We start from the raw sequence: 144,179 nt of genomic DNA, 5'->3' as shown, positions 1-144,179 counted from the left end.
ATGAATCAATCAAATACTTAAGTTACGAGATGGAGATTTAATCCCCTCCCATCTTTTCCTGAACGAAAAACCACACAGCCCTAACGATGTTCATTTTTCTAACGGTCGTAATTTCCATGGACGCCAACCAGAGAGAAAATTTACGGGGCCTAAGGGCGATCTCTGTGGCCTCCTACTTAGTTACTGGTCTCGTTCAGAATAAATAATCACCAGGCACTGGTGAGACCAAGGTAAAAAGAAAAGAAAGACATAATCGTATTTTTGGACTTTTGTTTCCAGTTTCTTTGTTTTTCACTTGGTCAAGGCATACGTTTGGGGTATGGTATTTGGAAATTTAAAATATTAAATATGCTTGAAAATATGATAATTATTTAAGTTGAAGTATTACTGGCTGTGCCATAACACTTATTTTGACCATTAATTTTATAAATGTTTAAGTGAATTTACAAGATTAATATTCATTGAGAATATTTTAATAAAGTAACAGCCGTTTGTTTGTTTTTGAATTTCGCACAAAGCTACTCGAGGGCTATCTGTGCTAGCCGTCCCTAATTTAGTAGTGTAAGACTAGAGGGAAGGCAGCTAGTCATCACCACCCACCGCCAACTCTTGGGCTACTCTTTTACCAACGAATAGTGGGATTGACCGTCACATTATACACCCCCACGGCTGGGAGGGCGAGCATGTTTAGCGCGACGCGGGCACGAACCCGCGACCCTCGGATTACGAGTCGCACGTCAACCTAGTCAACCGGTCAAGTCAACCTAGCCATAACAATGGTGATTCGTTCCCACTGCGGCCAAAATAGGCTACCCACTTTGGTCAAATCTTATTATTCCGATAGAATTACACCGAGAACTGCTGGGTGTGTAATTTTAACAAGTTGCTTTCCCTTAAAGTGTATAGTTTCAAAAATTAGGGGCAGCTAATGCAGATAGGTCTTGTGTAACATTGCGTAAATTTCTGTAACAAACTAACTAATTAACCACATTTGCAGTAGCATGCAATACAAACAAATTTTAACCATGTCAAGGTCGAATACAGATAAGTTTCTGTTTAGTTGTCGACACTCATCAAAATCCCCTATGATAACCTGTTCTGGTTATAATGTCTTTGTTATTAGTTATTTTGTTTTGACTTTCATTCCGATACATAACAAGTCTTAATTTGAAAATCTGAAGCACATAAAGATGTTTCGTAAGTACAAAAATGGGCAACACCTTCAATGCCTTAAAATACAAATAAAAAGAACTACAAGGATTCCAATATTTGTATAATAGAAAAGGAATGTCCATGATGAAACCACTCCTTACTTTAGAAAATGTACTCATGCACTTAGTAACAAATACAGTGGAGCGCCGTTAAGTCGCGGTATTTGGGGGGTCAACCTGCTTAACCGCGGCTTAAACCTTTGTGACTGAAAAGCCGAAGTCGCCAACAGCTCCGCCGAGGAGCCTCATCCGGGCCATTGTGTGATCATTATAATATTAATGTATAGACTATTCAGATACAATTGACAAGTGCCGTTTTAACATAAACGACCAATGCATTGCGATGGTTCGCTTTTCCCTGTAAAATTTCGTCTTCCCGTGTTACATGCGGGCCGCCATGTCAATATGATATGCTCACTATTAATTCAGAAACTGAAGTGATTTCTATTGGGTTTGTGGCCAATATTTATACAATTCCATAAAAATATCGGATTATCGAATTAAAAATAATACTTTAATTTTTGATCACTTTTTTCACGGATTTACCGCAGATTAACTTTAATGTATGGAGAGGTGTGATTCGGTAACAATGGCGGCCTCCATAGAGCTGACATAGAGAGCGGATAAGGTAGACTAACGGTCGATTTCTATTGTAATACATTTTATTTATTTCTTAAATTAAAGCAAATCCTTTTTAAACATCCCCTTGAAGTTATAAAGACAAGGAGGGTGTGAGAAACTTTAAAAAGCTAGGTAGTAGATTTAATACATCAAAAATTTTGGGACAAGAGTTGCTACAGCGGCTTAAGCGATTTCGCGGTTTACTGGTCCGCGGCTTAATGACGCTCCACTGTATTTAATTATCAGCAGTATGAATCAACTTTTAAAGTTTTGTTGTCATGTGCACGAAAATAAGTATTATATACTTTACTTTTGATAAAAAAATGAATAACACTCATTTATTGGAAATTCCAGATGAACTGAAATTATTAACCTACATGGCATCTTATTTCCACGTGAGCTGAACGACCGGATTAGCATCCTTCTAGTTCAGATGTCCCTAATTTTAACTCCTACACAAATAGAAGGTAGCTAGCTTGTAATAATCGCCTCAAAGGTTTTGTTTGGTTCTATGTATTGAATAAAGGGATTGATTCCCAGTTTTACAACTCGCCCTCTACTGAACGTGTGGAGCATGTTCAGCGGCATCACGTCTTACATTTTAGAATCCTAGTCCGTAGTCTTAGCCACACCCCGCCCTTAAAATTTCAGGTTAAAACACTATGAAGATTGAGGTGTACATATGCTATTCGCGGCCAAGCATAGAATAAATATTCAAAATTCTCACTCTGGTAGGTGAGATATAAGAAATTTGGTTCTAATTAATTATTACAATCAAAACATTAACAAAAAGAACCAAATTATTAAGCATGAAACAAGCAAACCATTGTACATATGTATCTATCTATATACATGATCTATCGTACAACAAAGTACAGTACTATGCAAAAGTGTTAGGACCAAGTCAAAAATTAGATTTCATGCTTCTTTCAAAGAGCAATGAAAAGTAAATAACAGGAGAAACATCAATATTTTATAAATTATCATATTTAGTACAATAGAAACTCAGTAGAAGTGCTTGAGTTCAGCAAACTGTTAATAATTTTTGTGTCCCTTTTATTTTCTTTAGTAACTACAGACAGTCTTTCAAGCATTGTTGCAACATATATATACATAGTGTCTTTTGGGATTTTATTCCAAATATTTCTATTGTCCCATAAAGTTTCTTTGGAAATAACTTTTGATTTGCCAAGTTTCTTGGTAGTAGAATCCTTTATCAATAATATGTAAATCACTGGGTGTACCATGATGAATCAGTATCTGATGTTACTTACGTTGGTCCTCATTATTTCATCTATTTTGCAAATATCTTCTGTCGCCTAAGCAGAAAAACAGCCCCAAACCATCGCCCTGCCTCTCCCATGTTTCATGGTAGATACTTTGTATTGAGAAAAGTGTCTTTCACCTTTCTTCCGCCAGAAGTACAACTTATGCTTTCAACTAAATATTTCAGACTTGGACTCATCCGTCCATAGCACTTTTTTTCAAATAATCAACAGTCCAGTTTTCGTACGTGTTGGGAAATGTCAGTATCTTGAAAATATTTGGAGATCGAAGTAAAAGTTTTTAGCTGTTACCTGACCAAATATTCCATTCTTATTGAGTTTTTTGATATTGTAAATCTGGACACTTTACTGTCATTTCATACATGGTCGTTTATCTCATGCTTGAGATCAGTGGCAGTCTTCCTTCTGTTCCAAAGGCTACATAAACGAAGATACTTAATATCAGTATCATTGAGTTTAGGTGTTCTGCCTCTTACTTTCCTATTTTCAAATATACTTGTCTCTGTCTCACGATCTATGGTGTACTTGACAGTGTTTGAGGAGCATTTCAAGTCTGTAGAGTCCAACCAGCAATACGTAAAACTTTTACGCAAACTCTCTACTCTACTGACAATTCTCTACTCTTTTTATGGGTCATGGCATGAAAACAAAACTTAGTATATAGTGTTCAACACTATTTTTTAAATCAAGGTTTACTTGTAAAATGCTATTAAATTTATTTTTTCTTGCATATACTGGTACCATATGTGAGCTTCTTGTTAACTTTTTTCTGTATAGTCAAGACACTGCAGAGGGTACCATTACTGTTATTTCAGACCCTAAATTTGATCAGTATGTTATTTCAAACAAAACCTTATGACATCTCCTTGATACAAGTAGATGGGAATTCTAAAAAATGATAGGTATTCCCACCCTGGCTCACTTAAGTGTCAACAGGGATTAGGGAAGCATTGCCATAGCGCTGAAATTTACATTATGAAATGGCATGGAAGAAACAGCCCCATAAAATGGAAAGAATAACAAATTATTCACTTATTCTAACACTTTTGCACAATGTACAAACGCAAAAGGTTTTTTTAACTGAAAAAGCAGTATTTTTCACTAGTGAATAACGTATGTCGGTCATGCTATATGTTCATTTGTGTTCTTTATAAATAAGTTAAAATAATTTTTTATCAATATAGTTGTGAATAACCTGATAAATTATTTCTTATTTATAAAACATCAAGTATATATTTAACTATTGTTTGTTACTAAGCACAAACTATACAAAGAGTTATCTGCGATCTGCCCACCACGGGTATTAAAACTCGGTTTCTAACAGAATAAATCCGCAGACATGTAACTGTGTCACTTATCGTTTTGTGTGTGTGTGGTCATGCATAGCTTTCCACTCATTATTCATAACTTGTTAATCTAAATATATTTTCGAAATCAAATAGTTTAGTAATGCCCTGTTTTTGTCAAATTTTCTCAAGACAGCGGCATGATCCATATATATATTGTTGAAGTGGAAAAAAGGCTTAACACATTAAGCACTGACTACATTCAAAATGTATTAAGACTACGCTAACAGTTGGAATCTTTATAATAAATGACGTGAACAACCACAGTCTCATTTACAGTAGTTACAAGTTTCAACAATGTTTATCATAATATCTCAAATTATTTTTCTATGGGATTTTATGTACCATCTGCCTTTATCAAACACACCAAATATGAAAAGTGATAACTATTAACGAACCAACGACCACCTGTTCAAAATCTAAGCATACAATGAGTTATGCAAGACAAGAGAAAAATTAATAGACCCCATCCCAAGCTCAGTCCTTCCGGTCTGCCGTCTTCAAAACGTGTATATAAAAAGTGTTATGTCGGAATAATATGATGTATTAATTTGTTAAGATTTTAAATTAGGAAATTATTGATAGGATATACGAGACAAAAACAGACTTAATTGCTTCTATGGATGTCTGTAAAACCAATGTAGCATGACCTCAGTAAATTAATTAAACAATCTGTTCAGAGCAGTTTAAAAAGGTTTTGTTATTAACATTAAATGCAATTGTTTGATTAACATATAAACTGAAAATATCAAAGCTATTTCATTAAATCTTCATTATATGCGTACATTCAGGTCCTTATACTTATTATGCAATGTTTGGAGTGACTTTTGTATTGTTGTATTTTCAGATTGATCGTTTGAATGTTTTATTTGCATCTTAATTTTATTCAAGGAGTACAATAAATACCGAGTCACGAAACGCTTAAACTGTTTCATTTTCCTTTTTAATGAACGATTAAAAGGATTTACTTCCTATAATTATTCAAAAACAGTACTAGGTAGATAAAAATAATATACCTGATAAAAACCGACAGGCCTCTACAACCAGAGTTGAGCAGGAAAACAAATGTAGTATACTTTGGTTTGTTTTGAATATTGCGCAAAGTTACACAAGGGCTATCTGCGCTAGCCGTCCCTAATTTGGCAATGCAAGACTAGAGAGAAGGCAGCTAGTCATCACCACTCACTGTCTACTCTTGGGCTACTCTTTTACCAACGAATAGTGGATTGATCGTCACTTTATAACGCCCTCACGGTTGAAAGGGCGAACATGTTTGGTGGAATGAGGATTCGAACCCGCGACCCTCAGATTACGCGTCGAGTAGCTTAAACACCTGGAAATGCCGGCCTATTATATTTTGACAACGGCAGAAATCCAGAGTGCGACTTTTAAACTATTGAAGTGCTACGTTCATAACTTACCGAAACTCAGTAGATAAATATATGTCTGGCCAGCACTTGAAACTAACGTTAATGAAAAATATAATTTGGAAATTCAGTTTAATAAGCATTTCAATAAACAAATAAAGGAATCAAGAAATAAAACACCGAATTCCAACACAACAATACTCCATATCTAAACTACAATATCACTAATCAACACAACAATATTCCATATCTAAACTACAATATCACTAATCAACACAACAATATTCTGTATCTAAACTACAATATCACTAACCAACATTAACGAATAATCAGTAATAATAATGTTCAGCTGTATCTAATGAACTAACTTATTAAAACTCAATTTATGGTGTTTTTTTATTCACTTGTTAGATCACGAGATTACAACTCATGTGAGCCTAATTTACATACTCTCATGCACAATATTTATGAATAATTTACTCACTTCTCTGTGATATCAGTTATATTTTATACCGCTAGGGAAACTGGTGTTACTCTCATAATACATTCAAAATACTCTAACTTATTATCTAGAAGGTGAACTAGCGTTTAAAATGTAACTAAAATTCATTGATGAACTATACGACAGAGGAAATAATAAATGAAAGATAAAACAAAACCTAACCAAATAAAAACATAATTTGCTATGTCACAGATAAAAACAGTATTTGGTAAAGATAGTTTTACAAACATCAAAGTTTTCGAACAATACATTCATGATTGAATTCTAACACAAAACGTTTTCCGTAAAGTTGAAAAACCTTAAAAAGTGGAAATACATTATTTTTAGGGACCTAATATGCAACGTATTTTCTAACGCTAATAAATACCAAAACATAGTACTACAGCTAAAACAGATATAAAATGTTGAACACAAAATCAAATGTGAGTCCTCATAAGTATTTAAAATATCGAAATTAAGAATTAATTTTCTATAAGAACTAAACTAATGTTTACATTTAATGATACCTGAATTTTTCTAACCCGTATATAATAATGCTTTAATGCTAATTAGCATATGGACGCTTTAACTCTAATCCGTATATAATGATACTTTAACTTTTCTTTATAAAAATACAAATTGTCATAATATCATAGGTTTATTACCTATTTACCAATATTTTGCAGTGAAGATTTTTCTTTCTTTCTATGTTTTCTTAAGCAAGAAACTGTGGAAAATATAATACTTTCTCTAGACTTACAAATCATACTTTATGGTTCTGCCCTAAAACAAATATAATAAATTGAGATGATCTACTCTGCTTAAAATAACTTTCAATGTAATTTTAAAGAGTGTGTGTTTTTCTTAAAGCAAAGCCACATCGGAAATCAAACCCCTAATTTTAGCGTTGTAAATCCGAATACTTCCTTCTGTCCCAGCTGGGGATGTAAGTTCAAAGAAGAAATAAGATAGCTCAATAAACATTTATAAGTAACTGAAACTTACTTTTATTTCTGATACGGTTTAAATACTGCTACGCATAATTAATTTTATACAGAGACTACCAGAACATCATAAAAACAGTGTTTCGTCTGTTCTCCCTCTTACCAAGTGAATAAAACACGAGATTATTACTAAATCAAACATTTTCATGGTGCATAAGCTGCATTCTGAAATGGACGGATGATTATTATGTAACAAAACATTGAGCAATTAGTATAAAAAGATTTAAAAACTTTGAAAGGTAATGACGCTCTACACTGAAACTTTTCTAACATACAGATCTGTTCCGAAGAAATCTACACACTTCTGAACATAGACAAATATGAGACAATGGCTTGTTGTCAAAGGTTTTTTAACGATATTTATTTGAAAGCATTCATAATTATCTTATCATTTTTTATTTATTTTTTTTTGCTTTTCTGGGTGGTATTATTTTATTTTAAAATTCGTCTATTTTCCCAAAATAATTTTATGTATCTCTGGAACGTTGTCCATGATCGTTAGTTGTTATATTTTACAAATAAGTATTAGTATTTTTAAGGACATGCAATCGAGCATAAAAATGAAATTAAAAATGGCGCAAACCAGTTTTACAAGTTAATATTTAGTCAGCATTCCTTCGAATTTCAATATTGTTTCACAGGAACGCCTGCTCGGCATGAACAGACGGTTAAGGCACTCGACTCGTAAGCCGAGGGTCGCGGGTTCAAATTCCAGTCACACCAAATATGCTCGCCATTTCAGCCGTGAGGGCGTTATAATGTAATGGTCAATCCCACTATTCGTTTGTAAAAGAGTAGTTGGCGGTAGGTGGTGATGACTAGCTGCCTTCCCTCTAGTACTACTCTGCAAAATTAAGAAAGGTTAGCGCAGCTAGCCCTCGTGTAGCTCTGTGCGAAATCCAAACCACACCAAACCATTTCCCCGAATTTAAGTACTGCTTCACATCGACGTGACATACTTTCAATGCGTTTGTGTAGATGTTTCTTGAGTGATTGACTGCCATCCTTCTTTGAATACTTTAAAAAAATTATTTTCGGGTTTGTTTTGCGATCTTTCGTTAATAGATTTAACTCAATCCATAGGTTTTTAATCGGATTGATTTTCCATTCCATAACATCAATTCTTTTATTTCTAAGATATCTTGTTAACGACTCCACAGTTGCAGAGAAACTTGTTTAATCATTTTGTAGGCTAATTAGAATAAGATGATATAAGAAACTACAACAGGTGCACAACACTTTTTATGAGAAAATGTAACTGAAATAATGAAAAGTTCAGGTACTTACGAAAGTCAGTGTTAAAATTAGGACTTGGAATAATATTTGAACATATCTCGTCGACTGGGTTCTAAAAACGTATAGGTTTTCAAATACCTGATACAAGATATAAAAAATTAACAACATTTTTAAGGGACCACTTTTTTGTCCATCCCTTTTAGGTGTCTAAAAGAAATCATATTTTCTTAAAGAAATTGGAAATCAAAATACGTATAGTTAAGATGGATGTGCTGGTAAGCTTATTATCAAAATAAGTTTGAACAAGGGTGGTCTACTGATTAATGTGTCGGCCTGGAAATCTTAAGATAGAATATCCACGCCTTTATTCCGCTGTCTTTAAGCTGTGGTTGCGTAATAAAAGCGGCAGTCAATCCCATTATTCAATTCAAAGTGAAACAAATTCATTGTGGGAGCGAATATTACTGACTTTCTCCCTTACCTCTGGTAGTAGTTCAAAGTGAGGAACAGTTGCACCTGAACCTTACTGGTTTCTGGCCTGACTGCTTAAACGCTTTGGTTGAAAATATCATTTACCACAATAATCAGTAAATAAAAGTCCGGACATACAACTTTTAATATGACATTGGTGCTGAGATTTGGCTTTTGCTCAACAGTGGCTCAGCGATAAGTCTCCAGTCTTACAATGCTAAAATCTAGATTTCGATATTCCTGGTGACAACACAAATGACCCATTGTGTGTCTTCGTACTTAATTACCAACAACAACAACAAATAGTTTTGTTTCTTCACAAATGTTTGAATCTTATTTTCATCTTTGAAAAAAAAAATGTTCCGCTTAAACACGTCTTTCAACTAAGTAACTTTAAATATCTAACAAGACTTCAAAGTTACCAGTATGAATTACATCATTTCTTCATCTCTTCCGAAATGAAGATCCGTAGTGTAAAATATAATATAACTTCTTGTGTTGTTTTTTTTTTCACAAAATGTGCAACTTGGAACTTAAAATTTACACCAGATATATATTTGAAGAACAAATAACTTATAAGAATCACCTGCTGTTGAGAAGTGAAATTTAGTTGGGATATGTAATGCTCTATTATGAATTTGAATGTGTTTTCTCATTAGAGTGAGGAGATTTCTTTGTTGTTATGTTTAACTGTAGTTCTTCATCAATTTATTCGAATATTATTTCAGCTTTTATTCTTTTGCATATGATAGTTGTGATTATATTGAAATTATTGTAGACAGTATCAATAAAAGTAAAACACTTTTGTCAAAACAATGTACAGCTAATAACTGGGTTTGAATAGAATAATTAACATCCGATATAACAATTCTCACCCACCTCCTCAAGATTCACCAGAGATACAGGAAACTAATGACGTTTAGTGATCGTAAATGTACGCTGTTAATACTGTCACATATTTCTTGTTTTTCTAGTCTTAGTTTTGTTCTGCTTTTTGCCTTTCACATTAACAGCAAAAAAAGCACAGCTACTTTAAGTGGCTTTCCTATTCTTGATACGAAATGCAAGCTCTTTTCATAATACAGAATAATTTAAGATAAGTGCTATGTGGTTAACTTATGAAACATAGTTCAGGGGTTAAAGGTTATCACTTCGAATAACACTTGACAAATTAGTTCATTCAGAACAACATGAATTATGAACGAGCTAGAAGTCAGAAAAGACGCAACACTCCACATCTGGCGTATCGTGTCTGTTCATCCATGCATAAAATGTCCAGGACTTCACAAAGAGGCGAGTTGAATAATTCCTGGTTTCCTTCAGAAAAAACAACAAACAAACAAATAATCTATATTGCAATTCGGCTTTTCAATAAATGGTGAATGGTCAGTTAAAGTTCATTTATTGTTAGGCACAAAGCTGAGCAGTAAAGTATCCGTGTTGTATTCACTACATGAATCAAACCCTCAAGTTTATCGTTTGAAGACCTCATACGTTGCAAAATAGTAAAACGAAATTTTCAAATCGACAAATGTAAAACGGTCAGTTCAAGTTCTTCATGATACTTTGTCAATAAATGTAAAACGGTCAGCTCAAAATTTACCTTAAATACATGAATGGAGTTTTCTTAATACTAGCCAGACAACTTTTATTTTTGCCTAAGAAGGAATATCGGGTAGAAATATGATTACAGTTATTTCGAAACTAGACTATTATTACTTAATAAATGATTTTGTAGAATCATCAATTTGATTTATTTCACTTGTTACATACAATTTATGTCGGACGAGTCTACAATTTATTACGTTACGTATTACGGTTTCAAATAGCTGGAAATTTTAATTTTAATTTAGAAGTTAGTTGAATTTCAATATGTACCAAATTTATCAGGTGAAACAAACGTAGCTATTAAAATAAATGTATAACAGTAAACCGTTACACACTTCAGTGACCACTAGCAAAGCCACAAACTGTTTTAAATAGTTTGGTTGGTTGTTAGAGTATGGAGTTTCTTTTTTTGGGAGGAGGGAGGGGTTAAGAGAAGTAAGGTTCAAATCCTTCTAGCGAATACTAAAAATTAAAGATACCTACTCTCTATCTTTGGTATATTCTTACATCTGAAAAAAAGATGTTACTTTTATTTTCTGTATCCTAAACAGTGTGCTTTTATTAGGTACAGGTATGCATAAATTCTATTTAGCATATACATCTGCTTATTTTTAGACGACAACTTTAGTACACGTATCTGTACATAAAGAAATATCTTTAGCATAACTTGTAAATGCATTTTCAAGTTACAACAGTTAAACAATTATAACGAAAAACAGAAACCATCTAATGTTTGAAGATATATAACCGTTTATATTCATTTGTTTCTAACTTTTACTATTTTGTTTGTGACCCTAAGACTTTCAAACGCCATCAGTAACTTAGAACACTGATAAATGGATGAATCTGATAAACATTCATTTCTAACCACACACATCGCTTGACCGCAACAAGAAATCTACCTTCAGGAATATTGTGGATGAGCACGTCTAAATGATAAATGGCTCCAGTGAGTGAGTGAGCAAAACTACATTGCCCAATTCAATAAAAATACAGTTTAAAACATTAACTTTAACAGTTCTTAATGCTGTCTGGAAAACTGATGAAACTTAAGATTTTGAACAACCTTACAACTGAATAATAAAACCCAAACAGTAAAATTTCAAGTGAGTTACAATGAAAACTTATTATAACATTTTATTGTTTAAATCTATTTTTAAGATAGAATGTCACTTCATACATTGCATATGTCTGAATGTTCTATTTACTTACATGTATTATTTATTAGACACAAACCCGTAAAGTAAATATTTCTACTTATTTTCTACTTTTTTTTATTGATGAGATATGGCTATTAGATAAAAAACGTAAATTTTTGACTCACATATACCAAAATTTTGCGTGTAAATTTGAAACCCTCAATCTTGTTCTCAAACTTCTTTAAACATTTTTCACCTTAATGGCTCAGCAGTAAGCTTGAGTGTTTAAACTGCTGCAGTTCGGGATTCGATTTCCATTATAGGCGCAGCTTAAATAGCTTAAAAGCAAACCAATTAAAAATATATCGCTTATACCAGTATTCTGATCGCATCAGAACAGCTTTTCATGTAATGTCGTGTTTTACTATTAAACGGCCAATGTTAATAAAGGTAAAGTACTTAAATTTAGATCGTTGATTGATTGATTGGGAATTAAGCACAAAGGGCTATCTGTGCTCTGCCCACCACGAATATCAAAGCCCGGTTTCTAGCATACATACCACTGCGCCACTGGGAGGCAATTTTAGATCAACAAATCTAAAGTCCTAGATTCAAATAATATTGTATATGAGTGTGGTTCTTGGAACTTTGAGTGTTATTCTTCAAACAGTTTTTTTTAGATTATTAACTGGTTAACCACCACGATTAACGGGAAAATAAACAATGTTTTTTATATTGCTTGTTATAATAATTCTTAAAATTTAGAAAGCAATTACTTTATCTGTAAACGCAAAAGGGAAAAAAAAACACAAAACACGCATCTTTCAATCATGGTCTGGCATGGCCAGGTGATTAAGTCGCTCGTCTCGTAATCTGACGGTCGCGGGTTCGAATTCCCGTCGCACAAAACATGCTCGCCCTTTCAGCCGTGGGGGAGTTATAATGTGACGATCAATCCCACTATTCGTTGAGTAGCCCAAGAGTTGGCGGTGGGTGGTGATGACTAGCTGCCTCCTCTCTAGTCTTACACTGTTAAGTTAGGAACGGCTATCGCAGATAGCCCTCATGTAGTTTTAAGCGAAATTCAAAAACAAACTTTCAATGAGTTCTCTTTAAGCATTGGTTATGTTATTTTGTCACCAGTCCAGAAATTAAGGTTTCTACAGTCACTGATAACTGATGACATCAAATATCTAAACGCACAAGTACCTAATTATTTATAAAAGACTACCTACTATAACCGGTGAGAATTTTCGATGATTGAAAAGTTTACAGTAATGTCAACATCTTTGTTTGAAAGAACTGTCTTTAAAGCTTAGCATAACCTTTGTATGTATACTAATTGTGATGCATCCATTTATTGGTTATCCACAGTGAGCAACCTTGTTTCAATAATAATTTGAAAATTATACACACGCTTACAGTTGTCAAGTTTTTCTGAAGGCTAGTTCTTAGTAACAACAAATAATGAAATATAAAAAAGAATATAGAAACAACAAGTATTGACATATAAAAAAAATATATAGAAACTTCCTCATAATATGACTTGCAAGGTATACATAATTTTGTACTTTAATAATAATAAGTATTTATCGTTAAACTTTTTCATAACAGAATGATATCTAGCAATTTTACCCAATATCCGTGCTAACTTTGACAATGACAAATTTTAATGCCGCATAAAGAGCATTAAAACTCCATTGAATATATTCTGTAACTAAACGTTGTGGTATTAACATTTACCAGTCCTCAGTTTATAACTCTTGTGAAAAATATTTCAAAAGAGAAACATGGACGAAAAAGTTTCCAAGTAGCTTTTTAATCCACGTGTTTGGAGCTTCTTCGAGAATGTCATCACGGTTTAAGATACCGGTAACGGACAACAGTAATTTTAACTTTGTATCTCAGGACGGCTGGTATGGGTATTAACACTTTTACTAATAAAGCAGAGAATAACGTTTCGACCTTCTTAGGCCATCTTCAGGTTAACAAAGGTTAACTTTGTTGTTGTTAATAAATATGCTCTTTACAAATTCGTTCAAAAGCTAGAATGAACAAATTCTAGTAGTTGTCAACAAGTTTACAATTTTGATTTCGTTTATTACTTCTTCACTGTTGAAACCGGTTGTCGTGTATTGAAAAAGTCTGAGAGAACAAAAGAGTGACGATTAAAGCTAAGTTATTCAGTAGTTATTTGACCTTCTGATTTTATCTGTCTTGAAAGTTCAAGAGAAAATCAAAAAGCTACGAGAGCACAATTCAGAGAGTTAATCGCACATTGATCCCGCTCGAAGATAGAGGAAGTAATTTCAACAAAAGCAAGGAAGGTGGAGTATCGTCATTGTAAAGCACAATTAACTTCAGTACTTAAAAGTATAAATGATATAAAGAGATTAAGGCGACGGAATAAAAATCTGTATCAATCTGGGTATAAAGCACTAAAATATGTTTCAGATAAAGCTTTGACTCAGAAAGGTTTGCTGAATTCATTCTGAATTAACTTAACAAGCCAGTAATTAGTATAACGTATTTTAGAAAGATATTTAAATTCTGGAAAAAATTTTGGTTGTGAATTTTCGTACGTGTTTGGTAGTATGAATTATAAGTAGTGTTATATAGGAGTGTATCAGTAGAAAGCAACAAGCATTATAGTATATATTCTCACAATATGAGGGCTCACAAACTACAGAAAGAACCAATAGACGTGTTTCTCTTGTTATCCACTGAAGGGTGTCGCGTGCTTAAGAACCACATTCGAAATCAACCTTATTTTACCACCCACTCAAGAAGGGCGGACAGCATTAGAAATTCAACGGTCATAACAACTATGCATGTACTCATTAGAGAACTTCAACTAACCTATCAAGCTGTTCTCTTTGTTATGATTTCGACAGTTGAAGAGTTCTGTAATCACTTAGGTCGTAATTCATCTTGTCTGTTTCTTTATTACCACCCCTTCCATTACAAGGAAGAGGGTGAGGTCTTGAATGTTTGCAGCCTACGTTCGTTAGACACACGTGTGGTAAGTAACAGTCACCATATGATAATCAAGAATCAATTTCTGTTGTTTTAAAATGTCTGACGCCAAACGAAAAAGTAAAGGGTGGTGACATTATGGAAAGAAAAACTGAAAATTATTAAAGCTAACTAAAAGGCAATGGATCTAACATGAAGACAGTGGACATAACATTATTGATCATCCACATTATACTAAGTAGTAAGACAAACAAATGTTTAACCAAAGTGGTGTGGATGCGTTTAACATATGTTCACACTCATATAAAATTACATATGGACTTTTGTTTGTATTCGCCAGAAAATCAATTCATTTGTGATTTTCGAAGCCATCTGATTTCATATAATTAACTTATTTGGAAAAATTATGACATCAGAAATGTTGCTGTCAACGCCCCATATAACAGAAGTATTTGTATTTAAGAACAACAACAACTTAATAATGCGCTACTGTAAAGGTTTTAGCAAACGTGCAATGGCCTAACGTTGATTATCCTAAACTTTATCAGTAATTAAAGATATATGAATTTGAATAATTATCTCTTATACATCACTAAATGAAACACACAACGAAAAACACTAGCTTTGGATTAGTGATATATTACAGCGACTTTTTTAATGGTTACCATGAATTGTATAGAGCAATAATTTGAAAATCTCAACAACAAAAAAAGAGAATTTAACTTTTATGAAAACATTTATTTTCTTACAAAATTAATTCATTGTTTTAAAAAGTTTCAACCTTCTGCGCAGATTGTTTAATCCTAAATGATTTTCAACTTTGTAACCTCTTTAAGATCTGCCCCTTATATATCGTGATCGTAAATGACCGCTTAAATGATCTGCTATTTTATTTTTGGAAAATTAAAATATTTTATTTGATTAAAAGTGAAATGTGATTACTGTTTGAGGATATGTGACTATGATGGTCGTTTGACCTAGATCTTGACCTCAAATTTCTTTTTCTTCGTCACAGAGATTTATTAATTTATTTCTCTTTTGACATTTTATTAGTTCAGAAATATTGTTTGCGCATTGTGTTGGAATACTTTTATATTCTTAATAACTAATTGATTTATCTAATACATAAATTTGAGGTATGCGTTGAGTTGTCTCCCGCTAGTACAGCGGGTAAGTTTACGGATTTACAACACTGAAATCAGGGGCTCGATTTCCCTCGGTGGAAACAGTAGTTAGCCCGATGTGGCTTTGCTAAAAGAAATACACAGATACGTATTAACTTTACATGCTTGTACATAGTTCCTTTTGATTGTGTTCCCCTGTGGGACAACGATAACTATATGAACTTACAACGCTAAAATCCGGGATCCGAGTTCCCGCTTTGGACTCAGCAGATAGTTTAATGTTGGTTTGCTTTTAAATACAAATAATCATACAAAGAAACACTTTCAGCTGTGTTTTTCCCATCGATCTAATAAGGATTGGTAAGTCATATTAAATACGACTCTTCAGCGTGATACACTATAAGCCCCCAGTGGCTCAGCAGTAAGTCTGGGGGCTTCTGATGTTAAAACTGGACTTTAGAGAAACATAGATAGCCCAATGTGTAGCTTTGTGGCTAACCACAAACAAAATTCACTTTAACAGAATCCTAATATGTACATCTCGTCATCAACTCTTATGAGTTTGATGCCACCAGATCCGAATTTGTACGTTTTTAATAAAAACAGAAGCATTAGTTTAAAAAAATCTTTTGATCAAATTTTAGATTAAAAAATATTCAAATTATTTATAAAACAAGAATATCAAACAACAACTGTGTTTAATAAAAAAGGAATTTGAAAGTATTTTGCCCCGGCTTAACCAGGCTGGTTGAGTGCTCGACTCGTAATCTGAGAGAAGCGGGTTTGAATCGCTGTATCACCTAATAATTTCGCATCATCAGCCGTGGGGGCGTTATAACGTTATGGTCAATTATACTATCCTTTATAGCCTTTCACTGCTAAATTAGGGACGGCTAATGCAGATAGCCCCCCGTGTAATTCAACACAAAATCAAATGAGCCCAAACCAGAATATTAATTTGGGCGCGACCTTGTAGTTGACATGCTCAAATTGTGAATATTAGGGTGTATGGTTCACAGTCCGTTGGTATAATGAAATATATTTCACCCTTTGGCACTATAAATAAGCTATAAAGGTAATAGACACATTCCAGTATTAAGTCTAAGAGCTTGCAGTGGGTGCTGTTGGTTAGCTGCCTTACTTCTAGTATATCAGTTAAAAATTACGGACGTATGTGCATAAGTACAGCTCTTTGTCTGATTTTGCGCGAAATTGTGAATGAAATATACCTTTTGAAATAATATGAACTTAGAAATCAGTGCATTGATATATATATATTACTATACTTTATTAGTTATACTTATTAATTTACACAATCTATTTTTGTCTTCGAATTCAGTTATCGTTAACAAGCATAAAGTATCACTTTCTTTAATATAAATCTACAAGAAAATGACGTTACTGAAAAGAAATTCAGGATATTGAAAGATTCGAAAATCAAAAGTTTGCAGAATAATATTATCGTTTTTTTCGTTGTTGTTGTTGCGATTGTTTACAAAATGTTTTTAGTTATTAATGCAAAATAACACCGTTTTATAATAATTGTCTTGGTTTTTGATCGAAAAACAATAAAAAATGTTACATTTACAATAATTAAGAACAAAAAATTATTCAAAAGTCCTCGATTTTGGATCTTGAAATTTACAGCGATCTTAGATGTTGTTGTTTTCCCATGCAAATAAAATGTTTCGAGATGTAAATATTTCACGCGCTGCTTATAAAATATAATTCGCAAAAAAGAACTTATGGGGGTTAGAAAAAGGTTCCTCTATATAAAAATAACTTTCAATAAGGTGGCTTTAAATCCTCTCCACCCTCAGTGTTACAGCGAAATGTCTGCTGACTTACGACACTTTAATCCTGGTTTCGGGACCCGTGGTGGACAGAGCTAATATACTTGGGTTTAACTTCCGACAGCTAAACATAAAATCGCATAACATTTCAATGAGGAAAAAGTTAACCGTACGAACGCCTATTTGTTTAGAACATTTTCATACATTGAAAACTGAGTTTTCTATGATAATGTAAAAAGTAATTAATATGAACATCAGATTTTAAAAGTTTAATGAATATTGTGCAAGAAAAAAAATGATTCTGATCTTCAAAGACATATTTGGAGAGCGAAGAGAGAAAATAGTGGTTTTACATGGTGACATCTAGTGGTAATTATTTCAGTTAGCAGTAACAATTACGCCTAACTTTATTAAAGTTAAGGTATATCTAAACACTAATAAAAAACTTGCGTATGAAAAAGGTATGTAAGTCTGTGTTTTATATCTTAATCTGAATGTATGTTTCGCTTAAGATGTTTATTTTGGGATACGTTAGTCTTGTGATCATGTAACCTTTAGAGAAGTATGTAAAATTTTGTGGTACATTAGTTTTGGGATACATTTTCAGGGGGAATATATTAGTTTTATAGCATGATAGTTTGGTGTATTTTGGTTTTGGAAAATATGTTAGTTGGGGAAATAGTATTTGAGAGGTATGTTAGTTCTACGGTAGTATGTAATATTTTGTGTTATATTATTTTTTGATATATCATTTTTGAGAGAATGTTAAGTATGCAGTATGATAGGTTTTGAGGTATATTGGTATGTTTAAAAGAGTATGTTAGTTATGGGGTGTGTTTGTTTTGGGAGTATTTTAATTAGGTTTAGATATATTCTGGTTTGTTTAGAGAAGTATGTTAGTTTTGTGATATTTTAGTTAGGGGAGAATGTTAGTTTTTAAAATATTAGTTTAGAGGTATGTTTGTTTTGAGTATATTAATTTTTAGTTATACTGGTATTTTTGGGGTTATATTTAGGGGTATGTTAGTTTTAGGATATCCTAGAGAAATATGTAAATATTTATAACATGAATAATATCCTCCCAAAACAAACACATCCCATAACTAACATATACCTAAACATACCAACATATCCAAAAACTAATATACCCCATAATCAAAATATTCCCAAAACTAACCTACCCTGATAGTAATATTCCCGAAACTAACAGAGTCTATAACTAACGTACGACAAAACCAGCATACCTCGTTAAACATACCAGAATATCGAAAACTAACAAACCCCAATATATAACGTACTCCCAAAAGAAACAACCCCATATCTAACATACCACAATCCTAACATACTCAATAAACTAGCATATCCAAACACTAACACATCACAAAACTTTGCATACTCTGCTAAATGTTATATAGTCCTAAAACTAACAGACTCTCAGAACTAACATCCTCCCCTAAACAATATAATACACTTGAAAACTAACATACTCTAAAATTCCACTCTATAATTCTATCATACCACAAAACCAAAACAACACAAATCTAACTTACTTACAAATTAACATACATCGTAACTAACATTCAATTAAACTAACATACCCCAATACTTTACATACTACCGTGAAATTAACTTACTCTGAAAACTAACATAGCAATTTAACCCAAAGCCTACCATACCATATACCTAATGTTTTTGCAAAAGTAACTTACCCTAAAACTAACATAACCCAAACCCAACACACCATAAAATTTTACGTACTCCCTCAAAGGTAAACTAAAATAACCTAAAATCAACGCACCATTAATCTTTACGTACTCCCTTAAAGGTTATATAGTTTCAAACTAAGAGAAGCCAAAGTAACCCACCATAGAAATAACATACTTCCCCAAGCATCCCCAAAAACTAACATACTTAAAAATTAACAAATTACAATACTTTACATACTTCGCTAAACATATTATAAAATTAAAATACTGCAAAGCTTTACATACTTCCCTAACATACCCCACAATTGAAATACTTCCAAACTAACATACCTCCAAACTTTACATACTCCCCTCAAATTAACATTAACAAATTCTGAAAATTAATATTTCCAAAACTTTACATACTCCCCTAAAACTAACATACCCCAAAACTAATATATTCCAAAAGCTAAACTATTTTCATAGCTAACATATCAGAAAACTGTACATACTTCCATAAACATATACGAAAACCAAGATATCCCTTAAATTACCCTAAGACTAATTTACCATAGTTGGACTATATAACCTAAATTAACATACCACAAAACTAACATACCTCAAAAGTAACATAAGCGAAAACTATTCTTACGAACATATCCCAAAATTAATCTGCCACAAGACTTTAAATAATCCCCTAAACATTCCCCAAAACTATAATACCTTTTATACAATACTCGTAAATATACCAATAAACACCAAAACTAAAATAAAACAAAACCAACACACTCTCAAACTAACATACCAAATAACTAGCACAAGTACAAAACTAACATACCCCAAAATTAATATACTCCTCTAAACAAACCAACACACACTCAAACCTAATATACCCAGTAATTAATATAACATAATCCAAAACTAAAATGCTGAAAACTATAATACTCCAAAAACTAACATAACACAGAACTAATATCCTCAAAACTAACATACTACAAAACTTTACGTATTCCTCTAAACATACTTTAAACTAATATGCTCCTTAACTAACATACACAAAAAGTAATATACTTCCTAAATATATCAAAACTAACATACCCCCAAAACTAATATAATTTCCCAAACTAGCATACCGCAAAACATTAGCTATCCCTAAATATATCCCAAAAAGTTTATATAATTCAAAACTAGCATGCTCTATAAACATACCCAAAAACTAATATACTATCATACTTCCAAAACTTCACACAATCATTTGAATATACAACCAAGATGCTCAAAAAACTGAAACACTACAAAACTTTACATATTTTCCTAAACGCAACAACTACTTACGTATTCATTAAACACATCCCATAGCTAACATGATCCCAAAACTAGCATACCTCCAATTAACATACTTCCAAAATTAGCATAATCCCCAAAACATAACAATATACTCCAAAGCAAACATTCCCTATAACTAACATAATACCAAAACTAATCTAATCCCCTAAACATACCAACGTATCCCAACATTAACATTTCTAAAAGTAACATAATCCTCTAAACACATCACCATACATCAAAACTAACATTCTTTGTAAGTAACATAATCGCAAAACTAATATACTGCCCAAATTAACATACTCCTCTAAGTATGCCATCATACTCCAAAATTAATATATCCTATAAAATATCACAATACTAACTTAATCTAAGAAACAATACACTACCAACACTAATATATTATAAAACTATACCTACCCCCCTAAATATACACCTTATACATTACCCCAGTGTATAACAGCGTACATTAACAACTAAAATATTTCATACTCAACATATGATTGGTTCTGGGGTATGTAAGCTTTGGAAAGTATATACAGTTTTGAGGTGTTTTAGTTTCAATGTATGTTAGTTTTGGGAGTATGTAAAATTGTGGCCAGTCTTTGAATATGATACTATGGGAATTTTATAGTAATTTGGATATGTTAGTTTTGAGAGTATTTAAATTTATGGTTAGTTTAGAGAGTACGTAAAGTTAGGGTTAGTATTGTATTGTTATTTTTGGAGTATGTTAAATTATGGGCAGTTTTAGTATGTTAGTTTCGGGAGAATTTAATGTTATGGTTAGTTATAGTTACTTTTGAGGTATGTTTATTTTGAAATATGTAAAGTTACGGTTAGTTTAGGGAGTATATAAAGTTATTGTTAATTTCTCAGTATGTTGGTTTCATTAGTATATCAAGTATACTGGAAAACTTGTATTATTTTTGAAAGATCTTCGTTTAAATCTAATTAGTTGATTACTCGCCCACTAGATAGCAATAACGCATACCACGGTACGATTTCATTTCCGACATAGGAACATTATAATGTAACAGTCAGTTTCATTATTCATTGGTAAAAGAGTGGCCCAAGAGGTAAGGGTTGGTAGTGGTGAGTTGTTACCTTCCTTCTAATTTTTCATTGCTATATTAGGGACGACTAGAGTAGATAGCCCTCGTGTAACTCTGCGCGAAATTCAACACAAACTTTTGCATTTTAAAACATGGAATGGATGTCTCATGAAAATTTAAGCGTACAGCTAAGATAAATTTAACTACCTATTCTATTCAAAAATATTTGCGCATCTCAGCTGTTTGTGGGTAGAAGACATATCTCAAAAAGTGCCATCAAATTTATATTACCAATATAATATATGAAGCGCAAAAAAATTTAATTATATAAATCTTTTTACTTAATCGTTTTGACTGATAATAAAGTGTAAACAATCTATTGTTACTGATAGAATATTTCAATGTAAAAGAACATTTTTATTACAGTTATTATTATTTTTATATCAACAATAAATTGTGAGGAAATTTATAACTTTGAATAGCTTCCTTTCATGAGACGGCTTCGTTAAAAAGATGGATTACATAAAAATAATCGTTACCTATGTAATCTGGATAACATACGTTCATTAAAGTGATTGATTATATCATATTGAAACACATATATTTGCGTATGGTATGGGTTTGTCACTCATAGACCAGTGTTATAAAACTGTTCTTGTTTGGTTTATACTCTATTCACTGGCTAGACTATAGTCTTATGATGTCTCGCAATCCATTTTGTCACAACTCGCGACAAACTGTCACACATTTGGAGCTGGTGAAAACAGACATCCTAAAAGTGTAATACTGATGTCCAAGGTGACTCCAAACTTTCCTTGCTTAGGGTCTCATTTCTGTGTAGACGTATTTACCTTAAAAATATACGTGTTCAACTTGTATAGATGATCCACTCTTGGAGTTATTGTAGATTCATTGAGTAGCTGATCCATTTTCCATTAGTTTTAATCTTCATGATTTTGACAGGGAAGATAGCAACACTTTTGGCTCAATTTCACTATGGATTAATGTGTTCATTTTTATTTATGACTATTTTAATCTGACCAGTCTTACAAGTTTGTAAGCTTTTGTCAGTCCCTGAAACAGTCTTTCTGGCACCTATCCATTATTAAGCAAAACCTAATGCTAAGGTAACAAGAGAAGCTTTCCAAATATCAACATTTCTATGGCATTATGATTTGCTTGTGTGGTTAGTCTGAAGTCTGGTGGTATTCATGATCTTTAATGGTTAATTGGTATAACCTCAATCTTTATCTCAAAAATTTCCTTCTAAAGAATAAGAACAATTATGCCACACTGTATATAGATAAAATTTTAGAAATAGTTATAACTTTAGCTGTGCGATATGACCTTCTAAATACAAATTTTTGGGTTTTTGTTGGTTTATGTTTCAGCGAGTTCATTGATGTTTGTTTTTGTTGTTTGTTTTGGAAGATGCTTATTGCATCAGGCTACAATCAGTTAGCTCAGTGATTTGTTCTGGTCTTTTTACCTATAATACAAATTAAACTAAATCATACTTAATTGTGTATCACTTGGTATATTTTTTACGTTTGTTTTCTATAGAAATTACAAGGTTTAAAATTTGTTTTTCTCAAGCAAACAAACATTTTTGGTTGGCTTCACAGTCTAGTGCAAATTTTGTAAACTAATAACACTTTTGAGCAGCTGCTGCCATCTAGTAAAATAATTTGGCATAATGCACAAATGTGTGAAATGTAACTTACTGGAATTTTACAGCATCAAATGTTTGTTTCTTCTTAATAACAAACGCACAAAAGACGTGTTTGAGTTATGCAACCACGGTCTTCCTTCTTCAAATCCATTTTTAGATCTTCTAAATTCCATAATCTCTAACATCAAATTCACCTTGAATCATTCAAGTAATAAGAGAAACATAGATTTTCCTGACGGTACCTTAAGAATAGACCTTTTTTTGACGAACCAATTAGAAAATCTCTCTTTCTTAACTTCAACCAACAGGTTCCAAAAAAGGTGCAATTATTGTAGAATTAAACAGAATCGATCGCAACTGTAGTGAAAAAAACACACAATAAACTCTCCAATCTAAAGTCACTTCTTCTGAGCAGTGAATATCCACCTTTTTACATCGAAGAAAATTTTAATAACTTTGTTTATTTTTGGAATTTCACGCAAAGCTATATGAAAGCTATCTGCGTTAGCCATCCCTGACTTAGCAGTGTAAGACTAGAGAGAAGGCAGCTAGTCATCACAACGAACTGCCGACTCTTTGGCTAATCTTTAACCAACGAATAGTGGGATTGATCATACCATTATAACGCCCCCAAGGCTGAAGGGGCGAGCATGTTTGGTGTGACGAGGATTCGAACCCGCGACCCTCGGAGTGCCTTAAACACCTGGTTATGCCGAGCCATTCAAGGACTTTGACGCGCAAATTTCAACATCATACTTAGAACATGACAAAACACAGGTGAACAAGGAAGAAAAACTGATTTTCCAAAACAAATAGAAAAAAAGGCTATTTCCAAGAATATAAAAACTATAATCAGAATATCTGAATTGCTTGTTAAAGTTATAGAACGGCCATATCCAACCCTAAAAAGTCAACTTTCAAAATCTTAGTACACTGTCCTAAGTGCCTTACAAAATAGTGTTTGCAATGTAAAGATGAATGTCTTGTTTCCACACAAAGATAGGAGAACATGCTGACTCTCTTTATAAACAACAACGCGAAAGAAGCACAGATCCAGACATTTCATAACTAAGCGTGGACAAATAACACCTGACAAGTCCTCACAAAAGCCATCAAGCATAATGATGGATAATTCAAAGCTCTTGTCATCGAACAACTACAACCAGAGATGAATAGAGACAAAAGATGGCGCCTATGATTTTAATTATTTTTATCCTTTTTTGTTGTTGTTATTTTATTCTGTAACCTTGATAGAACTTTTATTTATTACAGGTAGCAAATGATTATTTCAAAAAACTTTACTGCTTAAAATGTCATCAGTTCATTATTTAAAAAAATATTTTTGATTTTGAAAATAAATAAAATAACCTTAAAATTAAGTATTTTTTAAATAATCGTTCTATCTCGATATTTTAAGTCAACTTTATCATATTTCGGTGTTACATAATAAATATGAGTTTTCTAGATAAAACAATTATTATTTTTTATATCTGGAACGTGGATGACAATTTTTGACTGACTTCGGTGATCAGAGCACGTATAGCCCGTTGTGTAGCTTAGTGCTTAATAACAAACAAAACATTTCAAGTGGTTTATAAAATTATCTTATTTTTGTAAGGAAATAAGGAATTTTAAAAATTACGTACTTTTTATATATTAACATTTCATCACAGTATTATAGAGATATATTGGATCAAATTTTTCCATTAAGATATTACTTGGTAGAGAAAACCTTAAAGTTGGCACATAGTATATGAAAATGCTCAGCTTGGCATTTTGTTATTTTTGTAATATATTTTGTTTGTCAATACCTGTATCCTACATTTAGTTTTGCTTTAATCACTTCACGTGAGATGTAACAATAAAGGGTAAAGTTCAAGTGATAACAACAAGTGAACATAAAGAGTTCATCAATACTCTAATACAATATGTACTAGAGAAGATAGGACACAAACGTAAGTAAACAGGCTATAAGCTCGAAATGAATGGACTTATTATGTTCAACTTATATGACTTACTGTAGATATTAATTCATTGTTTCTTACGTTTAATATTTAAATCAGACTGAATTCTTTTGAGATTCCTTCATTTGAGGTCTTGTGTGTAGGTAAAATAATTTTACACTGTACGACAAGTTGACTTGGTGAGAAACTAAAAAATAAAACAAGTACAAACTTAACTTTATTTTTTTATTATCCTCATTTCCCAATAACCATACAATACATTATTCTATAATTATTCAACAAGAATCAACACTTTATACGGAAGATGCGACATCTAGGTTTTTAAAGACAAACACTAACCATATGGATGAAGCCACTTTACTCTGGTATAAGACTACTACAACGGTTAAAGTTAAAATTCAAATATTTTTTGTTACTTCTAAATATTTGTTCCTTGTTTAATATCTAGATCTACAACTTATTCTACTAGGATGCTAACTAGAGATGGAAGGTTATACGCGACGACTGCTTTATTTGTATCATTAGTCAGGAGTTTATCATAAGTTGGCTCTGTAGTTATAACCATCAAATATTGCCGTGCATAGATGGATTTTTTTAAATAGTTACGAAACAACTGGAACATATACGCACATTTACAAATCTGTACTGACTGTAAACGACACGTACAGCACTTTTACTTGAGGTTATCGGAGACACAAAACCACATATATATATATATGAGTATCTATAACACATGTACCAGAAGTTTTTGTGACGTAACTATCTGGAGCTACATTTTCTGAGAATCAAGCTATTGCTACAGTAAACAGTAAAAGAAACATCTGAGGTATCTATGAAATTAACATATATATGATATAGTGTCAAAGATATCTTCACAACTTTAATGCAGTAAGTCACATCTCAAACGGAACATAACGTTAAATAAACGAAACAAAGTAGAAATTAATAATATAAAATCAATGCGTGTTATACTTTTGACTAAATCTTCTCCTAAACCATATCAAACGTGTTAAATCCAAATACATTATACAGCTTAGTACATGTTTGTTAGTTTTTCTTTTTCTGTTAGCTCTATTCTGTTAAGTATTCACATTAAATATACTCAGTTCTATTTCTATTCAACAAATTCAAGTAAAAAAAATATCATTATAGCATTTAAGTAGAATATTTAGATTGTCCCAGATATAACGATCTTAATGTTACCACCTGTATTCACTGTCAAACGTCTTTTATATGGTGTTTTTATTTCGAAAATGAACTCATTAGACGCCCTATTGTTTAGGAAGAGATGAACTCGTGCTTTTGTGACATAATATATAACATATTTAAATAGAATATTATTCAGATACAAAGCTAAAAATATGAAAGATTTAGAAGTACAGGTAGAACAATAAAACGTTTAGGATAATAAATGGAATGTACAGTTGGTTCAAGGGTTTTTAATTATTTCGTAAGACTCGTTTACTGAGTTTAGAAAATTACTAATGAAGTGAAGTATATATATTGAAGTTTTATCTTAACAGGATGAGTGCTTTCCATGATAGATACACACCTCATTTTAACAAACAGAAACTCTAATGACTCAAACGTGAATCTAACATAGTGATTTCACTGAATTACTCGTGATAACACTACTTTCTATACTTGTTTTAATACCAGAATGTTCCATCTGTAAAAACTAACAGATAACTGACTGCGTTTATGTTCTCATTTGCACAAGTTGAAAACGTTCAACTAAAAACAACAACAACAACAACAAAAAGATACAAGCGTGATAAGACGAGAAAAGTCAAATAAAACTTTAACCACGTACAAATCACAATCGAAGCAACTTTCAATATACGCTACTAATCATGAATATTTTACTCTAATAGGTGACGTCATTACCGATAATCTTTATCAAAAGACAAGATCCTGAATAAACATTTAATAATGACCCGTACTAAACTTTGGAAAATGATGGCACATTTACAGATATTGAAAATTAATTAATATGCTTTCTAGTGTGAGAAGTTCCAAAGATGTGCATTTTCTAATGAAAGTCTAAGCTTCTTTAAATAGTGTTAGAGTAGTCAATATAAGGGCTGTTTCTTCAACTATTGTCTACATTACTTATCAACAATCTGCAACAGGTACTTAAATAGTAGCTCACGTCAGTTTGTGGCGCATCTCGAACGTTTCTTCTAGTTTATCCAAAACTGAGCCGAAGTTTTTGGTTTTTAAAAGTTTCAACATTTTTACATAATTTTAATTAGTTTTTATGCAACTTTCTGATACTGTTCACCAGTACAACAATTTTAGAGAGTATATTTATAAAATATGCCTGCTTGTGTATATATATTGAAATTGCATTAACTAAATACTGCGGCAGTACGTGTAAAATACGAAATAATATTTTAAGTATTCTCGTTTCAGTGCATGCAAGTTTGGATTGTTATAACGCACTATTTCAGAACAAACAAAAACTATGCAGAATTATTGCTCTGTGGAAATATCTGGCTTCATGAGTACAATCTCACGATTTTATTGTATACACAAACATATTATTATCCACAGTCACCTTAGTAATAATCAGCTAGTAGTAGAAAGTAGTAGTAGGAAGAAATGGTAGTTTATATATTACTGATCACGGACATGCTTCTTTCTTGAATAACTGCTACAACAAGAAGCCAGATGACAGCAGATGCAGAAATGTTCCACGAGATGGCAGAGCTGCTGTTACATTCCCTGATGGGATTAACGTGAGGCGCTGTAAAAAAACCACAGAAAATTCTTGACATAATTTAACATTCCAACTTTGAAACTGTAAATAATTCTCTTTTCATTTAAGTCCTTTGTAAGATTTTAATCATATAGACATTTTTATATTGCTATTACAAGATGATTCATGAAAGGTAATTACATATTTCTGTTTTTAAAAGTTCATTTCTAACGTCTTCAAAGCCACACTATGTGCTTGTTAAGTGAGAAGCTACATAATAAGCTATCCATATTTTACCTTCAAGGTCTGTGTGTGGGGTTTCGAAACACTGTACTCTCAAGACGGTTAGTATGGGTATTAAAACATGAATAAAAATATAGTACAAAACAACGTTTCAACCTTCTTAGGTCATCTTTGTTAACCAGAAAATCATATTCTAAGTTTAACTGTACGTAAGTAAGCTAAAGTGTTAGGCCCAGGGTATAACGTTTTTCTTTTTTTTAAGTTACAAAAGGTCTCAGTACATTTTACAGTACTTGAGAATGACAATTTGTTTGTTTTTGAAGTAAAAAAGTACATAACAGATAATTAGTACTTTTCAGTGATGTCGAGAAACCCACTTGTTGAGAAATTTATATGCAAAAACGGCTCGTTTGGGTTGAGAAAATATTTTATATAGAAGGTCGAAACGTTGTTCGCTCTTCTATATAAAATATTTTCTCAACCCAAACGAGCCGTTTTTGCATATAAATTAGTACTTTTCTTACCGCGGGTATTAAAACTCGAATTTTAGAAAATATTAAATAGCATTTAAATAATAAGTACGCTTTTGTATTGTTCCAAAGCCAGAAATAATGACCAAAATAGAAAACAAATACTTTATTGTCCGAAAATTGTTTTTTTTTGTAATAATCCTTTAAGTTAGAGAGATCGGAGGATTGGACAGATTGAATAATTATAGAAACATACAACTCATTTTGTAATTGATTTGGTTGCTTTATTGGAATAAATAGAAACAAAGTAAATGATAAAAATTAAAATAAGTTTCCAAAATAAAGAGGAAGGGTTTTAAAAGCGAAGCTTACATATTCTTTCTGAACTGTAAAAGAAATATTTAGAAAAAAAACATAGTTATATAATGTTATGTAATTTCCTTTTAAACTATTTTGTTGTAAGAGAACACTAGCTATTTGTTTCTATTAAATTACTACACTATTAATCACATAAAGCAAAGACGTGCGATAAAATACTCACTATAGACGTTACATTTCTTCTCCCTTGACAACTACAGTATCGAATTCTATGTTTGAATGTGATATTTAAATAAACAAAACTGCAAACCATTACATGTATCGAACCGATTGATTTTTGAGTCTGGTAGATTTGTGTATTTTTAATTTATTTATTTTTAACTTGCTAAATTGTTTTATATTTTCTCGAGCCAAATATATGTTAGAAATTGGATTAGCATAGTGATAAAAAATACCAGCTTTACTTTAAAAAGATTATTAAGGGTCTTGACATTAAATATTTCAAACTATAGCTGAATCAAATAAGAATAAAAGTTAAACTTGATTGACCTATGTACGTATTATTAATGAATTGACGTATATTGGACCAACACCTGTGTTACCGTCTTCTTAACAGTAAAAAACGTATTCGTCAGAAACAAATGAATGATACATATATGTCAAGCTACAGAGTGCTTTTGACTTCATTATTAAAGAACGCACATTCCTCTTTGTTCTGGATTTATCACAATATTAAAATCAGTGCCTAAAGCTCTGTTTTCTTCCTTTAATTTTCTGCTATGCATTGGAAAATCCATATGTACTAGGAGTGCCCCAGGTCGAACATAACAGTCTGTACTGACACTACAAATTCTAGGCCACAACAACAACGACCATGGTTGCCACAGTTGAAAAATCGATTAGGACTATGATTTGCTCCTACATCAGCTTTTACTAGCGGTGCTACAGTAACTCGCCTTAGCAAGTCTCCCTGGCATGCTATAGGCAAGTTTGGGGATTTCACGTAAGATTCGTTTAACTGAACATGTCATTTTGCTCACATACAGAAGGTAAATCTAATTGGTTGATGCTCGTAGACGCGTATGCGACTTGTATGAAGTTATTGAAATCTATAAATACTACCTAAATATGTTACAGTGCCAGAGTTAAGTGTGTTTTACACGAACCAACCCATCGGGGGAGGTATTGAATTATAGTATTTTTATATCACATTGTAACAAACTCAGGTGATATTTGTAGATTTCAATAACTTCATAAGAGTCGCGTACTTTATGAAAAACTTATCTATTATTGTTTAACTTAAAGACATTACCTAAGTTTTTGGAATTGTTATTTTTGGTTTTTATAGAAAACATTGTGTACAATGTTTCATAAACAGTGTATTAATAATAGATAAATGACAAAATATTACAAAAGAAGAGGTCCAAGTTGTCTAGAATTTCCACTCAAAACTTTTTCCATTACAGAAAACGTTTTTCTTTAATTACAAATAAAATATAGACAAAAATGTTAAATATTCGTTCTTATCTGATATATAAAAACACCGTCTAGCAATTACTTTGATTCTTTAATTTCCTTTTGCATGGCCAGGTGGTTAAGGCACTCGACTCGTAATCCGAGGACTGCGGATTCGAATTCCCGTCGCACCAAACATGCTCGCCCTTTCAGCTGTAGGGGCGTTATAATGTGACGATCATCTCACTATTCATTGGTAAAAGAGTAGCCCAAGAGTTGGCTAGTCTTACACTGCTAAATTAGAAGCGGCTAGCGCAGATAGCTCTCGTGTAGCTTTGCGCGAAATTCAAAACAATTGTTTGTTTGTTTATTTTTTTAATTTCGCACAAAGCTACTCGAGGGCTATCTGTGCTAGCCGTCCCTAATTTAGCAGTGTAAGACTAGAGGAAAGGCAGCTAGTCTTCACCACCCACCGCCAACTCTTGGGCTACTCTTTTACCAACGAATGGTGGGATTGACCGTCACATTATAACGCCCCCACGGCTGAAAGGGCGAGCATGTTTGGCGCGAAGGGGATGCGAACCCGCGCCCCTCAGATTACGAGTCGCACGCCTCAACACGCTTGGCCATGCCGAGCCTTCAAAACAACCCAAACCAATCATTTCCTTTTTGTCATAAGACTAATGACAAATCAGTACTTTTGACAACTGTAACATGGATGAGATAGGTTTATTCAACAAAATGTAAAATATTAAGAGCTTTGTTGCATAATTAATATAATTTAAATTACTTTACCTGAGTAATACACAGTAAATACAATACTGAAATTTTGTTAAATATAAAAACAGAGTATGTTGAGAAATATCGGGAAATTACACTTTAAAATTTATGCTAAAATCGTGAAAATATAAGCTGTTTTCGTATGTAATACGTACTATGGCGCATTTATGCGAGAAAAACGGTTATAGATTTGCACTTTCACTGTTGCGCAGCAATTAATATGAACATAATTAATAAATCAAGTTCAAAGAAACCATATCACTTTCGACAAGCATCATTGGGTATCTATGAATTTGACTGACCAAATTTTCTTCATCCTAAGTGGTTTTTATCTACCATGTATCTAAGTGAATAGATATATAAATAAGATTTTACTCATCCACTTATTTCGTATACAAAGGGAAAAAGTTTGTGTTACCCACGATTCGCAAATTTGAAAGTATTTGTTTGTTTTTGGAAATTTCGCACAAAGCTACTCAAGGGCTATCTGTGCTAGCCGTCCCTAATTTAGCAGTGTAAGACTAGAGGGAAGGCAGCTAGTCATAACCACCCACCGCCAACTCTTGGGCTACTCTTTTACCAACGAATAGTGGGATTGACCGAAACATTATATCGCCCCCACGGCTAAAAGGGCGAGCATGTTTGGCGCGACGGGGATGGTTTGAAAGTAACATGAGATGTTAGTTTAGTAAACTAAACTAAACACCTAATTTTAGGTGTTCATGATTAGTACATCGTTGTTTATAATTTATTTTACAATTGATGAAAACATGAAATAAGATCGATGAATAGAACAAAACACAATCATTTGAATAAAACATCAGTTAGCTATAAGTTCAACAGTTATACTTAGCACATATTTTATTAGACAAATATGTCATTTAAATCGTGTTTTTAAAGTCTGTGTTTTTCAAAGAATCAAAAGACTAATTGTCTGTAGGAAAGTGAATATTGATATAATTGTGTTAACAAATCTGTTATAACACATTATTTTACTTTCAGGAAGTTGTGAGCTTAGGTGTTCGTTTCAGAACTGTCCCGACGAAAAGAAACTAATATTAAATTATTCTGGAAATTAGTTTTGAATAAAGGCAACAATGATTGAAATATATTTGAACATAAAAAGAGACTTTCACAATGAGGAGTACATTTAAGGGTTTAGTATTATAACTTTATGTCGGCAGTGCCTGAAGCTAAAGTTAAAACAATCTGCACAAAAGAGGTGATTCAGCAAGTATGGCAAATATATGAACCACTTATTTACCAAAGTGGTTTTGTTTGTTGTTCATACAATTATATCAATGTTTATTTTATGATTCACTGTTCGAGACAATATAGATTAGCTAAGATGTAAGAGCAGGTAAGCAACATGACTTTGTTTACCAGTTCAGTAATTTACAGCCGTACATGCAGCAACCTGAACTAAAATGTGTTTGTTTGTTGTTTCAGAATGCTTGTTCTTGGACCAATCATATATCGAGAGATAAATCAACAACCTCCAGTATTTATCGAGTTGAGATGACTATTTCTGAATGTATAGTAACTACGGTTGCACCAAATCAGTCTAATAACTGGGATACAGAACACTAGATAGAGGAATGGCTAAAGCACACAATAAGCACAATACAAATACGCAAGTTAAAACATCAACAATGGCAGAGAAATTTTACTTTAAAAATGATGACACTCACTTTCACGAAGTAAAAAAATAACTGCTAAGATACCAAACCAGAAAGTGACCAACCCACCACATTGTTCATCTTTCTTCTTCTTGTTTCAGTTGTGATAACTCTACAACTACTTTATAACTAACTTCATTTTAAACCTAAGTACACTGTATATGTTTCTGAGCAGTGCACGACGCCATCGTCTAGTTGTGATAACTAGCAGCAATTAAAAAACATCAACTTACTAATAGTATAAATGATGTTATAATTACTCCTTGAAGTTTTTTTTTGTTACAGTTATCTTGTGCTCCTTTCTAAACGGCCCGTCATGGCCAGGTGGTTAAGACGCTCAACATGCCACTTGACGGTCGTAAGTTCGAATCCCTGTTGCACCTAATATGTTCGACCTTTCATCCGTGAGTGCATTATAATATGATGGTCAACACCACTATTCATTAGTAAAAGCATATTGGCGGTGGGTATTGATCACTAGCTGCCTTCTCTCTAGTCTTATACTGCTAAATTAGGAACGGCTAGCGCAGATAGCCCTAGCCCTCGTGTAGCTTTGCGCGAAATTCAAACAAACAATCCTTTCAAAAGCTTTAATGGAGGATGAAACTGTAAAAATCATCAAATAACATATGAGCATTAGATGACTGTAACAAGTAAACTATTCAAAACTTTATAAAGTGTACAGTTGGTATCTTCTGGGAACCAAACGTAAGAAAGTTAACGTACACAGTATTTAATTTTACTACACACCTTCAAATATTAACTTCCAGTCAGGGAAAAATCTCACACAACAAGTTATAAAAACGTTTTGAAAATGTAAAATCATGTAGAGATGGCAGATCAGAAACTTGCAAACAAGAATATGGGAATAATACAGCTAAATATATACGTAGATCGTTCCTTCGTGACTTTAATATTACTGGAGTTGAAAATTATATACTTCTGTTTGTTTGTACGCAGTTGTTTATTATGATATCATAATCATGTAAAGATAGGCACCACTGTATTGTAACTAAGAGTACATGGTAAGGATGATCTCTGTATAGCTGTATCATCCGTATAATCTTGTTTCCATCTATTTTGGCACTGACAACCGTACATTATTTAAAATTTGCAATTATTTTCATTACGTGTTTCTTATAACTTAACGGAAGTGGTTTTTAGAATCAACATGTGTATTACTTTCTGTAGCATCAACTTTGTATTTGTTCTAAATTTATATTAGACAAAATGGTAATTTTGATTTGAATTATATCTTTTCTGCTACCCATTTATAATATTTATTCATTTATAACGAACTATCGGAAAGTAATTCAAGATAAAAACCCTTATTAACATAATATAATGTTTAGGGACAGCAAGGGAACGGCTGGTCCATTTTGGCTGTCCGATTTTCTAAACTATACTAAAACTATTAAATAAACAAATTTTAAAACAATCTTAAAGTCAGCCCTTATGATTTATACAGTTATCAAACTTTTTTAAATTACTTAAATATTACTGCATCCACATCATTTGAAGACAATCCATTTCAGAGGTCAACCATCCTGTTAAGAAAATAAAACTGTTAAACTGAAGATGGCTCCTACCATGCCAAAATATATATCTGTGTCTTCTAGTCCTACTGTTCTTGTGGTTAAATATAAAAAAGATGAGGTATTAACATTATTAATTCCTTTCACAATCTTAAACACCTCAATCAGATCCACCATAGCTCTTCTCTTTTCAAGAGAAAACAATAAGAGAAATTTTAGCCTATCCTCATATGACAACACCTCCATCCCATGAACTATTACAATAACCTTTCTCTGAACTCTTTTCAGCAATTCAATGCACTTTCTAAAGTAAGGAGCCCTAGACTAAACATAATACTTCAAATATAGCCTATCTAGTGATCTCTACAATGAAACTGTAACATCTTTAGACTTGTATTAAATATTTCTGTAGATTCAGCCTAAAATACTATTTGCCCTTCCACTAGCATCAATAACAATACATTGCTTGGATGGCTTAATATAGACTGATTAACCATTACACCAAGGTCTCTTTCTTTTATAACACTGTTAATGTTATTTCCATCCGAATTATACTTATAAACAACATGCATTATCTTGCATTTATCATAATTAAAACCACTCTGTTATTTATTTGGCCAACTCAGTAAATGATATAAATTCCTTTGTAAAGCAATAGCATCCTCTTAACAGCTAGCAACACCCACGGCTTTAATATCATCAGCAAATTTAAGTAATTAATCGACCATTTCTTTATCTAAGTTATTAATGTAAATTAAAAAGAGCAACAGTCCTAAAACTGACTCCTGAGATGCTTCACTTGTAACATTATTCCAGTTTGACTGAACTCCATTTACAACAACTCCATGCTTTCTTCAATCCCACCACTATTCTATCCAATTATCTATAGAGATAAAATTGTTTTATGCGACAACTTTGTCATATGCTTTCTGAAAATCCAAATGCACCATCTATATAAGCAGTAACTTTTTCAAAGAATGTCAAAAAATTTGTAAAGCAAGATTTTCCCTTAGTGAAAACATGTCGGGCATCTAATGAAATTTTAAACTTTGTTAAATGACTTTGCAAAGCATCTTTTATCAGGCTTACCAGAACATGTTCCACAGCTGATGTAACACACAGGCTTCTAATTATTTGGACAATATTTATTACTGCTTTAAATAGGGGAGTGACATTAGTTAACTTGCAATCCTTTGACTCCTACCAACTACTTTAGAATTTAGTATCAAGTGGCTCATATATTTAATTTTTAACCTCCTTCGAAACCCTAGGAGAGATATTATTTGGCCAAGAAGCCTTATCATTCTTGAAAGTCAAATACTTGAAAATATATTTTTAAAATTTTCTCACATTTAATCAATCAGTGTCTATACATAGCTTAGCTGCCCAACTTACAACAGATATCCGTTGTTGCATCCCTTCAAAATTTCCTTTCTGAAATTTATAACCAAACTATCATTATTCTTGAATCCACATGCGGCAAAACATCAAACCTAATAGAACAATCTTTATTTGCACCCAGATGTTCCCCAGTTCCACTCTCTTAACAATTTTTATACTAGAAGTTAACAAAATAGCTCTAAAATAGCATTGCTTCTATGAGATTCTTTGACCAATTGGTGAAGAAAACTACCTTGAAAAGTTTTCAAAAACCTTTCTCTCTCTCATGGTTTTTTATTCCAGTTTTCCCACTCTATATGCATGAAATTAAAATTAACCATAATTTTGACTTTATTTACAGCTAAACTCTTAATTTCTCTATAACGTTTCTCACTAATTTCGTCAATATCATCTGGTGATCTGTAAAAGTTACCACTAAAAGTGTTTTTCCTTCATGTCCGCTAATAGAAGCTCAAACTGATTTAGTTGCCTTGCTATTATCTTTAATATCCTGAACTTTAACAGGATGTAACTCATATTTCACACATAAGGCCACTCGTCTTCTCTTTAGTACTCTCCCTATCAAATAACCTATAACCCTATATTTCAAAGAAATTTCTTCAATCAAAGCCATCTATGTTTAACCATGTTTCATTTTCCCATTACACCAAAATCCTCCATTAATCACCATTAAGCCCATCTTTAGAACTATTTCTACACTTATCTCCTATCTTCATTTTAAAGCAATTAAGTTTATCTTTAATTTTATTGAAGTGATAAATAACTAGTATTTACTTCTTAATACTAATAAACTAATGGATTCAAAGTCAAGTAAACAAGTTAATCCTCAAAACACGAATAGATAATTAACTAGTCTATACATTTGTTTAATGAAACAATGTATTTAACCTGTTTTACGATTTACCAGTAAAGTTGAATTATAGTAAAGCCTATAGTACCATCACACATCCTAAGCTTAATCTAACGCTATAATACAAGTCCTAATTTTAAAACTAGACATCTACCACTTTTATTTACCAATTTTACCAAATCTAATTATTCTTTTATAATTGAACTCAAATTACTCTAAATGCTAATATTCAAAAATCTATAACAGTATAAAAGCTTAACTTTCCAACTTTTTTCTCTCTTTCGTAGCGCCCTTTTGTTAACTCAATTATCATACACTATTTTCAGAGCTGGGTTAACTGCACCACTCTTGTTATATGCGAGTTTGAGATATAATTATTCACTAAATCACTACTAATTAGTTTTCAGGAGTAGATGTTTATTCTGTCGTTTTAGTAGATGAACCGAAAAACAGCCCCTGTTTATTATGATCTTTTGAAATATTTTCAAAAAACGTAAATATGGTAATAAAATAAATTGTTTTAATTCATGAGCGAGGCACTAATGGTTTAGCATAAAACAAACATTTATAAAAAAAATCATTTAGTGCAATGATTCATTATTAAACTTGATAATAAATTAAACGTCATAAAAACATGCTCTTCAAAAAAATTTTTTAAACCAAAAAAAAAAAGAGTTGCTTTTTAGAATGAAAAACAATTTTCGGTCCCTACACTAAAAATTCATCTTTTTTCTCTGCGAAGTTTTTACCAGAAGCTACTTTTATTAGAAATCTCTGCTTTTCCTGATACATAAACATAAATTGTAAAGTAGTTTTCAAAAATCACCGATTAATTTGTTTTTTTTTTCTTAGCAATATTTCTATGAAGACGTACTTCAGAATGAAAGAGCTCTTTAACAAATCTAGTAAATTCAACTAATTCCAGTTAGGATAATTCCTATTGAATAGTACCTTCATAATTCTATGTCCACACGCGTACCTTTAAAAGCCTAAGCAATAACAAATAAAAATCTTTTAATGAAATATCACTTTAGAATAACACTTAAGTAATTGGTATTTTCTTGTAACTCCTAAGTCTTTGTTTAGTTTAATTGAAATTTATTTTCACTAAAATGGTATGATACAAATATGAAACACGATACGTTTTATTCATATCAAAATACTGGCAATGTGCTTGTTTTGTTGAAAACATTAGAGACAGAAACAGTAGGTGATTTTAAAATTCCCTTTCAATATAAGATAATATATTCTATTAGAATATATATTGGAATGAACAATGATTCCTAGTAATAATAAGTATAACTGAACTCAGTAAGGCTTTTAGTACACCAAAAGCATCTAGTAAGTCTATTACTTAAATGTAGGGTATTCTTCGTGAAATACAAAACTTGATTTGCAAGCAACGTTTAGGAGCACAATAATTTTCTAGTAGCTAATGCTGTTAGACTCTCCTGTTAAGAATGTTCTTGCTAGGCAAATATCGACTACAGTATATCTTTAAAAGTCGGATAAATCTTTGCTCTTACCCATAGACTTCAGAGTAACAATAATGTAAGTATTGTGTTGTTTTATATATGTAAAAACGGCTCGTTTGGGTTGAGAAAATATTTTATGTGGAGGAGCAAACAACGTTTCGACCTTCTTTGGTCATCGTCAGGTTCACCGAAGAAGGTCGCGTTGTTCGCTCCTCTACGTAAAATATTTTCTCAACCCAAACGAGCCGTTTTTACATATATAATTTCTACAAGTGGGTTTTCTCGACATCACTGATTGTGTTGTTTTCATACGGCTCAGACAATCACCTAAACGGAATACATAAGTCTGCTTCTCATATGTAAGTGGTCTGCAAATGTGTGTTTGCTAAAGGTACTGATAAACTGGACTGTCAGTGCATTTGATGCTTAATCTTAGTATAAAATACCAAATCATTTAAATACAGTAGTAACTATAGAGTTACGTACAGAGTTAAAATACATTAATACACAAGAAAAAACGAATGCTGCTACTTTATGAAATTTATGCCACTTGTATACAACTAAATATTTCAAGATTGTCATTTTCCATCACTGAGAGAAATATTATTAAGGTTACCTCAAAACAATGTTCTGAAAACTTATAGAGTAACTTTACGTAAGTGTAAGCTAAGTTTGTGGTTGTTAGTTTTTATCTTAAAGTCTTTTCAAAACAGTTCGTGCTCTTGTTAAAAGAACCACGCTGTGTTACTGTATTTGTAGCCATCGACAACCGAGGCTTAAATTTTTATAACTATATTGGATTCATGTTTTTCGCTCGAATTTAATATCCTAGAATGTATAATCCATGAGTCTACTTCTTCATTAGCTTATGACTGGTAGTTGGATGACATCAGTGATATAGATTCTCACAACATAACATTCCATGTTTCATTTAATAAAATTGTGTGTGTGTGTTTTCTTATAACAAAGCCACACCGGGCTAACTGCTGACTCCACCGAAGGGAATCGAACCCCTTATTTTAGCGTTGTAACTCCGTAGACGTACCGCTGTACTATCGGGGGACTAACAAACTTGTGAAACGTTTTAGTGTATTATGATATCTAACAAACTTATTTTAATTTTCGAAGTTAAGAAATAGTGGACAACTGAAACATTCCAGGGAAACAAACTGACACAGATGGCTATAATTTGTCCCATTCCATTGTCTTAGCGGTAAGTCAGTGAGACGTCTAACGCTCAAAATCGGTTTTCGAAACACGCTATGGACAGAACACAGATGGTTCACTGTGTGGCTGTGTGCTTCACAACAAACAAACTAACTCGTCCGAGTACTATTGCTTCGTAGTTAGGTGGTACATTGCCTATGAAGGGGTCGAAACGACCAGAGCTTTGTTAATTGTATTCTGTTTAGCTGACACACAATTTGTAGACAAACTAAACTAACTAATCCAATAATAAGGTTCAATTAAAAAAAAGTTATCTAGTTATTTCTACATTGTACAAAGCAGACTGCCATGGGATGGATAATGGTGTAGGTAATATATGAAGCTGCTTAGCAACCAACCACGATGTATATGACATAAAAAATGGAAAAGAGTTTTTTAAGGTAATTATAGTTGGTTGTTAATATATTAGCGCCACTAGTTTCACAAATTACACATTGGCTGAAAACTGAATTGAAATATATTAAGGTGATCAATAATTTAAATTACCATAAGACTAAACGAAAGCACACTGAATATTGCTGTACACCATTCTGTATTATTACAGTTTACAGCCTTAGATGAAGACGAAATATGCATTGCCACACCCTAAAACACTAAAGTCTATCGTCATCTCGCTTTCTTATATCATGTGTAAAAAAATATGTTATTTGTTTATGTGTTAACACCATAAAAGAAAGTAAGATATAAAAAATGATTTCGTTTAATTATTCTGTTAGTGTAGAACTAACAGAAGAATAATTTATTTTTCGCTACTATCTGTCTACTGTCTATGGTAAATAAAAATGTGATTATGGGGATGACGTAACGAAAACTTCCCTATCTTATCCTTGAAACACAATTATCAAATGAAACCAAAACTGTGTTCCTAGAAACAACAACATTACTTGAAAAAATCTTCAATGAAATAACGAACTTTCAAACTATCACAATCAGCTAATTTGTAATTACTTTATCTTAATAAACATTAAATCTATCACGGACTTAGTGCTTCGAACTATTGAACATTCCATATTTAGCGAAAATATAAAATATAACAGTATCACGTTTATCCTTAAGAGTTTTAATATGCGGGATCAACGACGATAGCTAATGCAAGAAGAGTTTAGCCATTTATTCCAGTGAAATATGCATGTATTAAACGTTGTCGCAGGTGCGCTATTCCATGCAAACATTGTAGCAGTGTAGCAGCAAGGCCTTAATCCCTATAAAGGAACACAGAAGAATTTTGCGGGTGGTCGCTTATCCATGGTAGTTAATCTTGCCTGCTTACAATACCCGCATACGTAAGCCTAATGAATTAAATATCACGCTGCAGTGCTCAAATAAGCGAGACTTAACATCGGATATTCGACCAAGTAGTCTTACTAGTTCTGGTCGATAAAAGCATTAACTTAAGCCTATTCCATGAAAAAAAAAAATTCAAGATGCCCAGAATACTGCTTGAGTTATGAAAATGTCAGATGCAACTTTATAGTGCGAATCATTCAACAAAGTTTGAAACTTTTAACTTTAAAGAAAGATCGATAACAGTAAAAAATAAAAGAAACATATAAAGATATGATTTTTTGTTAAATAAACCATTGATATATAATATTTTACGAAGTGTGTCGAAAAATTCTACTTTTATAATATTCAGTTTGTTATCATAACTTACTAAAGTCCTGAATTTATTGTTTTATCGTCTAATAAATGAAATATAGCGACTCTCTTCTAATTTTCTATCGTTTTTAAGTAATTGAGATTTAATAAAGAGCGCTATTAGCTGTGTGTGGAGGAATCGAACCCTTGATTTTAGCGTTATAAATCCATGGAGTTACCGCTGTCCCACCAGAGTACCGTTATGAGCTATAGTTATGCACCAGAATGAGCACTTCAATTGTTTAGTGAAAGAAATAACCAATACAAAATAAAGTAAGTTTTTATATGTTCTACGATCTCTATTTGAGGTATTTTCATGTAAATTATTCCGTTTAAAAGGAGCGTCAAACTGAAAAAGTAAAACATATTACTGCTTACAGTTTTGACGTTCGGAAAACATAGTTTCATCAAAGTCTTGATTGAAAGAATAAAAATCCTATACCCCGATCACTTTCCAAATGTGGATCTTTTTTTATTATGGGTAAACTGGCAAATAGTTTAACCATTGTTTTTGTTTAGAACTAACACTGAAGTACTGAAAAATTTGCCCCCCACGTGTGTAATTTCTAGCTGCCGACCAGAAGGTGGATGATACCCAGTTAGCAGCGTCATACCATCCACAATCCATTGTCACTCTTATAATGTTCTAACAGCTTAAGTTTATGGGAATAGTTTGTGATATTGCATGGATTCAAACTTGGCCTGCCAGCTCGAAATTAATAACTTTACCTCAAAATCAAGTAGCGTTCTCAATAAATAACCCCACTTTCTGAAAGTAGTATAATTGTATAAGATTCTTGTTTTTTTTTAATGTTTATCCAAAATACACAAAAATAATATATCTTCTTTTGTTTAGAAATTCTTTCAACATCATTCCCAGAATATGGGATTTTATCTCAGTTCCTTCTTTATTTTTCTCTTTCACTTCTTTTCCAAATAATTAGTTTACATGATTTTAGATTTTTCCGTGCCTTTAAGTGCTTATATTTGTTTTATTTTTAAAATATCTGAAGTGTTTACTTACAAGTTGCTTTCACAAGTTGAGGTAGGTATTGCTGCCAGAAGGCGCAGTATTCGGCTCGAGGACCCCGACCAGTCTTGTTCGAGTTAAGATCTAAGGTTAAGTATTCTCGAGCGTAGGGGGTGTACACAGGCCAATATATCTTCTCCCATTTTTCACCAGGGCCCTGACTTGGTTTCCTAAAAAATAATGAATAAACAATCAAAAACAATCCTCTATAACATGAAAATCGTGTAACGTGTTTAAGCCTAAAAGCGACGACGTAACAGATTACGATATTAATCACACTGTTTCGCAAGTTTTTAATTTAAAATATGTGACTTTTAATATGGCAGGAAGCTACTGTCTATACTGGGTAACACCATAATTATACGTTATTTGACGAAAATCTAACTCCGCGATCGCTTGCAAATGAGGTACCTAGCGAATGGGTTTGGTTTGTTTTGAATTTCGCGCAAAGCTACACGAGGGCTATTTGCGTTAGTCGTCCCTAATTTAACAGTGTAAGAATAGAGGGAGGGCAGCTAGTCATCACCAACCAGCGTTAGCTTTTGGGCTTTTCTTTTACGACTGAATAGTGGGAATGGTCGTAACATAATAACGCCCCCACGACCGAACGAGTGAACATGTTTAGTATGACTGGGATTCGAACCCGCAACCAGAGGATTACGAGTCGAGTGCCTTAACCGCCTGGCCATGCTGGGCTAGTATTTTGAGATCGTTTCCTTACTTAGTGACGTATTAAAATAGATATATATGGTAAATATATTTTTAATCAAGAGAACGATGACCAGAATAGTATGTTTTGTGTTGAAACGTAGATATCAGTGTCTCCGAATAGCTTAGTGGTAAGACTGGGCGTTTATCATGATAAAATTCGGGGTTTGATCATTTGTGATTGGCACAATGCAGATTGTACGGTCAGTAAAGCAGATAGCAAAGTTTTTGAGGAGGAATAAATAGTTCAAATGATGATCTAAAAATTAAATCTGGCATGAATACCTTCATTAGACCAATAAAAAACGTTAGTCACCTGATAATTCAAGATGGTTGTGGATTTTCGACACGGATATTGATATATTTGTTCGATTTCAATGATGTTAGTGTTCAATTATCTGCTTTTAACCACATTGAAAACAATTCTACTGTATATGAACTGTCTTAATATTACTTTTGCTTTCTTATATTCGCATGTGATGACAATGTTTCAATTATTCGGATGGTGAACAGGCAGGGAGAGGCTTAAGTGACTTTGGATGAACGATCGGACTGGGTGTAGAACAAAATCATGAATCTAGTTGTATCTCATACGTTATAGGGCATAAGGTATAAGGTGGTACAAAGACTTAAACCGTCGACCTGTTAGAATAAAAGGAAAATATCTGTGCCTACCAAATCTAAATGACATATAAACTAAAGTAAATGTTGCTTTTGTTACAAGGACAGAAAATAATATCTCAAATCAACAATAACTTCCTAAAAAATGAATAAGACTGCTATAACAATATTGAAACAAATATTTCTCTTTTTCAAACTATCAATATCTACCAATTATGCTAGGCCCAACCGTATTAGTTGAAGTGATGACACAGAGAAAACATTAAAAACAGAGTAAAGTATTGCGGAAGCTATAGACTTATGTTTAAGAAAACTGAGCTGGAAAGGTCCAGAGAAATCTCTACAGTTAAAACAAACATTGAGGTGAACTATAGGAAGATAAAGATTGCTCAACAAAATCACAAAATTATGTTTTAAGAGAAATAATGACCGTCAAACTAAGGAATATATCAAATCAGTGTGTTAGGACTCTCAGTGTAAGACTAGAGGGGAGGCAGCCAGTCATCACCACCCATTGCCAACTCCAGCTACTCTTTGTTTTTTTCTTGTTTTTGAATTTCGCGCAAGGGCTATCTGCGCTAGCCGTCCCTAATTTAGCAGTGTAAGACTAGAGAGAAGAAAGATAGTCATCACCACCCACCGCCAGCTCTTGGGCTACTCTTTTACTAACGAACAGTGGAATTGACCGTCACATTATAACGCCCCCAGGGCGAGCATGTTTGGTGCGACCTGGATCCAAACCCGCGACCCGAATCGAACTCCTTAACACGCTTGGCCATGCCAGGCCCCAGCTACTCTTACCAATGAATAGTGGCATTGACCGTAACATTATAACGCCCCCACGACTGAAAGGGCGAGCATGTTTGGAAATATTACATTAAATAGTAATATTACATTCAAAGTACAAATGACAATAAGTAATCTGACAAAGTACAACATACCGTTTCCTACAAACACATCTTATCATAAACAAATTCTGTTTTACAAAAATCATTGGAAGATATATCACAGATTTTTAATCAACCATTTCTTCATTCTTTCTGAACAAAATAGTTCATTTACCAAAGGCCAAAATTTTGAATTAATATATTAACGGACATATAATTACAACGACAGAAAGGTTCTGTTATCCAAGAACTAATTACCAAATATTATATTTTTAGCAAAAAGATTTTTCTTGTTTATGAGCATCACAAATTACATTTAAATGCAACAGCATTTGATACATATTGAAAAATAAACGCTGTATTCTATGTAGATTTAATATGCGCGAGATGTCGAGTCTTCAGACTATGACTGGTTTTTACAAAAAATAATTTTCGTTTCGCTTTCTTTGGATTAACGTAAAGAAAAGCACAGTGAACCGCTGAACGCTGGCTTCGTTTCCATGTTTTTATACGAAAAGACTAACCTTATTAGAATAAGATGTATATATTTAAATTGAAAAATATCACTGGTAAACCCTTTCCTACAAAGGTTATCAAGGCTGCCACTTTCAGAAAAAAATAAAAACTCGATAGTTAACATTTTTGATACCTGAGAGAACAATGACTTTCTTATTCGTTTTATCCTGACATGATTTGGGGAACGATGATCAGAAATAAAATAAATACAATGCCTTATTCTGTTCTAGTTAAACAACAAAAATGTGTGTGTGTGTTTTCTTATTACATAGCCACATCAGCTATCTCCCCACCGAGGGGAATCGAACCCCTGATTGTAGCATTGTAAATCCGTAGATACACCGCTGTACTAGCGGTGGCAGAGAAATGTGGATGCATCCAATAACGGTACTGCTAATAATTTGTACTAAATACTCGATATTAAATAGGATAAGTGTATACAGGTACGTTTTAGAAACTGTTGTCTTAAGCACAAAACTCCACAATGGGCTATCTGTGATATGCAAACAACGGGTATCGAAACCCAGATTCTAGTGTTGTTGTAAGTCCGCAGACATACCGTTTTAGAGGCGCAAAAGATGATACTGCAAACAATCTAGATTTGGTTGCTAAATGTTTTAGGAGACATGATAGAAGCTTAATTTGGAAAACAAATGTAAATATCACCAAACTTATTTACGATGCTAATAAAACTTAAATAAAATCTAGACTTATTTTATATTACTGCTGGTAAAAAAGGGGCGAAATTTGATACATTACCCATCACGTTTTTCTGAATCGTATACAGTCTTGTAGTAAGTCTTAATATTACCCACTACTAAACTTGGTCTATTTACAAAAGAAAACAGAGAAAACATATTTTACATTATCTTTTATTAGGTAGTAAAAGGTTGACTTTGTAAGTGGAAAAAAATTCAAAATCATCAGTAACAACATCTTAAAAAAAACTTAAACATAGAAATATGGATAAATTGGGGTGAAATTACGTAAATTTTCAGATACTCAGTTTGCTCAGGAATAAGAAAGAGATAAGAGATTTTGTTAGTGATCCTGCTCACAGTGATGCGATTCAGAAACGTTTGAATGGGTCTTTAGATTACAAATTGTTGTTGAATCGTTGTTGAATAATTTTTCTAGCTTGTTTCTGTAAAAAAAAATATTGTTACCCATAGGGATAGGTATCAAATATAACCCGATCACAAATTCTAATCGTTCTGGATCCACCAATGGCAAAACGGCGCTGATTTAAAGGAATCGAAAGTTTTATATTTTACTTAAATGTTTATAGCATTAAACAAAACTAAAAAACAACAACAATGAATATATGCATAATATGAAACAAAGTTCATTTAGTCAGTAATCATTCTATAATTTCAACTAAATGATAATTTAACATTTGATATCTATTATCAAACCTTTTATATCTATTATATTGTGTAACTTTAATTTTATAGAATCAAAATTTATATTTTTAAGACTTTAGGTGTCTTTAAACATTTTCTACTAATCGTTCCAAACCAGCATCATACTATAATAGAACTTTTGCTTATATGATACTGGAAAAACGTTTTCATTATATGATGTAAAACCCTCAAATTCGCAAAATTTGTAACCTGTATGCATTTTGATTTGCAATAAAGGTCCGATTTTCCCGTTTCGTCTCTGCTTCCCGCCACGGAGAACTTTATTTTTCTCCATTCTCAGAGTGCAGATATGACGTAAATGAATACGTCACACGCAGATCTAGTACACTGGCGCTATCTATACAAATATAATAGCACTGTCTATTTTATGTCCATGCAAATATCTCGCAGGGTATGAATCTTCACCAAAATTGGTATGGAGGTCCATTACGTCCCTGGAAAAATAAACACAAATTTTTAACTTTGCATTTTGAAGTTTTTATGAGTGTTTTTGCGAGGTTTTATTACCACTGTTTCGTCCTTATTGATGGTTCTTCACCAAATTTGGCATGAAGGTTTGTTAGGTCCATGAGGAGATACATGCAAATTTACGGTTTCACATTTTTGTTTTGCTGATCTTATGCGCGTTTTGGGTTTTTTTTAAATTATATATAAAGGAAACAACTTTTTATGCCCTAAGATAGCCTTTCATTAATCATGAATTTACATAACTTCAGTACAGGGTACGGGTATCGAAGCTAGTTTCAATAATGTAACATCTGTCTAATTATCGCCGATTTTTCAATGTACTACTCTTTTTATGTGTTTGTTGGACTTTGTAATAAAAAAGCTACCCTTTTCGGTCATTAAATCTACCTTCGTATTGGAATGCACATTCATCTCTTATCTTTGTTCCTAGGTTTTATACTGGAACTGAATATAATTACTTGTGTGTAAACCGTATTAACTTGTTTTAAAGTTTTGAATTTGTCCGGTTTTATTTAAGGATTTTGTTTAAAATGGTTAGAAAATGTATCTAATATTTATACCTATACTCAAGTCTTCCTCTATAGAAAATTAAAACAAGATAGTTTGAACTGCGTACCTAGGACTAACCATAGAACTTGGTAGATAGTTTGAACTGCTACGTACTTACGACTCACCACAAAACTCTATACAAATCGTGTTTGTACTGTTTCGTTTGTTTGTTGTTGTTTTTTGCTCCTTTACGAATTATGACTCAAAAGCTATTTTTTTTCGCCTTTATTTTGTTTGTACTTAAAACGTTTCACTTTCAATTAATCTTTCATGACAACCTTTAGTTCAATTTCTATTTTTCCTGAATTCTGCCTGCAGGAGAAATCGTTCTGTTGTCTCGCCATTATTATAGTTTACCAGTGGTCATAAAGCCCGTAACTATAATTTTATAATATCTAACCATTAATTAAACAAAAAATTTCTACTAGTGAATAACTTAACGTTTCATAGATCATGACGAACTTCAAACCAAATTTGTTTGTTGAATATTCGCGCAAAGCTATTCGAGGGCTGTCTGCGCTATCTGTTCCTAATTTTGAAATTATAGATTAGTTAGAAGGCAGTTAGTCAACATCATCCATCACGAACGTTTAAGTTATAGCACCAATGAATTGTGGGATTGGTCACCACAGGTGAAAGGGCGAGCATATTTGGAGACGGGTTTCGTTCTCGTGACAAGTAGATGGCGAGGCTAGCGATCTAATCATCAGTCTATGGCAGGACGAAACTTCAGTTTATCCATGAGTTCAATAGTTCATCACAGTAAAATCCTTAAATTAAACAGTGTTGCTATGGCATGTCAACCAGTGGATAAATTTGCACGTGCCTCAAGTGACGTGAACGAATTAATTAAAAGGTAGATCAATATTGATATCTAGAATACAGTTTACATCTCCTTAGGAGTAATAGCAACACTATACTAATGATATCAATCCTTCAGGCCGACTATACACTATACCGAACATCCTGCTCATTTAGTTAGAACTAATTTAAAGAACAGTGGAAATCGTTCGTAGGCTGAATAAATACTGAAACAAACACAGTGGTTCAAATCTTAAAAGAAATACCAATCATAAGTATTTTAATATAACAAGATAAAACATAAAAGTATTTCAAGTGTTTACAAGAGGGAAGTTTTTGCTTTATTTAATTTGTTAGTGCAAATACATAAAATGAGCTCTGTCCATCGAGTGGAATCGAACCCTGAATTTTAGCACTGTAAGTTCGTAAATTTACTACTACCTAGGGGGAAAATAAAGAAAATACAATCAGCGGTGAGCAATTCGTATCGTATTTCTGTCTCTTTCGTTCTCTTTGGCCTGGCATGGCCAAGCGCGTAAGGCGTGCGACTCGTTATCCGAGGGTCGCGGGTTCGCGCCCGCGTCGCGCTAAACATGCTCGCCCTCCCAGCCGTGGGGGTGTATAATGTTACGGTCAATCCCACTATTCGTTGGTAAAAGAGTAGCCCAAATTTGGCAGTGGGTGGTGATGACTATCTGCCTTCCCTCTAGTCTTACACTGCTAAGTTAGGAACGACTAGCACAGATAGCCCTCGAGTAGCTTTGTGCGAAATTCCAAAACAAACAAAACAAATTTCTTTCTATGTGTTCATATATATGTATGTACAGGAATTCAACCTTGAGAAAGAGTGGCTCGTTTTGTTTTGAATATCGCGCAAAGCTACTCGGGGGCTACCTGTGCTAGTCGTTCCTAACTTAGCAGTGTAAGACTAGAAGGAAGGCAGCTAGTCATCACCACCCACCGACAACTCTTGGGCTACTCTTTTACAAACGAATAGTATGATTGACCGTAACATTATAACGCCCCCACAGCTGAAAGAGCGAGCATGTTTGGTTTGACGAGGATTACGAGTTGAGTGCCTTAACCACCTGACCATGCCGGGCCGAGAAAGAGTGGATAAGTAAGCTAGTAATATCTAATTGATACACAGTCATGACAAAAAAAAACAAATACATTGAATGATAGTTGCGAGGACTTCTTCTGATCATTCTATCCATTAATAATTGTGATTAAAACGATTTAAAAACTTCGAGGAATCTTCATTTGTTTCTCTGCTCATAATCTCATCTTCTTTGCTTTTTGATGTAAGGCAAAAAATATTGCGTACAAAGAAACTTTACACTAGATCAATAAATTAGCAGGCAATGAAAGAACTAAATCAGTTAAAGATATTTTCATTTGAGCAGCGCTAGGTATTCTGCTAATATATACACACGTGAAAAGAAAGAGACATCCTGTCAAAATGACTTACTGATACATCTGTTCGGGTGAGAATGTAAAATTGGATTTAGTAACAAAACGGTACAAAAAACAACTACGGTTTAACACGAAATATTCATATTAATGATAATATTTTCTCTTTAACACCGGAATTCGTTTTCCTCAAGAGAATCATATTAGTTGAGTAGGATGCTATGGCGTTCAACACAGCCTCGGGCCTCTTATGATGCTGTGCCAAGGTTTGTGAAATACTAGACTGCGTTGATCATCTCTGAAGAACATAGCAGAACTTTTAAGTTATCTGATAAGTCAGCATCTCCAACCAGACGCAAATAATTTATTTAGGATACTTGCGCAACTGCAGAGCAGATGTGTTGAAATAAGTTCTAGGTAAAACGAATTGCATAGAGATATTTCGCTTTCTAATTACGAGCGCACAACCTTTCCTTAAGATTTTGGTCGAACATTTTATCAGTGTCACAATTGCGTGTTATAGCAACTAGAATAACAAAGTTATGTTTTAATATCTAAAGCTGGCCACAAACCAAGACGCAGCACACCTATCAGTTCGTATGAACGTCAATAATTATAATTTTCAGTTATAATCATAAATGTAGTTATTTAAATCTCTGAAAATTTTAAAGCTTTTTTGGTAAGAAAAATTTAAAATCATATTTATGCATTTCTATGATTTAAATACTGCTGGTCTTTAACTAATAATAATGTCTTGAAATCTCAGTAGCTTTTTCTTTCGTATTTCTGTCACGCAGTTGAGGATCTCATAAAACTGTCCTCGAATGCATATTGAGTAAACATGAGAAATAGCTTGGAAATAATAAGTTTAAAAGATAAAAAAATATATTTGTCAATTATGTATTAACAGGTACGAAAAGCAGCAATTTAGATCCTACTGTTTTCTGGAAACTTTACTAAAGCAGATAAAATAGTCAACAAACAATAATTTGTCTAATTTGCTCCCCAGTGACACAGTGGTATGTTTGCGGACTTATCGATAGAAACCGGATTTCGATACTCGTGGTGGGCAAAGAACAGATAGGAAAGATGTTATTGTGTAGCTTTGTGCTTAATTCTAATCAACACTATTTAAATCATGTGACAGTTGTTATTACGACGAATTATTAAGCATTTAACGTACAGAAAACATTAGCTCTATCATTAAACTGAACTTTATATCCCCACCTTCTTTCCAGACGCATTCCATTCGCCAGAGAATTAAAACACCCTAATAAACATTCAAACTAGTATCATTTGAAGCGTTTATCATTTTCTAGCTGAAGCTACAATTTTCATGCAGTGTTTACGCATATTTATATATATATATAAGAAAATGTATTTTTATCTTAGGAAGAAGTTTTATTAGAGCTATGTAACTTATCATATGAATATTCTAGCTGATTATTTATTAAATTGTTTTGTCAATAAATATTAAAATGAAGGAAGTTCTACGTTCCAAAAGTGTTCGAGTTATTGGGTCTTTTATACTTTAATTTCAAAATAAAACTATTAAAAATGTGCTCACTAAGTGTGTGTATTTCACTGTAACGGATTTAATATTATATAATATATGTTTTTTTTGTTTAATATATATGTAGAAATGAGCTGTGTAACGTATATTGTTAAATCTGTATTGCGGAAATCCCACCTGTTCTCTAAATTTGTGGAAGATTCTCGAGCGTATGGATCAACAATGCATAGATATTATACGAAAAAAATGGTACAAATAAGGTGTTTCACGTGAATAAATAATGATATTTTCAAGAATGCAATGTTCCAAAGACAGAGACAATTATATTTCAATATTTTTCTTAGACACAAAACTCTAATATTTCTACATGAAATACTTTTCATTTATTATTTACAAATATGACTATAGCATCTGCTAGTTATTAAAATAGAACGTTAACATCTAAATATTTTAATTCATGATGTTAGAAAAGCACGTGGCTTTAAAAACCGAATTAAATACAAAGTCCAATAATCCGAGCGCTTTCGAAAAGTATATTTTTTTTTTATCAGAGGCAAACTGAGAATCATAAATATTTTCATATTTGCTTCTCTATAATATTGGTCACTGAGCCCAGCACGAAACGCCCTGAAATTTCTATTTATTATGTTATTATTCATTTTAAATTTGTATGGTGAGAGCATGAGAAAGGATCTATGATTTAAAAATTCTTCTCCAAATTACATATTGTACCGTGAAATCCTGTTGGAAAAACAGCTGTGTTTAACTTGGTAACCTAGCAAAGGCGAGAAGACTGATATGTCGTTCTCAAGTTATCCTGAACATTTTGGGAAAATATGAGACTAAAATAAAATAAAAAACTCATATTTTGGTAGCTTATTTGTTAGTATTTTCTATTAATCCCTGCTTGCTTGTTAAATGGTAAATTATTTTACTGAAACGTTTTATTACATCTTTTATTAAAATCACGCATCCTCAACTTTTTTTTTCGACGCCCAAAATTTCAAACCAAAATTCATTTCAATGTCTTATATGTTGCAATAACTTGAGTAACATCAACAAAACCTGTGATCACTGCTTTTTACAACGTAAAACGAAACTGCAATATTCATCACAATATTTAAGACATTTAAATGCATTACAGATTCTTTATAACTTTTTCAATCAATTATTTCGTTTGTCTTACATCAACTAAACAAAGATAGCTGCTTTATTCATGATACTGTCGTAAATCCTGTTGTTAGGAAGGGGTAGTCTATAAATAGCTTCTTGTTTATTGTTTTACAACAATTATTTTAAATAAACTATTTTAAAAAAACGTAAAAAATACGTTTAAAGAAATGGATGTAGACTAATTTACTTCATATCATTTTTTTATTAGATATTACTATCAAATGATTCATAAAACGTCAATTTTATATATTAATAGTATAAGTTCTTTTCCACTGGATTCGTTAAGTTTCTGTGTTCGTGGCATCACATATCACTGTTGCAGCTGAAAGGTCAGAAACCCTATAAGATAACTCGTGTTGTTTGAACGTTGCTAACAGTATTTCAATCCAGTCTCGTATTTACTTTAATTATTTCGAGGCCTTAAAACCACACACTCAATGCATTACCTCACCAAATTTATTCTCTTCATACCTCCAAGATTTCGAGGTAAATTCAACAAAAAACAAACAAACTCAAGCTCCTTGTCTACCCTCATGTTAGCATCGTGAGTTCGTTCTAGTAAATTATTGTAGAATTAATTTTACAGAAAATCGATCAGTTTCTAATATAGGTCACATGAGGAACATTTATTAAGAATAACTTTCTGTAAACCACCTGTACAGTTGTTATTAGCTATACAAATATTGAAATGTAATCCTTACTAATCAAGCGGAGTTAATCGCTGTTTCTCGAAATGCCACAGAAGTTTAAAACGAACTATATCTGTACGTTTATAGATAGTATGACAACACAAATAGTTTATTTACAAGCTGTCTGTGGATCCTTGTAACAGAAAAGGAAAAATTAGTTTTGAGATGTTTTGACAATGTGTTACGATCATCACGGATGTAAGGACAGAAGTATACCAGTGATAGCCTTGCGTCTATTTTCATCCAACTGAGTCACTTTTGTCTTGTCTTGAGTGGAACACTTTACACTTTACATTAATCAACAAGTGCAGAGAAATAGCGTTATAGTTGATTTTATTCCATAAATGTATCAATAAAGATGTAATGTTATAGCATTTAAAATTTCGATGTCTAAGCCTTGTTGAAACAGCCTTATTAATTTTGTAAAACACCGAGAAATGTAAAATATTAAAACAAACAAATAATTATTTTAAAATAAATTTAGACAACTAAATGTAAACAAAAGAAAAACAGTAATGTATACAGTTTTGGTTACGTCATTGGTAAAACAAGTGGGAGGATAGAGAATTAGAAACATAAGCATAATATTTGATTACTGGAAACTGTTGAGTTTGTTCTAGAAAATATTTGTGAAGTTTCACATTTCCAACTCTACAAGAAACAAAAAAGAAAAACTATCGTCTTGCAAATTCATTATTTGCAAACTTTTGTTCTATATTCAAAAATAGAACTGTACAAAAAATTTCATGGTCAAAACTAAGACAAACGTACTAGTCAGTACTTTAAGGCCCGGCATGGCCAGGTCGTTAAGGTGTTCGGCTCGTAATCTGAGGGTCGCGAGTTCGAATTTTCTAAATACATTTTCAAGTTACAACAGTTAAACAATTATAATATAAAACAGAAACCATCTAATGTTTGAAGATATATAACCGTTTATATTCATTTGTTTCTAACTTTTATTGTTTTGTTTGTGGCCCTAAGACTTTCAAACGCCATCAGTAACTTAGAACACTGATAAATGGATGAATCTGATAAACATTCATTTCTAACCACACACATCGCTTGACCGCAACAAGAAATCTACCTTCAGGAATATTGTGGATGAGCACGTCTAAATGATAAATGGCTCCAGTGAGTGAGTGGGCAAAACTACATTGCCCAATTCAATAAAAATACAGTTTAAAACATTTTTATATGCAAAAACGGCTCGTTTGGGTTGAGAAAATATTTTACATAGAAGAGCGAACAACGTTTCGACCTTCTTCGGTCATCGTCAGGTTCACAAAGAAAGAGGTAACTGACCGGAAGCTGACCACATGTTTTAAAGGGGTTGTGTAACTGAGTGTCGGAATGTAGAGGGCGGTATTAGATGTTTGAATACATAATTTTATTTACTTTATTATATTAATATAGGTATAAAGGCGTTCCTTTATATTGATTTATTTTGGGTTTAAGTTGTTGTATAAGTAAGGCTTCGAAACGTTGTTCGCTCTTCTATGTAAAATATTTTCTCAACCCAAACGAGCCGTTTTTGCATATAAATTTCTCAACAAGTGGGTTTCTCGACATCACTGATTAGTTTAAAACATTAACTTTAACAGTTCTTAATGCTGTCTGGAAAACTGATGAAACTTAAGATTTTGAACAACCTTACAACTGAATAATAAAACCCAAACAGTAAAATTTCAAGTGAGTTACAATAAAAACTTATTATAACATTTTATTGTTTAAATCTATTTTTAAGATAGAGTTTCACTTCATACACTGCATATGTCTGAATGTTTCTACTTACTTACATGTATTATTTATTAGACACAAACCTGTGCGAGCTCCACATAGCCAGGTGGTTAAGGCACTCGACTCGCCATTTGAGGGTCGTGAGTTCGAAACCCTGTTACACCTAAGCATGGCCCTTTCAGCCGTGGGGGCGTTATAATGTAAGGGTCAATTCCACTATTTGACGGTATAAGAGTAGCCCAAGAGTTGGCGGTGGGTGGTGATCACTAGCTGCCTTCCCTCTAGTCTTACACTGTAAAATTAGGGACGGCTAACGCAGATAGCTCTCGTGTAGTTTTGCGTGAAATAAAAAAACAACCTTTAATTAGAATAAAAAAATATTTTTACTATGGATGTTCGCGCCAACAAATACATGATCACGCCAGAAAAAAACTGTGACAAAACAACGTAAAATTATATACAGATTCAATAAGGGCTCAGGGATGTTCGTGCTAAAGTCCCCAACGTTCCCAATCCCACTGCTATTCACCATCTATATCTGGTTAAGGGGATGGTAGTTACCCCTAAAGACATAAAAAAACATGAATCCGATATAATTAACTATCCTCGATGTCTACCAAAAATTATATAGGAAGGTTGGTTATCTATTTCATAACTTAAATATATCTTGCTGTATTTCTTGAACTGAGTATTTTGGGCCTTAAGAAACAGTAAATCTTGAAAGTGTTTAATAATAACTTGTTAGTACAATCAATAACATAAATAAGGAGTGTGGTAACATTCTTGTAAAATTTGTAGTAGCCTTTCATAGAAACAATATTTCTTCATCTTCATTTATAGAAATGCCAGCGTGGGATAAACACAAGAAACTGAAATTATTAACGTTGTATGTTGCTAACACTAGCTTTATGATCAAAGTGAGATAACAGCTATTTCGTTTAGAACGTTGTTTGTTTTAGATTGATAGTAAGAAATTAAGCTATAATTACATTGGTTTCAATTACTCTATTACTTTTTACTATCAACTACACGAGTTATATAGTAGCTCTTGCTTCTCGCTGTCTATGTATAGGGCCTGGCATGGCCAAGCGCGTAAGGCGTGCGACTCGTAATCCGAGGGTAGCGGGTTCGCGCCAGCGTCGCGCTAAACATGCTCGCCCTCCCAGCCGTAGGGGTGTATAATGTTACGATCAATCCCACTATTTGTTGGTAAAAGAGTAGCCCAAGAGTTGGCGGTGGGTGGTGATGACTAGCTGCCTTCCCTCTAGTCTTACACTGCTAAATTAGGGACGGCTAGCACAGATAGCCCTCGAGTAACTTTGTGCGAAATTCCAAAACAAACAAACAAACATGTCTATGTATAAAAAGGGATAGCTTTATTATATAATCTATAAATAATTTAACAAAGCTCGTAAGATTTTTCTTACAATAAAATATTAAACAAAAATACGTATAAAATTGTACTATATAACCAGAATTGTAAAAAGAGAAAATTGAAGTAAATTGCACGTGCTATGCAGCTTAAATAGTTCATTTTAAGCAAAGCAATCATAACACAGTAAATCGTTATGAAATATTACTTACCCAGTTTTGGCAAAGTTGGCCCAGTATCGCATGATTCTTTTGGCTAAAACTTTTTCCTGTTCATTGTACCCGTTAGTTGGATTTAAAGGTTCCCCAAACACAAATGGAATTTCATCTCCGTGCATAACACCCATCCATTCTGGCCAAGGATTGACAGATGATCTGTGGGTAAAATAGTACATGTACACTTCGTTTCCTGTTTCAGCGTAGCGATAGGCAAATTCATTGACACTGCAAGTAAAATGGTAATCACCAACCATCTTATCGATTGCATCTCTATTTCTAATAGGGTCATCTGGGTCCAGCCAATCTGTGTATTGAAAGATAATAGCCTGTTGTCCAATATCTCCAATGTATGGGTTGAGCTCTTTCACTGACCTTATGAAATCCTCACGTGTCGGGTATACGTCCTCCTGCCTTTTGAAAAGGTCCGTTAAATAGTAAATGATCCAAAAGGTACCTTCTTCCGTATTACTCCCCATCAGAATATTTGTTTTTTTAAAGTTTTTTCTTTCGAGAGATTTAGAAGGATGTTCATCAATGAAAGCTCCATCTACAACTGGTACAAAAGGAAAATCCACGATACCAAAACTTCCAGATTCATTTTCAACTAGAATCATTGGATCAGTTTCTCGAAGACATTTCATAACAGCATCCAAATCTTCTTGATCATATGGACATTTTACAGCTTCAGCAAGTCGCAGACCACGGGTAATCAGTTCCTCGTGATCAAGTATGGCCCAAGGAGACGTTGCTGATCCGCTCTGCATGATGGCTTGGCTGAACAAGTTGCGGCTGAGGGAGGACATCAGATGGAGACCAATGCTCACACCACCAGCACTCTCGCCAAATAAAGTTACATTTTGTGGGTTGCCACCAAACGAAGCAATGTTATCTCGCACCCACTCTAACGCCATTAACTGATCATACAAACCCGCGTTTCCCGGAGAGTCGGGGCGGCCGAAGTACAGAAATCCCAGTGATGCTACTCGGTAATTCATTGACACAACAATAACGTTTTCCTCCGAAGCAAATATTTTAGCATCGTAAACGTTCAAAGTTGTAGTTCCACTATAAAACCCACCACCAAAAATCCATACCAAAACTGCAGCATTTGTCGGTCGAGGTCGAGGAACCCAAACATTCAAATGCAAACAATTTTCATTTAAAGGGGTATTAGGATTCCACATTTTTGAGCCGGAAAAGTTCCCGAAGAACGTATCACTAATTTGATAGCAACTATTGGGCTTTTCAGTAGCGCTGAAGACACCAGTCCAAGGGTCTATTGGTTTGGGGTGACGAAACCTGTATTCCCCTACCGGAGGTTTTGCATACGGAATTCCCCAGTATACATCAACAAATTTTCCAGTAGCTATTCGCGTGGTTACTCCTCGTACTAAGCCTTTGGTAGTCCGAACCTCGGTGTTTTCCGACATTATTATACTATGATCTAAACAGAGGACGCCACAGGTGGCTAGCATTAATGCCACTCCTATACGCATAGTTTTGAATAAATCTTGGGAAATCTCGTATTCTCGGAAATGTATTTTTGTCATCATGGTTTTCTTAAACACGAATAACTAGTTTCTATAACCTGGAATAATGAGAAAAATCTATGTCATTCAAAATTATTTTCTAATTACAAAGATCAAAATAATTAGGAAATTGTATTTATAAACGTGTAAGCTATGTATTTGAATATTTTGGTTTAATACAAGCTATAAAAATCAAAGAAAGAATTAAAACCGAAAGAGATTTTGACATTTGAATTTAAATAACAAATTTACCAAATCGAAACAATTTCTGAGTATATGTTACTACTGTATTTTCTCAACAACCTGCAATATTTAGAAACAAAACAAAATAAACAAATGTCAACGTAAGAACAACAATAACACAGATTTTGTACAGGCAAATAGCCTTCTTGTGTAGGGTAAATCATCTTAAATACTTTGAAGAAGGGCCCGGCATGGCCAAGCGTGTTAAGGCGTGCGACTCGTAATCTGAGGGTCGCGGATTCGCATCCCCGTCGCGCCAAACATGCTCGCCTTTCCAACTGTGGGGGTGTTATAATGTGACGGTCAATCCCACTATTCGTTGGTAAAAGAGTAGCCCAAGAGTTGGCGGTGGGTGGTGATGACTAGCTGCCTTCCCTCTAGTCTTACACTGCTAAATTAGGGACGGCTAGCACAAATAGCCCTCGAGTAGCTTTGTGCGAAATTCAAAACAAACAAACAAACTTTGAAGAATCATAGAAAACTATTATTGGTTGTCAAACTTGCCATGTAATCGTTTATTAAATAACCTACTGAACACCTCGAAGTCTGAAAAAAGTGATCTCACTTTTTATCACAGTTTTCCAGGAGACATTCTGTAGTTCTAATATTAATACATTATCTGCAAACAAATAAAGTTATGCATTAAGTGAGTGTGAATGTATCTAGCCAGTTAAATACGTAGAGAATTTCGATGAATGTGTGTGATTAATTTCAAAAAGTCGTTTTTTTAAACACAGCCCAACTGCTCAGAAACAGGCGTAGGTTATTTTTCACAAATTATCGCTTGTTTGAATGACCTCTGGGGTCAATATGATAAGAAAAAATCGATTGAGTTTCAACGAACTAAGAAATATGACAAGCAGTGGCGTATTTAGGTAGGAGCTAGAGGGAGCTTAGCCCCAGGGCCCATAGTGTTAATGGGGGGCCAATTGATAATTTTATTTTATGCAAAATTACATGAAATATAGGGCACACAAAAATTATTAGCCCCTGGGTCCTCACAACCTTGAATCAACCAGTAGTGACACGAATAAAATATTTGTAAATTACCTTAAAAGTATGTTTTTGAGAACATGTTTTACTTTTAAATTTGGTTTACAAAGCAGAAAATACACCAACATATACGCTATAAAACGATCAAAAATTTTAAAAATCCGAAACCCGAGCACTTTTGGGAAGTAAACTCCTACATCGCTCCAGTTACCGAGATCTTTATATTGGATTCACCTAATTTCTTATAACAGAATATTTCTTAGTATAATGAACATGCTATGAAGCAAAATATTAATATTACATTTGTACAGTTCATTAGAATGTAATTAGAGTTTGTTTTTTGGTTAATGTTTCACAATACAATAGACGTTTCAGTGTACTAGTGAATCATTTTTTATGATTCAGTAATTTTGTGCCAATATTGACCTCGTTGTTTGTAGTATGTGTCATCTGAAAAAACAAAAACATGTTTATATTAGATAGAGTCTATTGTTTACATTCATCCACACTAGGTTAAAGCTCCACGTTTAAACTTATTGTCATATACAAAATTTTATGAAGAATGATATTGTTATCGTACTTGTTGAATCCTCGAAACATATAGCGCTAGTCGCTTAATATTAAAACAATATTATTTATTACAATGTGCAATGTCTTAACACCTATTCAGTTTGTATCTTTACTAAGCTAATATAATGTATTATTCATAAACGTGATTGTGTACCTTCTGTTAGTTTTTGTACAATCTTTTAGTATAATGCAAAGAACTACGTTTATTTTAACATAACCTGATACTTGAAGAGCAAGTAAGGGCCCATATGGCTGTACTATTCGTTTCATCAGTTATTCCATCTGCTTATATTATGTCCTAAAATTGTTTGAATTAATCAAACTTTCTCTTGAACTCTCCAGATCCTGTTGCATGTACTATGTTGGAAAGACATGTTGGTGACGATATATTGTCTTTTAATAGAGGAGTAGTTTTTCCTTCAATGACTGGTGAACCTCATAGTTGTTACTCTATAAGTTGAGGCAGAAAAAATAATAATGAACGAATAGAGTATTTTTAAATCACTAACTGATAGGTCATGGAGTGGCACTGAAGCTTGCAGAATGAAGGGAATACGAAAGACCACGGTCTGTTATTATGCCTACATTTAACCGACTAATTATATAATAGCTTGTTAAGTGTATTGATTATAAAACTTTTTACCGTCCAGTAGGGTTACTGAATGAATTAAACATAAACCAGATATACAAAATTATACCCAGAATTCCATATTTATAATTATTCGAATTTTAACATCCAAATGCACTATCTCAACTATAAATGTCTCAAGTAGTTAAATAACCAAGTGCTTAGCTTGTTCATTTTGAAATTTCGCGCAAAGCTACTATGGCTATCTGTGCTGGTTCCCGTGCCGGGAATCGAACCATATCTACCTGGGGGAAAAGCAGGTATCCTCTTCACTAGACCAAATGGAAAAGTGCTAATTATTTTAAATTCGATCATTTTTAACCACAATAACTGGTTTGAAAATCTGTGACCTCAATTACAAAAATCTAAATAATATTCAGAAGAAACACTGTAAATCATGTAATAAATTTGCATTTTTGAGGATAAAGATGGTTCACGTCTTTATAATTTTTCAAAGAAATTATTAAAAAAATTACTAAATATCTTCTTAAATATTCCGATAAACAGATACAATATGTGCGATAGAACAACTTTATTAAATAAAAGTAGTAAAAGAAAGTTATTAAATAAATGTCGATGATCAAAAGAAATAGTTCAATACATTTTAGTTTTGAAAAGGCGACAATTTTTTTAATCCACACGCAAATTTATTTTTTTCAAGGTTTTAAACTGTCTGTTTCTTACAGTGTTTTTGGAATAAGTTTACTTGCAGTTAAGCATAAACCTACGCAATTGGCTATCTGTATTCTTCTCACTATATGCATCGAAACCCATCCATATAATCAATTACATTATCAAAAAAATTGCGAAACTTTGTTTTCGATCAATGTCTTTAAACTGTTTTTTTTTTTATTTAAATACCAAATGTTCATTTTACTCAAGTAGAAGTTTTGGACCGTGAAATTTGAAGGCTACATAATTATCCGAAGAAAGCAAACTAAATAACTTGTGTTTGTTGTTAAGCGTATTGCTACGCAATGGTTATCTATGTTCTGCCAACTACGAGTATCAAAACTCGATTTTTAGCGTCATTAATTTTCATATATGCCGCAAAAATACCGGGGTGATGATGGGAGGGTTGATAGCTGAATAAAAAGCAAAGTAAGCTTTGTCATACTGCCAAAAAAATGTGTGTGTGTGTGTGTGACCTTAACTTAAAAAAGAATGATGTTATTGCCCATTTACATTAGATTTATTTTCGTGTTCTTCGTTGGTATGGTATATCTTAGTTTTAATCTAAAATTTGCTGGACTCAGCCCTTTTTCTTACCCACGTATAACGTATCATAAACTTTATCAGATTTCCCGATAAGTTTTGTTTGTATGGAAAACAGCATTTTATGCCAGCTGATATCAAATTTACGATAAACGTATCTGAGCATCCAATAAGATACTTTAATCTGGTCTAATAGTAGAGTTTTTAAAAAGTACAAATTTCTTATTTCAAATTTCTCTCTTCATTTATCAAAAAGGCACAAAAATTAAGCTTATATCATGTCGTTTCTAATTCGAATCCAATCTTTTTACACAGACAGCTTATATAGTGTGAATACAATTGAATTTGTAAGAATTGAACACTGCCTAATATTTAAATAACAAATATATATATATATATATTATGTTGCCTTCGTATGTATGTGTATGTTTAGAATTAACAGTAAATAGAACATTTTATTCTCTAAAATGTCTTGTTTTCCTTTATTATTCTCAATAATAATAATGGTAAAAGAGTAGCCCAAGAGTTAGCGGTGAGTGGTGATGTCTAGATGCTTTCTCTCTAGCCTTATACTGGTAAATTAGGAACGACTAGCGCAGAGAATCCTCTTGTAGGTTTGCGCGAAATTCAAAAACAAACAAATTACTGACAATCTTTCTTTTGAGATGTTTAAGTTTTTATTGAATGGGACAAGTTGTCTAGTGATAATGCTTGAAGTCTTCTCAGGACCCCTACGACAGTAAATCACACACTACTTCTTGTTGTTAAACTTCTCGTAAATACTTTTAGGTTTTTTTCCCCAACTGTAAAATCAAATCCGTTTAATGGATATTCATAAGTCTTAACAATTGTATTGCTGTTGTTGTTGTTTTAAATTAAACACAAAGTCACACAATGGGCTGTCACTGCTCTGCCCACCACGGGTATTGAAATCCAGTTTTTAGCGTTGTAAGTCCGCAGACATGCCGCTGTGCCAGTGGATGTGGGGCATTTGTATTGCATCTTACACGATTTCAACCGAACTAGCAGAAACCCCAAAACATTTTAGGTTAAGTTAGTGTCTTTATTGTGGCAGTAAATGAAACACAGGATTTCTAGAATAATAGTAAATAATTCTAATCGCAGACTCCGAAATCTATAAGTCTACTTGTCTTAAGCCTAATGTTAGTTTAGCCTTCATAAAGAGATAGGTTAACATTGTAACTTGTATATATTTTCTGATTTAGTTTAGTTAGTCAGTTTGCATTTGTTAACCTGAACATGACCTAAAAAGGTTGAAACATTGTTCTCTGTTTCAGTAGTAAAAGTGTTAATACCCACACTAGCCGTCCTGGGATACATTTTTACTTTAAGTGGGTTTCTCATCATCACGAATAAACTTCACCGTACTTACTACTATCAACGAAATACTTATAACGTTATCCTATGACCTAAAGTTGCACATTTTTTAAAAACTTTGATAAGCTGTTAATAAGTTGTTGAACAAAATCTCTACTAAAATATATTTACACGTAAATTAAGAAATAAAACGTACGTGCATTTTCAGAACAAACGAAACCTGAATATTATTATAGTGGATATATCGGTCTAAGTGAAACGTATTTTACCATTAAACCACAAGATGAATAAAAATCACCAAGCTATCTCATAAATATTATTGTTCTGTCTCAGTATTTAAGGTGGCAGCTTTCTATGACGCGTTGTAAAAGCAGGGTACAAGGGCAAAGGTCAACATTCACACTTGAAATGAGGAGAGAATATGCATGAATAATATTGATGCCAAATTTTATTTCACAAACAGGATATTCTGGAATAAACTGTTAGGAATTCATCATACTATCATTCACATTTAAAAATGTGATGTAACTTAAAGAATAAAAATGTAGGTTTAACGTAAGTTATTGTTGAGTGACTGTTAGCATGACTGAAATGGCCAATAATTATTTATCGGGGTGGGCGGTATAAGTGGCTGAGAGCTTTAGCTCTTAGTGAAACTAAGAGTGGAACACAATTAACCTTTTTAAAGTCCATGAAATAATTTAAATGTAGAGATGAATTTAAATATTTCTTGTCACTGGGGGCGGATACTTTTGCTTGTATAGTATAAAGTAACTTACTGATATTTCTTAAACTTTCTCGTGCAACAAAATATAGTTTAACAAATAACGTGTATCCTCTCTTATATAATGGTTTTGATATTCCATTAATCCATACTTTAACAATTTGTGTCAGTGAATGAACAAAGTAACACAAATGAATTAATGGATTGATCAGTTAGAAGCTAAACTTGCAAAACAACAGATATGAAATAAGTCAACTGTTTTGCCTCATGTACATCCTGTGGTCTACATGTAGCTTTGACGTTTCATGTAGAATAAAGTAATACACTTTTACCATAAAGTTGTACCGTTAAGCAACAGTTATTTGATTTGTACCTTGTCTTTATACATCATTCTACAACCAGAATTATAGCGGAAAATAATGACTGCAACATTATATAATATTTTTACTGACGTAAAAATGTTTTCTATTTGTCATGGATATCAAAAGTTTAAACAGCCTTAAATTCATATTCAGTTCCGTCGCTCACTGTTACTCTTGAAACCTTTTCACATTCATAGTTATCATCAAATTCATTTTTTAACATGAAACACACTTACTGAAATATCAAACCTTACACTTCAGGCTGCTGTTGTAATATACATGTAAGCGCGTAACTGTAAAATGTACTATTACATATAAGCTCAGTTTGTTCGAAGCCATAAAACAAACTTTTGAACACGAAAGAAATATTTGGATTATACTGCAAGTTACGTTTCCTTAGCATTTATACTGGAAATTATAATACAGTACATTTTAATAGGAAATGATATACATTTAATGTTAAATCAAAGTGTTATATATGACTATTATTCCATACGCCCTTCCATTAAGATAAAAAGCAAAGTTTCAAAAACTATTGTACTATTTCCTTCAATATATGATAAAATAACGTGTTTAAAATCGCTGGTGTTATTTTCTATCCAATTTTCATTAAAAAATAAAATATTTTACTTTTGTTACGGAGAATTGATGGCAGGCCTATGTCTTTCGTCAATTGGTGAACATAAGAACTACATATATTAGTGTTTATTCATAAACTGACAACCCCTTATTATGTGTGATTGCCGTAGACATACAGTTGGCCGTTCCCAGCTGTATGTATAGATTTGGATCTTGGTGCCAGTTCACGTTTTCAGTAGGACCCATTTTCCCCTAGAATTATCTCACCCCTCCAACTATCTTAATGTCACTTTAAAACTTTACAGGAAACAAGCCTATAAACTTTACAAGTCTATTGTAACAGTTTTTCTATTATAGTTTATTCGCTTTTCTGTACGTTTGTCTTTTGAGTGGCATTAACTTCCTCACTCTTCAACTAAAAAAGCTTGATAAAGATTGATAAAAATAACGTGAGCAAATGTGTTTCAGTTTAACCAAGACACCGGCTGTCGGTTCTGTAACAATATGTTTATTGAAAGTTCAATATGAAAAAAAATACTTATAATGAAAAAATATAGTTCTGATCCAAAAGGAATCTTCCTTATTGTGTAAACTTCAATGTTCATTGTTGAATCTGTAATGAAATGATTAAACAATAAATATTGTTCAGTAAGTAATCATAAATTGTGTAAGCTTCTACCTCGTTAAAAATCAACAATATTTGAAATTATGGAATATTCAAGGATTTTCACTGCTGTTAATTACACTGGGACAAAGGATTTCCGCTTGACTGCCTGGTTAGCAAATAGGTAATATAAATAATATTCATTTTGGTAAAACAAAAACAAATTTATGTAACTTAGAGAAACATCCTAAATATTTAATGAGAACATTATTCTGAACAGAAGATGTAATATTCCATCCTTAAGAATTTGGGTTAGAAGTGGTAGTGAAATTTGAATGAAACTTTATATTCTGTTATATAAATTTATGGCTTTGATTTTTTTTTTTTGGCTGCGCTTTTAACAATTTATTTCAAAATTCACACTTGATCAAATAAAAAGGTTTCCTTTTCCTCAGGCTTGACAGTAATTTCAAAATAGTTGAATCTAAAAGAGTCTATTTGGTAGCTGTTATCGTAGTTACAGCATACTTTAATATAACTGTGGAGTTTTTGTTTAATTCACTCGAATACATAACTTCTTTTCCACAATATTCCTAGTCCGTTTATAAGCCTGTTATGGCTGTAAAAAAAGAAAGAAATATTATTCATGAAGTTAAAGATAGAGCCCGGTGTGTATGTTGGACTGTGGACACGAGTGTCCACCGTTGCGTCCCATTGTATCAAAATCAAATCGCTCTCTGCACTTTGAGGCCGTGAGTGCGTTATAAATTTCAGGATGAAATTTTACTATTCGATTAATGTAGCCTACAAGTTGGTGGTAGGTGTTTTTAACTAGCTGCCTTACCTCATGTACGTCAGTTCAAAATTAAGGACGGCAGCCGCAGATAGCTCTGTGTAGCTTATGCGAATATCTGAAACAAACCTAATCCAAAGTTAAAGAGGGGAAGATAAAATTTCATATGTAAGAAACCCTCAACTTGAATTAAAATTAAGGGTGACTGTTATGAAGCGATAAGAAACTTTTAGAACTGTAACATGTTTAATAGTGATGTTTCACCCATTAAAGGATACACACTTTATAAAATATAGAAATTACAGGAAAACATAACTCCTGAAAAGTGTTATTAAACATCACGAGATTAATTCATTCATTAGTTGCACTGCATAATGAGTTATTTCAGATCAAGTTTTTGCCACCGAAACACCAACATTTATTATTACTGTTTGAGAAAATAATAATGAAAACAAATTATGCCGATCGTATTTGAACAGCGTTGTTCTTCCCCGTAACTGTAGTATGTGTGCACCGCTTAAAGATTTATTTTATATTAACCACAAACTCTAGCTATTCTCGTTCTTAGCCTAATTATTTGAGGACGATTTTGCAGAAGTGGAAATTGCTACAACAAACCGTTGCGCAGTTACGAGTCCAAACAGAAAGGTATTTATAAACCGTGAGTTTAACTTTTTTCCCCTATTTTGTTGCGGTTTGTTAAATAATAAAGTTTTGTATTTCCTTCCACACTCATTTAGAGGAGCAGTCTCAACGTTTTTTCACACACAGCTTTACGGATTTTACAGGAAGAAAGGTTAAAACAAACCTTTACTCATTAAAGAAGGCTTAAAGCAAGTAAAACGTTAGAGTTGCTTAAACTGCAGGTGAAATATTCAACATTTGACGCTCAGGTTACCGAGAAATATCTTTCAAACAATACCCTGCTATTTTAAAATTATTATTGTAGCTTTTTGTGCAATAGTTTAAGATTGCATTGGTATATGCCATGGAATCTTTATAATTTGCCTATTGTCGTTTAACTAGTAATACAAGAGAGGTAAGTGTAAAAAAAATACTAGTGAAACGGTTGAAAATACTCAATATTTATCATGTTAGTTTTGGACATTTGTTTGCATGTTTTTCGCAAACATTTACAAGACATTAGTATATGAGTAATAAATGTTGGAGTACTGTGATCAGTAGTTTGCTGTACTTACACAGTAATATTTAGTATAAAATATATTTGTATATGACCGATACGATTTGGTACGGAACAGAAAGGGAACAGGTGTGACCTAGTGGCTAACGTATCGAATTCTAAGTCCAAGGATCATTGGTTTGCATTTCATTGCTACAAAATCGCGATCCAAACATCGGGCTAACACCGCTAGAAATCGGGTTTCGATACCCGTGGTAGGCAGACCACAGATGACCTATTGTGTAGCTTTGTGCTTAATTCCAAATAAACAAACAAAAAACACCAAACATAGAGACCACCGTTGCGTTACAGGAGAGAGACTGTCATATCCTACTATTCGTACCCCAAGAATTGATGATGAGGACTGCTGTGTAATTGCATGGCTTGGTGGTTAGAATTCTTGGCTCACAATTTGTAGGCCTACAGATCAAAACTCGTCGCCGAACGTACTTGCCCTTTCGGCCGTGGGATCGTTATAACGATTACGATCAACCTCAATGTTCGTTGGTAAAGAGTGCTCCAAGATTTGGCGGTAGGTGGCGTTAATTAGCTGCCTTTCTTCTAGACTCTCCGTTCAAAAGTAGGAGCAACTAGCGCAGATAGTCTTCTAGTAACTTTGTGAGAATATCCGAAAGAATCAAGTAAACATAAATGAAAAATATGCATCATGTCTTATGAATGGTATTTGTTTACTGTTATGTAATTAGCAAATAAAATACCTTCGTCCTTTCTGTCTTTATAACACAGAATATATTATCCAGTACATTTGTTCACATAGCTGAGAAAACTTAAAAATAGTTGTTCCTCTGAATAAACGAGATTCGATATTTGAAACGCCCCTCCATGTCTCACGCAACGATGAAAACTTCTCTCAAAACCTGAAAATTTCATTCAAACCTACACGCTTTGTCATGCTGCATCTAGTAATGGATGCCCAAAATGAGAAACTAATCCTCTGTAAATCTCCTTAAGGAAATATGTTCCATTTAGATTCAGAATACTGTTCAAACTAAGTACTGTTTTCATGCATAAAGTTCAGCATAAACAACAGGTAATTGTTATCTGTAGAATAATTATAGTAGAAAAAGTATTAAATAACAGAATACTGTTTTGTCGTTATTTTTATTTGTTTAATTTATGTATTTAATTCATTACACTTGAAAATATTCTTGAATATTTATTCAATTTCAAAATACTTAAAACTATATTGTTAGATCCTCCTTTTCTCACACGTTCAGTTCTATGTGGTCTGCTCCCTAGTGGTACAGGTGTATGTCTGCGGACTTACAACGCTAGAAACAGGATGTCGATACTCATGATTGGCAGAGTACAGATAGCCCATTTTGTAGCTTTATGCTTAACTTCAAATAGTGAATCCCACTATTCGTTGGTAAAAGTGTAGCCCAAGAGTTGGCGGTGGGTGATGATGACCAGCTGCTTTGCCTCTCGTCTTACATTACTAAATGAGGGATGGCTATCTATGTTAGTTATCTTCCACTTTACGCGAAATTCAAAAGAAACTTCTATATGGTTTGTCATGACCCAATGACTAGGACGTCCGGCTCACAGTCTGTAGAGCGAGAGTTCGAATCCTGTCCTCAAACATCCTCGTCTTTTCAGTTGTGGAGATCTATAATGTGATGGGTAATACCACTATCCGGCTAGTGTAGCCGAAGAGATGGTGGTGGATAGTAGTAAATAAATCTGATATATTGTTTTTAAGTTGTGGACGATTAGAGCAGATAGCTCTCGGAAAGCTATGCGCGAACTTCAACAAGAAAAAATAAACAAACTAAGCAGTTAACCTATTTAAAAACTTTGGTTTTATATGCCTCTGTACTGTTTTTTTTTTGTTTTGCTTGTATTTTGGTTTAATTAATCTATGGATGTTTTATTAATTTCACCCCCACCTCAGGAAAAAAAAGTAACAAAAAACATGTTCACTTTGCCTTTAAAAGTTTCACTGCATTATATAAAAATAATTTACAAGAGAAAAGCATGATTAATACATCGTGTAATGTTTGTTTTATGTATTGCAAAACAACCTGTTAAATAAGCAATTTTTGTTTTGCAAAGATTCTCGACGCAAAAATTCAGGAGAAACAGAACGTGTTCCATTTTAATTTAAGACTCTTTAGGACAAAAGTCAAGTTGCCAAGATAGACCGCGGAAATATTCTTGTTACTTTCTCAAAAAACGTAGAAATTCAGGAACTTGTGCTAAACAGAAACTTGATATGATTGCAAAAATACTAGTGCATGGTATCCGCAGACTGTGGGTACATGTTATTTTAGTAAAAGAAAACCGAGACTTTTATAATAATTACGTGTTTAAAAAGTGCAATGGAAACCGTTTACCAAAATAAAACTCTTTGGGTTTTAAAGTCAAATCACCAACAAGAAACCAACATATATAAATCAAGAGCGTCAACATATTGACAAGCTTTCTATGTTTTTTCTTTTTTTTTAGAGTCTGCTGCGATAATGGTCCACGCGTAGAATCGACTATCTATACAGATCTAATTTACTGTGCTCAGCTGGGGCCAGGCAAGTAATGCATTCCTACTAGTTGCCGGGAGAGAGAAAACTCAAAATTTCGAATAATGGCTGTACATGATTACGTTTATATATATATATATATATAAAAGAGGGTTGCTTCTTCATTCTTGCATAGCAATAGCTAACAGCGAAGTTAGCAGATTATAAGAACATTTTATGTTTTGCTTTAAGTTATTGTCTTTCATGTAAAACTACTTGGGAATTAATGCAGCCAATAATTTAGTGCCAAATTTTACACTTTACCTAAGCTAATGATATTGAAATTGTCAAATTACTTAGACATAAAAATAGCTCGATTATTAAAAAATATGTTAAACAGGTTTTTAAGGGTTAAAACTACATTCTCATATGAAACATTTGATTTAGGAATAAGAATTGAATAAGTTTATAAACGAAATGAGCTATCAAAATACGAAAATTGTCCTATCAGAACAGCCCCAGAAGCTACGTTTACGCCCGAGACATGTAACAGTTGGCTTGTTTGTTTGTTTTTTAATTTTGCCCAAAACTAAACGAGGACTAGCTGGCCTTGCAATCCAAAACTAAACGAGGGCTAGCTGGCCTTGCAATCCAAAACTAAACGAGGGCTAGCTGGCCTTGCAATCCAAAACTAAACAAAGGCTAGCTGGCCTTGCAATCCAAAACTAAACGAGGGCTAGCTGGCCTTGCAATCCAAAACTAAACGAGGGCTAGCTGGCCTTGCAATACAAAACTAAACGAGGGCTAGCTGGCTTTGCAATCCCACTTTAGTAAGATTGGAGAGAAGGCAGCTACTCCTCACCACCCACCACCAATTCGACTACTCTTTTACTTATCGTTAAGGAGTCTGGTATGACCAGGTGGTTAAGGCGGTTGACTCGCAATCTGAGGTTCCATTCCTTTTCCCACCAAACATGCTAGCCCTTTTAAACCATGGGGGCGTTATAACGTAATGACCAGCCCCATTATTCGTTTTTTTCTGCTATTTTGAATGAGATTTAGATAATATGTTTTATAAGACTTGCCTAACCAAGATGTCACCCGCTAGTACAGCGGTAAGTCTACGGATTAACAACGCTAAAATCAGGGGTTCGATTCTCCTCGGTGGACTCAGTAGATAGCTCGATGTGACTTCGCTATATGAAAACACAAAACATACCTTACTGAAATCAGTTTTCTATGTTTGATGAATAGGAGTTTCAACAAGCTCGGTGTGATATCCAAGTAGAAGATAGGCTTGCAATTTCTTCTAATTATTTCCATCTGGTTTTTCTAGTTCTTATCAACAATAATCATCGGAATGGACGTCTTGACTTAATTTTAAAAATAGGAATTCAACTCAGTTTAAAAGTATTTTTATGGCAATGTTAAAATCATTTTATAAAACAAAAATTCAACCAACATGTATTTTTTTTACACCAGTTTTGTTCATAGATCTACCATCAACCTCTCTCTCGATGGCTCATGGGTATAAATTTGAGAACTTAAAACTATCAGCAGCAGTTTTCAAAATCCGCATGAGACACCGTACCTGTAGACCAGTATATAGCTTTATGTTTAATAACAAAAAATGTTTTTAGAACTTCTAATATTTTAAACGTAGACAATCTTACACATACTCTCTATTTCGTATGGAAGAGGTTTAAGCAACCACATTTTTCTTCTGTTTAATATTCAAACAATTTTACCTACTTATTTAATTCAAGGTCTTAATATACTTACTTGTTTCACTCATATCAGTTTAAGTAACTCATTGTAATATCAAAACGAAGAAGTTTATCAAATTTCCTGCTACAGTTGTTGATTGTTTGGTTTTGGAATTTCGCACAAAGCTACTCGAGGGCTATCTGTGCTAGCCGTCCCTAATTTAGCAGTGTAAGACTAGAGGGAAGGCAGCTAGTTATCACCACCCACCGCCAACTCTTGGGCTACTCTTTTACCAACGAATAGTGGGATTGACCGTCACATTATACACCCCCACGGCTGGGAGGGCGAGCATGTTTAGCGCGACGCGGGCGCGAACCCGCGACCCTCGGATTACGCGCTCGGCCATGCCAGGCCCGACAGTTGTTGAAAGTGCTAGAGTAAAAATAGGCCCAAAATGGTCGTTTATCTTTAAAACAAAATGTGAAACAAGTAGGTCATTTTATATGCAAAACTGAAATACATCTAAAAACGCCTCTGAAAGCTATGAAAGATTATATTACTTGTTATTAATACCTAGGAGGGTGTTTTAAAAAAATACACATTTTTTATTTGATTTCATGTTTTTACTGTCATTTTATTACCCCAAATAGCAATAATACGTACGCATAACAATCGAAGAGTGTGGGCTGCACACACATATATATTGTCTCATAACATACACAGAATCATGGTTTTCAAGCTGTCTAGATACAGAAACTTCCCACCATTTAGAGCCGGATAGAACTGCCAATAATATCGGCTGTTAACAATCAAATATTTGAAGTATTTTGTTACCCATGGCAACGTACAGTTAAGAAATAGGGCAGTTAAATATCTCATTATCAGTAGAAAATTCGAGTAGACTTGTTCAAAGCACTAGGCATAGGTAAAGATCTATTGATCTGAAACGGCTGGCATACAACAGTCTAATGCATAGCCTTCTGATATACAGGTATTATAAAAACAGATACTTCACTTTTTTTTGTAATAACTGTCGTTTTATTAGATCGCAAACACCGTAATATCAAAAGAAAAGCAAAACGTTGAAAAACATACACACAACATTAGCCTAGAAGGTTTCCATTTCTTATAATTTCAGTTCTTAATCGATAACTTAAGCAATATATTCATAATAAAACAAAGGTAAAAATGTTCGCCGGTTGCCATGCAAAAGAAGTCCGTCAGGTAAAACAGATAACTTTTGAAACGTCATCTCTGTTAAAACTTTTCAGTGAAGGCCTGATATCTGTATAAGACAGTTGACAGACATTTTCACTTTTGTTTCAATGCATGCTTAAGTCATAAAAAGTTTTACAAAATCATAGATTTCAGAACTATTTACGTAAATTGCTTGTCAGATCTTGGTACACTACGTAACAAATGCTCTACGATTTCAAACAAATTTAACGATTAAATATTAAGAAACTTTAGAAAAAACAACAACAATTTAAACGAAATTCAATTCGATAGTTTATTCGTCTTCTAATCTTTAAATACATTTCGAATGTAATTGGAGTGAAAATACTCGTGAACAAGTAGAAAAGCCCTAGAACGTGGCACTAATCATCAAACATTTTTATAAAATGTATTTCTAATTCAAAAAATCTTGCTGAAAAATGTATGTTTGGTGGCGGCAATCTTTGTAACAACTGTTGCATGAAATAAAAAATAATCGGTTATCCTTTTTTTCTATACTTTTCCCTCACGTCTAAGGGTCGCTAAAACAAAACCCATATGCAAACATGTTCACTTTTCCAAACCGTATGTGTGAAGAGTTTGAGTTATAACGTGAGGTTCTGTCCTAATTTTCATTGGTGAAGAGCACCACATCAGTTGGTGATGGATGGTGTTTACCAGCTGTCTTTCCTCTAATAAGTTACTTCAGAAATAGAGATGGCTAGCGTAGCTAGTCCTCGAGAAGCAACAAATGTAAAATAGTTGTGTTTGTTTGTCCAATGGCATTACGTCTCAAACCCATAATATTTTGATTCGTAACTCAATATGCTAACCACTAAACCACAACTGGTTTGATCAAAAACGTTCAAATAAGTGTGTGTGAATCAGAAAGTATAACATAACCTTGGGTAACTCTACGCTTTTCGAAACGTAACATAACAAGAGCAATGTACACTAAGTGAAGTTAAAATAATCCAACAACACATAGCTTAGTTTTATCGAAACCTTGAATAACGTGGAATGGGTGCAATGTTAACAAGTTGAGGTTTAAAATAACGTGACACGAAACAACACGCTGTGACTAAAACATAAAAAGTAAGTAGAAAATATCACTTAGATTATTATGCTAATTAACTTTTTATGCTATTCTTAGTTGTTTCACTCATTTGACAGAAGTTATATCAATATTAAATATTGTACTTTTATTGCAATAGAAGTGATAAATGTTCCAATTATGGTATAATTAAATATTTAATTACCTAATTAGTTCTATAGCTAGTTATCTAAACATATTAGGGCTGTTTGTCTAACAGTTTTGAAATTAAATAAATGTCAACGTTCACTACGTATTTAGACATACATCAATTATAGCTATTACATTCCTTCGTTTTTGCTATTAACCAAAAAGTAAAGATAAATCTAACAAAGCACACACTGTTAATAATGTTGGTTTTCCTTTGCCTCACATCTAATCACCACAGACCAGTGTTATTTCAACAGCTGATCTTTCAAAAAACCACGTCTTCAGTTTCTGCAGCTTGACACAACCAATGATTCGACATCAAATTTCAAACATGTTTTAAGTCCATGGATTTACAACGTTAAAATCAGGGGTTCGATTCCCATCAGTGGGTCAGCAGATAGCCCGATGTGGCTTTGCTATAAGAAAACACACACAAACAGGTTTGTTTTTTTTCTCATCGTTTTGTTGTGATATCTTTCCAGTAGTGTGAATGCATTTTTATAAAAGTGAGTCATATATTTTATTATAAACGCAATCATACACTATATTTGCGTTCTTTTTATTTGTTACATATTATAATTTATTTTGAACGAATCTCCGATTTATTATATTACATATGTTAACGTATTACTATTACAAATAACCGGAAATTTGAATACGCACCAAATTTCTAGTATTTGCCAACAAGATTGATAAACACAATTTTCATTTTTAACACTAGTATATTTTCATATACATACAAAAAATAATAAAATTTATAATGACGGTTATTACTAATAGTTATTATAAATGATGGTTTATATACTAGAGTTTTACAAACTTGCAAACAATACTGAGTTTTATATCCTGTCTAGAACTGAATATTTTATCGATGATCCAAATTAATTCTGAGTTGATATTATCACACCTTGCTTGACTGGTCTCACACCGCTGACTGTAAAAGTCAATTTCAAAAAACAAACAGGTTCTCACGCAGGACTGAAGATGAACAGGTTCGACGTTATAGCCACGATATGACACTAAATGCACTTAGAGGCGTTATAACTGTAACCGTAAATTATTTTATTAGGTTAAGTTTGCCTTGATTTGTTGTGAATTTTGCGCAAAGTTACACAAGGGCTATCTGCGCTAGCCGCTCCTAATTTAGCAGTATAAGACTAGAAGGAAGGCAGCTAGTTATCATTACCTACCGCCACTGCTTGGGCTACTCTTTTTACCAGCGAATAATGGGACTGACCGTCACATTATAATGCCCTCACGGCTGAAAGGGCGAACATATTTGGTGTCATGGGGATTCGAACCCGGGACCCTCAGATTACGAGTCGAGTGCCTTAACCACCTGGCCATGCCAGGCCTATTAGGTTAAGAGTAGATCACTTGGTCACCAGTTGCAAATTATGAATAGCTATGTTTGAAATCTAGGAGTCTCTGACCTTGCTGTTTAACCTATGTGCATGTATAATAGATACCCTGGAAGAAGGAGAATCTCGTGCAATCCAAGCATACACTAGAGGTCATACGTATTTAGTAAAGAGAAAAACAGATAATAATCAGTGAATGTAATTTATTTAACTTCCTGACAGTTTGTGTTGTCGAAGTATCATTACGTAACAGCTTCTACCAGGAGAGCTGTCTAAAGCTGCTAACGTTTTACAGGGTACTTCTTTGAGTTATTTAATTATAATTGCAATTAATGACAGGTTCCTTAATTATAAGTAAGGCAAATTATGAAGCAAAAAACAAACTTTTACAATTGCTTTGGTTCATTAGCGGGGTATCTTTGCTGCTAAAGCTGCTTTCGAATCGCTTCTTAACGTAAGGACTGTCTGTTATACTTTACCAATGCAGTTATTACTATTTAAGACATTTAATGTTATATATTAATATACATAACACAAATAACTAAAAGACATATTGGATTATTTAAACTGATTACTTAAATTTAAACACTGTAAATTACAGAAACACATGTGTGACATTTAAAATCTTCTTTTACCAAATAGTTCAATAAGCAAATCATTTTAATTTGTTTTAGTAATTTGAAAACACTAGGTATAGTAGACATAGTTTAAAACATTTAAAATAACTATTTTTGAAATATATGAACATCTTCCAAATTCACCGTGATTGAAGAACATAGGTGTGTGTGTTTGTTGGACGATTATTTTGTTCTTTAATATTGATGATAACAATCATAAAATAGTCATGCATCGACCCAGTTCAAGTCGTAACAACCTGGTACTGATTGGAGAAATCGGCATTACGTAGAAAATACAAAAAAAACATTCGCTATATTTGTTAAGTCGAAGCAAATGATTCACTGTACTTCATTTTGCAAGTACTTTTAGTATTTTTAAACATAATATTTATTGTATTATTATCGATAATGTCTGAACAGATTGAACACAACGAAGTTAAATTTATGAAAGAAGGGCATATATATAATTTAGAATGAAACTACATATATAAGAGATGCATATAACATTTACATAATTGATTGAATATGTTTAAATATTACTATTATACGATATTGTATAATATCGTATAATATTGGTTTATGAGTCAATTTAGATACGTCGTCTATGGGTCCCTTTTATTAACGGAGTTCTCGGCCAAAATCCCGATAATATACAACTTAGCTTATTTAATTTAGGGACTAACTCAAGATACTGCACATTATGCAAAAGTATTTTTTGATAATTGTAGGTTTTCATATTTTAAGTTATTCCTCTTTCGAATAATCTGAAATTTGATACTAAATAATTCTATATTACCAAATATTTCACTTATGTTCTGTGAATTAAAATGCAGTGCACTAAACTTAAATATTATATCATTGTGTGTTTCTCTCTTTAATATAACCCCCTAGCAACTTAGCAGTAAGCAAGCAGAGCATGCGCTTAAATTCGTGTTTCGATACTCTTGGTGGGCAGAGCACAGATGAACCACTGTATAGCTTTTTGCATAGTAACAACCAACCAAATTTCACTAATATATTTTCCTATAATTCATTGCTCTAACTATACACTATATATCTCTACTTAATGGGTGTAAAAATAAATGTAAATTTCTTATTTTATAGACTAGTGTTTAACAATTTAATTATTAGTCTAATTTGTTTCTTTGTGGAATTTTGCTCAAAGCTAAGTGTGTGCTATCTGCGCTAGCTGTCCATAATTTTAAAGTGACAGACCCGAAATAAGACAGCTATTTAACACCACCCAGTACTAGCTTTTGATCTACTGTTTTACCAACAAATAATAGGATTAACCAAACATTATAACGCCACCACTGCTAAAAGGGCTAGCAAGTTTAATAGAACGGGGATTCGAACCCACGACTCCCATATTTATAATCAAATGCCTTAACCAACGGGTCATGCTAGGCTTATTTTTCTGATTAGTAACTTCAGTATTTTGTTAATCACATTGTAGCCAGAGCTCTGCTGCTGAGCATTTTTAACTTTTCTAAGAAACTGAAAATATTCTACCGTGGTCTATTTTATATTTTTTATCATAAGGTTTACTAACCATTCATAAATACTTGATCAGGTGGCTTGAATAAATACCTAAGCATAACTTACATTTGTCATATTGGTTTAGTCCTCTTTTATAAAATGAGTTCCACTGAATTAAAGTTAAAAAGAAAGATGTATAACTATTTTAATATTCATACGCCACTTGTGGACTAAATAGGCTTTTTTTTTGTCAAAAGTCACTCTAAAGTTTTTAAAATAAAAGACTGCACAGGATTTACTTTTTTCGTACACTCAAACAGATACTAAGCTATAAAAATATTTCTTTTTCTCCTTATATTCGCTCAAAGAACGCGAGGTCTATCTGTGCTATTAGTCCCTAACATTTGAAGATACAGATTAGAAAGAAGGCATCTAGTCAACGGCATCGTCGCCGACTCTTACTTAATTAAATTCTAATTTAAATAATATATATATTATACGGCTTTGGTAGGTAAGTAAATTTAAAACGTTTTACTAATACCATCAATATTTGAGGTTTTTTAAGTTACCAATGACGATAAAAAAAATACGCTGTAGGGCAACTAACGAAGAACTGATAGCTCCCTTTCCAAAATTCTTCCCCGGGACAGCGGTAAGTCTACGGATTTACAATGCTAAAATCCAGGGTCCGATTCTCCTCTGTGGACACAGGAGATGTGGCTTTCTCATTCTCCAGTAAATAAGACAAAAATAATCAAAAACATTCATTAAAGAAGTGAGGTTTTAGAAACAGAAATTCTCTTTCTTAAGAAACACGAGAAGTTTCGTCGTATTTTACTTTTACTTGAACGTTTATCCGTACCTAAAATTGAATATTTCTGATAAAATGTAATAACTTTTCAAGTTCACGTTTTCATGAAATGAGCACTAGAATCAAGTGGAAAGTCTTTCTGATTTCGATTTGATGAGGTACAATTTAGTAATGATACTCAAAACTTAGTATCTTGCGAAATAAGACCTAAAGTCTATAGACACTCTTTATCTTCAGTCTAAGTGGATGTAGTAAAAATTCTAAACTCAAAAATGTGCGATGTGAGACTCTACAAGAGAGTGTATTTAGTTTCAGTTTCAGTGGATGTCAATGACATATTTTCAGACTGAAAATTAAAATGATTAGTATTTTACATATAAATCGCTGTTTATTTGAAAAGTCATACGTTCTTTAAAATAAGAATAATAATTTGTTTGTAATACTGAGTGATCAATGTTAGAATAATGGCGTAATACAATAAATACTTTTTCTATAACAGATATATAGGTGGGATATTACATCACTATATAACCGATAAACTGAATTAAATCATTCATTACTGACTCTGTTTTTGTTTGTTTAGTTTTGAATTTCGCGTAAAGATACGCGAGGGCTATCTGTGCTAGCCGTCCCTAAGTTAGCAGTGTAAGACTACCCACTACCCACCTCCAACTCTTGGGCTACTCTTTTACCAACGAATGGTGTGATTGACTGTAACATTATAACGCTCCCACGGCTGAAAGGGCGAGCATGTTTGGTGCGACCGCGATTCAAACCCGCGACCCTCAGATTACGAGTAGAACGCCTTAACCCACCTGGTCATGCCGGGCCGTCATTACTGATTCGGTACGGAGTTTCAGTAAAATACGTACATAATATTTTAGTATTATATATACATACATTCATATTTATTTGAGTGAATGTGTTTTCTTACAGCAAAGCCACATAGGACTCTCTGCTCAGTCCACCGAAGGGAATCGAGTCCCTGACTTTAGGATTGTAAATTCGTAGACTTACCGCTGTACTAGCGGGGACATTTATTTAAGTATGATATTTATTGTGACCAAAGCCAAAAACGAGGTATTAAGAAGTACTCTCCTGGCAGAAAATATTTTAAAAAAAGGAAGTAAAATAATAAAGTTCTGAGTATCTATAAGCAGGATTAATTTGTTACCATTTTATACGGATAACAAAGGACTATTGGGTCTTTTGTGGCTGTTCTTGTACACCAATCCATCTTTGAGAATAGCAAAAACTTAAACCCACCTTTTATTTTCCAGGAAATCATCTATTCTTATATTCCATTTGTTGAATTGCTTGTCTTCAATACTGCTAACGGTAACTTATTACTGCTTAGAACAAAATAACATTTGCTTAGAGAGATTAAATTTAAAGTAAAATAAAAATTACATAGTAATTGGTTTTAGAAAAATGACATATCTTTAGTTCGTAATTAAGAAAACAATGTTCTGTATAATCCACTTTACCCTCCGTCATGAATATGAGCATCTGCAACCGACGAGATATTTTGTTGAAGACAAGAATTCACTAGGCCTATTAGGATATATATATATACGGCCATATATAGCTCAAGTGTTATTCATGTCAATCGTATTGTGATTTAATGTCACACCTCTAACCGATTAACGTACTCTGATATTTCATATTGGACGTTACGCACAGTAAAATTTAATTAAATCTTAATGTAAGTACTTTGTAAACTAACAACGTTATAATTCAAATATAAACCTAACTTTCTATCTGTACATATATATATATATATGTGTGTACGTATAAAGTATAGTAGAAAAAGGTATAAAAGACGCAATACAATCAATTCCAAGCAACAAAAAAGGTCTTAATTCTGTACTTCCCTTTTTTGATGTTGCAAAAGTTATTTTATTTAAAAGATTTAAACTCCACGAAACTCAGCAAAAGTAACAAAAATTGTAGAGTGATTTTTTTAAAATCGAAAACACAAGACCATTCAAGAAATTTTACAAGACACCGAGACTTTCAGCATCTAGTTCAAAAACGTAATTAGGCGTCATTGTTTAGAAATATGCGGTATTCACAAAGTACTACAACATACTTGAATAAATAAATAAATAATCAAATACACTCCCATACTTTAAATGAAACTTATAAATGACCCTACACGCGATACGTTGATCAATTTAAATTAGAAAGAATGTTAACACGGGTATCACGTGCTACGTATTGGTATAAGATGAAACCAAAATCTTTACCGATCTAAGCTGAACCTAATGAGTTTCTATTAGGCAACGTTGAAGGCACAAAACATACAAAACACTATGTTATCCTGTTACACACTTTTCGTAAATAATAGCCGACTACTTTGTATGTACATATAGTGAACAGAACAGTGGTCTTTGACGAATTTATGATATTCATATTTAAAGAAATAGAAACCAATAGTAACAACATATTTCATACATTATGATATTTATCAAAGTTGTGCCAGAAAGTTTCATATAAAACTCTAACTAGTTGAAATTCAATTTCTAGTTGATGCAGATGCTGCTAATATTAGGGGTGCGTATCTCACCATAATAGTCGATACGATATATATCTCCATACAGGAATTTTATTAACGGTTTGTTACAAACTTTGATAGTCCTGTTTGTAACTTACTATCTATATTACTGACATTGTCTTTGTTTACGTACTTCACAGTACTTTTACAAACTATCAAACTAAATTACAGCTGGCAAATGAATTAAAGTAAAAAAAAGTTAACGTGTCTGTTCATTTTGTTATGTAATATAACTTTACATGCAATGTTTGTGTTATGTAATGTGTCTTTACATGTAATGTTTTTGTTAAGTAATGTAACTTTACATGTGATGTTTGTGTTATGTAATGTAACTTTACATGTAATGTTTTTGATAAAAGAAATAAAGACAACATGTAATACTTAATACTCATCTTCCTCTATTTTATCATTAATTTCCCGTAACATCAAACATGCTCGCCCTTTCAGCCGTGGGGGCGTTATAATGTGTCAGTCAATCCCACTATTCGTTGATAAAAGAGTAGCTCAAGAGTTGGCGGTTGGTGGTGATGACTCGCTGCCTCCCCTCTAGTCTTACACTGCTAAATTAGGAATGGTTAGCGCAGATTGCCCTCGTGTAGCTTTGCGCGAAATTAAAAGAAAAAAAAAACAATAACCATTAATTTTTAGCAAAATTACTTTATTAGAAATTTTGACTTTTTCTATACAGAAGACTTACATCATTACTGAAAGCTTGCCAAATTTCGTAAAAATACTTAAGTTGTATCGGACACTATATCGATACAATCCTAACACATCTTCACGATGCGTCATTCATGTCGTATCGCCGTATAGCCATACCTTTAGCTAATATGTTCGTTTATCTGCATGTTTGTCAAATTTCGCATAAATCTACAATAGGACTATCTGTACTAGCTGTTCCTTATAAAACATGGCCACAAGTTAAAATTAGTTGTCAAATCATTATAATTTTTGAATATTCACAGCTGTAAATACAAAATTAATCATCACAGCTTTGAAAACGCTCTTGCATAAATGGGTAACATATTTTTGTTAAAACATAAAACGTCCTCTAACAGTGAATTACAAAAACATCAACCAATGGTTTAAACAACAGTTTATCATGCTATATTATTACAGTGTAATAAATAATATCCTCTGAAACATTTCTCTCAGCCTTTAAACTATTTATCTGCGCAAGGAAAAGTAGCTAGCCGATAATCTATTATAGCTATAACAGAAAAAATATTTGTTATAATATGTATGTGCTATACCTTAAGATAAATTAAAACTCTGACAACGTTGTAACTATATGACTAACATACTTTATATAAAAGATTTCTTTCATGAAATTTGTAAGACTACATGTATTCTCTCTGAAACACCTGGAATAAGGAAACAGAAATTTAGTGATTTTAATTTTCTACAATCACGTGCGAACACGTGGATGCACAGTACTTGTCTAACTGTATAAACCTGAATTGTGAAACTATTGCTTTTTGAAACAATCTACACAAGTTTACACATCCTTCATAATGGGCAAAATATGTATATAACACCTTCCTATGTTGACTTAATTTACTAATGTTGGTAGTGGTTAACTAGTATGAATAACATATAAAATTAATATATTAAACAGTCACTCTAACATAGAAAAATATAAAAAATATTCAGGCAAAACGTTGTACAAATAGAGTGGCATATGAACTGTTGGTTATCAAAGTAACTTATAATATAAATCTAGTTTCATAAGAATATAGATAGATGGACAATGTACACGCACGCGTAGAGTAAACTTCTAATCCTAAGTGACAACATTTTAAAAGATGCGTTTCCAAAACTACGTAATTCTTACCAAATATCCATTCCACAAAGCGACTCAAAACAAAAACTTTCTTTTTCTTGTCATCGGAAATCTCGAAGTTGTTCGTGTTAGTGTAAAAGGTATTATGTTCTGTTACACATCGGGCGTTTGTATTCAGCCCCGAGAGCTTCCGAGTTTGTATTCTTCTTCAGCGTTCTCGCTCTGTAATTCGACTAGTAGAGAATAATATAATTTAACAGTAGAAGTGCAACTGTATTGAGCGGAAGCCAGCAGACGGCATTACTGTATCCTTCCAATTGGTGATGAGAACTGCGTTCATTCATGAGCGATCAGCTTCCTTTAACCGGGACTCTAGGCTGGGAAGATCTGTTCATTGCAACACCTGGTGTCCGTAGCTGTGGTCTTAGAAATGGTATTTCTTTAACATGTAAGCAATCAAACAGACGGTGTCATACTCTGTGAATCCCTACATACTCCAAACTGTCATTTGGGATGAATATCTGAGAACTTCTGTCGTGAGGTTTAATATATGTATATGTATGCCTTTCTATCCAGGTTGACGACAGTAGCAATGTAATTAGATCATTCGATTAAATTTTAATTTCTTCATCAGACATGGAGACACTTTAAAATCAACAAATTTAGCAGCTTATTCTCATTTTGTAATACTTATATCGTCACAAAACTAATAACTTAAAATAACCTGTAAAGTTAGAGGCACAATCATGACAACCGACAGTGAGAACAGATGTATAAGTTATTCCCAAGCTTAAACAGATAATTTCTGAAATTTCTACAAAACCAATAGGAAGAGTTACTTGTCAGAAGTTCCATCTTGAATTTGAACCTGATTAATTATTAGTTTTTCGTTTCTTCCCCACTTCCTCAGTAGTTTATTTTTTTGCGCCACTATTTGACTAATATTAAAGTTCAATTGATTCCTTAGGGTTATTTTAATATACTCTGTGTAGATATTAATTTTTGTCAAACATGAACAAATTACGACTACATGCATTAATTACTAATTTTTTTATCAGAATCTCAGCAAAGCTAAGTATTGATATACGTTTATTCATTAACAACGTCAAACGCTGTTAGTTTGTTTTGAATTTCGCGCAAAGCTGCACGAGGGCTGTCTGTGCTAGCCGTCCCTACTTTAGCAATGTAAGACTAGAGGGAAGGTAACTAGTCATCACTACCCACCGCCAACTCTTGGGCTACTCTTTTACAAATGGTGTTGGATACTCATAGACTTCTAGCTTTTTGAAAAAAATGATTTTTGCTACTTTTTACGCACAACGTTAAAACTTATCTTCTTAGTTTCTATATTAAGTTCCCTTTTAAAAATAGCACGTGTTAACACTCTTTATCACTATTTTAAGTGCAGAATGAGGTTAAAAGTGCAATCTAGTGATAAAGGCAAAAGTTCACTTATTGAGAGATGAATAACAATTAATTATCGTGTTTTATTATTATGTTTAGCCGATCATTTGTCCACAATTCAAATATTAAACTTACAGATGTACTGTTACAAACTTAACCACTCTTAGCGCTATACACGCATAACTTTGAAGAATTGTACTCTTTAACCAAAGTTTTAGAACAAAAATGATATATACAGATAAAACAGGAAGTTATTTGAAACGGTTGATTATTAACAGAATAACACAAACGTCACGGTAAAAGCACAAATCCCATGGATTTTCTTGCGTATCAAATGTAACACAATAGTATTGAGTAAATTACGGAAACTCCTTCAATTAAACACAGACGTAGCACGTTTCACCTTATTTCTGTGACATCAGATAATCCCCTGTGTTAGCTGCAAACGTTGTCGACATCTCCATACGATAACACATACTTGTTTTATTCATGTAGTTTTGATTTCATCCATACGTACAAACTTTAATCTTGTCATGTGTTGATTTTTCGAATTAATTAAGATAAAAAAAATCGTGAAAATTATCAAAACCACAACTTATCATGGAGACTGTTACCGTGTGTGGTAGTTTGTTAGAATCGGAGCTTTAAATTGGATGGTAAAAAACTTTCACAGTATAGTAAACACTGGGTAAACTGATGGGGTATGTGAAACATACCATATGTTTCTTTTTGAGTTTAGAAACAAGCATTTCTTGTTCAAATAAATTTGCAAAAATGTGCACACGTGAACACGTTCGGTGTACATACAGAATTCATTGTACAGATGTATCAGTTATGAACTTTCGTGACTTTATTTTTGAGCTTGTTACACCTTCACAAAAATTATTCTCTCTTTGGTGTTGCTGAATATTCCCACAAAAAGTGTCACTGGAGAAATACTTATATTTGTAGTAGTGTGTTTGCTTGTGACTTTAGTCGTATCGATGTTTAAGGACTTTCAGAAGTAACGTATCAGTTATATTTACTTTAGATGACCAACTGACATGGGTGACAAGTATACTTTGGTAAAAGTGGTCCTACTATAATATGCAAACATATGATAGTATAGTACAGTTTGTACTAGAATTTTCCTCAAACTTTCATTAATACCTGCAATTTCTACTGTAAGATTAGTTCTGCACTTTCGTTGCATGTAGTTGTCTTTTCTGTAAACAGTTACGTATTGTTTTACAGAGAAGTTAACTTTTTGTTCTTCACATTGATTTAACAACGTTTCCAATCGTTTAAATTCAATTCCAGGTTAATTAAGAAAAATGCCACTGAAGCATTTTACGACTTGATTAAAGTGTCTAGACATAGTCACCCTCTTGTGTGTAATGTGTTAAAATCACGGTTCTTATTGAATAGTCCCCCACTGGTACAGTGGTAAGTCTACAAATTTGCAACGCTAAAATAAGGGGCTCGATTCCCCTCGGTGGACACGGCAAATAGCCCAATGTGGCTTTGTTATAAGAAAAGACACACACACTCTTAATGAATATATTAACAATAAATACTACAAAAAGTATATCCAAGAATTACATGGAAAAACTTCAAAAGCCACTACATAAATACAAAATATGCAAATGCCCGGTATGGCCAGGTGGTTAAGGCACTCAACTCGTAATTCGAGGGCCGCGGGTTGGAATCCCCATCACACCAAACATGCTCGCCCTTTCAGCCGTGGGGGCGTTATAAAGTTCCGGCCAATCTCACTATTCGTTGGTAAAAGAGTAGCCCAAGAGCTGGCGGTGGGTGGTGATGACTTCCCTCTAGTCTTGCACTGCTAAATTAGGGATGGCTAGAGCAGATAGCCCTCGGGTAGCTTTGCGCAAAATTTTAAAACGAACAACCAAAATATGCAAGAGATTTAAGTTTCATTTTTAAGAGAATGATAAGAAAAGAAGTACGGGTGATTTGAAATTTTGGTATCCACCACATTCTTACTTTTTATTAATACAAAATCGAGTTTTCTCCTCTTTGGTAATTAATGTTTAAAGCGTAACATCAGGTTGAATATCTTTAGTTTCATATTTAAGATACTATTAGTGTTGGCTAGCGTTAATACTAATATCTCTTTCTATAGAAACTTATAGCATTCTATTCCAAATACACGACACCTGGTCTCCCGCAGGTACAGCGGTTAGTCTACGGATTTATAACGTTAATATCAGGGGTTCGATTCCTCTCGGTGGACTCAGCAGATAGCCCGATGTGGCTTTGCTATAAGAAAACACACTCATGCAGGAAGCCTGAAAAAAATAAAATATGAACAGATTGCTAAACAATTGGTGATGTACGTTCAGGTAAAACCAATACAAAAAAGTTATTGCGAGAGCTTGATTGAGTTGCTTCATATTAAACAAACATTTTTTGTTTAAATATGTTCTTGGAAAGGGGGGGTTAAATCTAAAATTATACAAATATCGTATGAAAAAAGTCTAGTGTAATTGTATTCCTTAATATTTTATGGTTTTCTTGATCAGTATGTTAGTGTGAAATATGCTTAAATAAGGTCCTTCACGTTTTTTAATTCAAATAATAGTACCGAGAAAATTTTGAAGTACTTTGAATGTAAGTCAAAAAATCGTTACTTCAACAGATACATAATATTTGTGTAATAGTTATGAAATACTTAAATAAAATATATTTTCCTGAAATAAGCTTTCGAGAAATCCTGCAACATGTGATAAGTTATCTTAATTTAGAAGTGAGAGATTAGAGGGAAGGCAGCTAAACAATATCACCCACCGACAACTCTTGATCTACTATTTTAACAATGAAAAGTGGAACTCACCATCACATTATGGCGCTCCCGAGGCTAAAGGAGCGAGAGTGTTTTGTGTTAGGATTTAAACCTGTGATCCTCAGAAATACCTGATAAAGCTCAACCAGAAAGGCTTTTTAAAGAAACACATTGAGAGCAAATACAGAAACCCGCCATATAGTAAATTTATAGTGTTAAGGCGTCTGTATTTGTGCAAAATGCCAAAACGTCGTCGTGATACACATGAAATTAACAGAGGGCAACTTATATATATTATTATTTTTAAGAGTGGGAGATCGATAAGTGAAATTGTTGTTGTGACTAGTCACGCACGATGTGCACTGGATGAAAATATTAACTCGTATCGAGAACATAACAAAACAATACCTAAAAAACGTTCATGTTTGCCCAAAGCATTCTTTTATTGTGATCAACAATAACTCGTGGAGATTGTGAACTACTATTATCCTTGAGACCTGAACATCGTGCAGTCCACTACTGTGTGGACTTTAAAAGAACCAGTTTACGTATACCATGCACCATGCGTTTTACTTTAGCTATTTGTACTGAAAAGTTGACGATTGGTTGCATAGCTACATTGTTATAATTTTGAGGCGCTAAGATCTTTTTAAATAAGTAGTAAACACTGTATAATTAAAATTAGATAAAATATGGAAACAAGACAAAAGTTCCAGATTAAGAGTTACTTAATAATGTTTATCTCACTGGATAACTAATACAAATGTTTTAAGACGATTTTCTTTTTTCATTTGGTCTAATATCCGTTACTCCAAACAAAAAATCGGACTCAGCACTTTGGAGCCATGAGTACGTTCTGAGAGTGTCGGTAAAATCCCATAATCTTATTTCTGTAGATCAAGAGATAAGGGTGTTTCAATAAATTGTGAGCATTCTCTCTTTATAGAACTATGATATGAGAAAAGTTTTGAGAATAATTACAATAAATAGTTTCCAATGTAGGTGTCTGTTTTTTACAGCAAAGCCACATCGGGCTCTCTGCTAAGTTCATCGAAGAGAATCGAACCCCTGATTTTAGCGCTGTAAATCCGAAGACTTACTGCTGTATTAGCAGGGGACTTCACTCTAGGAATTGTATAAACAGCAGATTAAAGTAAGATACAACTACACTGTTAGTACCTAATATATAATGCCGTGTTCTTACAGGAAGAATAGAATTTGTATCATTAAATTTGTATAATAAATAATTACGACAAATCTAAAAGGTGTAAATCATGTTTCTTTCCGGTAAGTTTTTGGTCATTTTTAAAGTAACTTCATGTGAATTACTAATCACGGAAATAGATATATATGATATGGAAAAAAGAACTAAAGTCACACAGTCTTTCTGTTTAATTAACAGTAAAACCAATGAACCTGTTTTTGCAGCTTGTTATCGTAAATGTACAAATAAGAACTGGAATTTTTCACCATCGTGCTTATAAGGTTTTTCTTACAAAACATAACACATATTTTTTTTTGTGATGCTCGATGTGAGCTGAACACGCAGAAGTTATCACCCAATATCGTAAAGCACAGCTACTTAGTGTCCATCCAAACTCTCCGTAGCTTTGTTATGCTCTTTGGAAATAAACCAAATACTATTTTCTTATTTTATCAACATTCGGAAGAAATAAAAACGATCATAGGTGATTAAAGCGACTCTTTAAAGAACACTACACTCTAACTCATCTCATACCAGTTAGTAATTTGTAAATAAAGTTGATTGGAATTTGTAAATAAAGTTGATTGGAATTTGTAAATAAAGTTGATTGGATATCTCTTCTTTCTTTTAAATGGGCTGGGTTTAAGAAATACACCTCTTGACACGGACTTAGAGTTAAAAGAATAGTGTGTCAGTAATCAATAACAAGACATGAGATAACCCATCTTTGTTGACCCGCGAAAGGTCTTACACGAAGTGATCCTAGTAGACGACGTCTTGTTCGATTATGATCGAAGAAACCACTAAGAAAACGACGTGTTCGTTGTCAATTGTAAATGTTCTAGACACTTCCTAATTCAGAGAACCTATATAAAACTCAACAAAAAAATATCTAGCTTCATCTTATTAAGCTGTTACATGCCTTTGTTGGAAGGTACATCGTGAGTATATGTGACACATGTAATTAACTTTTTCCTTTTTTTTTTTGGTAACTCACAGCAAGGTAACAGAATTATTCTTATAAAATTCTATTTTCTGTCGCGCATTTTTTCATCCCAGAAGTACATTTTCTTATACTGAATTGTTAAAAACAAGTATGTTAAATGCGATTTTTTTGGCATTTTAAAAAACCCTTAATCTGGTACTATATAGCACGATTTTACTGTTAATATAATTAATTGTATAAGTAATGTAGTAATGATCTTTTCTTACGAAAGAACGTATTTCGGTTTATTATGTGTGCACTGCTTTTCATGAAGATAAATAATGCTTATTAAATCTCTCTGAAAGCTAAGCTTAACGGGTGCGCAAACATAAAATGGAGGTTATTACTCTATGGTGGCCTGGCATGGCCAGGTGGTTAAGGCACTCAACTCATAATCTGATGGCCGCGGGTTCGAATCCCCGTCACACCAAATATGCTCGGACTTTCAGCCATTGGGCCGTTATAATGTTATGGTCAATCTCACTATTCGTGGGACAAACAAACAAATTACGTATGGCTTGTGATTTGTAATAAACCAAGAAAAGTTTTGCGCTGTAGTTGTTTGTCTCAGAGCAAAGTTTTACAACGGGATCCCTTCACAATTTCCACTGCAAGAACTGTATTATAGATATTAACGTGGTAGGTTCGTGAACGTATCAATGATCTACCGAGAAACCCGTGCCCCTCGGATTACGAGTCGAACGCCTTAACACGCTTGGCCATGTCGGACCGAACAAACAAACAAATATATTTTTTTTAGTTTTCGTTATGCAAAAAAAAGAAATTAAATGATGTATATAATAAAAGGTAAATATGTTGTAACATAGTTACTGTAAAAACCTTTTCGTTGATATAAACATATTGGATTGTTTAAGCTTCTGAAAATTTCAAATATCATTAAGGAATATGGTATATGTTCATGAATGCAACATATATCTACGTAGGCCGGAAATACTAAGATGGGATTTTTTGTATATGAAAGTTCAACAAACAGAAGCAAGTTTATCTCAAGATAAGACACAGATGCTAAGCCTAAGAGGTGGGCTCACATATTTGATATTAATAAAGGATATAAATATGAATAAGTAGTTCTTCCGTGTAATTTTATGGTTCATGTCAACTCACATTTTTATCAGAAATAATATCGTGAATTTTATTTCCCGGTCTATGTATTCTGATGTTTTTATGGTAATTATTAATCTAACACGATAAATACCTGAAACAAAATTCAGTATTTTTCTAGATAGAAACCAATGATCCATTGTACAACTTTACGGTCCCAAACAATCTATTCTTCTTTAGATTGTAACTTAAAGATAAGTTTACATTATTAGCTGTTCCAAAAGCATGAGCAACGATAGAGGTGGACATTTTTGGAACCGTATTAATATTATTTTTATTTCAATAATTAAACCAAAAAAGTATCAAGAAAAATTTTCAATTCATTGGACAATAGCCAGTTTCAAACAAATGGTTTGTTGGTCTCCCTTTTATTAATTAAATTACGACAGGATACTAGGGTATCTAGACGAAACAGTATAAAGGTCCTGTAAGTAACAAAGAAAGATTTCTAGAAACAAAACTTTATAATGAGATCAACCATGTAAGTTACTTGCAGCTATATATTGTCGATTACAGATAAAGCTTTGGCCAGTAATGCCTCTCAAGGGAAATTCGGTATAAATTGAAATAGGAATGCCCTGTCTTTCATTCTACTTAATTTGCTGCAGGGGAGGGGGGAAATCGTCTTTCCGTACACACGAACATGAATGCAAGAAAGAAAGACGTTCGGGATTTTGTTTTCAAAAAATTCAACTCGTATAAAAAAACGATTTTACACGTCACATAATTCTGATAGACTCGCATGGAACGGATATGAAAGGACAATCGAAATATGGTACAATTCACATTGGGTCCAGATTTCATTTTTGTTTTATGTGGCATTCTTATGGAGAATAAATGCATTATAATTGTTACAATAACTATTTATTCCAATAAAATTAACTTTTCATCTGCACTAAACCTATCACATATCATACATTACTACTGTATCGACAAATTTGCATTGTTATATCTAAGTTAGTTCCGGAGTCGCTTCAAATGGAGGCCTGGCATGGCCAAGCGCGTAAGGCGTGCGACTCGTAATCCGAAGATCGCGGGTGCGCGCCCGCGTCGCGCTAAACATGCTCGCCCTCCCAGCCGTGGGGGTGTATAATGTGACGGTCAATCCTACTATTCGTTGGTAAGAGAGTAGCCCAAGAGTTGGCGGTGGGTGGTGATGACTAGCTGCCTTCCCTCTAGTCTTACACTGCTAAATTAGGGACGGCTAGAACAGATAGCCCTCGATTAGCTTTTTGCGAAATTCCAAAACAAAACAAGCTTCAAATGGTATTTGGATATTAATATCTAATTTTCAAACCAAAACGTTTTATATTTTTAATATTCTCGTGTATTCTGATATTTGCCAGAAAAAAAATATTGATAAATAAAACGTTCCACATTTGCTACTGATAATATGAAAGATAATTCTGTTGTTAAAAATTTGAAAATATGAATGACTCAGGTGTTTCTGTCTTTAAACTTTTTTTTATCAAAATATATGTTTTTATTGTTCAATTATTCACTTGTAATGGTCTCATTAATCTAATTCATTATATTATATACATAAAAAAATTATTTATTTATTTATACCACATACAAAGCCACTGTAATACAACTAATCATTTTATCATGAAAGCACTGTGCTGTAAAATTGTTTTCATACGTGACTTCTGTGTTCTGTCTTCTTTCTATTTGTCGAAAAACACACACAGATAATTATGCTGACTATGTTTTTACTCGTTAACTAGTAAATTAGTTTATCTATTCTTCACGCGACTGAGTTTTCCAAACACATTAAACCTCACAAGATCTCGAGCGGAATAACAAACTGTATCAAAGATTTCAACATAATTCACGAATGTAAACAAAAATATTTGAGAAGAATAAGCAATACTTGTAATACAAGGTATTATGTGACATCAGTCTTATTTGAGTAGAGCTTTGAAAGATGAAAATAACAAAAGGGAAAATAAAAAAACTTTTTTTAGCATTTAACAGGGAAAATGTGAACACTGTGAAATTAGCCTAAATACTAGCTTGTCAAAAGTTTAAGACCACATCAAAAAGAAGTCCTAAACAGGATAGGAAGTGCCCAACAAGAGGTCTCAGTAGTGAGTTGCACGGCCGTCATTGCGAATAACTTCAAACATTCGCTTTGGCATGGTCTTTATAAGCGTTTGCAGAAGGCTGGATGGAATGTTATTCCAAGTGGTGAAGATGGCTTCACGAAGATCATGCACTGTTTGGAATTGTGGAATTCACCCCAAACATTTTCAATGGGGTTTAGTTCGGGCGAACACGCTGGATGATCCAAAGAATCACGTTATTTGCCATGAAAAAGTCCTTTGTTCTGCGGACATTGTGGATTGCAGTGTTGTCTTGCATCCAGCCATTTCCACACAAGCGAGGGCCTTCAGTCAATAATGATGCTCACTCCAACATGCCAATGTAGCCAGCTGTTGTTTGACGCTCATCTATAACCTGAAGCTCCATTGTTCCATGGAACGAGAAAGCACCCCAGATCATGATGGAACCTCCTCCATTGTGACGTGTAGAAAATGTGGTGGGATATCCTTATCGTGCCAGTAACGTTGGAAGCCATTTGGACCATCCAGGTTAATTTTTTTTTCATCAGAGAACAAATCCTTCTTCCACTTTTCTACGTCCCATGTTTGATGCTTCTCAGCAAAGTTTAACCGAGCTGTTTCGTTGTGTGGAAGGAGCCGTGGCCTTTGAAGACGTTTACGATTTTTAAAGCCTTTCTCTCGTAGATGCCGTCTTATTGTTCTTGAGCTGCATTCTACATCCGTAAGAGCTTTAATCTGGTTCGACGATCGGCTGGTGTTTTGCCAAACAACCTGTCGAATCCTCCTGCTCAACGCCGACGAAATCTTCTCGGGCCAATCACTTGAAATTCTCGTTCCGTATCCCTCAGGATCTTTTAAAAAATTTGCAACAGCAGTTTTACTACGCCCAATCTTACCAGCGATGACACGTTGAGAGAGACCTTGCTTTTACAGCTCGACAATTCTCTGTCAACTTTTTAGCCTTTGCCATGTTTTTACTCAATATAACACAGGAGATGTCAGTGAGAGATGTTGACAACACTAATGCTTGAACATAAATGATTAAATTTCGTTACGTGTTTACCGATTAACGTAATCGTTTCATTATGGTGTTAAACATTTGACCAGCTACTATTTAGGCTAATTTCATAGTGTTCACATTTTCCGTATTAAATGCTAAAAACGTTTTTTATTTTTATGTTATTTTTTCTTATTTTCATCTTTCGAAGCTCTACTCAAATAAGTGGTTGAGTCTAACAACGCAAACAGCATATTTTTCTTTATGCTCATTGGCCTTAAGATTTTGGCTAGCAATGTATATTTATATAATTTTTCTACATACCGCTTATGGGGAATGACATAAGATAATATTTAAGGACAACTGGAAACCTGTTGGCTCATCGGCTGTCCCATCCTCTAAGCCAAAATAACACGATTAAATAAATAAATTAAAAACACTAACGCCAGCCCTTATCATGATTTCTTTTAGACTCGCTTAAACTTACTGCCTCCCCGAAGGCAACCCCTTCCCTAGGCTAACCATCCTATTTGAAAAACAAGACTGTCTTAGCTCAAAACGGCTTCTGTCTTGTCTAAATATCTATTTGTTTCCCCTAGTTCTATAATTCCTTGTAGTTTTAAACGCTTCACTCAGATTCCCACTTACTCTCTTTTTATCAAGAGAAAACAGTTTTAAGGGTCTTAATTTTTCATCAATCGATAACCCTCCCATCCTAGATACCATTTTAGTAATCCTCCTCTAAACTCTTTCCAACAATTTAATGTATATCTTAAGGTAAGGAGCCCAAGACTGTACACAATACTCCAAACGTGGCCTAAACAATGACTTACACAATTATAACTTCTTTAGACTTGGATTCAATATTTCAGTAGACAACCTAAAATCCTATTTGCCCAACCATTAGCAATAGCACACTGTTTGAATGGCATAAAAAATTATCAACCATTGCACCAAGAACCGTTCTGTCATGACACAGTTAATGTTATTTTCATCCGAATTATAATTATAACTCATATGCAATATTTTGCATTCATCATAATTAAAACCCACCTGCTATTCATTTGCCAAACTTACTAAATGATCTAAATCCGTTTGTAAAGCATCAGCACTCTTTTTACAGCCAGCTGCACCTACGACCTTAAGTAATTTATTGGCCATTCCTTCATTTGTTTCATTAATATAAATAAAAAAAAGATCAATGGCCCTAAGAGTCCTGAGGTACACCACTTGCAACATTAATCCAGTTTCACTGAACTCCATTTATAACAACTCTCTGCTTTCTTTCGTCAAGCCATGCTTATTTCCAAATAGTTAACTTATCCCTCATATCTAAAGAGTTATGTTTATTTACAAGCCTTTTATATGACACTTTGTCAATTGCTTTCTGAAAATCTAGCCTATGAGCCTTATTATTCTCTAAACTTCACAATTTTATTTTAACAAGCTCAGAATTTATGCGGTTGTCTTGTTCAATTTTGTTTTTTTATCTATCAATTACTGAAGATGAGGAATACTGCTTAAGTCTTCATAAGTAAAAGCTGTGCAAAGAGCAGAATTAATAACCTAGCTACTTCATAATCATCAGATACAAGTATTCCTTTATTATCCTTCAAGGATCCTATCATAACATTGTTTTTACTTTTAATGTACTTTTAAAAATCCTTACTGTTATTGTTTTGTTTTAAGTCAAATTTTTTTCACACACTTTTGGATGTTTTAAGTTCCTGTTTGTCCAACTTTCTTGATCTTCTATAACACCAGTTAATTAAAATTTCTTAAATTTGTGAGGCTTTTTTAAAATTTTATCTCATCTTCTTTGTGAGCTTACCTGATTGTTTTTACTTACAGCTACCTTTTTCTTTTTTAAGAAATATATTTGTTTTAAATATTGAAATTTTTCTTTAAATATTTTACCCATTCGTTCAGTGTCTCAAATAAATTAGCTACCCGATTCACAACAGAAAATTCTTGTTAAATCCCTTCGAAATCTGGAACAAAAATGCCATTACTCCTGATTTTCAGAAACAGGAAAAAAACTAACCAAATATAAATATAACTAACTTCAATATAACAAGAACTGATACACAATTCAAAAGAGAAATCCACAGAAAAATAACCCATACTGGACTATACATTCCCTGGGACTCAGCACATAAAAGAAAACAAAAAATCAACATATTTAGAAACCAAATAAACATAGTCACAAAACTATGTTCACCTGATAAAATTAACAATGAAATCAACAAAATAAAACAACATTTCATCAACATCAAAATATTTTCTTCAAAACCGTTGAAAGAATTATACATACACACACCTAGATCAACAACACAGTCAACAACAAATAAACAATAATAAATTCCAAGAAACAACAAACTACAAATCATTAAGCTCCTGCATACTATGTATTCCTGGTATCAGCGAAAAAACAACCAACATTTGGAAAATCTTATAACAAAATACAGCATTCAAGTAAACTCCAAAATTTATTCAAAAACCAGGTACAAAACTGAAGTTCGTGCTTTGTAAAAACTACATTGACAAACACAACACTAAAATAATTTAAAAATACAATTCAACAACTACCACTATTTTTATATTGAAGAAACAAGCAGAAAAATGTAAACCAGATTCAAATAAAAAAAACAACTTCACACGTTTTTAAACATTACAAGTCAAATAAACACAACATAACCATATAAATGGTCTGGATACCAGGTAGGGAAAAAATAATAAAAAACGCAAAATCAAAGAAACCCTACTTATAGAACAACTCTAACTAAAATCAAACTAATACATAGAAACACCTTCATACCTATACTAATTAATAACCTAACATCTAACTACAACGCCCCCTACAATCCCGTACCCGTTTATACTCTCGTCCCTAAAACATCTGCCTGAGAACGGTCAGTTGCAAACTCTTTTTGTTAACCAGAAGAAGACCTAAGAAAGTCGAAACGTTGTTCTGTACTTTATATTAATTAAAGTTTTAATATCCATACCAGCTATCTTGAGAATACATCAATCAAATAACGTTACTTTTCTGTGTTCTAAATTTTTGTAGGCCCGACATGGACAGGTGGGTTAAGGCGTGCGACTCGTAATCTGAGTCGTGGGTTTGCATCCCCGTCGCGCCAAACATGCTCGCCTTTTCAGCCGTGGGGGCGTTATAATGTGACGGTGAATCCCACTATTCGTTGGTAAAAGAGTAGCACAAGAGTTGGCGGTGGGTGGTGATGACTAGCTTTCTTCCCTCTAGTCGTACACTGCTAAATTAAGTTATATTATCTGCGCGAAATTCAAAACAAAAAAAAAAGTTTTGTAAGCGTGTTTTTTTTACCTCTGCTAGACCTACATGCTCAAACCCTAAACCAAATATAACAAGCACTTACTTAAAAAGTTACTTTAACGTTAAGAATCTAGAACAATATCATCAAACATCCACGCTTTTTTGTAGTTATTTAATTTTGTTCAACTAACATTTCCAGTGAAAAAAGGATCAATAAATCAACTGTCCTTGACTAATTAGTCAGAAATTAATGGCATTATCTCGCTTTATTATGTGTTATAAACAATTTGAGGAATGATACTGGCAACTCTCTGCACGAATATGTAATTTAACTTGATTATTTTCTAACAATATCATTGTTTTTATTATTTTTTAATGATTAAAATAATTTAAGTTATCATATTAATTTTTTCACCAAGGTTTAGCATTTCCCAGATATACAGAGAATAACATAGAGCGGGCAGTCCGTTGAGTAGGTAGTTTAAAACATGTGATAGGAGAAAACAAACAAGTATGAATATTGCATGCGTTAATTACGTCATGTCAACACTTCTGTATTTTCCTTCAATCTCTAACAACGTCCAAAGAGTGTAATTATACAAATAAATGTTTACGTAGAGTAGTAATCCTAAGCTTTGACCATTCTTTCAAAAGTAAATTTAAGTTAATTAGGTATTTAGCACTAAACAGCTTCGAATATAGATATCATTTATTTTCTAAATACTGAATACTATACTAAGAATACTTGTTGTTCATATATGCTTAGTATTCGTGCACTACCTTTCAACGCACATCAATAAGGTCAAAATAAACTTAACAACACTTTGTTCAGACTCTGGAAATTATAATTTTTTTTCCTTTCACCTCCTTACATAAGATGTTTTTCATCAGTCAAAGAATGCGCTAAGCATTGAATCAACCAGTGGCGGAGTTGCTTCCCTGTCTGGGCTCAGTACATCTCTGGTTTCTGAAAGTTTAAACAGAGTGGCCACTTAAAACCAAAGACGATGCTAAGAGATCCTAGTTTCTAAAACTAAAATTCCTATTTTATAAAAAATGAAACTGTCATTGTTTAACATCATTTCTTATTTTTGTTTCCCGAGACCACAGTATATTTTCATAGCGACGACACATTTGTTATATTATCTGATCTTTAAAAGACAGATGGTTTATCCTTGTTTAAGTTATGGCTGTCATACGAGCTTTTTATAAATCCACAGTGCAACATGATTGATAATGTACAAAGTGTTTAATAGGAAAGAAACTTATTGTACTCTGGTAATCGTTATGGTTGTCCAATCTTAAACATGACCAAACAATAACCAGACTTATGAGATATCTCGTTAAGTCTCTCGAAAAAAAATAGATGTTTTCTCAACGTTAGTTTCTGTAAACTTGATATATGCACCATGTTTTCAGAACTTTCGAAGGCTAGAAAATGAAAAAAAGAATTATATCGTACAACATTCATGCGTTAACAAATTATCGCAAACAGGAAATAAAGAGCAGGTAAGAACATATTGAAAGACATCGCGAGAAGTTACAAGACAGTCTTTATCAAGGTGAGGAAGAATTCTACATCTCTTTATAAACTGTGCCGTTTCGTTTCGTATTTAAACTGAAACGTTTACATACAGTGCGTTTGCATGCTCATGATATGGTTACCTGAACACGAATTATGCAGTTTTTCATTGGTGTGTTATAAATATGTTTCTTCATGTGTATTTTAAATGCTTTAAACTTTGTCAAGACGTTTGTTTCTTTGAATTTTTGCGCAAAGCTACACGAGGCCTATTTGTGCTATCCGTCCCTAATTTAGTAGCATAACACTAGAGGAAAGGCAACTAATCATTATCACCCACCGCCAACACCTGGGCTAATCTTTTACCAACGGATAGTATGATTGACCGTCATATTATAAGGGAGATGGTATTTGACTATCATTAACTTCAATACATACTTCAGGGAGACAGGATTTGAGTATCATTAACCTTAATACATACTTCAGGGAGACAGGATTTTAGTATCATTAATCTCAATACATACTTCAGGGAGACAGGATTTGAGTATAATTAATCTTAATCATAGTTCAGGAAGATGGGATTTGATCATCAACATCAATACATAGTTCAGGGAGATTCTAGCAGACGAAACTTTTCGATGAGCCGATATTAACAAAGAAAAGAAGATAAACATTAGTATATTAATTTCATATAAATAGCCTCGTTTCCGAAATGTTGAAAGTTATAAACTTTTGATCAAAACCAGCTACTTAAAGAAATGAGAATAAAAGTGAGCTCACTAATTAATATGGAGAAGTAAACCTACCGACTTAATAAGGAACATGTTTTGTTATAAAGCAAACATTTATAATGATTAGAATACACTGGTTAGGAACTTTCGCTGTTATCTATGTTTTCGATCGTAATTTCAATAATATACCACAAGGCTTGGCAAACTTAGAATATTTAGAAAGCTCTTATAACCGCCTATTACACTCGAGATAAATATTTTCAATTTATGCAGTTATCAGTTAAAGTAGGGAACTGAATCAAAATGAAATTTATAGCTCCGGTAAATACGGTATTAACACACAGTAACATTTGAAGATATTCCAGAGATATAAGTTTAATTCCAACTTGTGCCACTTCTTAATTTAAAATTACCGTACTACATTCTACTGGTGTGTTGGGCACAGAGAAAGTAACGTAACATTATGGTAATGTGACAGCCACTTTGAAGTACTAGTGAAACGTGTGCAGGTACATAACGAAGAAGCATACATTCATGGAAGTATTGAGAGAAAAGCACACGCATACACACCGCAAAATACGTTTGCGAATATTGAAGAGACTGCTAGTATGGATATTAAACATTACAGTTAAAATAAAGTACAAGAACATTTCCACCTTCTGAGGTCATCTTCAGGTTAACAAAGTTTGAAACAGTTTCAGCCCTCTCCGTAATACATGCTTACTACAAGTCGGTTTCCCACTTGCGGGTATTTGAGGTAATCTACTCGTGGTTTGGTTTGAATTTCGCACAAAGCTACACGAGTGCTATCTGCGTTAGCATTCCCTAATTTAGCACTGTAAGACTAGAGGAAAGGCAGCTAGTCATCACTACCCACAGACAACTCTTGGGCTAGTCTTTTTCCAACGAACAGTGGGATTGATCGTCACATTATATTGCCCCCACGACTGAAAAGGAAATCGTGTTTGGTGTTTCGGGGATTTGAACCTGCGGTCCTCGGATTACGAGTCAAGTACCTTAACCACTTGGTCATGCCGGACCAATCTACTTGTAACCGTAGGCTAGTGTTAAACCGATTAGATTTTGTCGATTTTATTTGAATAATCATTATTACGAGCCGAATTTGATCCCCGTTAGCTAAATATAATATTAAATATTTACATGTTGATACATGTACGCATGTGTATAAGACACATAAATACAAAATTACGAAATAATAATGAATGTATAAATTTCATTTTAGAATAGACGCGTCCTAACCTAATTATTTTTATCAAGAGTTTTAAATTTACATCTTTATACAGTTGCTGTATAAAGAATTATTTGTGCTGTATGTATTTTGTCTTATCTTATACTAAACACATTCAAATCATAACTCTGGAAGTATTTCGTCACAGCAACAAGCACTGGACGATAACTTTCTTTTTCTTTATTTCAATGGTAAACGTGGTTTTGAATTTCTAAGAGAACATCAGCACACAAGAGTTAACATACTAAATCAGGTTTCCCACTGAGTAGTTGAATTGTAGAAATATTCGTTTAAGATTTGGTACACGTGTATATCTCATAACAAAAGTTAACCATGAATAGTTTTCGAAATCGATCACTTTCATACTAGTTTATTATCACAAAACATCAAGACTGGTTAAAAAAATAAACCCACCAAACACAAAAACGTACGAGAGTACAAAACGAAACTGAAGAAGTGAGCAAAAGTGTAACCAGGATAGGTAAAAAACAACCTTCCAACCTATTATTATTATAGATTCGAAAATCACCTTGTGTTTGAGTTTATTTCTGAAGAATATTATACATAAGCATGGGATTAATGAATCTCTACATCATAAATTTCTAAATGAGGTGAGAGCTAGGCTTCGTGGTTTATAATAGTGTTCGCCCAGGAATTTCACAAATATTCTAACAGGACAAAGCAAAACCCATCTTAAAAAACAGAGGTGTTCTTGAACATAACACTCAAGAACTATTTTAGTGGCTAAGGCTGCTAAACTATTGATAATAACAAGAAAGTTGATTTTTCAATTCTTAGGCAAAATTCAAAGTTTATCTATTTGTTTTTTTTTTTCTTTTATTATTATTACTAGCAAAAACGACCGCTTTGATGGGAAATACTGCACGAGAAAAATATTTGTATTGTCCACTTTAATCATACGCAACTCATTGAATCATCAGAGCTAAGACCTTTCATAAATTTTACTGATATAATCTGTAACGTTTTTATGCATTAAAAGTAGCACCGTTTATTGAGAAATAATATTAAAAGAAATCTACTTTCTCGGTACCACATTTAAAAATTACAACAATAAAGATATGATAAAATTCTCATGTACAGCTCAAACAAAAGTCGTGTTCTTGTTTTGAGGGGGGAGCACTTTTAGTTAAAATTGTGTTTTATTATAAAGAAATGATTGTTGCATATACCACAGTTATTTTTTTAATTGTCTGATCTTGAATACTTAAATTATATATTGTTGAATTTCGCGCAAGGCTTCACGAGTACTATCTGCGATAGTCGTCCTAATTGAGCAGTGTAAGAATAGAGGAAAGGCAGTTAGTCATTGTCACCAACTGCCGCCAATTCTTGGGCTACTCTTTTATCAACGAATAGTGGAATTGACCGTCACGTTGTAAAGCCCCCACGAGTGAAAGAGCGAGCAGGTGTGGTATAAATTCGAGCCCGCAGCTCTCGGATTATAAGTCGAATGCCTTAACCACCTCGCTATGCTGTGCCAGAAAGAACAGACCTTTTGACATAATTACACTAACTACGTAGTAAATCATAATACAACTTAATTTCTTGTAATGGCTTTTCTGAGTTAAAATTACCAAAGTAGATAATTCACATGAAGAGGAATATAAACCAACCGCTTCCTATCAAATCAATGAAATATCAGTAAACATTAATATTTCTTCGTTATTTTGCATGCTTGTTTAAATCAAGAAGAATTTTTCAAGGATCATGTTTTAAAATAATTGGTTAGGTCTTAAATACGTAACCTACGGTTGCCACTAACAGATCGTTTTCTTCAGGCCGTATAACATACGAAAACTAATCAGACTCTAAGAATAATGAATATCATACCAGGGGCAAGAACTAAAACTTTGTTTTTTTTCCTATTATTTACTAGGTTAGCTATAAACGATAATCACTTCCGTAAGCTATATGATTCATTGATTTTTTTTCAGATTAAGTACAATGCAATATTATTTTGAATAATTCAATAACTGAGGTATATACAGAGAAGTAATTGAGGTGTGTGTGCTTTCTTTCAGCAAAGCTATCCGTTAAGCCCACCGACGAGCATCGAACCTCTAGTTTAGCGTTGTAAATCCGTAGACATACCGCTGTACTAACGTGGAGCAGTTAATTTAAGTGTAAACAGAGTAGTAATTGAGCTGCAAGCGGAGTAGTAATTGAGGTGCAAGCAGAGTAGTAATACTTCTTGTAATTCAAATAAAGCATAAGCTTAAACACCAAAGGCAAATATTACACGAAAACGATTCTCTTTTTATATTTATTAAATTGTGCTAGTTGTTTTCCCTGCAAGACCTATAAGAACTCCATAATTTGAGACCTCGCAGACAAGCGAAAATGAATCCAACACTTGCTTCCTCAAATATAACTTAAAGAATGGAGTATTATACGATAAAGCATTATATACATTGCCAGATGTAGTACATGGTTATTGTACTAGAGTAAAATAAAAGCCAGTTGTGTGGAAAACGTTTTTCTCTCCTTCAACTATAATTAACATTCAAATTCGCATCGGACAACAATACTTAGATCAAAACCTTATTGTATCATATCTCATCGAACCAGTAAGACCAGCAGCGTCAATTTTACTGAAATATTTGCAACTAAATGTGTTTATCTTTCGTTCTCTGTCCTTTACAACAAAATGTTTATAGGTTTGTGAAGTTTTCAGTTTCGTTTAAAGACATCTAATTTCAAATAACTTTTTTTTTAACTTGAGTAACGTCCAGGTAATAACGTTTCATAGAGAAATTAGATTTAGAGTTTTGAACAACTGTTGTTCAGTGACACTAAATTATGAGTTAAATTGATAGTTTTTTGTTATAGGTTTTTACTCAGATCTTTATAACCTCGACGTAACATCTAGAAACACGTTAATTCTGATCGCGTGAAGGAAAGTGTAATATCTTTAACAGTTAATATGTGCAACACACTAACCTAACAAAAACCTAAGGTTTTTCACAAAAGTGCGTCGCCTTTTTTACCGTTTTGTCAAGTTAACCCAATTTATTAATAAAATTCCTTCTGATTAATACTCGCAAATCATTGTTTAAAGGTTTAGCAAAATCTAAAACAATATTATTAGAAATATATACTAAAACATTAGTATCATGCAATGCCATTCCATTTTTAAAAAAATTGTAGACGAGACTGCTTAATGTCTATGCCAGTAACTTATTCATTTACAACACACGAGAACTGAACAGCTTATTGTAAAATACAATTGACACTGAATTATCTTCGCTAGTGAGAAAAGGAAAACTCATGCAGAATAATTACACTTAAAATATGGAGGATTAGCCTATGATCATGTTTACAATAAAGATGGCTTAGTTTAGAGTCAGGAATCGAATGAGTCCAAACAGAGGAAGCTTGTATCTACATGCTATATATACATATGTATGAGTGTGTGCACGTGGTATTATGTTGTTTTAGTCCTCCGATAGATACTTCATTTGGTTTAGCTGAAACTGCACGATGAGTTATAATTTCTCTGTCCACTGCAAGGTATCAAACTTTGATGAGAGCTTCTGTTTACAATGTCAGAAAATCAAATTTATTACAGTTGATAATAAGCATAATTAAACCTCAAGGTATAGCAAAACGATAAGGAAATTAAAAAACACAATTAAAATTAAATCAAATCAAATTGCTGTTATAAAAAAATAACACTTTATGCAATACTTATAAACAAATTTTGACATTATAATGTCAAACACTGTTGGCGTTTAGCAGGTATTAATAATATTGGTTGTTGTTGTTAAGCAGCAGACTACACAATGCGCCTTTTCTGATCTGTCCTCCACAGATATCTAAACGTAATGTTTAGTGTCGTAAGCCAGCAAACTTACCATTAAGTTAAGGGAGAGGGCGAAACTAACAACCTTAGCAAATGTTACATAAAAATAACCGTAATAAGAATCAAACGTATGTATCAGATGTTCCTAAAATAATAAAACCTTTCCTGTTTTCAGAATCGACAAGAAAATTGCAGGTTTTGTCACATTTACTGTGAGCCATCAGAAGAACGCGTTTTTAAAATGACGTTTACGAAATACAAAATATTGTACTATATTTATATCTCTCAGCGAAAATATTGGATCGATTTTCATTTCAGAATTCAGGTAAAACGTTTACCTTTTCTATTGTGTTGATGCTATAAAGAGAAATAACTACGAAAAATCCGAAAATTAAATTATATACGTGGTAATATATTGGTCAAAAAATCACCAATAATACGCTAAAGCAAAACAAACGTCTTCAGTTCATAGCGCTCAGGTTTATTCGATTTTCAGATATATATATATATATATACATTGGATTTCAAAACCAATAGTTACTTGTTACTGAATTTGCATGCAAGTATTAAATACATCACAAAACAAACATACCATCGTCTTCATGGATTTATTCTGGCAAAGGTTTGTTTTGGAACATAAATACAAAATACATTTATAGGCAATATAATTTTTAGAAACTAGTTTGCCTAAAATGTGAAATGAAAAAAATCACATAAACTGCAGCTTAATTTGTTCGTGTCGGCTTAACGGTTTTATATGAAGTTTTAGCTCTATTAAGTTCAATTATTTACCAGCACGTATTAGTTCTATTATGTTCTATTATTTACCAGCTTTCAGTGATGTTTAAACTATAACTGTAGATGGTATGGTTATCTTATGTAAACATAACGGGAAATGAGGGTTCTATTCCGGGAAGGAAGTCTCTATTAGAAACAACGACTTTCAAGAAAGGCAGCAGGAGTGCAAGTTACCCACTTCCACAACAAAATGGTAGTGACGAAAATTAACGACAGGGGACTCTGTCGAGACATGTTACTTCTAAGTCTAATAATGAGGATCGCATCGTAACTTTTAATAATTATTGGTTGATTGCGCGGTCTATCACTGGTGGCGCATCTTTCAAGTCTCTGCCTTATGAGTTGTTTTCAGTAGCTATTGCTACTGCTTGTACGACTCGTTTTACAATGGTTAATTTTTATTTCGGATGGTTAACTACGGAAAAATCTTGTTTTACTAATGTTTTGACATTCTTTCTGGAGGCTGCTCCTTATGTGGATGAGTATGGATGTGGGTTTAATGTATATGGATTTTCAAAAACAATTTTTCAAGGTGTCACATAAAAGGATTGTTAGAAACGGTTTCTACACTTGTGGGGAATAAGTTGACTTGTTAGAAAGAAAAATGGCTGGATGGAAGAAAGCAAAGGGTTTTTACAAAATAGTTCAATCAAAGTGAATTAATACTACAAACACTGTATCTTTAAGCTTCGATCTTTTTTTATTTACATTATATGATATAGATGAAGATATGATTAATAAACCACTTAAATATGCGAATAATACTAAGATTTAAATCAGTTGGTGAGTTGGACAAATAAATGGCAGATGGATTTCCTTTATAATAAATGCAAGATAATGCACGTGAGTTATAATAGATTGAATTTTAATTTATATGCAAAAACGGCTCGTTTGGGTTGAGAAAATATTTTACATAGAAGAGCGAACAACGTTTCGACCTTCTTCGGTCATCGTGAACCTGATCGTTGTTCGCTCTTCTATGTAAAATATTTTCTCAACCCAAACGAGCCGTTTTTGCATATAAATTTCTCAACAAGTGGGTTTCTCGACATCACAGATTGAATTTTAAGTATAACGTTAATAAAATAATCTCAATCGTGTTATTAAAGAAAACGATCTTGGTGTTTAGATTCATTACGCTATTAAATCATCCAATAAAACATGGTAACTAGGATTTTAAATTTTTATCTACAGAAATACTTAATGCAAATCTAAATAGGTTGTATTTTCGTTGTATACGTAATCGATTAGGCCACACTTAGAGTAATGGGGCTCTTATCTTAGGAAGGACATTGAATTGTTAGAAAGAGTTTAGATGAGTTTGCTTGAATGATATCTTGGATGGAAAGATTGTCATGCAGGTACAAGTTAAGATCTCTTGAAGATGTTTTCGTTTTGAAAAAGAAGTGCTAAAGGGAGTGTGGCTGAGGTGTTTAAGATGCTGAGAGAATTGATAATAATAGCAATGCATCATCTTTTTCAGTATTCAGTAGCAAGAAATGGTAGAACTAGCGGTCACAAATATACATTTTGGCAAGATAGCATTTATTTTCAGCTAAGACTTGTTTGTTTGGAATTAAACACAAAGCTATGCAAGGGCATATCTGTGCTCTTCTCACCACAGGTATCAAATCCTGCTTTCTAGCTATCTGAGTCTCCAGACATCCCGCTGTGTAATTGGGTGGCTTAGTAATGACAGTTTTATTTTTCTAACAAAGTAGTAAGCCTTTGGAATGGATTACCTTTAGATGTGAAGAAAGCAGTAAAATTAAGTTATACTGTGTATATGTGTATCAATATTTGTCATTACCCAGGCCAACTGATCTATACAAAAGGTCGTTTTGTGGGAGACAAAAGGTGGATTTGAAATGTTATTTTTTAAACGCTTCATATTCTCGATCCTAAACGTACAAAAATTAGAAGAAAATGGAAAACAAGTGTCTGCAGATTCCTTGATTTTTATCACAAATTTGAAGTTTATTGATTTCTTACGCTTCGTCAGCTTTCGGCGTTGAAGCCTTAATATTGTAATTACTCTTATTTGTGAATTATACTGTCGATATGCTTTATCTGTTTTTCTTCTTTTCAATTACTCTAGGCATTCTTAGGGTCATATTATTTGATTTTCAGCGATGGGGAATTTTAATTAAATGATTAATTCAAACAAACTGATAAGTTGCTTAGTTAGCAACCACTAAACCACATTTGATCACCTGACAAACAAAACTGTTTCATTAATTTGACTTTACCTAATGACTGGGGTTGGCTGTAACACGAACGCTACAACCTCATGTGGTATTAACTATAATGCCAACAATTGATTTAAAATATATTCAAACCATAAATTAACAAAGTGGCAGTAGCGTGTTTATAGGGTTTCAGCTAGTTTATAATAGCTATGCAAAGTAACTACTTTGGCAGTAACTTACTGCACCTATGAAACAAAACGTTTCATGATCATTGAAACTTGGTGTATATAGATTGAAAAATATACTACTGTAATCATGCACTAGTAACGTTTATAATTATCTACCAAGTGAAAATGATTTGAGTAAGACTCAATAAAAAACAATGAAGATATGAACAAGGGTTGTTTGTTTACTTCGAATTTCACGCATAATTTCGAGGGCTATCCGCGCTAGCCGTCCCTAATGTAGTAGTGTAAGACTAGAGGAAAGGTACCTAGTCATCACCCCCCACCGCCACCTCTTGGGTTACTCTTTTACCAACGAATAAGGGGATTGACCGTAAGACCATAACGCCCCACGGCTGGGGGGGCGAGCATGTTTGGTGCGACCGGGATTCGAACCCACCCCCCTCGGATTACGAGTCGAACTCCTTAAAACGCTTGGCCATGCCGAACCCTATGAAGAAGACACGGCAAAGTTCAATAAATATCCAGTAACCGAAAGTTCATTATTTGAAAGCGCTCGGGTTTCATATCTCGTTTTAAAACTCATTAAAGCTAGTTACAAATTATACATTCTTTCAGTTTTCGTTTCGCCATTATGTATTAAAAATGTAAAATATAAAGTAAGGACTAAATATTCTCTTATTCGTACTTAATCCATTTCCATTCAGAGGTCGCTGCCAAATTTTCTTTATCTATTTCTCTATCTCTACTGAAATCATAATATTATGACTTGTTTGTTTAATCCTGGTACTTTCCATCGAAAAATTCTACTGTTGAATATAAAAAAGTTAAATAAATATAATATATAGCAAAGACTCAATGCAACGTTTACAATCGTGTTTTATTATTAGCGTCTAGAATACATGAGACTAAATGTGTAAGATTTAATGTGTTTGCAAAGAGTAACTAATTTCAGATTCTTCCAGAAAATAGTAGGGTATTGTTGAAACAAGGAAAATCAATGGTAATTTCAACAATATTCTCACACTATGTTTTATAGCAGTATGCTTGATACTCCTCCAAAAATTAACAGAATTTAGTTATCAGATTTCACAAAGTTTAAAGAAACAAAATTATATTCGAGTATTGTAACTTATCCTTCAGGGGCTTATTATTAAAAAAAACAAACACTTACGTGTGTAATTTTTAATTATTATTCGAAAGAAGTTATTTGATAAATTTCCATGTGAAACATTGTGGTGCACTCTTTTACTGTGCTGGACTTATAGAACGAAGTTTTCGTAGACTTTTAAAAGTAAATTGGTCAAAATGAAGGTGTAATAGATGTCACTGTGAATTAAATCATTAAGTTAAAAATTAGTGGCAGTGATACAGACTTAACTAAGACTATTTTTAACTTTATTTGTCTTATAGATAAAGGAGATTAAAAACGATACTGCATTGATTTCAAAACTATCTGGCAGTAGAATGTTTAATTCTCTGTTTGTATGTAATTAAGCACAAAGCTACACAATGGGCTATCTGTGATCTGCCCACCACAGGTATCAAAACCCGGTTTTTAGCGTTATAAGTTCGAATACATAGCGATGTGGCACTAGGGGGTTCTTTTGAATCTCAAAGATATAATTAAATGTTAAATGAATTAAAAACTTTTAAAAAAAACAGGTTGATTACAAAAAAAGTTGAAAATATGAAAAAGTGAAAGCGTTTTGTTAACAGCGGATATCTCAAACTTGACAAATAAGCTTAACGAATTATAAACCAAAGCACATACTAAAGCATGTAAGTTCCCGAGATGATTAAAGAAAGTACAGATGTGAGAGCTATGAAGGTGAATCTTGCTTTAAAAGTCACAGTGCGACTTAATGACATGAAAGCCTCGTATACAATATGTAAAAAAAAGGCATAACAAAGAAATTTTCAAGATCTATAATAAAGAGATTTAACTGCAAGCTTCTTCGTGAAACGTTGTGCCGAGGTATGAAAAAATGAGAAATGTTTGTTTGTTTTTTGAATAAAGCACAAAGCTACACAATGAGCTATCTATCCTCTGCCCACCACGGGTATCAAAACCCGGTTTTTAGCGTTGTAAGTCCGCAGACATACCGCTGAGTCACTGGGTGGCAATGTGAAATGAAAAAGAAGATTGTAATATGATATATACGTAGATATATTGAATATTTATTTCAGAAGGCGAATAATATTAAAATGAGAAAAAATACAGATTCTTATGGGTTAAAAATGGTAGAAAATAGATGAAAGTGAATTTGCCATAGCAATATTTTTTTAGAATAATTTAAAACATTTGATTGTGTAGATCGTAAGTTATTGTTTAAAAAAATAAACACCGCGATTATGAAGTAAAATGTATTTTTATTTAAAAAACAGAATTTCAGTAGATAACACCGGTAACAATTATTGTAATGAATTAATAAATGTCGGAAGCGTTCTTCAGGAACAACTATTATGTTTACTATGTGTTAATCCTATAGCGTATTTTATAAGTCCAGCATAGCCAAGTAGTTAAGGCACTCGACTCGTAAGCCCAGCATCACGGGTTCGATTCCCCGTTACACCAAACATGCTCGCCTGTTCGGCCGTAGGGGAGTTATAATGTGAAGGTCAATCCCTCTATTCGTTGGTAAAAGAGTAGCCCAAGAGTTGGCGGTAAGTGGTGATGACTAGCTGCTTTTCCTCTAGTCTTACATTCATAAGTTAGGAACAGCTAGCGCAGATAGTCATCGAGTAGATTTTTGCAAAAAACAAACAAATATATTATCTTTAAATCGAGAGAAATGTTTGTGTTTGAATTTCGCCAAAGCTACACGAGGGCTATCTGTGGTAGCCATCTCTAATTTACCAGTGTAAGACTAGAGGAAAGGCAGCTAGTCATCATCACCCACCGCCACCTCTTGGGTTACTCTTTTACCAACGAAAAGTGGGATTGACGATTACATTATAACACTCTCACGACTGAAAAGGCGAGCATGTTTGGTGTGACGGGAATTCTGGATACACGTTTTTTTTCTTTCGAATGTTCGCGAACTAAAAGACTAGAGGGAAGGTAATTAGCCGAGAGTACTCGCCGCCAACTCTTTGGTTACTGCTGTTTAAAGGAAGAGTAATTTTTTATAGTCACCCGTACAATGCACTTATGACCCTGAAGTATGGAAGGTAATTGTTACTTTCTTCTTCTGGTTACTTCTCTATAACAGGACTTTAACGCAGGTTTCGCAGATCAAAATTCAGATAGTTCGTATATATAGTTCTCGAGTAGCATTATATAAATATCAGAAAACAAATAATTTTAAAAAACGTTGTTTGTTTGCAAGTACATTTGAATGCAAAAAAATAAAAATATACTTTGCAATAAAGATACTTGAGATTAAAGAAATATTCTACTTTCAGACAGAAATTTGTCGTCTGCAGTAGTATTCACATGAATTTCTGTTCGATTTGATTTACTGGCCTGGCATGGTCAGGTGGTTAGGGTAATCGACTCGCAAGATGACGCTCATTTCCACTATTCGTTGATAAAAGAGTAGCCATATAGTTGGCAGTGGATGGTGAATATAACTAGCTGTCTCTCCTCTGTTCTTTCACTGCTAAATTAGGGACGGCTAGCGCAGATATTCCTCATGGAGCTTTACGCGAAATTCAAAACACACAAAAAACGGTGTGACTTTCTCTGTGTGGTGATTGAAACTTCAAGGGAGTGGTGTTGGTATTGTCTTCTTGGAGCAAAGTTACGCAATAGGCTATCTACACTATGTATACCATATGAAATTAAACCCCAGAATTTAGTATTGCAAGTTCCTAAACGTATCTATTAATTCCATGTTAGGGTGTTGTTTTATTTTATGAAGTTACCAACGGAAAAATGAACTTCTGCTCCACTTTCTTTGCCCATTTGCTAAATCTCTTTAGTGTAGCGGTAAGTCTACGGATTTACAACGCTAAAATCAGAGGTTCGATTACCCTCGGTAGGCTTAGCAGATAGCTTAATGTGACTTTGCTTTAAGAAAACGCACACACACGCTAAATCTCTAGACTGATTGAATTCACCCTACCTAGTCCAACGTTTTAAAATATCGTGTGGTCTAGCCCTTACTATTAGAAGTCACGACCAATTGCTGATGTTATGTGTTCCAATCCACTATGAGCAGACCTTATAGAGATCATATGACGTCTTGTAAACAAATATAAAAATAGATTCATAAAAACACAGTATCTTTAAAGATTGCTCCCTCCCTGCTGGTACAGCGGTAAGTCTACGGATTTACAAAATTAAAATCAGGGGCTCTATTCCCCTCGATGGACTCAGCAGATAGCCCAATGTGGCTTTCCTATAAGAAACACACACACACACACACTCTTAGGACTACCAAGAACTGTTTGTGAAATTGGACGTTTCTGTTATAATATCAAAGTCTGAACAACTTTTCTCTCATTCTCGTTGTATCATCTTCCAAAATATATTTTTTAAACGATTTTATTCTGTCATCATTCGGCAGTTTTTTTTTCAGTATGTAAGAACAAAGTATGTGATAATAGTGCCCACGCAGAAGTAGTATTGCTAGTCGCCCAGAATATTCCAGTATGTATGTCCAATTTGCTATACCACTCGAGGCTACTACCATTTATGATACCATTGGCAAAGCAACCGTAGCATCATATCTCTACTTGTAACCCAAAGATAAAGTTAATCAAGCAGAATTTGATAATTATCTGCTGTTACCGTCTCTCTTTATCATCCTGGAAGTCATAAATGGACACAATCCACTTTGGAGTAATGGAGATGTTGATGAGAAGGGCTAATCTGTAAAGATTTTATTCTCAGTTAACAAACTTTTGTTTTAATAATGAAATACTTTTCCAATTCTCTATTAATAATGGAATACTTTCCCAATTCCCTATTAATAATGGAATACTTTCCCAATTCCCTTGCCCTTAGTTAGACATTTACTGCCATAGATAATTCAGTTTGTTCACTTTCTATCAGTAATCAGTTTCCATCATTCTTACAGAGATTGGTCAAAGTGTATGCCAAGAAGTAAATATAGTTGACAACAAAGCCCACAGAGATACAAAAATCAAGTAATAAGTTAAAAAGTTACCAAGTTTTATATATTTTTATTTCAAAAGATAACACTTCGAGCTAATGCTCTTCATCAGATCATACAGTTTAAAATAAAATCATTTTTTTGAACGTTGATTATAAAAATTCTCTGCAAAATTACATCTTTTACTTAAATATCATTCAATTTATAAATATGAAAAAATGCGGAATGAATTTAAAATTAAAAAATATATAAAAAATGGGATTCTGTAAGACCAGGTGGTTGTAGGATTTTCATATTGTAGATTGATTTCTCTTTTAACCTCTCTTCCTTTTATCTCAAAATCAAAATTCCCCAATAATATTTATTCAGATCATACATTTAAACGGAATGGATCAGTATATTTTCACCACGTATATAAAACCATTGTACACACCCATCCCACACAATGAAAGTTTAATTATCTCAGAACTTTTTTCTGCCATGCCTTTCCTTTGTTAACCACTACGTGGAAGCAGTAAGTGACAAAGCAGCTATCCTTATTATACTCCAAACGTAGATATATATCACGTAGTATATTTATCCACTGTAGGTACCTGATTGCCAAAAAACGCGGACAGATCAGAAAAGAGATTTGAAGATATTCAGCTCTTACCAATCACAGTTATTCAGTAGGCTTGTATTCTGACCTAGCAAGTCAAATACGAAGCACTTCAAAAATCTCTTCCACCTCCAGTTCCATGGTAGAAGATTAATAGAGAATATGCTTCTTATCTCTTTTTAATCTTTCAACCCAGTAACCAAGAAGTTTTACATCTTTTCAAAAATCTCAACCTGTCGTAAGGCTGTTTTTACTCTTCTTTTTAAGTTAGAGAAAGATTCCAAGATACCTTTTAATTATTGACATATTGTTTTGATGAGGAGGTTTTGCAATTTTTGAGATGATGTTTATTTGATTTCTTGAGTGAAACGACTTCCTTTCTAATATCTAATGTGATTTTTACGGACACTAATTCACAGTGGACCACCTGATTTGACTCAATACATTTCTCATGGAAGCCTTTCTGAAGAGAAAGAATCTTATCTCTGTATTTTTTCACCTTTAAAAGGATTATTATACCACTTTGAAGTTTGTTATATTACAAGGCCTTCATTCCTATTGATTGCATTTTTATCTGTAATTTTAACATACACTTCTTTCTGGATCAAAGGGCTATCTTGTCCCTTCTAACAAGTGATTGGTGCATCCTAATGCTGTATCTTGAACATCAAAAGTAGATTTTAGTATTAATTTCAAAGCTTTCGCTCAATAGTACTCTCCTCCAGTGACAAATAGCCTTTATGTAACTGGTTTGGTAATCGAATATAAGGTGTATTGAGTGATTGCTCTAATATGTCCTCAAATAGCTTTCAATTTTCTGTATCTAAAACCATTTGCATGCATTTCTGCTGCCAGTAGGATTATACTTGTCCCGAGCTCCATATTGGAAGTGCACAAATGATAGTGGTGGCTGAGACAAAGTTTTTTAATACTTCTCCTTAGCAATACGCAGACTTTTATTACACACATAAACTAGCTTAAAGTTAAGTATAAGAATGTATAAGCATCCTGCAATTTCTTTCTTCTGCTTCTAGGCTCAAAATATACTAAATTATTACACTCGCTCTAAGTCATGTAAAAGCAAAGTGATGCAATAATTATAGCACTTACACCAACTTAGTTAACTCCTTAAATTAATTGGAATCGCTTTCTATTAGTCCTCGCCCATTTCTTTGATACCTACAGAAAACTCTGACTCAGTTCTCACTTTCCTGTTCGAGTATTTCTGGATTTCTGATCATCGAAGCAATGACTTTGCTGACACCACAGGCAAATTGATTTACACTGGTGATATTGCAGCCTTATCTATCCTTTAACTGGATTTCAAGACATGGTAAAGATTTAGTTAGTTGGCAGACAACAACATAAAAATTTGATCACATAAAGTCTAATATTTCAAACAAGCTGTATAAGTTATATAATATTAGGCTCAACATGAACAGGTGGTTGAGACGCTCGACTCGTAATCCGAGGATCGCAGGTTCCAATCCCCATCACACCAAACATGCTTGCCCTTTCAGCCATGGAGACGTTATAATGTTACGATCAATTTCATTATTAGTTCAATTCCCCTCGGTGAACTCAGTAGATACTCCGATGTGGCTTTGCTATAAGAAAAAGCGTTGACTTCTAGGTTAAAGCGAAGTGGGTTAAATCTTTTCCACAACTTGTGATACCAACCAAATTCCTCTAGTACAAAAGATACTTTGAACCGAATAGTGCAATAAAACAAAGAGAAGTGTTAAAATTTACATGGAAACAGTACCGGTACTCTAAGTGTCTATAAAAAAATGAAGAAACACGCAGAGAAAACATTAACACAAAAGCACTGCACTGATGTCTGAAATGAGTTTCTGAGGAATGACAGTTACATTCCCAAAATATCTTTCCCTTTCCAATACAAAGTTTAGAGTCAATCAGACCTTTATTATATGTTAACAAAGAACAAAAGCAGTAAAAAAACTTTATTCTCTTATTTTTTCTAAATCTTAAAACAGAATCAAAACTATACCTTTTTTATAGGTAGCTTAATTTTCATTAAGCGACTATTGGTATTGCCAAAAAACAATAAAACAATGATAATTATCAACCAGTAAACTGAACTAAACTATGAAACAATGCTGACTGTTAATTCGTAAGCTAATAATGCGAGTCAAACGTATGAAATAACCGAATCCCAAGTACGGAGTTTTGTAGGAGGTTAAAAAATGAACAAAGGCTAGTTGCGCTGCGATCAAGTTTTAAAAGTAAAATATTTTATTCATAAAATACTTTGCACTGATGAAACTTTATCAGTGAAATAAACATTACAAGTAAAGCTCAGGATAACTAAGAGAAGTATGAGTCCAAAATCAGAACAGTAGTTGACTGCAACCCACTGAAATACTTATAAAAAGTGAAAATTATGAAGGCTGATTATTGCTGATTCAGCTATCATTATGAATCAAAAATCAGAAGAGTAATTAACTGCTACCAATTGAAATACTTATAAAAATTATGAATAAAGGATGATTATTGCTCATTCAGATATCATTATAAGCAGATGTTAACTGTCACTTGTTAAGCTATTTTAATCACATTATGAAGAAAGTTTATTTTTATAAATCCAATTATTTTTAACTATCATATTATAAATGTTATTTTTACTTGTTGAGCTATTACTTCGAAATACAAAAGTACGAAAAAAGTTGTTATTATTGAATAAACTACTGAAGAGAAAAAAAGAGAAAATTATTGGAATATTAGTAAAGCGTCAGAATGGCTATATAAACGCAATAAAATTATTATATCCATGGAGTAATTTGTACTATTATAGTTTGAAAGAAATAGAATGATTTTACTGAGGTAGAAATACCTGAACCTATTCACATTTATTGAAACACTGAATATAGAATCCAAACAACTACATTTCAGTTTTAATAACATTAAAAACATCATAGTTGGTACAGTGACAAAAATATCCTGTTTCTTGTGCTTTACCATTATTTGGTATACTTTATAATAACAGATATAACCTTTATTTGGGGTAAGTTCACGACAGAATACTTTTTCTGCAAATAACAACAAGTCACATTTCTTGGGTTTATTCTACGTTCATACAGGTACTACACACCCTATGGCACCATTGAAAGTTGCCAGCGGTTCAACTAATATTAAGGTTCTGTTGGGCGCTTAGTTTTCCCAGAACCAGTAATTGTGACGATACATTGTGAGTGGTGTTATTCAAAATAAATTTTAAATAAAACAGAAATAAAATCATAGTACCTATCATTTCACTACAAGTATGGTATTCAATGGTTACAAATAAAGCTATGACGTTACACCAGAGATTTAAAAGGACAGTCATATGGCAACCCAACCTTTTGATAAACTGGTTGTAACAATTCATCATATAACAGAGATATCAGTATCTGTTTAAAAGCCAAAACGTTTTTTTTCTTAGGTGTTAAAGTGGTTTACGTTGTAATGTATAATAGTTCGATATAAATGTGGTATTGCTTTCGTTTCTTAAAGAATAATGACGCTATTTACGAACATCTTATATTTCTTTTTGGCCTTCTAATGAACTGATTGCGTGCATGAAGAAGTCAGTATGATAATGTAAAATCAAATTTAATAACCAGTGCAATTATTGTAAAGTTTCGAGGTTGATGTTAATTATATATAAATAGATAGATAGATTTTTTTTTTAAAATTTAACCATATGTTCCTTTAGAAACACGTAGATTATTACTTCTGTATATTACATTTTATGTTTGTTTCTGAATGTTCGATGTTATACCAAAAAGCCCTGAAGAGAATTATTTGTATTGATGCTTTGTGGATATATATATATATATACGCACACACACTATTCAGCAAGTTTTACTGACACACAATATGACAAGCTTCACTGACACACACACTATTCAATAGGTTTTAATGAAACGTTTAATGCAGAAAGACTTACTGAAACACACTACGACTAGCCCGCTGATACACACTATTTAATAAGTTTTCATGAAACGTCTAATACAGAAACACTTATTGAAATACATAATACGACAAGCTTTATTGACACATATAATACAAGTTTTACTGAAACATATAATATAGAATATTTAGAGCAGCACATATTTAACAAAGTTCATTGACGTGTATATTATATGTAGCACATTTATACGGTAAACTTTATTTAAATACACATTTATCGAACTTCACTAATTCACATGTTTGATAACCCTCTGCTGGCACATACTTCTCCATATAGCACGCTTCATTGACTCATACATACAGTGAATGTTACTAAATACAAGTTAAGTGTGCCTAATCTACACACATGTTTAGAAATTTAGAAATGTTCTTCAAATTACGCGTTCGCTGACATACTGAGCAATTTACAAATGCTTAGGAAGATCCATGTCACATATATTAATAAAGCTTTATTAATATACCACTTCGTAAGGTTTAGTAAAACATACATTTAAGAAACCTTACATGTGCACTTATCTGACAAAACTTTTGATAAATCGAGTAAATGCACAGTATAAAACACCGAGTTCCAAGAAATAAACTGCAAAAAATACTTGTGTCAAACAAATATCTGTTTGTTTTTCAGAATAATTATAATGGCAGAGAACATTTTTTCCATGAAACTGAAATAATTAAACTGACGGAGTCTTTATTCTTCATGCTGTATTTTATATTCTTAGGTATTAAATATATATTTATATAATCAAATATTTTTTGTTATTAAACACAAAGCTACACAAAGATCTATTTGTGCTCTGTCCACCACGGGTATCGAATCCCGGTTTCTAGCAGCACAAGTTCACAGATATGCCGCTGTGCCACTAGGAGGAAATATAAATAAAAAATAAAGAAATAAATCATTTTATCCTAGCAAAGTGCTGATATATTTTAAGAAAAAAAATCGGTATATCCTACTTTAAATAACTAAAGCTATACACAAACAACAATAACAATAACTGGAGCCATAAATAACCAACACCAACAATAAAAATCATTTGCTTACCTTAAATCAATTTCATTATTTCCTACATTTTCAGAACAAGGATTATGCTTGGAAGGCGTCAGAGAAAAATATAAGCAAAATACCTGTTGGCCCATCACTCAGACTTCTCTATACATAGTTAACTTAAAATGGAATCCAAACTATTTTAAATAACTTTTATAACATTAGTTTGGGTGTTTTTTTTTCCTTCTTCTTCTATCACTATTTATAGCACAGTTTGAACTCAATGTACAGCTTCATACACCGTGTCGTAAACCTGAGTTGAAAGTCATATAGTATTACAAACGTTGTCCTTATACAGTCAAAATAAAATAAGATAATTTATTCTAAAGCCAGACTAGTAATCTTGCGTTTCCATGTGAGGTTCAGGAAAATTTACTCAGAGAGCTCAAAGTCTGCAAGAGCATAGACGAGAGTGTTTCTCACTTATGGCATGAGCCTTATCAAAAACCCTGAACTATTCCAATCCCAAATATTCCAGCCAATCACGTTCTGCTTTTCTAGACATTCGTGCGGGGATCGCCATAGCAACAAACAGTGCTAGGATTTTAAACAACGCGTGAAAATGTTGTGTTCACATAAGATTTCTTTATGCGAAAAGCACTGTACAATAAATACATAATTTTTATGACATACTTACAAACTAGTTGACTTTGACGTTACACGAATTTGGCCTAACGTAATAATTGGTAGAAAAAAATGTCAAAAAATATTGGCGTTTTAACAAACCACTTAGTGTTTCTTAGTTAGAAGGTTATTGCAGGTCGTTGTAATGCATAACTAATATAACCTGATTAGTTGTTTCAAATCTAATCATAATCTTGATACTAATCTGAGATGAAACCGATAATCGTAAAGTATTTCAATAGTCGTAACATCTGAGGTATTATTATGGATCTAGCCATGTTTCATGTACCAGTAAGTTGTTTCACCTTACAATAAATTCTACATTAAAACAATGGCATAATTAGATCCCAGAAACTTAAATGTATATGTATATAATCTCAACGAAAAGGTCCTTGTTATGAAGTTTGGTGTAAATAACATTTTTGATTGGAGTTGAGAGAGATGAGAAAGTGGCTGTTGGTAAATCTATAAACAATTAAGGTATTACAACACTCTTTAGAAAATTATTGGAATGCGCCCTGCCTGTTGTGTTCAATTGATGTGGAGATTACAGGATCTAAATGATTATAAGAGCTAGTAATCCGATATATGGAGGAAACAGATGCTTAAGGTCAGCAAGCAAGATAATTTTTGGAGTGTGTTTGAGAAAGAAATATAGAAGAAAAGAAAAGAGTGGGATGTGTGATTTAATAAATTGTGAGAAACGAAGTAAAAAAGTAATGCATTGCCAATAATAAACAAAAAGTATTTCTTAATCACTGTGCTATTGATTATAGTAATAATTAGAAATTTGTTATGTTTATATTGGTATTAGTCAGTTTATGACAATAATAAGTACAACGTAAAGTTGATGGTTATAAGAATGGGAAGTGAAATACGAGTATAGCACGATCGTAAGAAAGTGATGTCTGAACGATACACTTTACTCAGTTGAATAATTAAACAAACTAGTGTGTTAGTATAACTGAAATATGTATCTATTATCAGATAACAGAGTATTACTTGAATGTTTGCAATGTTTCACCAGGTTAAACTTCGACCATGAGGTACATGAATTAAAAGGAGCGAATTTATTATTTAAGAAACATGAGAAACTAGAGAAGCACTCAATAGAGCACATAACACTGATTATATTCAGCTCTCAGAAAATACGAAAATGCATCAGTATGCCTGCCGTTTTGTAAGGACACAGACCATTTTTGGCAGGACAATGAATAATAATATTCTATACATGTCCACGACGTTTCGTCCAAATCTGATCTCTTTTAAATGAGTTATAGAGCAAAAATAGTGTGAGAAATTGGTCCCCATGTTAACAGATAGGGGCTTTTTGGGTTTTAGTGATCTTGGACTTTAACCTACAGGAACTAAAAAGTTCTAAGTGTGCTCATGCTCCAAAGGTATATCAACTTTTGTCCAAATCCGTTCTGCCATTTTCTATAATTTTTTTTGACAAACACATACGCAGGAATGAAAACAACTTTAATCAGTGATGTTGTGTAACTGAGTGTCGGAGTGTAGAGGGCGGGCTTAGATGTTTGAATATATAATTTTATATATTTATTACATTATTATTATTTATTATATTATTTTTAATATAGATATAAAGGTGTTCCTTTGTATTGGTTTATTTTGGGCTTAAGTTTTTGTATAAGTATGTTACACAGCCCCTGTCAAACATGTGGTCAGCTTCCGGTCAGTTACCTCTCTCTTTGTGAACCTGACGATGACCGAAGAAGATCGAAACGCTGTTCACTCCTCATCTCTAACATTTTGTCTCTTCTTGTCTTCGCTATGACTCAGCTTTATGTCTTCTATTCTGAAATTTAAAAAAATTAATGAAAATCTGCGATGCTAATGTTGGTCAACTTTCGTTTCGTGTTTGACTTTTGCTCATTTCTAACATTTTGTTTCTTTTTATCATTGTTGTCACTCAGATTTTTGTCTTTTATTCTGAAAAAAGAAAAAAAAGAAAATCCGTGATGCTAATGTTGCTCAATTTTCGTGATATTGTGTGTTTTCAGAGCCAAAGGTTACACTGGTTTACAAAGAAATTGAGGCAAGCACAAAAATAGCTGTTTTAACCTAATTTGGGGGGTGCTGAATTCAGATTTGAAATCCGTTTTTACTCAGCACCTCTAGTTTTTTAGATATGCATACTGTACATTTTGTACACATACTGTACATAAAGGCGTATATGCATTCAGGGTTAATTTCTAATATTGTGTGACTTATGTCTTATTTTTTAGTTATTATGCAATAAATGTAAGTGATGGCATTACATTATATATATATATAGCTATATATCAAGACGGATTTTGGCAGTTAAGCGTAGCCAACACGTCTCAATCAACAGCCAGTAGTGCAATGGCAGTCAGCGCAGGAGGTTGGTGTCCCTCGACAATTGTGTTACACAATCTTTTGGGTATATATTTGTATTACAATTTCCAACGACGCATATAATTATTATTGCCTTACATATGATTTAATTTTACTTTGTTTTTTTTCAGATTCTCCAATGGCTTCAAGCTCGTCAAAACACCGAGGATGCCTCAACAAGGCCAATTCTTTCTGCTACGTGTGTGGGGACTTCACGACAGTTGCACAGCGTCGAACCATCACTTCCCTCCTCAGAACTGCCTACTTTTATTATTTTGACTGTAAAATTGGTGATCAGGACAAATCTTGGGCTCCACACATCTGTTGTAAACCCTGCTACAATGGACTAACTGCTTGGTTTAATGGCAAGAAAGCGGCTTTCAACTTTGCAGTCCCGATGGTTTGGAGAGAGCCACGAAGCCATGCAGATGATTGTTATTTTTGTCTAACAAATATAACTGGTTTCAATGCATCTTCTAGAAAAAAAGATCAAATATCCCAACCTTCCATCTGCTATGAGACCCATTCCCCATTCAAATGATCTTCCTGTCCCAACACCTCCAGTAAATAAGGATCTTCTTTCCTCATCAGATGAAGAAATGCCTCCAAGGGAAGATTCTGCCAAGTCAATCTCTTCCGAAGATATTGACTCTTTTTATTCAGGAACAAGTAGCAACGAGCCACACTGGATCACGCAAGAAGACCTGAATGACCTTGCTCGTGATTTGTATCTGTCAAAACAGCAGTCAGAGCTCTTGGCTTCTCGGCTTAAACAGTGGAACCTAGTCCAGAAAGATGTAAGGATCACCAGTTTCAGGAATCGGAACAAAGACCTTGCTTCATTTTCGACATGGAAAACAAGTTGTGCTACTGCACAAATGTACCTGGCTTGTTCACTTTCCTTGGTTTGCCACATAATCCTTCAGACTGGCGTCTTTTCATAAACTCTTCCAAGAGAAGTCTCAAGGCTGTGCTTCTGCACAACGGGAATAAATATCCCAGCATTCCCACTGCACACTCTGTCCATCTAAAGGAGTCCTATGACAATATGGAGCTTCTTTTAGAAGCTGTTAAGTACAACCAGTACCAGTGGAGTCTGTGTGGGGACCTCAAGGTCATTGGTCTTCTTATGGGTATGCAAGCGGGCTTCACAAAGTACTGTTGCTTTCTCTGTCTCTGGGATAGTCGAGCTGTATCCCAGCATTACAAGCAGAAAGACTGGGGGGTCTAGAAGCACTTTCGTTCCTGGCGAACACAGCGTCAAGGAGAATCCTCTGGATGACATGAAGAAGGTGCTTCTTCCTCCTCTTCACATCAAGCTTGGTTTGATGAAGAATTTCGTGAAGGCCATGGACAAAAATGGTGCTGCCTTCCAACACTTGTCTACTGTGTTCCCAGGTCTCAGTGCTGCTAAGCTCAAAGAGGGCATCTTTGTCGGACCTCAAATCCGAGAAGTGCTGAAGGATACCGATTTTGAGGAGCTTCTTACCTTAAAGGAACTGAGAGCATGGGAAGCATTTAAGTCAGTCTGTAGTGGCTTCCTTGGTAACACACGCGTACCAAATTACCAAGCCTGTATTGAGAAGTTGCTAAAGACTTATGAGGATATAGAATGCTGAATGTCACTCAAAATTCATTTTCTCCATTCCCACCTCAACTTCTTCCCTCCAAACCTTGGAGCAGTGAGTGATGAGCACGGAGAAAGATTCCACCAAGACATTACAAAGATGGAGAGCAACTACCAAGGCAAGTGGAACCCCAGCATGATGGAAGACTTCTGCTGGATGCTCTTGCGTGACATCCCGGAGGCAAAATACACCAGATCATCTAAGAAAACACACTTCTAACTGTCTGCGGTACTATGAATTGTGTACATTGTGTCATCCAAGTGTATTTATTCCGTCAATGTTCTTTACCTATCCTGTTTTATCTGTAATAAGCTGCTGCAACTGTTGAAATAAGCACGTATATACTCTGTATATACTAAAATGAGACTATTTAAAAGCCAGAAAACTAGAGGTGATAGAGCAAAACTGTTTATAAATTTGAATTCAGCACACCCAAATTAGTAAAAAACACCTATTCACATTCTTGCCTCAGACAAAAAATATTTTTTTATAAACCAGTGTTATCGTTGATGATTTACCGACTTTTTTTAGCATGTTTCCTATATTTAGAAACCTAACGATAAAAATATGTATTTCATTAATCATTTAATTTCTCAAATAAAATATATTATTTCTTTCCGCTATCTGTCTTAAAAACCGAATACTATTTTTGAAAATTCAGTTTCAAATTTTGTTCTAATGAGCTTTGTTGTTTGTTTTCCAAACTAGTTTCTGTGTATCGAGTCACATTATTATCTGTTAATGTTGTCCCCCGCTGGTACAACGGTAAGTTTACGGATTTGCAACGCTAAAATCAGGGATTTGATTCCTCTCCGTGAACTCAGCAGATAGCCCGATGTGGCTTTGCTATAATAAAACACATACACTCTTAATGTTAAAATATTTTGCTTCATTTGACTTTAGAGTTCATTAGTGCTAAACAGAAAATAGACTTGTGTTAATAATTAATTAACTCTATTAAAATAAAAAAAAAAAAGATCTGAATCTATTACATCACCAAGGTATGGCAGAATTCTTCAAAGTTCGCAACGCCCTCTCCCCTGTGGTTTAGGATAAACTCTGAAGGATAATAAGTTGAAAATCGGGTTTCGATATTCGCCAAAAACAAAACCGACAAACCAAGTTTACAAAAGTCTTTTCCTATTTATGTTCCTTTAAATTAGTTTAGTTCTCAGCAATGCTTTTGTTGTTGTTCTTTAACTCAGCGCCAGATTGAGTCTTTTTGAGATGATTTTGTAAAGTTATAAAGATAGTTCTCGTTTGTCTTCTTTCGTTATCTTCCTGAATATTTCTTATAGACACAAGGACTATCCGCACACATTCTTCCGTATAACCCAATAACTATGAACATAAATACAAAATATTTACAACGTTATGTAACGAGAACAAATCAAGACATTCTAGCTTCAACAAAACAAAAAGCCTCTTAATTCATGACATACAGTTAATTGATGTCGCAATATTATCAGGCACAATATTACGAGGTGGGCTAAATCTCAGATGACTCAGTGGTAAGGCAATGGACTTATAACGCTAAACATTGAATTTAGATATATACAAAGTACAGGTAGCCTATTCTGTATCTTTGTTCTGTACGACAAACAGAGATATGTTTCATATGTTTATAGATGCTCTCACATATCAGTAACAGCCACTTATGAATGGATTCAACATTTTTTTTCATTCAATAAGAACAAGTAATTTCATAAATAACATATGAAACGCTTATCTTTGAGAAATAATCTTAACTCCCCCAAAAAGTTAAGCACAAATTTAAACTAAACTTTTGAGACAGCCTATGTTGGTTTGTTTTGAATTTCGCGCAAAGCTACCCGAGGGCTATCTGCGCTAACCGTCCCTAATTTAGCAGTGTAAGACAAGAGGAAAGGCAGTTGGTCATCACCACCCACTGTCAACTCTTGGGCTACTTTTTTGTCAACGAATAGTGAGATTGACCATCACATTTATAATGTCCTCACGGCTGAAAGGGCAAACATGTTTAGTGTGACAAATATTCGAACCCGTGACCCTCAGATTACGAGTCGAGTGCCTGAACCACCTGATATAGTCTACTTAAGGCAGTTATTAGTTCTAGCTTAATATAGCATGCTGTCCTGTGTTGGTAATTCTACAACTTAAAGGTTTGGAGCACAGTAGAAAAAATCTACTACTTGAGGAATAACAACTTTACAAAGTAATTCAATGAGTATGGCAGAAATTAATTAACTAATTTAAGTTTCAAGTATTTTATTATTCGTGATTTTTGATGTCAAAAGAAAAATTCTTCTTCTCATGAACATATTTAATTCACTTTTCAAGACAACTTGACAACAAAATTGTTAAAATCAGCTTAATGTTTAAAAGCATTTTGTTCATTAAGAATTAAGATATCTACTGTCATGAAATATTTACTTGAATTCTCCAACAGTTTAATGATATGTTCTTATAACGAAAATTGACGTGTGCCAGGTCAGAAAACGTCCTCGATATAGGAGTTGAAAATTATTGGAAACTTTTTAGGCACGTTTTTTTCTGTCACAAAATTAAGAGAAAACGTTATAGCAAGTGTAACTCTTTTATTTTTCCAACGCTTACACTAATCAATTGGCATCAGTTGAAAACGTTCTAAAATGGTGTTTTAGACATTCGATGTTTATCCAAGAAAAGTCGCTAAAATCACAGGTTCGATTTTATTAGTTGTTTATGACTCTCATAAGTCCTCGGTGGACTCATAAGATAGCCCGATGTGGCTTTGCTATAAAGAAAACACTCGCACACACTCTGAGAGAAGTAAATATCTATATAGGTTATCACAAAATTGAATTTTGAAAGCAGATTGAGGTCCGGCATGGCCAGGTGGGTTAAGGCACTCGACTCGTAATCTGAGAGCCACGGGTTCGAGTCCCTGTCACACCAAACATGTTCTCCCTATCAACCGTGGAGGCATTATAATGTGACGGTCAATCCCACTAGTTGTTGGTAAAAGAGTAGCCTAAAAGTTGACGTTGACGTTGGGTGATGATGACTAGCTGCCTTCCCTCTAGTCTTACACTGCTAAATTAGGGATGGCTAGCGTATATAGCCCTCGTGTAGTTTTGCGCAAAATTCAAAAACAAAAAAACAAACAAACGCAGAATATTTATGTAATATGATAATTTAACATCATAACTGAGCGTGTATTTGTTTGTATCAAATTTCAAAATTTACACGAAATAAAAGTATTGAAAACTATACTCATTAGGTAACTCTGGTTTGGTGACTGTCAAAATAGGTAAGTATAAAACTAGAAAAAATATGAATAACAGGTTCAGTATTTGGCACTTAGAGGAGAGTTGGACTTATGAACATTTAACATTTTAAATGTATTTTTCATATATATATGTATTATCCGAATAAATGAATTTCGCTTTTATTCGTTACTTAGCTGACTTCTAAATGTTTTTGGTCTCGCTGACTTGTGACTGAGGACATGAAACACAGTTTCAAAAATGGTAATCCTAAAATTCCAACTGGAGACGGAAACAAAAATTTGTGCGCGTTATAACCTTTGCATACACCTAAATAAATAAGGGTAGGAGAGCTACGCAATATAGTTAAGGGCATCTCATAAGTCACTTCAAGTTCGTCTGCCAAGTCAGAGTCCTGTTAGCTCTAAAGCTGTGGGAACTATTTTACTTATTTTACTGGATGTGCTGGACTATAGATTTGAGGTCTTTAATTCGCATCCATCTGCTGCAAAAGAGAAATTGGTGTTTCACTCATTGAGGGCTTGGGTGTGTTATATGAGAGATGATCGAATCCCATTATTCAGTTCGAACAGCCCAGGAGTTTGCGATGGGTGTTATAAACTAGTTGTCTTCCCTAAACTCTATCTGAAGCGGAGTAGCCCTGTTAGTAGATTTCTTAATTTTGGACCTGTGAAGGAAGGTTCGAATACGTGCGGTACCACAAAATAAAAATATTGAGCAATATATACGGAGAGAGCAAAAAAACAAAGTCAGAGTACCACTTCACCATCAATTCATGTAAAGTCTACAGATAGTTGTTTGTTTGTTTCAGCGCAAGGCTACACAACAGATTACCTGCAATCACTCCATCATAGGAAATCAAACATTAGATTATATCGTTATAATTCCCTAAACTTACCATTGGTTTTCTACTATACGAGGACTAGAAACAGTGATTCGGATTCTCAGAGAATTAAGAAGTTTTTTTTTTCTTGTCCAAAAATGTTTACATATCTCAAATTCGATGTCATATATGAGTGAAATCCATAAAACTAGAGTTAGTTTTATTTGGTCGATTTTAAATTCAGAATACTTTAAACTTATTTGATTACTTTCGCGTAAATTTACATGGAGACTATCCGCACTAGCCGTCCCTATTGTTGAAGAGAAATATTAAAGTGAAGGCAGATAGTTAACAATACTCTTTACCAACTTTTGTCGGACCGACTAGTGAAATTTGACTGTCACTTTTATAACGTACCCGCCATGCGATGTTGTTGTTTTTGTGATAACGGGACGCGAACCACGAACAATCAGCTCTATATTCTTGTAATGTTTTAGGAAGAATCAGTTTCAATCAATACTACGAGAAAGTAATCTCACGTTCTCGAGTTAAATCACACAATAGACAAAAATTTGGCAGTTGCTATCAACACGACTTGAGATAGAATAATGCGTAATCTTGGTTGAAATATCGATTAAGAATAATATTGAAAACCCTCGATCAATATAACAAATTGAATGCTATACGATAAATCTAACTAGCGCTTCAAAGAGCTGACATACTTATATATGGAGTTAAAAATTTCACCGTAAATTGTATAAACTTAGTTGTTATTACGTGGCAAGTTCCAACTAGATGCCCACATAACAACACGGCCAGTATGTATATATTACTTATCGTAAACGATTATGCGTAAAATAAATAAAATAATTGTAACCTACTCAATTGAATATGGCCCCTGCGGCTCATATGTAAGTCTGATGGACTTATAACGTTGATAATCGTGTTTCGCTATCCGCAGAGGGCAGGGTATACATAGCCCATTGTGTAGCTGTGCTCTAAACAACAAACAATTTAACGTAGATACTTTTATGAAAATTTCTTTATTTATTGATCAACGTTTACATGTTATCAGATAGATGCAAACGAAAGATTTCTGAAGTAAATTTAGAACCATATTATCAGACCAACTAATTTTATCTTTCTAGCTGTGTATATATGGGGAGGGCCAACATCATATATATTTATTTATATCAACTGGATAAATTATTCAAAAGCATCTGTTTGTTTAGAATTAAGCACAAAGCTACACAACAAGCTATCTATGTTCTGCCCACTACGGGTATCGAAACCCGGTTTTTGCGGCGCGATCCCGCAAACATTCCGCTGTGCCACTGGGGTTTCAAAAGCACTAAAAATCACATTTTTTTATTTAAAGAGCATTACTAACAGTTAGGAGAAATTCCTAAACCTCTGTTTTAACTCTCTATTCCAGATTCCTGCAAAATAGCATTTTGTATTGAACTATAGAGATAAGAAAGAGAAAATTGTTAAATGGAAGATTGTAATTCGTTACCAAATGCATGTGAAATAAAATAAAGGTGACGTAGTTTTTTTGTAAATTCTCTAAAACAAAAGTTAATTTATTAGAAGTTGGTAAGTTTCTTTTCCTCCTGGTAAGAATCTTCTTTTGACTAAATTTCAAATTTAGAGTTTTAAAGCTTTACTAAGAACTTTCGGCTTAGATCAGAGAAAAGATGACCTAAACTTTGTCCGTCTTTGTTTCTTCTTTGATAGATAAAAAATAAAATGCGGCCTAAGACTATTAACTTGAGCGCAGACCTCATTGTTATTGGTTCATAATCAATGATTTTGCTTCAAGAACACATGTAGTGGACTAAACTTGCAATGCTCAGCACTCCTCACGAGCTTCTGCAGTGTCCGCGTGCTAATGCATTCATAAGCACGTGAAGTTTGGCACGTGGTATTGAGCACGTGAAGGGAATCAATAACTACATGATAAAAGAGTAGATCTTTAAGAATGCGTTTTGACAAAAGGCATTTGTACAGTCCAGGTGTTATGAAGCAAAAGGATTCAGACCACTCAGTGAGGATGGGCTTAATAGTTTTTACAATTAATCATCTATGTCATAATATCGAGAGACATTTTCACCTGTGCTGTGTAATGTATGAAAACTTCGTATATTTTAACTTTTGAGAAAGAACATCTGGAATTCGTAAAAATTAAAAACTCTTGAACTCATCCATAAAAAATATGACATTAATTACAAGAGGCAATCTGAAGTTTGGAAGTTTTTACTTTTAGATATTAGTGAAATGTGCTGTGTGTTAAAAAGGTAGAAAACATGAAATAGAATGATAAATATTAAATTTAGAGCACTGTGAAATATTTCAATTACTTATAAACTACATAATGTATTTGTGCTACTTAAACTTACAAGAAGCAATTTAAAACATTCAAATCAAAAACGGAACATTTATGGAAGGCACCATATTAGTTAAGCATTTTCCAAATTTGTTTCTGTTTGTATGTCTTGCTAAAATTAATATTTATCAGTTACTACAATTAACTAATTTTTTTTTATTTTAAATGCCTGAATGTCTTCGTCTGTTTGAAGTTAAACAAAAACTACACGATGGGCTGTCTATGGGCAGACAAACCACTATGTCATGGAACAAATGTTTAAAAATATGACACTCAGAAAACACTTGTGTGATGCGGATTTTTTCACACTCTCAGCAGATATTCATAATATAATACAAGTTCAAAAATCACATAAGAGTTCACACGTTTTAGCACATTTCACAATGTATAATTTGTTAGTGCACTAACTCTAGAATCCATTCCGCATCTTTGGGATAAAATACTGCATATTAAAACATTATTTTTTCAATTTATTGATAATCCGCGGTAGCTTACAGATTTAGAATTCTAAAATCTAGGGTTCGATTTCTCGCGATGGATAGAGCGCAGATAGTCCATTGTATGGTTTTTCACTGAAAGAAATAAACATAAATTTATTGAAAGTTGTTTATTCTTTAATGATTTTTTTTAGTAATGTGTGGTTCTAGAAATCGCCATCTATATACATATTTCATAAACATAAAGAAGGCCACATAAAAATAAAAATGCTGCACTAATGAAAAGGATCCCCAGGGTATAGACTATAATGCGAAATATAAAATGTACCCTAAGTTTTGGAGGTGATTGAGGAAGTAGAACCCATGTTGGGTTAGGGATACACCGTCTATTAATCTTAACGTCCGTTCGCCAGTCTCACATAAATAATAATAATAATAAAATAACTTGAACTACTAAATTAGGAACGGCTAGCGCAGATAGCTTTCTAGTAGCTTTGCGCGAAATTTAAAAACAAACAAAACAAACAATATCACCCTTAAGTGCCTGCAGACAGTTGTGGTAATGTGACTGCTCTCCAGAGTTTGTTCATAATAAGTTATCATTAGTCAGAGGTTTGAATTTGCCGTTTTTAACGCAGCCCTTCCTTTCGATTTTGTTTTATTTTACTTTACTCTTCAGAATTAATATTATATATATATATTTGACTCTTATGAGAATTTCTTCACTTTCAAGTGTGCCTCTAAAATGTGTATGACTAATTGCAAAGAATATGTCGCGTTTCTTACCATTCCTGACAATTAATAATAAATATGAACTAAAAACCATTGAAAAACCAATAACACTTTTCAATAAAGGTTCCAATGAAGGCAAATACTTGACATGACACTTTACAATGAAAAAGAAAGGTATATCACCAAACTCAATCAAACGAAACGTTTTTTACATAATAAACAAAAATAAATTTTATTCTATTGTTTTTCCGTGTTTTTCAAATATTTGCTCAATGATACACAAGGTATCTGGTTGAGCTATTCACCTTTCATTTTGAACTAAAAATTTAGAATAAAGGTAGATAATCAACGGAACCTACCGCCAACATTTGTGATACTCCTGTTTGATCAAATAGTGGGATTCAACTATGGTTCTTATAGTGCATCTATATCTCTAAAGTGCGGCAACTCTTTTGTGGCAATGGTCGAGAGCCCCAAATTCTTGCATTCAAACAAATCCTAACAATGAGGAACAACTACAAACGTTCTTGGTTGGCATATATTAGCTAAGCTTAACGTGAAAGCCAAATAAAGTTAAAAGGCATCTCGAAATCACGAGCTTGTTGGTAAAACCACCGAGTTCTTCAAGCGACGAGCAAAACAGTTGAAAACGGCATTCCTTGAATGCTTTTTTTAAGAACAACTTATTTGATTGGAAAAAAACATGAAACAATACAACGTAGGAAAGACGTTATTTCTTCCTGCTATCATAAAAGTGTGCGATATAACACATGGAGAGAAATGTATGTGGAGAAATCTTCACGTTATAACATGACACCTTTTTTGAGGCATGTAGATGTAATCTTTACTAACACAAAAATGCAATTGATAACACGCATCAACAACGATTAGAAATTATTCATACAGCTTGATGAAACCACAGATGTACTTAACTTAGCTTCTGGTATTTGTATGATAAAGTTACAAAGAGGAAGTTTCTAAAGAGTTTCTGTTTTGCCAAGTTCTGGAAGAGAGAGCTACAAGGGAAGGCATTTTCTCTCTTATTGATCAGTTTCTTTCCACAAACAATCTTTCTTGAATTAATTATGTTGTGATTGTTTGTTTATTTTATATTTTGCGCAAAGCTACACGAGGGTTATCTACGTTAGCCATCCCTAATTTAGTAGTGTAAGACTAGAGAGAAGGCAGCTAGTCATCACCATCCATCGCCAACTATTGTGGCTACACTTTTTCCAACAAATAGTGTGGTTGACCGTCACACTATAACGCCCTCACGACTGAAAGGGCGAGCATGCTTGGTGTGACGGGGATTCGAACCCGCGAACCTTAGATTACGAGTCGAATGCCTTGACCACCTAGCCATCCCGGGCCCTATGTTGTGATATGAACTGGGGGGGTAGTCGCATTTACGGTAAAAAAAAACGGTGCAGAGTCAAAGCAAATCACCTTGCTTCAGATGTACCATTCACATGTTGCATCATAAACTGAGAAGCACAGGCTTCAACGAAATTGCAACCCGAAGAAAATGAAGTGCTACAAAGTACTGTGTGTTTCGGGCTATGTGAAAACGGAATAGCAGTATTTTGCAGCTAAGTAACAGAATGCCTGCAAATTAGTAAAAACACATGTGATGCGAAAAAGTCAGTTTGAGAATGGAAACTGTGAAATGTTTCCCAGCTTCAATGATTTATTGGAAGGAAATAGGTTAAGTGATAGTATTTTTGTGATGTTGTCTCTATTCATCTCGTAAAAATTTCAGTCTCAACCTGCAGAATAATTCCAAGAATCAACGGGAGAACACGACTGAATTCGAAATCCATTTAATAGAAACATAACTACTTATCTGTTAATGGAAACTCAAGAAAAAGTTCCAATGATAAAATAGTTCAAGTAGAATTCAAGTCAAAACTTCTTGTGAGCTTCTGAATGCTAGTTATCAAAAATCGCCCTGACCTGCCAAGAAAAGCGATAGACGTGCTTTGCTTTTGCCTTTCACATCAACATACGTGTACCGGACAGCGCTTTCTGCAGGTAGAGCGAATCTCCGAGTTGATGTGCCAACAATTCAGTCAACAATAAGCCTCATCTTTCACAGCTCAAGCCCACCTGTCACAAAGAAAGTGCAAGAAACCTTAAACTGTTTGCCTTATACCATGTACCGGATTAAAGTGTAGGGGGATAAAACACATACTCAGAAAGGGGTGTGTTGTACGTAAGTTTACGCACTATTGTGATGTACTTTCACATGAAACAAGTATAAAATTTTCTTTTCACCAAAATGGGTTTAGTTTTTACGTACATTAGTTGTGTCAATGAAATTACCATAGTATGAAAGAGAAAATTTTCTTTCCGTACAGTCACTATGTGTTTCTTTAGTGCCTTACTAACTGAAAATATGCAGATCAAGTACTTTCTTTCTCAGAATGTAATAAGAACTGTGACGTTACGAAAGAAAATAAAACAGTTATACACATTCAGTAACATTAATTTCAACACCAAACGAAAAATATTAATGTTTTTTTGCATGAAAATTAGACTATAAACGAACACTTTATTTCTACCAAAACTCAGTAAAACCTCAACTAATGAGATGTCTCTTACATGTTATCGTTATTTATATTTTAATCAAGGCACTTGTTATGACTTGTTGTTATTTGTTTTTGTTGCTTCACAAAATATAAAGCTCGTTTTCTATTACTTCAGCTCAATGCAGTTATTTAAATAGTAAAGACGACTTAACATAACAGAAGCATATATTTGGTAATTCAAACAGCAAAAGTAATTACTTAGTATAATGAATATATAGAATATATATACTGTGTTTAGTATAACCAGTGTAAACTATTCTATAGTATAAAAAGTGTATGTATTTAATTACTATAACCAGTGTTTTAATGCTGTAAAGATTTACTGTTACACAGTTATCTTTAATACCTACATATGTTTTAGTTTCAAGCATATAACGTATATTGTTTGATGTGTATTGCGCAAGTCCCGCTTTTTCTTTAAATCTATAGATTTTCGAGAGCAAGAACCAAGAGTATGTGGTTTATGAAAATACTAGCGTGTCTTCGAACAATGTTTAAAGTTCAAGAATCTCGCGTAATTGGTATAAAAGCTAGCCGAAAGACTGTAATAGAATATATTATTGGCCAGCTACAGTCAGTATGCTATAAGTCTCGAAAGCTATAATTGCGATTAACGCTTATTCATCGGAAAACTACAGAATTTGACAAGGAACGATTATAGAATTCGGAAATTACGAACTGTTCAACTTCAGAGAATTAACTTCAGATGTTAGTATTTCTATTAAGACATTAGATATCTGTTTTCCTCTGTGAAAAGTAAGCTTCTAAATCACGTTAGGCTAAGCAGTAATTGAGCTCGCTAAGATTTCTTTCAAGCGAAGTATATCTGTGCATCAACATAAAAGTAATTTGCGTCTCGTTGACCAGGACCGTCAATACAGTATTTTAAGTTCCAGACCAGATAGAAGACAGGATAACTTTTGTGAGTGTGTAAAAGTTTTGTATATAAATAATTATTTGTATTAACTTCTTGCAATAACTGTTAATATAAATTGTATTATTATTTGTATATTAAAATATATATGTGTTAAGGAAGAAAACTGTGTGTATCATCTTGTTGGCAAATATCATAAATTTGATATATAATAGCTTTTAATTAACTTCTAAATTAAAATTAAAATTTCCAGCTGTTTGAAATCTTAATACGTATCGTACGTAACATAATAATTCCGAGACTCGTCCGAGAAAAATTATAATACGTAACAAAACTTAAAACATTTTCTACAAATAAGTATCTTTTCTTTTTTCTCAAAATCGCTAATGACTAGTATTATCCAGAACAAAGAACAGCGTTTTTCAACCATTAGTTACCAAGGTCCAGCTCACTGGCTCCCTAAATTCTCATGGAACACTAAAATGGAAACACAGAAAAAGCCAAACATTGCAACAGACATATTAATATTCTGTCAGTTTTAGTTTGTTTTCTGATGAAATCCTACGAACAAGCGAGATAATTATGAAGAACCAACTCCGGTCTGTAGACTTGTAGTTAAGAGACACCGATCTAGAACTACTGGAACGAACTCTGTGGTATAATTTGGTGTACATAAATTATATGTAAATTCAAGCAGCCTGTTTACGAGAGAAATCACAGATTTTAACAGAAAAGAAAATTAAGGCTTTACGTTATGTTTTACTACAAATGTTGTTCCAATTTATATTTAAAGCTCAGTTGCGAATTATTTTATAATGCAAGGTTTATAATATTCGTAATCTTCAACATTCCTGCACTGCTTATAATTTTATTTGTCCTCGCTGAGGACTGAATCACCAGGTCACCGTTCAACAAAATGAAAAAGCCTTAAGCATACTGCACTATATTATGTGAACATTTATCATTATTAATTAATATAATGCGATAGTGTACTACTAAATTTCTTCTCCTACTATGTCTGATATTATAGGGCTGTGTTTGTTTGTTTGAAATTTTGCGCAAAGCTATTAGAGGGCTATCTGCGCTAGCCATTCCTAATTTAGCAGTGTAAGACAAGAGAGAAGGCAGCTGACCACCCACCGCTAACTCTTGCGTTACTCTTTTACCAACGAATAGTGGGATTAACCGTAACATTATAACGCCCCCACTGCTGAAAGGGAGAACATGTTTGGTGTGACTGGGATTCGAATTCGCGACCTTCAGATTACGAGTCGAATGCCTTAACTACCTGGCCGTGCTGGGCCTATAGGGCTGTGTTTCCGTGCGTTTGATTAACAATATAAAATTTTTAAAATTAGTTTTAATTGCCAATTACCATTATGTAAAAAACTGACTGTAACTCTATGAAAGGGTGTTAATTCTCACTGTTTTGTATTTTACTGGCAATATTCTGCTACATTAGCTGAACTAGACGATGATTTTGAAAACTGAATTTATTATATACCCGTTTGTAACTGGATAAAAAGTCTTCACCCATTACATACCTGTATGTACTTGGATGAAATTTTTTACCCATTAAATACTTTTATGCGCTTGGATGAAACGTAAGAACGCGAAAATATCAAAATTTTGACAGTGATAACTTGTACAGAAAATAAAGGCAATGATCTCTAACAATGTGCACCACCTCTATCTAGATCACACATCTTAAACAACTTTTAAAAAGTGTGCTCCACTCGGTCATTTCTACCCATTTCTCTTAAAATATTAGTCCGCCGGTGTAGCAGCGGTAAGTCTACGAACTTCCAACGCTAATATCCTGGCGGAGGATACAGTAGATAGCTTAACGTGATTTTACTCTAAAACAAACTTAAATTTTTAAATTAATTAAGCGTGCAACATATTAAAGTAATAATTTGCCTATTTTGATGTTTTTACCAACGGTTTAAACATTGAATCTACAGTGATTTTATTTAATAGGCGCAACAAATCGAAAATAGAGGAGAGCGGCATTCTAATAAGCATAATACTACATCTAGTGTCAGTAGAAAAACATTTTTGAGCCTAAAAGTGTTCATAATAACAACGAAATGTTCAATACGATTATGTTTGTATCACCGCAATGAGTAGCATGTACGCAAGTATTTCAATGCTGTTGGCCTAACGAATTTCCTATCTCCATTAGATTGCACATCAATATTATGACTTTGCGAATCTGCCTTTCTAATGACCTCTTCCTTAATTAACCCATTTTTGTGTTTATATGCTGTATATAGCTAGCTGTAAGTCATATAATACGTTAGGTCCTTGAAAATGGACGTTGCTAACACACATAATCAGTCATCTTTCATAATTCTTAAGTACTCATTTTAAAAAAAATTATTTGTTTTAGAGCAAAGACACCGCGGGGAATTGAACACCGGATTTTTTAGTATTGTAAGTCCATAGACTTACCACTGTCTCCCCAAGGACTTTCGAAATTTTTGAAAAAAATGTCTTGAATTATGTAAAACCTATAAAGAAATAACAGATTTTTCAAGCGTTCATCGTAGCGTTGTGTTGGTGTTTTCCTTTTAGTAATTAATCTTGAATGAGCCCTAAAATGTTTAACAGTGTCAATGTTATTTTCTCTAAGAGAAGTGAATTTAGTTTAGTTTGGTTTGTTTTTTTTTTAATTTCGTGCAAAGCTACACAAGGGCTATCTGCGCTAGCCGTTCCTAATTTAGTAGTGTAAGACTAGAGGGAAGGCAGCTAGTCATCACCACCCAGCGCCAACTTCTGGGCTACTCGTTTACCAACGAATAGTGGGATTGACCGTCACATTATAACATACTCACAGCTGAAAGGGCGAGCATGTTTGGTGTGACGGAGATTCGAACCCACCCCCCTCAGATTACGAGTCGAGTGCCTTAACCACCTGTTCATGCCGGGCTCTGAACTAATTTAAAAGGAAGAAACCTACACGCTGAACTACATCATTCTTAATAATTATTTATTTATCCTACAGCTTACTCTTAGTCCTCCGGAGAGCGAACTTATAAAACCTTTTTCGTGTAAAAATAAGCCGTAAAGCAACATTACAAGTGTAATAATTAGACACATTACTCAAAATTAGGGATGTTTTGGTATGAGATTTGAACCTGAAACCATAGCTCATCATAGGATAAAAAACCTTTTTAGTTTTATATTTTTGTGTTTCAGACTTTTAGCTGGTATCCTGCAATACTAATATAAATTATTATTATTTTAATTTGAAGACTCAGATAATATGCATTGTTTTAAAATTTATAGGATAGTATAATAACTTTATCATTACCAGTGACTGTAGTATTTACCAACTAGTTAACTGAATCACCTCGTCGAGCATTAAAGCTATACTCAAATTATTACAACTTTAAATGCATGGCATTTCGTTTGTTAAATAAACTTGCTTGACTCAACCTGAAACTGTGTTACCTGTAAGGACCAAACATTTGGTATCTTCGTCTATTAAATAAAAATAAGTAGTCAAACCAATCATATGGCCAGTAAAATTAGTGCAATAAAATATGTATAACGTTCATGGTAACTGTATTAAACTCCGTTCATAAACAGAAACTTATATCTATATCATTATGTACTTGACGATATGAAATTTACTTAAACTTAAGCATAAACAATCCCTTTTCTGGAAATTAAATTATTGCTTCTAAGTCATATATATGTATTCCCATGGTATTAAAATGGGAATAAATATACTTGTGTATACAATTGGGAAATACATATAGAAACAGTTTTGTAAAAAGTTCAAAGTAGAAAAGAAACATGGGTGATAAATGACTTGGTAGATTTACTTTCGTCAGATTGTGGTGAAAACCGTTTGACGTACGCTTGCTTTTTTGTTGTAAACATTTCTTGACAATTTTATACAGTCACAAGATAAATGATTATCCTTCTGTGAAGAATGGAACGTAATCAAATCCAAAAATAAATATGGAAGCATATTATTAATTTCATCAAATTGTTTGTTATCGCTTACTTAGAATTTTGGATCAGAAGAAAAGCAACCAGTAAGCAACGATTGACTATTCTTAATCATAGTGGCTCGACTCGCAAATTGAGGGTCGCGGGTTCGAATCCCCGTCACACTAAATATACTCGCCCTTTCAACCTTGGGGGCGTTATAATGTGACGGTCAGTTCCACTATTCGTTAGTAAAAGAGTAGCCCAAGAGTTGACGGTGGGTGGTGATGACTAGCTGACTTATCTCTAGTTTGACACTGCTAAATTAGGGACGGTTAGTACAGATAGCCCTCGAGTAACTTTGCGCGAAATTCAAAAAACAAGTAAGTAATGATTTATACCAATAATAATATTTATAAAACACAAAATATATATTGAACAAACAAATGATATTTTATCAGTTGTTAAATGGACTATTGTTACCATATTTTTTTAAGTTCATTGGCACCCAGTAAACAAAATTTACTGCTTGGCTTACACTGCATTTTACGCTTACTGTGTAGAATCCCTTAGTTTGCCATTAGTTTAACATATAATGTAATAGAATTCCTTTGCTTTAGTTTAACATACACTGTATTAGAATCGCTTAATTTGCCCTTACTTTAACACATATATTATAATAATTTAATTAGCCCTTAGTTTAACACATTATTAGAATCAATTAGCTTATATCACTGTTTACATCTGTTACCTTACAATCACTTAGTTGCACTTTGTTTTTCACCTGTTTGGGTTAAACCTCGATTGCACTATTTGTGTCGAACCTAAACCCTCTGATGTCGAGCATGGTTTTGTGATTAGTTAGTCGATCCAAGGCTCGCATCCCAATATAATGTTTAACATACGACGCTTCGTAGCTTCAACTATAGTTGTGTTTTAAAAGAGGCAGTCGCTGTTGTTATTCGGCTCAAAGTTGGATAAAGCGTTTATGATGACGGATATTGTAGCTAGCTGTCTTTCTTCTGTTCAGCAGTTCAAAATTAAGAACGACAATATCTGAGTCTTAATGGTCTCTATTATTCCGTGTTTGGCATAGGTGTGAATAAATTGAAGTTCAGGTTGAAAATAACAAATACCAACACTGATCTCATGTTGCTAGTTTATTGAGATTCTTCTTATTACTATTGTCCTAAGTTCATAAACAAATCAAAATACGAAATATCAGCTTTCTTCATTAACCATAAAATTACAACAATATTTCATTAATACTGTTCTTATTTAAACTTTGAATTTTAATAAAATGTTGGCGCTATAAAAGATTAAATGATAAATGAATGCCTAAGCAAGGAAACGAATAAACCATAATCACTGTCTGTCTTGAATGGGAAATTCGATATACGGTTCTAAGTGAATGATTTTTGATTAATTAATTAATTTCTTCACAATTTTATTTTCATTTTTTCCTCTGAAATTTAATCTAGGTTACACAATCGTGTTATTTTTGTAGTACTTTAATAAATATTACTCGGCAAATTTTAATTAATTTTAATCTGATTGTGCTTTATCAATTTAAATAGAATATCAACCAGCATAATTGAAGTAACAAACTACCTTGAAATAATGGTCTAAGTTAACTGACCATAAAAAGTAAAGAGTTCATTGAAGCTATATCATATATTTTGGGTTTTCTGGTCAAATCGGAATGCTATGATTCCAGTTTTTTAGATTATCTTAGTTGGCTAAACAGTAATTGATGTTTAAGTGTTGTTGGAAGCTTGTTTGTCATATTGTTAACTGTAACTAGAGACAAATCCAACTTAATGCAATCTAGCTCTGGATCGAAGGTGTTATTTTTATAATAATAGCTTTAACGTTCACTTTGCATACGAGGTAGAGCTTACTTTGGAATTGCTTAGAGTGTAGTTTTGAAGCATGCTGCTCTCCTGTATGATTTTATTTGTGAGAAGAAACATTAAAGAGTACAATCTAAAAACTGCTGTATTTTTTGAATCTACGTTGTCTCAACAATTTCTCCATGTAACTTATTTCATCGGAAAGAGTTGTGACATATCTCTCCATCCATAAGCCATATCATTGTGGCCCGGTATGGCCTGGTGGGTTAAGGCGTTCGACTCGTAATCTGAATGTCGCAGCTTCGAATCCTGGTCGCACCAAATATGCTTGCTTTTTCAACCGTGGGTCGTTATAATGTGACGATAAATCCCGCTATTCATTGGTAAAAGAGTAGCCCAAGAGTTGGCGGTGAGTGGTGATGACTAGCTGCCTTTCCTCTCGTCTTAACTGCTAAATTAGGGACGGCTGGTGCAAATTGCCTTTGAGTGGCTTTGCGCGAAATTCAAAACAAACCAAACCTTATCATTGTATTATCACATTTAAGTCATTCAAGTGAAGTGTGTTTAGCCTCTGCTTTACAATATATTTTTTTAAATTCACAGTAGTTACTGATTTAATTATATCTTTATTGTTAAGGTTATTTGCACGTAATTCAAAGATAATTCATTATGCAGAAATAACATGATGATATAATGATAATCCATTGTAAATGGATAACGTGATAATATAATGGTAATCCATTATGTAGAAATAACATGATGATATAATAATAGTCCATTATACATAAATAACATGATATTACAATGAAATTCCATTATACGTAAATAACGTAATGGCATAATGTTTTAATTCAAGAAGAAACTGAAAATTATAGGTTTTTAGTTAATAACTGTGACACAAAACATCGTAAATTGACAACCACTCTTCAGCGAAATTAGTTATAATTGTTATTGTCACAAAAAATACAAACCGTACCTGTAGATTAAGTATTCTCGAATAATTTTTTCTTTTACAAAATCCAGGTGGGTGATCGACTTAGCAACCATATTGTATGAGAATGTTGTGTAATAGGAATTCAAACTCGCAATATTCAATTACCAACGACATAACAACCAGATTATTGATGTTATTAGTACTATTGAAGTAAAGCAATCTCTAATGATTAGAGCTTTAGCCAAATACTTCATAGATTTTAAGCGTAAAGAACAAATTTTGAATTTCATAAGAACTTCTTAGCCATTAATAACTAAAAATAATTTTACCACAGGTCAATTTACGTGGACAACTTTGAAGTAGATATCAGTAAAATTATCTGTATTATAAGACAAAAGTTAAATAAAATACAAAGTAAACTTAATATATTATAATGTCTTTAATTACTAAATTTATCGTTAAATTATTTTTCTCTCTTCCGTTCTGTAAAAGTGTTGTCGTTTGACTATGATGTTCCGTCTATTTAATTGGACTGATATTCTCTAGAATAGCTCTTCAGCACTACATGTTATGGCCACATCGGTCCTCTGTTTTATAATTGCAAATCCTTTACTCTAGGACATACAGTAAAACGTGGGATATGCGTTAGAAAAGGATAGGCTTGAGTACTTTAACTGATTATTTCACTCAGTCTAGACTTTTAATTGAGAGGAACCACTCATTTTCTAAACCTTATTTCGCAGTATCAGTATTCTGTTTTTCTGAATCCTTTGCAAATAATATTTATTGTATTTAAAGTTGCTATGATTCAAGCTTGTTGATCAATTCTCTCATTAGCATTTACATAAACGTTTAAAAAAATAAAAAGACACAAACAGTTTTTCATGTTCATCTGAAGTCGTTCGTCGTCTTCTTTGAAAACGGTTTCAATCCTTCATATAGCACTGAAAACTAATGACTACCTTCCAGTGTTTCTTTAATGCCAAATATCGTTTCATTTAATGATTGGACTATTTCAGTTTGATACTCTAGTTTTGTGAGTTTTTACTGAAAATTTTACAAGACAAATACAAAGTTGTTAAGAATTTTAAAAATGCTCCTTAACTACGATGATTATTCTTTCCTTTTCGTAAAATAAAACGTTTACTTATAATAAATTCAAACAATTTTTAGTAATGAACGAAAACTGAAAAGAAACAGTTTTTATTTTTGTGGCGTGTTATAATTTATCTCGGACGAATCTCCAACTTATTATGTTACATGCGTTACGTATCACGATTTCAAAGAGACAAAAATTCTAATTTAGAAGATCACTGAATGTCGATATTTATCATAGTTATAATACTTTCCAACAAGATTGATACACACAATTTTCTTCCTTTACACTAACATATTTTAATATACGAACAAAAATAAACAATACAATTTATAATAACGATTATTACAAATAGTTATTACAAATAACGGTTTACATACAAGAGCTTTACAAACTTAAATACAATACTGAGTCTTCAATCTGGTCTGGAACTGAATTTTTCATCGACGATTCATAATGAACGAATTAATTCTATGTTGATGCATAGGTACACTTCTCTTGACGAGAAGCTAGCTAGCTTCTTCACACGTAAGTTTCTTCACCAATTAATATATCTAATTTTCTCGTAGAAATACTGACATCCGTTAAATCCGTTACTCTTCCGTCGCTAGATAATTAAAAACCCTTATTAGACAATTTTTAACTTAGGTATTATATATATATATATATTCATAATAACACATTAAATATAGCGTATTCTCACAGAATTATACAACTTTAGATATCCTGATAGTATATAATACAATCAATACAAATAACCTTATGATCATAAAATTACATAGCACGTGAAAGTACTTAAACACAAATGTTATCTTTTTGGCTCAACACAACCAATAATCACACGACTGAAGGATTCTTCGAAAGCTGGGATAGGTTTTAAAGGATCAACGAGAATATTTTGGTTAGGGATTCCAGCCAACTGACGGTATAACAAGCTTTACAAAGTTGAAAACAACCTTGCCCATTGTCTCATAATTTTGTCACATGTCTCGCTGACACCTGTATTACCTTGCATGGGAGTTCATAAGTAACTTTCAATATTTCAGAACGATATGCTTTGGAAACAATGATTTCATAAACTATAGCTCAATCTTCTGAGGCTGGTACAATTGGTAATCTCCATTTCATCATAAACACGCCATTTTTTAAAAAATAACCAGTTTATCTTTCGTTAATGCATATTTAAATAATGAAGAGATCTGTTGATCCTTTTCTTGCTCGGTGATCAGTTTACTTCTAGCAAACGGAACTTCACCAGATGAATCAGATCTGTCACGTCCGTTATTGTTACTCATTGAAGAATTATAAGTGGTACAATTATTCACAAGATTCCCTTCGGATGAAAAAAAAATGTGTGAGATAGATCTATAATGTCTTCCTCTGAACACATGTCTGTCATTTGTTTCTGTCTTAACATTTTAGCCTGAGCTCGAGTTACAGCACACAAGGGAAACATGTTTGAATTTTTTTCAACGACAGTGGTTGGCTCGCTAACAATGCTGGGTTCGGCACCAGCTTTTATCCCAGCCAAATCATTTTCCAACAATAATGACACCCTTAATTGGCGGAGTAGGTCTTACTCCAACCACAACTGGTCCCGAAACGAGGTCTGATGTTAAATAAATGTTAAAAGAGACATTACAAAGCCACCCTCAATACCATGAGCAATAACATACTCGCCAAAGGCAGAACTCAAATCTAAAGGCAATATATCGCCTAACAACAATGACTGAATCATCCCAGTATCACGTAGAATACGTATGGGTATGGGACTGACAGTGTCATTTGTGAATGACATAGAACTAACAGACACAAAAGGACTAAATTCCTCTCTAATTACATCAGCCTTTTTGTATGTGGCCAATTCAACAACATCGGATAATCTGGTAAAACTGCGTCCATATGTGAACACTACTGCACTGGAGGTTGCCCACTTTTCTTTTTTAGTTTCTAAACACCAACAATTAGACATAACATTAGCAGGTTTGTTTTTACAAAAATTGCAAACAGGCCTTGATGGTTTGATAAAGTTTTATCCAGAGTGTGAGAATATTTCGAACTAGAGGACTTGGAATATTTTATAATAATTTTCAATTTTAGTTGATTGAACAGATACAGGTTTTTGCCGAGATGGCAGGAATTTCTCTTATATGAAAAGTGGTTTTATGTGATAAAGTATAATCATCGGAAAGAGAAGCTGCTTCTTGTAGTGGTTCAACTTTCTTTTTGGGACCGATAAATATAAATTGAATTATTACTTGAATTTTAATTTAGAACGAGATTTGTCTGATTTGTAACTCGGACACGAGCCCTCAGTTTATTATGTTACATATTACGATTTATTAAGTTACTTATGATATTTATTGCAATTTCAAATAGCTTGAAATTTTAATATTGATTTAAAAGTTAATTGAATGTCAATATGTATCAAATTTATGATATTTGCCAACAACAATTTTCATTTCTTAACATGAATATATTTTAATATGCATATAACAACACATTTTATAACAATGGTTAATACAAATAATAATTTGTGTATAAAAGTTTTACAAACAAACAATAATGAGTCTTCTGCGTGTGGGTGTTTTTCTTATAGCAAAGCCACATCGGGCTATCTGCGGGGCCCACCGAGAGGAATCGAACCCCTGATTTTAGCGTTGTAAATCCGTAGACTTACCACTGTACTAGCGGGGTGCAAGGAGTCTTTTATCAGGTCTAAAACTGAATCCTTTACCGACGGTTAACGATGAGCGAATTTATTCCATGTTGATTTACTGGTACACTTCTCTTGACTGGAAGCCAGCCATCTCCTTCATATATGAGCTTTTTCACTAACGAAAATACCTAATTTATTCGTAGAAATACTGAAGTTTGATGTTAATCTACTGAAGTTAAACTTTTTGTAATGTTCGAAATATATAAACGTTCCTGGTCAAATATCTGTTATTTTCCGATTAATAAGCATTTATCACAGTCATAGTTTCCGAGGTTTATAGTATTCCAACTATAACAAACCAATAATAATATGAAAACTGTCTCTTGGCGCGTCGATTTGTAAATTGTTCAGTTGGCAACAATATTTTACTCAGATACATAGTACATTGCTAATTCTTACTCTCGGGAATCGTCTATAAATTTAAAGAACAGACGGGTCTTTCGCAGTACACATTTAACAATAAAAGTTACGAACATTTTTAAAGATATATTGAACTAAAACAAACATAGACATTAAAATAAATATATAGTAGTAAATTTTTTACATTTTAAAGACGTAAGATTTTTTTATCTGAAAAGGTGAAGAAACGTAATTAATTTTGTCTTCAAATTATGTATCG

The 144,179-nt window shown here is 33.2% G+C and overlaps 1 protein-coding gene across 6 annotated transcripts; it reads right to left on the bottom strand.

The window, feature by feature from the left end:
• Positions 1–25,575: 25,575 nt before the first annotated feature.
• LOC143237483 (acetylcholinesterase-like) lies at positions 25,576–117,721 on the bottom strand. Of its 6 annotated transcripts, XM_076476779.1 has the most exons (6): positions 117,295–117,721; positions 96,995–97,089; positions 70,711–70,864; positions 56,251–57,844; positions 42,162–42,337; positions 25,576–28,114 (listed from the first exon to the last, which is right to left on the bottom strand). In XM_076476779.1, exons 4-6 carry the CDS (start codon positions 57,807–57,809, stop codon positions 27,978–27,980), a joined length of 1,872 nt encoding a protein of 623 aa, XP_076332894.1. In that variant the 5' UTR covers positions 57,810–57,844; positions 70,711–70,864; positions 96,995–97,089; positions 117,295–117,721; the 3' UTR covers positions 25,576–27,977. The 6 variants fall into 6 exon arrangements, with proteins under 6 accessions (XP_076332894.1, XP_076332897.1, XP_076332896.1 ...); XM_076476782.1 differs by lacking the exon at positions 70,711–70,864; XM_076476781.1 differs by lacking the exon at positions 96,995–97,089.
• Between the last annotated feature and the right edge of the window lie 26,458 nt (positions 117,722–144,179).

This window comes from Tachypleus tridentatus, chromosome 13 (genome assembly GCF_004210375.1).
Source record: "Tachypleus tridentatus isolate NWPU-2018 chromosome 13, ASM421037v1, whole genome shotgun sequence".
NCBI classification, from domain to species: Eukaryota; Metazoa; Arthropoda; class Merostomata; order Xiphosura; family Limulidae; genus Tachypleus; species Tachypleus tridentatus.
Note: the sequence above shows the minus strand (reverse complement) of the source record. Positions and strands in the feature narration are given on the sequence as shown.

Coding starts and splice junctions, on each gene's coding strand:
- LOC143237483 (XM_076476779.1), bottom strand. CDS start 57,809: ATGATGACAAAAATACATTTCCGAGAATACGAGATTTCCCAAGATTTA. Junction 42,338..56,250: donor GCCAACTTTGCCAAAACTGG/GTAAGTAATATT, acceptor ATTATTTTTTAG/GAAACCAAGTCAGGGCCCTG. Junction 28,115..42,161: donor TCAACTTGTGAAAGCAACTT/GTAAGTAAACAC, acceptor GTTTTTTTACAG/CGCCTCACGTTAATCCCATC.